Source organism: Antechinus flavipes, chromosome 3, assembly GCF_016432865.1.
Source record: "Antechinus flavipes isolate AdamAnt ecotype Samford, QLD, Australia chromosome 3, AdamAnt_v2, whole genome shotgun sequence".
Taxonomy (NCBI): Eukaryota; Metazoa; Chordata; class Mammalia; order Dasyuromorphia; family Dasyuridae; genus Antechinus; species Antechinus flavipes.
In genome coordinates this window covers 405,085,436-405,229,614 of record NC_067400.1, presented here as the reverse complement: position 1 = coordinate 405,229,614, position 144,179 = coordinate 405,085,436, and positions in this window count along the sequence as shown.

Here is a 144,179-nt window from a genome sequence, read left to right as displayed (position 1 = left end):
GATGGAAAGATCCAGTGATACATAGGTAGCAACAAGAAAGCAGATGGTAATGCATTTTCCTTAAGGCCACTGTCCCTGATAAAACTATGTGTTTCTAAAACAATCATTATAAATTTAAACACCAAAAAATAACATTTCTTTTCTATACACTTAAAATGCACAACAGTGAAACTGCAGTTCTCTCTCTTTGATAATGTTTGCTTTTCTTTTTGGAAAAAATCTGAACTCACACCAGTTTCTGATTTTTAACTATCTCACAATGCCAAAGACTTTGGCAATAAGGACTTTCTTTTCTGGTTATTAGTAGTGGTAGCTGCTAAAGACATGGTATTATGTACCACCCTGCAGAAGGAATTACTACACTGGATGATGGCTGAGGGGGCTGGGTGGAAAGCAGAGCTAGTCCTTTGGGTGATATTGTCTGAATTGAGAAGCCATTTATATTTGTAGCCTAGAAAAGAAGGAGAAAAGAAGGAAAGAAGGAAGAATGGAAGAAAAAATTTATTAAGAACCCTCTATGTACCAGATACTATGCTAAGAACTTTACAAATATAATCTCATTCGATTTTCAACCACTCTGGAAAGTAGGTGCTATTATTAACCCCATTTTACAGTTGAGGAAACTGAGTCATATAGCTAGCAAGTGTTGATGTTAAATTTGAACTTAGATTTTCTTGGCTCCAGCTCTAATGCTTTAACCACTATACTACCTGTATGAGAAAACTGAGAAGGAACCCGAAAGTTTGTTTAGGTATGTGAATGAAAGGCCGACATTTGAAGGAAGGATATGATTAGTTCTATTTGGTCTCCAAGGGTAGAACTAAGAGCAAATGAGTTATAAAGAAGTTAATTTAAATTTAATTTCAGAAAAATAAAAAACACCATCACCAACACCAGCAAAACCCTATTGTACCATTCTAAAATTAGAAAGTGGTTCCTTAAGAGATGGAAAATTCACTTTCTTTGGAGGTCTTCATTCAGAAGTTAGATGACCATTTGTTAGGCACATTGTCAAGGTCCTCTAGATGGCACAGTAGATGAAGGATTGGGTCTAAAGTAAGGAAAACCTGAGTTCAAATCCAGCTTTGGACACTTCCTAACTGTGTGACCCTGGGCAAGTCATTTAAATTTTGTTTGTCTCAGTTCCTCATGTATAAAATGGGCCTAATAATAGCACTTAATTCCCAGGGTTGTTGTGACAATCAAAGATGATGATGTTGCAAAGATATTATAGTGCCTGTTAGCTTTTATTTTTATTACATCATAGTGAGAAATCCTTTTCTTTTATGAGTTGGACTAGATTGCTGCTGAGGTCTCTTCCAATTCTTAAATTCTGTGATCCTGTAATTGATTGATAATGTTTTGTTTATTTGAAGTAGGTCTGAGATAGAATGACACTGAATTACTTATACCTCCTTCCCTTGCTATACTTCTAAAAAGCTTCTTATTTCAATAAAACCTCTTAGCTTGTAGCATTGTTCCCTCAGCAAATGCTAAAATTGAAATGTCCATTACTGATCCCTAATCAGAGGTGTGTTGGTAAATGTTTAGCAACCAATTCTAAAAAAAAAAAAAACACACTTTTAAGTTAAATCTTCATAACTAACATTTTCAGTATTACTTAAGTTTTAAAAAACAACAAAATAATAAATCAAGTCCTGGCTTTTGTCAATTTCTGAAGTGTAAAAACTCACAATGAAGATTTAATGTTGCATCTTTAGGCCCCTCTTTTAGCACAAGACCTTAGTCTTCACATACTGTTAACAAAAGTGATGCTCTTTTCATTTTCTCTACATTATTCATGATCAATTATGATTGTTTATTGTCCTCATTCCTTAGATTTTGGATGCACTACTATTTCAAACTTTATAGTTTTTTGCTAATGTGGATCTGTGCTTACTATGAGCAGCTTTATTTATTGTAGTTTTATCTTAAATTAAGTGACTATGGGTATAATGACTTTATGAAAGAATATGGCAAGCCTGTTTAGTTGAAAACCCTTAGTAACAGCAACACATATTTGGTCTTTCTTGAATAAATGAACAAATCAATTAGAAAACATCTTTCCAGTGATCTATTTATTCTTCTGTAGATATGAGAAACAAGCTGAAATAATACAGACAGTTTGAGAGATTGAAATGCTTAGTCACTAATTACTAGAATGGGCATTGGGAAAACAAATTGAAGAAGACAAGTTTCTTGGTTAGCTTCAGGATTTCTTAAGTGTGGAATATTTTTCAGGAAAACGTGTTACAGCTATTTTCCTGCCCAAAAAAAGATAAATTAACATTTGGACAATTATGACAGGCTTCTAGCTGATATTCCACATAGCAAAAATATGCCAACTTGTGGAGATGTCAGGGACTTCATGATTTTCTTTATGACAAGATTTGCCATTGGTATTCTTGGCCATAATTTCTTTCAGGAGATGAAACAAGCAAAATGTCTGTTGCTGATTACGATCTGCCTCTTTTGGCACAATCAAGTTATCCTTTCACTTCTTTTGGAATGATAGGAACAGCAAGTTCCTTGTGTTTATTCCAAGTATCCATAAGTGAGGAATATTCCTGGCTTTTCTATTCACAAATATCTGGGACTCCCTGTTGTCTGCTAAAATAGTTGAAGAAGCTCAATTTGTTTTCCTATCTCTGGCAAAACCACAGAGTGCTCAGGGAGGAGAGCTCTCTCTGTCTCTGTTTTTTCTCCGTCTCCTTTTTCTGTCTCTTCTTCTCTCCTTCTGTTTCTCTCTGTCTGTCTCCTTTATTACTTATGTTGTCTTTCTCATTCTCTTTATCCAAATCTCATTTTCTCTCTTTTTTCTCTTTTTCTCCCCCCTCCACCTCCTTTCCTGCCCAACCTCCTTTTTTATCTCTGTCTCCTCCCCTTATCTCCTATTTTCTTTTTTATACCCTTTATTATTTTCATTTCCTCACTTTTCTTGTGCTTGTTTTATTATCTTTCATCTTAGTAAAGTAGGGATGGAACCAGTAGATAGGGAAAGACTGAAGGTCAGAGAGAAAGAGTGGATGATAATAGGGATATTTTGCTACACAAGACAGAAAGAGGTGGAATTTACTGGAAAAAGCAAGTAGTTCTGGAATAGCTACCATGATGAATAGAACAGAGAATCATGTAGGAAAGAGGAAGAGGGTTATTTTGGGATGGTGAGGAGTTCAGATGAGATTAGATAATAAATTTGAAGTAGAAGCAGTCAATGAAGGTGTGCGACTTCCAGCATGAGTGGGATTGGAAGAGACAGATGATGAAAATAACCCAGGGCTGGGATTTGGCATGATGTGATTAGTGATACAACAAAGAAGCAAAAGGTTTAAGAATAGAGGATAATGAAAAATTGAATTGTTTAACTAGAGATTAAGATTAGGAAAGGAAGATAGTATATTTAGAGTATTTGTGAAAGCTTAAAAAAACCTACTCTTTTTTTATAAACTTAGTTCTTATGAAAATTCACTGAGATTTTATATGTTTGTAATATATGTATGTAGTGTTATTATATGCACTAAATATCTACTATGCTAAATAAATGATTATTAAGATAAATCAATGATTTTGGAGTAGCAGTTATAGTCTTTGCCTCTGAGAATCTTAGACAACTTTATGGGACAGCCAAGTGTTACAGTGGATAATGAGTTGGGCCTGAAGTTAGGAAAACCTGACTTCAAACCCAGTCTTATCATTTACAATTTCTGTGATCTTAGACAAATCACTAAATGTTTGCTTCAGCTTGCTTATCTGTAAAATTTGGATAATAATAACATCTCAGGGCTGTTATGAAGATCTAATGAGATAATATTTATAAAGCACTTAACAATGCTTGACACATAGTAGGTATTATATAAATGCTAGCTATATTACTATATATATATATATTTAATATCTAGTATTTTTAGCTTCCCCACTTACATGTAAAATGTTTTTATTTGTTTTTAAAACTTTGAGTTCCAGATTCTCTCCCTTTTACCCCAACCCATCCCTCAATAAGAAGGTACACATGAACTTATGCAAATTATTTCCATACAAGTTATGTTGTGAAAGAAAACATAGATTTCTTTACCCCCCAAGAAAATAAATTTTAAAAAAGAGTATGCTTCAATTTGTATCAATATGATCAGTTCTTTCTCTGGGAACTGATAACATTTTTTTATTATAAGTCCTTCACAGTAATTGTGGATCATTGTACTGCTGAGAATACCAAAGTCATACCTTCTACCTCAGTAGCATCAAATTCAGAAATAAGTGTTATTAAATAGTAGACAAGGATCACTGCAGGGAACATATAGATTCAGAAAACTATCTATTACCACAATCTTTATTTTATTGTATTTTAATGTATTTTGGTTAAATATTTTACAATTACATTTTAATCTAGTTCCTCTACATGAGAGTAGTGCTGGCTGTAATGAGACCTTCTTGGGTAGAGTGTTTGATACTTCTTCTCTACATTGTTCACTCAATTGTATGAGTAAAAAGACATGTTCAATTGTGTAATATCACTTAAAAGCCTGCTAGCTTCTTTTAATAACCTTATTAAGGATGTTGTCAATCCATGTATAGATTGTACTTTATAAAAAAAGAATGTAATCATACGTGTTGGTAATTATTGATCTCTCTTTGTCGCTTAAACTAATTATGCTAGATTTTTTCTTCATATTTTTGGTATCTCTTCTCTTTGAGGACTGACCTCTTCAATGCTCTCAAGAATGAGCTTTCTTTTTTTTGGTATATTTGGTCTAATCCCAGTTTCTCTTCCTCTCTCCTTTATCTCCAGTGATATCTGGGACTATGATGTTAGTGACTTTTCTGTTCTTAATAATTATGAGATTATTATAAAAATCTGTACAGATATTTTCTATTTTTTAATTTTCTTGTTGTCACCATTCCAAATCCATCTTAAAAATGCCCTTTATTTAGTTGATTATTTCTGAGATGCTTCAGTCACATGGCAAAAGAAATAACCAGTAGACAGCTTGTGTGCTCCATTTCTATGTTCACTGTCAAAAGAACTCAAAGCTCCAAGTAGTTGGCATCTGGGTAGCTTATGGGCATTGATGAGAACTGCACAGAAAATGGATAAGTGTGAATATGTTCAGATATATAGATATACGCATATATATATATTTGATAAGATCAGATTGCATATATATATACATATATATATGATAAGAAGAAAGATTTTTTAAAAGTGTTATGTGAAGTATGGAAAGAATGAAAGGAAGAGTGTTAGTAGCGGTGAGGGGCAGGATCTGGGAAGCAAGGACATTTCAAATGAATTTAAAGGAGAGTAGGAATTGAAGAAGGAAAGATGGAGGACAGAACAAAGCTTAACAGAGGCAGATTTTATTTTAAAGTTTCCATTGACTATATATAAATAAAATCATTTGTGCTACTGCTCAGAATTTTCAAGATATGCTCTCTTGAGGGTTTCCAATGCATTTTAAAAGTCAAGGAAAAAAAAAAACATATGCATGTTTTTCTCTCTTTTGATATAAGTAAGAATTTAAGAGTATCTAAGTTTCGGTTTGGTACTACTATATGGTCTTTTATCTGGATGGTCATAAATTCATGAGTTTAAATATGCATATTTGGGGTCTGGACTTATAATTTCATTGGTGAGGGGAGCTTTCTGGTATGGAAACATCCTCCAACAATGCAGATTGGCAATTCATCTGTAATTTATAGTCTTAGAGAATAACTTGGAGACACTAAGAGGTAAAATGCTTTTTCCAGGATCACAGAGTAATAATAATAATGATCATGATAACTAGTATTTATACAATGTCTACTATGTGCCTAGCACTGTGCTAAGTGCTTTACAAAATTATCTTATTTCTTCCTCTCAACCACTCTGGGAGGTAAGATATTACTATTATCCCCATTTTAAAGATGAGGAAAATGGGGTGGGTGATAGAGCTTAAGTGACTTGCCCAACAGAATTATTATGGTCCAAGGAAGGACTTCAACTCAAATTTTTCTCACTTTAAGAGTAGCCTTTTGTCTACTATTCCACACTCTCTTTCATATATATATCTGGGCTATAATTAGAAATTTTTATACTTGGTTAAGGACCACAAATTCTGCTTAGGGCCAGAGAAATGAGGCATATAAAGCAATCTAGGGATAATACTCAACAGGGAAACCTGTCTACAAGTTCACTGCATATCACCATGTAATAGTTTCTTATTTTAACTAATTATTCTTGCTAACTAGATGGTCTTTGTAGCTTGTCAAAGGACTACAAATGTTGTTAGCATCACCTAAATTCACTACCCAAGGGTAAAGTGCCAATTTCTTTGCCTGACTATGGCTCTGAGACACACTATTTTGACAAAAATAGGTCCTGAAGAAATATACTATCACAAGACAGAGCTTTTTTTCTCCAATTATAATATAATAATAACTAACATTTACATATTGTTTTGAGGTTTTCAAAATGCTTTACAGATATTATCCTATTTTAATCTATCTCCTTTGAACAGAATCACCTGAATTGTACCTACACATTAAAGGTGTTTAAGTGAATCAAAGAGCACTTGGACTCAAAAGCACTTGAATTAAGATAACTTTGTAGCCCCATCCAAACTTAATTATTAGAAGTTACCTTTTGGTTTGCAAAATGGCTAAACGAGATATCAGTGTGGTTAGTGATATTTTAGTTGGTAGAAAATATGGATTGAGAATATTGCTTCATTTTCGGGGGATAATGTTTATGTAGATTATGATTTGTAGAGGACTTCCCACAGCAGGCTTACCATTTAGACCCCCTTTCTACCTTGAAACCAACAGAACTATAAATCTAGGGAATACAATTAATAATGAATTAACCTCATACCCCATATATGCTTGAATTACTGTATAGTATTATTTTTTTAAATTCAGTAATTTCTAGAGGAGGTGCTAATTTGCAAGGAAAGCAAACTTTAAAATCATCTGTCCCCCAGGGCTGTGACAGAAATTATTTCTTATGAATGAACTTTAGCTGTGACCTTTCATTGACTTTAATACATGATGGTTTCTTTCTGCAGAAATAATTTACTTTCCTCTTCTTCTTCTTAATTTTATATGCATTTGCTTTTATTTTTGGATTCTAAGCTAACATTGACTTTGTGCTTTGTCTTTTTTCTTTTTTTTAAAAAAAAATTGACTTTAGTATGAAACCACAGTAAGTTGTTAAATTATCCTTGACATTTCATCATCAACGAAGTGTAAACTTTTTTTTTTCCTGGAAATCACAGTGTGCCCTCACCTTACTATTTCAGTTGTTCCATTGATGTCAATAAATTTGTCAGCTCGGTGTGCTCATCAACCCATCTAAATGTTCTGTTATTTTGGATGATTTACAATAAAAGTCTGATTTTTCTGGGTTGAGAAGATCCAGGATTCATATAAATTCTTTTTTTACCCAAGCCTATCCTTCCTGTTTTCCTTGATATGATATTTTCTCCATTACCTTATCCACAGATACATATGCAAGTATCAATATTTCTTATAACTTTGAAGATTCTTATGAAATTACACATACATTTTGATCATAGCTTTAAATAAAGGAAACTATAATTCTTCCAACACAACACCAATCCATAATAATTTACTTTGGAATGTAGAGAAATAGTTCTGTGAGCTCCTTGAAGTCAACAATTATATTATTTTCTTCTTTGTTTTCTAATACCTGATATTCATAGTTTGTAAATGCCCATTATGAATTTGAGGATCCTGACAACATGTTTGGGAAAAGTCCTAGACAAGAGCCTTATCTAAGCATGTTCATGTTTTGTTTATTTTAGACATATTCCTGGAGTAATCCAAGTTGGGTATTTATCAACCAAAGAGATCCTGACTTCTCTTAGATTCAGGTCTCCAGAATGATCCTGGATACATGTAATTTTAGAGCTACTTATAGGGGGTCCCTGATCCTTGGGATATGCTTGTAAAGTACTTAAGCTGTGGTTATATTATTTTAAGATCATTTATTCATAAACACACCAGCAATCATGTAATCAACCCCTGCAGGAGAATCCGAACCTTCAACCTGAATTCTTTTCCTCTGACTGGAGGAACAAATTACAATGGCATATTTGCCGCTAGTTAAACCACTTTAACATAGAATCTTGTGCCCAGTGGAGAATAATGACCTTGGATGTTTCTAGCTTTATGATTGCCTGTTATTTCCACTATGGCAATTTTCATGGTCAAACTACCTGGCTGTATTAGAGAGACTGGCAATACATTTCTGAAATTTTAAGAGAACCCATTACAGAAATCCCAAATGACTCCAATGAAATGGCCTTAAATTCATCAAGAGATTATTTTGAATGAAAATCTCCCAATTGTTTGATTTTGTTTATCTAAAAGGCTTGATAATCATTATTTCCTTGATAACAGGGACTATTTTTTTGGTCTTTCTTTGTATCCTTAGTGGTGAACATGGTGCCTGTCAAGTAGTAGACAATGAAAAAATTTTGATTGACTAGCTTATTACTAATTATTGGTATACTTTCCTCTGACTTTGTTTGGAGAAAATGGAGTCTCTAATACCTATGTCCATCCCAATCAATTAGGATCTTCTGTGCTTCCAACAGGAGTAGCTTGCTGATGTGATGTCAGTGTCAGAATCCTAGTGTGACTATTATGGAGGAGAAATCAACATAGCATTCCACTAGTCTACCAAACCAACCTCTGCAATGTCTATGATGAGCAATACTTTAATTGGTGAAGAAATCAGGCATTTCTTACTAATAAGTTAAGAGATGGCCCCTAACTTTGTGCACTTTGGTAGATCCTTGATTTAATTTCTCCTCTAATGTAGATCTTTTCCCTCCCCTCTCCCCCAATTTTCTGATCCTGTGCTATTCTTATCTATATCTTTATGTAGGTTATCTTAATGATATTTGTGTGAGGGAGGTATTTCTCTGACTTCATTAATATCCCATAATTACCAGTGCAGCACTCCAACTTATTATCTGTCATTATTGCTACTGAACAGGATCAGCCTGTTCATTTCTTCACATGCTTGTCTTGAAATGTCAATATTCTTCTATATCACTTTTCCATGTGTAACTATGACCTAGGTATGCCTACCAAACTTCTTTCTCTGACATTTTGGATAATGTATTATTTACATTCTTCTGAGATTGCTGTGTTTTGTGATATTTATAAGGAATAAATGAGAGAATATTAGTGTGAAAGATGCGTTTTTGGCTTATGTTAGATATACCAGTAATATGGCATATATCACTGAGAACATTTCTCAGTTTTCCAAATGTGATCTAGTCTGAGTTACCCTTGCTGTTCAAATTTGGGCCTGAATAATTGTCCATTTGTAATACTTAGCTACAACATAAATATTACAATATAACATTTACAATAAATACAATTAATATTGATGGACTAATTCAATGGGCTGCTTGCTTCTCATTATCTGGGCAATATACATTTTTCTTATGTGATGTTGCATACAATATGAATCAATGTATCTATTTGGCCAATCTCTGGCATTGCTGCAGATTGCACTGAAGAGACTTTGTAGGGCTTTAATGTAAATAATACAATGCCATTTGCAACTAGAGAGCCATATGACTTATATTTAGTTTGTACTTTGTCTAGGACCTTTTCTGTAATACTGATAAAGATCTTGGAAGTTACATCTCCCTGTTTTATGACTTGATTGATGTGCATTCTTAGTAGTTTACTGAAAAATTACATGCATAATCACATTATCATTATCACATATGATTTTGATATGTGTGGGGGGAACATGTCTGAGAAGTCTTCAAAGATATATTTTGTTCACTATGTTTTTTCCCCAAAAAATTAATAAACAAGAAGTACAGCAGGATTTTGTCAGATGCAGAAAATAATCTACAAAATCTGCTTGTTCTCTTGCATTTCATCAAGCATATTCTCAATTCTTATTTAGAATGTTCTTGCAAAGATATCATTGAGATGAGAAGGGAGAGTAGATATTTGCTGCCTAGCATGGCTTGATTGATGCTATTATTTACATTAAAAGATAAATTCTAAGATGACAGGGACTCTGTGCCTCAGGTACTTGTTGACAATCGCATGCTCACTGATCAATTAATTGATTTGGTTTTTGTTGTCCAAAGTATCATTTCTGTTCCTCTCTCCCCTACTCCCTCTCTCATCTGGGATCAAGCAAAACAAATCTAATTATTCTTCTGTGTAGTAGTCCTTTAAACATTTGAAGACAAATTAATTTAAATGGAGTATTTCACAGATTAAACCTTTGCTGTTCACTATTTTTGTAAAATTTGGATGAAGGAATGAATGGAAGGCTTGTCAATTTGTAGGTGACAAAAAACTCAGAAGCAAACCTTACCTGTTGGAGGATAGTTATTTGATATCCTTAGAGATCTTGACAGTTAGAATGAAGACTTTGGAAAAAGAAGAAGGAATGGCAACTATTTTCAAATATTTGAAGGATTGTCAAAATAAGTATTAGATTTTTTTCCCTTTTTGTTGGGTCCAGAATGCTAGAATTATTAGAATGAAATTTAATAGGGATAGATGTGTATAAATGATAGATTTGGATTAAAGAAATCATGAACAGCACAAGGAGCAGGTAGAAAATGCTATGAAAAAGAATTAGAGTTTTTCATGAATTTTAAACTTTATATGAATCAAATGATATAACAGTCATCAAAAAGGCTGATAATTTAAGATTCTATTATTAAATGAAATATGGTTTTCAGAAGAAGGAAGGTCATAGTTTTGCTCTACTTTATCCTACTCAAGACATATGGAGAATAATATATTCAGTTCTGGGCACTACATTTTAGGAAGAACATTGATGACAAAAATTGGGTCCAGAGGAAAGCATTCAGTTTGGTGAGAGATCATGTCATATAAGGATTTGTTGAAGAAACTGGAGTTATTTAGCCAGAATAGGAAACAACTTGGTGGAAAGGAGGAGCTTGGTGATTGTCATTAAATATTTAAAGAATGATTAGATTTGTTTTGCTTCATTCCAGATGAGAGAATTTAAGAGGTGGAAGATTCAGAGGATCAAATTTAGGCTTGATGAAGATAAGGCTTCCTAACAATAATGATGTCTAAGAGTGGCAAGGGCTGCTTAGAGATGTCATAGGGTCCCTGACTTCAGAAGTTTCTAAGCAAAATCCAGACAATAATTTGTCAGGGACATAGTATAGGGGACTCTTATTTAAAACTGAATAGACTAGATTAGGGCTTCTTAAATGTTTTCCACTTGCCACTCCTTTTTGTCAGAGGAATTTTTTTATGTAATCCTCAGTATATAGGTATATAAATCAAATATTTACTTAAATCATAATTTTGTGACCTTCCCACATTCAGTTTTGATGGGATCATGACCCACAATTGAAGAAACTGGAGAGTAGATGAATTCTGAAGTTCTATAGTAACAAACACTGAATACCTTAATTACTTAAGACCATAAAATGGGTTGAAATTCTTAATTTTGAAAAGAACATTTTCATTTTGTATAGTGGAAATTTTGTAAAAATTGTATTATAGAAGGTGATTGTGAATTGATAACAAAGATACCAAAATATTGTGTAGAAAGATATATATGCATATATATAGCATAATAAGTGAAAACTTTGTATGTCCCCAAACCTAATCTTGACATGCAAGAATGTGACATTATGTTTCTGTTCCAAAATTAAGCTTGTTAGAAATAGAATACTTAGAGAATTTAGAAAAGAAAGAGGATCTCTGTTAACGCACCCATTTCCACATCAAAATTCAGCCTGAAAGGAAAATCACTTATGATTTAGAATAATAAAAGCCTTCTTTCTATTGAATAATTTGATGTGAAAGATAGAATGGTAGGCTTGGAGTTAGGAAGACTCATTTTCCTAAATTCGAATCTGACTTAAGATTAGAACTTGCTGGGTGTGTGACTCTGAGCAAATCACTTAACTCAGTTAAGTTTGTCTCAGTTTCCTTATCTGTAAAATAAGGTGAAGGAGGAAATGGGAGCACTCCCTCATTTTTGCCAAGAAAATACTAAATGAGAAAACAAAGACTTAGAAATGTTTGAAAAACAACCAATCTATACAACTACAACTACAATAGTCTCTCTGTTGATTCTTTCCAGTTTATGCTGCAAAATTGTTTGCACATAGTTGTTGTTGGTATGTTGTCTATTTCAGATTATGAACTTCTTAAAAGCAGGGTTTTTCTTTGCTTTGTTTTTATCCCCAGAACTTAACATGGTGTCTGGTATATGGGTGCTTAATAAATGACTAAGTTGATGGAAATACATTGTTTTTGTTAACTAAAATAATTTTAAAATTCTGTATTTCCTATTACTTTTTTCTCATTTGTGAGTTTTTAGAAGTAGTAGTGAGTACTGAGAAAAAATTCTCCCTCTCCACTCCTGCTCAATCAATTAATCAATCATTATCTTTTTCTATCAGGTCCAGTGATTTGTTGTTGTTGAATTAAGGTTACAAATGTATCTTGGGAGAAAATTAAAAGAAGGTTCCAAATATTCTAGTTGCCATTTGAATATACTTCTGACTTTAAATTCTATAGCCCAAGGGATTTTTAACTCTTGAACTGAGCTTAGATAATTGAAAATGGGGATTGATATTGAAGATGAAAGAAACAGTTTGAATAAAATTCAAATAAGTCCAACCTTGCTCCCATATCTTTGACTGAACATTAACCTTTTTAAAAATGAAAAGTAAAACAGCACATTTCTGTACAACTAGAGCTCTCCTGGGCCCTGACGTTAAAAATTGAAATACAGTCCAAAAAAAATCATTTAAAATAGAAACCTTGCACTAACACTTGTTCTTGAGAGAGCCCTCTCATCTGATTATTCAGCCAAAAAGTTTAAAACAAGCAACCAAACTTATTTTTTTTTCTTTGACTAGATTTAATACTTAAAGATGCTCAGACTGACAGGACTAAAGAATGTTGAATTCTGGACCAATCCAGATTTCTTAATAAGTACCTTGAAGAGGTAATTGAATAAAGGAGAGTTCTGCTGTTGGCTTTGATCTTATTTTTTTGTTTTATATTAGAGAAAGGAAAATTTATGTACATATTAATATAGAAGGAACTGATTAAGAAGGAAAGATTTAGGATTAAGAATAACTCAATGAAAATTGATGGAATTAAAGCCATTAGGTAGAAAGGTTAACCTTGGAAAGGAAGCACATTGTTATCAAAGTGCTTTGACTCTTTTGCTTTGATTACTTAAGATGCTTGTTATCACTTGATTAATATTTCCCATAAACTTCTATTTAATCTCCTACTCATCTTTCTTGGGTTGACTAAGGGCTACAAATCTGGGAAGAATAGTATAAGTGTTTGCTAGTTGGGGTTCTAATTCTCCTTTTTGACCATAGATTCTAGCTCTGATGTGATAGCGATGTAATACAGATTTATATATTTGTATTAGAACATAGATAATCTTTTTTTTCCCTCAAAGCAGACTATATTTGATGTCAGGCCTAAAGTAAAAAAAAAAAAAAGAAAGAAAACTCATTTTGTATTAACACAGCCTTCAAGAAAATACCTTTGCAACTTCATTTTGTGTGTTCAATCTATGCTATTTATTTGGTTTCATCTACAAGTCCACTGATGAGGTGGTTTACTGGTTGGGACAAAAGATTAGTAATCAGAAATGCCAGTGTCCATTTGTAAAGGGAGCAACTATGCAAATATGGCAAATCATCTCCTTTTCCTATAATAAGAATATAATTTACTGTTGTGCTACAAGAGATTTTTTGTTTTTTTTAGATTCCCCTGCTTCCTCCAAGACATAGCTCTGGAGTTACCCCCAAACAAAGGCTTTTTTGAATCCTATTAGTGGTTAGTATTCTCTGTCCTTTTTTTTTAATTATAACTTTTTATTGATAAAGCATATGAATGGGTAATTTTTCAACACTGACCCTTGCAAAAACTTCTGTTCTAGCTTTTCCCCTCCTTTCCTCCATCCCCGCCCCTAGATAGCAGGTAGTACTATACATGTTAAATATGTTAAAGTATATGTTAAATACAATATATGTATACATATTTATACAGTTATTTTGCTGCACAAGAAAAATCAGATTTAGAAAGAAGATAAAAATAACCTGAGAAGAAAAACAAAAATGCAAGCAAACAATAATAGAAAGAGTGCTATGTTGTGGTCCACACTTATTTCCCAGTGTTCTTTCATTGGATGTAGCTGGTTCTGTTCATTACTGATCAATTGGAACTTATTTGGATTCTCTCATTATTGAAGAGAACCATGTCCATCAGAATTGATCCTCATATAGCATTATTGTTGAAATGTATAATGATAGATCATCTTCTAAACTAAAATTATCATTCATGATTCCTGACAAGAGATAATTTAGAACCAAGGCCCTAACTACTTGTTTTTTTGAAATATAATTATTGTTCAGCAAAAGAAAAAATGAATCGAATGAATAAAGCATGTATTAAGGGCTTACTATATGCAAATCACATTCTAAGTGCATGGTATGTAAAAGAAAAAGCAAGACAGTTCCTACTTTCAAGAAGATCCCAGTCTAATGGGGGAAAACAACACATATGAAAGATTTTAGCAGTGGGGGTTAGAAAAATTCTATGATTTTTAGGATGCAATAGAACAGATGTTAATATCTCTAATGACATTTTCACTAATAAAATACCCAGTTTCTGATGTTGAACCATTTAGTAGCACTAAGAATGTTTATAATAAGAACATCCATTTCTAGATCTTAAGTAATTGTGATTGTAATATTTGCAGGAATAGTTGCCAGGCTGCATTTATGGAGGAATTGTTTCCCTGAATGACGACTGAGGGCAAGGGATGGAAAAATAACTATTTCCCATGCTCTTAGGTTTCACAATCTTAAGCTGTCATCAGTTGCATTTTTTTATATAAAGTAAACTAACTCAAGAAGAAAACATTTCTTAGAGACATATATTAACTACAAAACTGACAGTTTGTAAAGAAAGAAATTCTTTTTAGTGACTTTGGGTGTTATTTGCCTAACATCTACTCAAAGTAGATAGAAATGCATTTTGCTGATTTGAAAACACTAAACCCGACTTTATAAAACAAAACAAAACACGATTTTATCTTTGAGGAACTTGAAGAAAAGGAAGTAGAATCTTATAAGGATTTTATTTTAAATACAAAGAAAAACTATTCATTCATTTTTTAAAAATGGATTCACAGAGGAAAAAAATCACTAAAAATTCAGTGGGATTCTAAAGCACAATTATTTTAATATAATTCTTGGCAGAAGTGATTTTATATATTTCACTGGTTAAATACTTTGATAAGATATAGCCTGATGTAGATAATGCTTTCTGGAGTCAGGAAGACATTGATTCAAATTCTCCCTCTAGCAATAGATATAAAGTTCTGGACAAATCACTTAAATTTCATGTGTGATGGCTGCATCTTTACTCATTTCCCTGAGCTCACTGGATGAAATGAAGAAATTGTATTACCTCCTTTTTTAGGAAGAGAAAAAAAGGAAATATTATATTAAGGTTTTTTTTTTTTAGGGCAAACCTTATTTTTTGTAGCATATCAATTACTCTTAAGGTAGGTCTTTTACAAAATTATGAAGTAAGCAAAGTTTGTTTTCTGTTCCCTCTACTTTCATTTCCTAATCTTTTCTTCTATTGATTTTCATGCCTACCTTAAGCCCAGAGTCCTCAGGTCCCCTGGCTTTCTAAAACATTCCCATTGTGGTATTTTCACTTCCTGGACGCATCATTAACAAATTCCAGGGCACCAATATAACTTATCTGTCACATTTTTTCTTCTTCATGGAAGTGCTGTCTCCTAGAATTATGATGGAATAAATGAAGAGGCATTTATTAAGAACTCATAGCTATAATTCAATTTGAATTTTGGTAACTCTTTTCTACCAAACTAAAAGACACTCCTTTTCCATGAATTGTCCTCTCTTCTTCAGGTTATGCTTTCATAGTTATGGAACTTCAAGATACATGTTGACTGACAGCTCTTTGTTTAAAAAATTCATATGAAATCTTATATAAAGCTTGAATTCTGGGTGGCTTAGTGTATGTAGGCAGAGTGTTCATTCTGCTGCATGTTGGAGCCACCAACTGTTTGCTGTCTTATAAGGGCTATATGCTTTTTACTATTTTCCACTGATACTTGTTCTTCTATGACTGTTATCACTGTGTGGCAGTATTATTCCTTAGGAAAAATCTCTCCTTTTATACTGCAGCAACTCAACAAAGACAGTCTGATAAGGTACATAGGGATTGCCATTTGTATTAATTATGGTAGTACCAATGAATAAACTCGGGGATCTTTTGAAGAATGGTATATACAATGATTTAGGATACTACTTAATTAAAGTGACCATATAGCCTATATGTCCTCTTTACAGGGCACCTGAGATTTGGCCTGTGCCAATAAGTCACTTTATTCTTGATAAATTGCTGCTTCAGTATACTAAATAAGTACCTGAGGGGATTTACTTTTTCTCCCCTTGTATATTGTTTCCACTTTATATTTCATTTTCATTTATATCAGGGTATTCCATTCACATCTCTGTCATGGCTAGAAAAAATAAATTATTAATAAAGATTCTTGCCATTTTAATTTAATGCAGTTTATTGCTACCTTAAAGAACTAGGGGTGAAAGAAGAGATAGCTTTAGTTATATATGTTTCACAGATTTTTGAAGCCTGCCTTTGTGGTTTTGTGTCTTTCTGAATTTATGGCATGTTGAATAGATTCTAACTTCTCCTTCCCCAAACTCCTAAAAATTTCTCCAACTTAAAATAGAAAGAAACAATGAAGGTCAGATAAAGAAACTGCTTGTTATTTTCCATTTTGTATGTGCCAAACCATCAGCTGATGGATGACTGTGCAAAGGAAGGTACTTTTAATGTTTTTCTTCCCCTCTGTTTTTAGGAAGATCAGATTGACTAAGATACCTAGAGTAAATTATGTGTGACCTATGTCTGAAAAACTAGACTAAAGAACTGAGATAAAGAGTTAAAGAGAAGTTAAAGAACAACAAACAAAATTACTCTAATATATTAGGAAAAATAATCTTGTGCACTTTATTGTACTTAACCAAGTGGTAAAAAGTATTGCAATATCATTAACTATTTTTTTTTGAAAGTTGATGTAAAACAGGACCATGATAATTGGAAAAGGGCAAAGGAGAAAATAAATCTTTCTCAAGGGATCAAAGGGCATCCTTAATTGTGGCAGACCAGTCAGTCTATTGTGTTAGACTGATAGTATAGAAAGAAAGAATAAAGAAATGAAAAAAGGTAAATAAATAAGCATTTAAAAATGTCTACTGTGTGCCAGACATTGCATTAAGTACTTTACAAATATTCTCTCTTTTTAAAAAAAAATTCTCATTTGATCCTCACAACAACTTTGGGAAATAGGTGTTATTATTATTATCCCAATTTTATAGTTTGTTGGAATCTTTTCAAACTGCTAACTAATTAGAGTTGATCTGATCTTACAAGAAGATGTTTTGGGCAGAACCTGAAACAAGGTACTAAGTAGAACTAATTAGTACAATGCTTGTGTTTGCACCTTTACTCATTGGAGTTCACAAGTATGCCAGATTCACAAAATAAACTTTGTAACTTTGTGAATTCACACCTCCCTTGAAGCTCTTTGGGCCAGAGAGCACTATGGGAGAAAACCCATAATCCCATTCTCTCAGAAGACTCAGCTATAAGGCCAGTGAAGAGAGAGCTATTCCAGAATATATTCCACTTGGCTGGCTGGTCGCAGAAGAGAGTTCAGCTGCATTGGAGAGGAGCACTCTGGTGCAGACACAGAGCACTTTGGGAGATTTCAGCGGAATTATGCCAGAAGCCCTCTCTCCGAGGCAAGAGAGAATATTTTCCATTTGGCTGCTGGTGGCAGAAGAAGAGTTTTCAGAGGATAAAGCTATGAGTGGAGAGTTCAGTGGACAACCAGATTCATCTTCATCTCACACCACTGTAGTTGGTGGCTGGGCTCCTGCACTTCCCCCACTGAGACCAAGCTGGTCTGAAAGACTCACCAGAAAGCTAGCCGAGCCCCAAGTGAAGGAGACAAGAGATTCATTCCATCTCTGTGCTGGTTGGAGGTTGAACTCTCCACTCGTAGCTTTATCCTCTGAAAACTCTTCTTCTGCCACCAGCCAGCCTCTCTTGCCTCGGAGAGAGGGCTTCTGGCGTAATTCTGCTGAAATCTACCAAACTCAGGAAACTGAGACAGCTGAAGCGAAGTAATTTGCCCAAGGTCATATAGTAAGTGTTTAAGGCAAAATTTGAACTCAGGTCTTCCTCATTCCAAGTCTAGTGCTCTCTCTTCTGTATCAGAGACTAAATGGTTCAAGATTAAAATGTTAGAATCATAGAATATTAGAAATGGGAGACCTCAGAAATTATTTAGACTAATCCCATTATACTGATTGATCCTGTTGTTGATTACTTTATGCTTCATCTCTAGCCCACCAGAATTCTCTTATCATTAAACTTTGGTTATTTTTGATGTGTGAATATTCAAACTTCAATGATTTCTGCTAATTTTTCTGCTGTAGTTCCAGTGGCTGCTAAACTTTGATGAAGAGTCATAAAATTTAACCAATTCAAACCATTGCAAATTCATCATGCATAAGCTCAACAGGACTGTTAATTGCTTAATAATCCTTCTACTGTACTGTGATGATTGCTTATTTTATTCTTCACATGAGTTATTTAAAATCTTCTCTTCTCTCACAAGTCTTATCACTGCTTACACTTATATTCTCTTAAGTTATCATGCTATAACTCTTCTTTTTTATTCATAGCCAGATGTCTGCATTCCTTGAGTTTACTTTCTTACTCTTTCACTTATTCTCAACCCTTTGCAATCTGGTTTTCTTCTATCAACTTGCCTGAAACTACTTCAAGGTCACCATTGAAATCTTTGTTGTTTAAACTAATCACTTTTTTTTTTAAGTGCTCATTCTTCTTGGGTTTGACTCTATTGAACATTCTTCCTTCTGGGTATTCTTTTGTGGGGTTTTCATACTAATGTTTGTGTTATCCTTCTTTTCCCATCTTCAGACCAATCCTTTTGGTCTTCTTTTGATATCCATAATCCATATCCTACTCCTTATCTGTAAGTGAATACTAGGATTTTGTCTTAATCCCCTCTTTTCTGAACATACACACACACACACACACACACACACACACACACAAAACACTTCTTTCCTTCTTTGAACTTTGAAGTCTATTCAGCTATTCTTTTTTTCTTTATCAAAAATTTTTGATAAAAATGTTGAATGGAACAGTTTAAAAGACAGAGTTTGGGGTGCTCCATTAGAGATCACTATCAATTCCCACTCTTAGTGATCTTATCTGATTTTTCTGGATTGAACTATCATCTCTATGCACATGACTTCCAGGTCTGTATATCCAGATCGTATCTCTCTTAAGTCTTAAGAGTCCTACATCTCTAATTGCTTGCTTAATATATTCCTCCAGATTCCCCATAAATACAAAAACTCATGTTCAAAATAGAACTCATTATCTTTTCCCCTAAACATTCCTTTCCTCCTAACTTCTTCAGCACCATCATTCTTCTAGTCACTCAGATTTGTAATCTGTAAGTCATCCTTGATTTTTCATTTTCTCTCCACATTCATATCCAATCATTTGGCAAGTATTATTGACTATTTGCTCAATGTTTTTGTATTTATTCCCCTCACAATCTCATTCCAGTTTATGTTTCCAGAAATATTAATCACAATTCTTCTTCTGTTGTCTACACAAACTTGCCTTCTAGCTGTACCCCATCTGCAACAATCCATCATCTTTCTCCAAACCTTTGCATAGTCTGTTGTTCTCTGCTGTAATGCATGCTCTTGTCACTTCTGCTTCCTAAAATCACTAGGTTCCCTCTAATCCTAGGCTTAGTTTAACCACTACTCCCTGATTCTTCTAGTTTTTTATTTCACACTTTGGTAATATATGCTAATTTTGCTTATATTCTATATTTATCTCTGTATAAGTTGTATCCTGCTATTAGAACATAAAATTTATGAGGATAGGGAATGTCTTCTACCATAGTTCCCAATACATAGTAGGTAATTAAGAAATGTTTGCTTGTTAGATTGATAACCTACTTCATTGAAGGGAATGAGGTCATACTTCAGTTACATTCTTCTATTGCGCAAATCTTTTCAGTAACATTACCATCTTTTCTCTTTTCCTCTAGTCCCCCTTACCCAGAAAGGTTACACTATTCCCTATTCATGTGTGTGATTCATTCATTGTCTCCTCTTGCACATTGCTCTAGGAATCTGTCACATTTTTCCCCTTGACACTGGTAATTCCCATATTCCCATGAACTTGCTTTGTCTTTTTTGACCTTTGAACTCCAATCAGCTGTCATTTTTCTGTATATCTACACACACATAACACACTTTTTTGAACTAGTATTTGTTGTTATATATTTTGAATTCTCCCTGATGTTTCTGTTGGGGACATGACAATGCTCTTTTTTTGTTTTGTTTCATTTTGTTTTCTATTTTTTTTCTGTTTTTTATTTTTTCTTATTCTGTCTCTTTAAATAAGATAAATCTGGAAAAAAAAAAAATCCAGTTTTCTATTTGAAAATAATGTTGTCTAGAGCAGTTCAAAGGACAGAGTTCTGGGGAGCTTCATGAGAGATCTCTACCAGTCTCATTTAATTTTTCAACAGCTACAAACCTATTTAATTTTATTATGACCCAATTTTTATCACAGTATATTGGTAATCTGGATATGATGACTTTTTTGAGGATGTTACTAAAATCTAGTAATAATTAAAAAAGAAATAATGTTTATTTAATATTTGTTCTTAATCCATGCTGATTTTTGCGATCACTCCCTTTATTTCTAATAGCTCAAAAAATCATTCCTTTAATAATACATTATATAATTTTACCAGGAATTAACTCAAACTTACTTAACTATAATTTGCAGACTTTCTTCTCTTTTTGGAAATTATGACAGTACTTGCCTGTCTCTAATCGCGGTAGCACTTTCCCATTCTCATCAATCACTGAAGATAACTGTTGTCCTTGTATAATTCTTAAAAATCTATGAGATTTTATTCTAGAGGAGTCTTTGGGAACATTATTATTTCATAATAGGCCCTGAGATTATATGGAAAAGAATGCTAGAAGGATGGTTGGTTTATGTCAGAAGTTAGACCTCAGATGGAAAAAGACAACTTGTTATAGGTGACTTCTTTGAGCAGTTTCCCTTCTTATCACTTTCTTTTTTTGCTTGATCTCCAGATATTAGTGGCATGTTCAGGCAGGAAGACTTTGTGGACTAGAACAAGTACTCACTAGTAGTTCAGAAGGTGAGTCAGAGCTGAAGGAATAGATACTTGGAAGAAGGCCAGGAATATATCTATCTATCTATAGATATATTTACTGAAATCATTTCTTCCTCTTGTTTTTATACTGCTTTGCAAATAGCATTGGTAGAATTGTGCCTTGGAGTATTTGTGAGCATCCCAATCTCATGCTGATTATAAGAAATTAAGGAAGTCTTTCTATTAAGAAAAAATATTCATAGTATTTTCATTTTTTAATTGTCACTTTCGGTTGATATCTTAATTTTTTCTCCTAATTTACAACTAGAATCATCTTAAAAACTGAAGTTTAGTAAAGCAGAACATGAGGCTATTAAGAATATTTGATAGAATATTATATTTTACAGAATCAGATAATAAACAGGATAACTAAAGTACTGTGGAATGGCTAATGTCACAATATGAATCTACTTGTGTCAATTTTTGCTGTTGAAATAGAAAATAGTTCTATTGTGGCCAATGGGTATACTTGAGAAGGTCAACAATTCCAGATATATTAGGCATTCTGTTCCACACAGCTGGCTTAAATATTCATCCCATCTGAGAAAATACTGGCATCTCAGTCATTTTCTTCCCATGGCGAGGCCTTGAGGCAGTTATTTAGAGCTGTTTATTATCTCTGTAACTGAGTTGAAAGCTAGTGTAGACACCTTGTAGCAGAAATGGCCATATGATGAAGTCCTTGGTATGTCTATACTAAGATTCAAGTATTTCATTCTCAGCCAAGATCTAACTCAATGACATCATTGAATGTCAGTCATTTGCTAAAGAAAACTTCATCTTTTTCTTTGATAAGAATATATAAAGCGAATAAGAAAAGATGTTTAGCTTCACTTATAGACTGTGAAACATTTTCAGATCTATTTTATTTTGCTGTTAGTCCTTCAAAAAGTTCTTTTAACCAGCATAAGGATTTGTTTTCTTTTTAATTTGTTCATATAAGACCTCAGCTGTGACATTACCATTTGATTAGTGTTTATGACACTGAAGGGCAATGTGGTATAAAAAATTAGGTGTAGAATTTTGCTTCAAATACCAGGTGTTCCTGTGGCACACATTTAAGTTCTCAGCCTTTGTTTTTTTCTGAAAAATGGGAATAACAATACCACTTGTCTCACATAATTGTTTTGAGGATCAAATAAAGTAATTTATACAAAGTGTCTTATGTGTCATAAAGTATTATATAAATATGAACTATGATGATGAAGATGATGAAAGCTACAGACTTTAAAAAAAAGAATATAAATATAAATAATTCATCTTATAAATTGATGTAATTGACCTCTTTAATATACAACATACTTTAGATATATATTTAAAGGACTTTTGGTGTTGATTTATTCTGATTTCTTCAATGAATCTATGATTTCATGGATGTTCATGTTTTCTTCAGTGATAAAGATTTAAGCTCATTTATTTCTTCACATCTTGGGTGCTTGCTTTCTTCTTTGTCCTCTTACAAATCCTCTACAGAGCAGAAGTTTTAAACCTTATTTATGTGATGGACCATTTTGGGAAATTTTTAGAAGCTTATGAAGTCACCAGAATAATGTTTTAAAATACATTAAATAAAATACACAGGCTTACAAAGCAAACCAACTATATTTAAATAGAATTATTAAAATATATATTTAAAAAGTTCAGGCAAGAACCTCCTGATCTAGAGTTTGTCAGTTTTTAATGGGTAAAAAAGCCATAAACAGCTATTTTACTGCCTGGGTAAGATGGCATTTTACATGCTCTCAAGCCAATTTTGTAATTTATTATGAAAAAATATAAGAAGAAATTGGGACAAATTCAGATGAGGGCAAAGGGGGGGGCAGTGAACTGTTATTATGATTCACAGATGGATATAATTAATGATGATGCTCCTATTTCAATGAATTTTTCTTGTTAACTTGGTCCTAGGCTCTTAGTTGGTTGCTAAATGTTTTTATCCTGCTGAATGAGTATATGTGTTAAAACCTTATACTTTTTATATCTCAGTGTTCTGGAGTAAAACTCCAGTTGGTTGACCCTTGTTAAAGCTTTGTATAATGCCATAAAGCAGTGCATAATGCAATGCAAAAATGGATTACATTATATGATTTTCTCACCTCTTTTTCCCCCAGTTATATATTATTGCCTATTATCTTTTGCACTACTTGAATGTACAATCATTGGTAATATCTTGCAGACCACTTATATCCATCAAGAATCACTCCATTGGTTTCTGAATTACCTGTAACTTTGAGACTTTGGGGATTGCGATTTTCCCTGTCTTTTGCCCATATAGGAAGACTTTTGACACTAAAACATTTTTGGCTCTTCAAGGAGTTAGAAAGCTGTATGGAATACACCTAAATACTGCATAATTTTAAAAAAATACTCTTCTTTAATTCTGAGTTAAATTCCTCTGTACCTGTATAAAATCTATATACTGATAGATTATCTCAATAGTCATATTTCATTTATTCATTTTTTAACTCTGAATTTTTAGATTATATCTTTTGAGTGGTGAGACTTTCTTGAACAAGTTCTGTTGTATTCTGGGGTCTTGTAAAATTATCTTAATGTCATTTACAAGGAGGAAGAGGACCTCAATCCATAGGGAATGCTATTCCATAGTCATATAACATTTTGCACGTAGAATACCACTAGTGAAAGCCTGTTTGTTTTTTTCTCATATTTTCATCAAGGATACATTTCATAATATTTGTAGGTTATTCTTAATTTCTTTTTCATAAAGATGAAAAAGTAATCATGTAGATAGTAATTGATATCTTTTCAACTGCCTTTTTATCTGCTAATACTATTGTCCATGTTGTTTTTTTCCCTAATTATTTGGTACTTCTTCAGTTACTTTGAAAATCAACTCAGTATGATTAAATATATTGCTTTCAATTTCTCTTCTGTGTGTACTTCTGATTCAGTTGTTCATCCCAACTTTTTCTTCACTGTCATTTTCATTTTCTCATGTAGCACATCGAGGATTGAAGTGATCCAATTGTATTGGTTCTGTTTCTAGTGATGATGAAAAAAGCTTTCTAAAGCAATGCTGACTGGTTTGTTTCACTATCAGGTTTATTGGTCTTCTTTCATTTCAACTATGAATATGTTTGGTATGATCTAGTTTTGTTGAGCATCATGCCAAGTTTTTTGTAGATTAATTTTCCCTTTTACTGTTTCACTGTTTTTTGTGTGTGTGTGTGTGTGTGTGTGTTTGTGTGTGTGTGTGTGTGTGTGTATGTGTGTGTGTGTGTGTGGGACAATGCTGATTTCAATTTTCTAATACTCTTTCATTATGTTGTTTAGCAAATACATTTCTGTTATTAACTGATATGTTCATTGGCTACCATGCCTCTTTGCTTAGCAAGAAGATAAAGTGTTTGCTGACTAAAGTACATTCTAAGTTATTTTGTTCCCCCTCATGTGATTATTACTTTGTCTCAGTTAAATCTTGGTAGGGAATGGTGATACCCTTGGTCAAAATCCAAACCTAGAATTAGCATAGAACAACCAGAACTCCAAGGACATAAAAATATGAACAGGAAATGACTCCCTCTTTCTGTGCTTCGGGAACTTTCTTCCCTAATGTTAACTTCCTAATCACCCCATTTCTTTTCCCTTTCCAGATCCCTTCACTTTAAACTCCCCGAGTCCCATAGCTATCATTTCAGTCATCTTGATACCAGATTTGAGTGGGGTGAGGTGAGAAGTAAAATTCACATGCCAGCTTGACCAAGGCAGCTGTTCTATTCAGGTTTGTGCTGCGCATATTGAGATCCTTCTGGTCCTATTATTGCAGATACAGAAGAGGACAATTTGAAACGAAGACCACTTTGTACTTTCATCAGTTGTCTGGCTAGAGAACTTGCCACATGAATTCTCTCTGTCCAAAGGCACTAGCAGTTTTTTTTTTTTCCCCCAGTATGGCAGAACTTTTGTATTTCACTGACAAAGTCTTTAAGAATTCACCATCAGGGTCACATGATAAAAAGATGGAGGATTAGACATTTTCTCTAATCTTCACAACCTCTTAAATTTCTCAAAAATAGGAAAGATGTGCAAAAGATGACTGATGGTCTAGGATATCAAGAGCCCCAATGAGGTAATAACTCAATAAACTAACATCAGAGAAGTCTAATCCCTTAATGGCTAACAGACAGATTTAGCAATTTCCCCTTACCCAGTTTATAAAAGAGATACTGAGGCTGCAAAAGGTGATTCAGGGACTCCTACTCAACTCCGTTTTCTCCCTCCTTACCTCCCTTTTCTCTCCTTCCACAATTCTCTCCAGTCACATGTTGTTATTTTTTAGTTGGGAAAGAATCCCAGTAAAGCTCTGTATTACAAAACAAGCTCAGCCCCAAACCTGAGGAACAGAGGAAACTGGGACACTGATAATGATTATGTGGAACTCTGCTAAGGAAAAGATTTGTCTGACATTCATTTGGAGTTCTGTCCCTCAGAAGTTACTTGGGAAAGAGATCTATGTGGTAAACCATGAATTGCCCATCATGGGAGAAGGCTGACATATTTTGAGATCCATTCACTAGGGCAACCATCATTAGAGGGGATGGAATAAGAAAGTGAATGATAGGGAAATACAAGAAAATCCACAGTCATCTCCATGCCATTGTTTCACTGAAATCATAATAATCTCTTACAGAGTAATCATATTACATTACATCATTTGGCCAAATGTTCTCCAACATAGGTGGAGATTTTGTGGAGGTTCCAGCCATTCAAGTCAAACACATTTCAAAATATGAAAGAGTTTTTCATCTTCAGATTTGGAATTAATCTGTAGATATACAAGTGGCTAAGTATATGCATATGAAATTATGACCTAAGTAAATATATAGATTGGATCTCAGTTTCAAACTTAAAGCTCCATTGTCAAAATGGCAGAGTTTACGAACCATGAATCTTCCCTTTTATTCCATCATAGCCATTATTTTAAAATGTATAGCAGTTCCAAAATTATTAAGTCCTTGAAATTTAGGCATTCACAATAATTCATAGGTACCACAGGATCCAGAGCTTTGCAATAGTACTTTAGAAAAATATTTTAAAAATGGAATCCTTGTTAATTGTTTTGAAATTGTTTGTAGTTGCTAGATAGAATAGATAAGATGAATGATTCACCACACATGCAGACCCAAAACAACTTTAAATGAATTATCTACAAGGACTTAGAAGGTAACTGAATTCCAGTTGCTGAAATGAGGCATTGATAGTACTTGTAGATTTGTGCTTGGGAATGCCTATCTGTCAGTTAGAGAAGAGAACACAAAAAGATGAAACACACAAAGAACTAAAATTTTTCACATCTCATTTTATGAAAAATTCCATAGTTCCGTGGAGAGTGTATGTGGATTAGTGATTTGACCTGTCTGGTCTATTTTTCTTGTAAAAAAACAAATAGTAGCTACTTCATAAGTAAGTTTTGATATTCACAAGAAACTATCTTTAAAGCTTTATGATTTTTTTTTCTAAAAAGAATATTTCAAATATGTTTTTAGCATAATCTCAAATGGCATAACCTATTCATGATTTTTAAGCTTGAATGGTTATTAATATTATAATTTGCTTCAAACATTTTAATCTCTTATTTTTGATAGTGTCTTTCTGATTTAGGTAACTTTTAATTATAGGCATTTGAATGAAGATTAACCTTTAGTTATGATGTAGTCCATAGCTATTAAGCTATGTTTGTCACATTCGATTAGGCCATTGACCTACAACTTTGATAACCTCCTTCAGGCAGGATTCAATATCAAACAATTCTCTGACTTAAATGTAATCCAGTACTCACCTTATTATGAGAAATAGAGAATTTGAAAAGTGTTTCATAACACATTCCTTTTAACTTGTGACCCAGAAATACTTGTTTAGAACTAAAAGTTGGGCCAAGTGGACATAGAAATTCTGTATTTGAGGAATGAAGTAACAGCGTGATATAGTAGAAGAGATGCTGAATCTGGAGTCCAAAGAGACATGAGTTCAAATTTTACTTCTAAACTTGCAACTTCATTTTCTCATCTGTTTTAAAAAAAATGGATAATAATAACTTAATACATGGAGGACTACACATTTTTTCTAATCTTCACAATCAAATGAGATAATATGTGTAAAGTGCTTTACAAAAGTCAGGTGTTTTTTGCAGCATTGAAAATCTCTGGCTTTATTTTTAATTTAATTATTCTAATATTGAATATTTTCTCCACTCTTTTCCTCTTCTCCTATTAAAAATCCTTGTAATATATAAAGTTAAGTAAAATGATTCCAAAAAATGATATTTGTTGATTTATAACCTGAGTTTATGATCTTCCTGACAGGAAATAGAATATTTCATCATGGTCCTCTAGAATAAGAATTGGTCACTATTTTGATCAGAATTTCAAGTAGTTCAAAGATTTTTTTTGGAAAAAATGTTGTCTTTACAATATTATTGTTATTTTATAAATTGTTTGCCTGATCATTTCATTTGCATCACACAAAGCTTCTTAGATTTCACTAAAATCATCATTTCTTACAGAGTGATAGTACTACATTATATCATTTGAGTAAATATTCTCCCATTGTTGCCCCATCCCTTAGTTTACACTTCTTTGCCACCACAGAAAGAATGGCTATAAATATCTCGGTATATATTAACATTCTGATTCTTTCTTTCATATTTTTTGGGGAGGACTTTATAGTAATATAACAGCCAATTTTTAGGAAGAGTTCCAAATTTCTTTCCAGAATGGCCAGATCAATGTACAGATCCATCTAGTGGTATATTATATTATCTGTTTTTCCATGTACCTTCAACATTTGTCAGTTTCCATTTTTGTAATCTTTGCCAATCTGATGTGTGAAGTAGAAGATATGTTCCTTTAATTTTCATTCTTCTAATGATTCGTGGTTCACATCTTTTAAAAAAATATGGCTCTTGATAACTTGGATTTCTTCTTCTGAAAATTGCTTGTTCATAGCCTATTTTTCAGTTGGGGACAATCCTATGTGTTTTAGTGAGGTCATAAGATCAGAGTGTCACAGGTTTGTAGCTGGGAGGGATTTCAAAGATCCTGTGGTCTACCCCTTCATTTAACCCACAAAGAGGCTAACCAATTTTCCCAAAGTCACATGGAGATAAGTGGCAGCACCAGAGTATGAACTAATATATTCCAACTTCAAGTCAGTGTTCTTTTCATTCTTCCATGATGCAAAACACTTAGAATATGAGGAATTATCTAGGCAATGCTATATACACGAGGGAAAATAAAATTCCTGGCAAACTCATCACATTTTGGAAATGGAATTGGATTAGTTCATTTTAATTAGCACTAATGACAATATTTCTGCTCTAAAAATATTGCTTTCAAAAGGGGCAAAGGTGCTTGATGCTTTCAAATTTAAAAAAAGAAGTAACTAAATTTCCTCATTCAGTCATTCACGAGCTTCAGTGGCATTTAAAGCCTTTTCCAATTTGGATCTAACCTGTGCTTGACATCACATTACTTCACTTCATACACTCATTAGGCCTATAAAACTGGTCTACTTGATATTACTTGTACATTTCCATCTCCAGTTTCTGTGCCTGTGTTTCTATGCCCAGAATACTTATCCTCTTCAGTTCTGTTTCTTCAAGTCAGTTCAATTCAATTAAATTCAACAAGCATGCGTAAAGCTTCTACTATGTGCCAGGAATTGTGCTGCATGCTGTGGATACACACACACACACACACACACACACACACACACACACACACACACTAAAATAGATCCTGATGTTAAAAAAGAATTATTGTCTGGAAATAACATATTTGTAGGAAATCAAAGCCAGAATATTTTCAAAGTAATTTCCCAGGAGAAAGACACACAACTATTATGAAGGATAATTTGTCACAAAAGAAAGGGCATGTCAGAGGGCACAATGGAAGAATATAATTAGAATACTTGGGAACACAGGAAGGACGAGGCTGAGATAGGTGGTCATGAAGTATTGTACTCTGTGTCTAGAGAAAGGAGTTTTTGCTCAGGAATTCCAAGTTGAGCAATAAGACCAAAGAGTATTCATGGAGCAACAATAGCAATAATAATGTTCATTTGATTATAATTTCCCTGAGCAAGAGGAGAAAAGGGAGTTATGCAAGTAAAGGAAGATAGATAATCAATCTTTGGTCCTGACTGGAAGTTAAAGAAAGTCCAAGAGTTTTGGAACTGAGTTTTACCCACTTGATCAGTTCTACTCATCCTTTAATCCCCTCCCCCCCACTCCAATAATGAGTAGGTCATCTCACCAGTTGTATTTCTTTTTGCTTTTGGTTTTTAGTATTGTAAATTCAAAAATTATAAACATTTCAGGATACAGAAAACAATAGAGAACAGGAAGTTTTACAAGATTTATCTATTAATTAATTTTCTATCTTTCTCCCAATCATTTTTGTTACATATAATTATTTTTAGACTCATGGCTATGGAGCATATTTTAAAATATAGATCATATTTATGATAATTCTGCTTGTGATTCTGAAATGGCTCATGCTATGACCCCAATTAGAGAGCAACATTTTCTAACATTGGGCTGGTGGTTGAGTTCCCAGCCTTATGCTAGGAAAGATTTCCCTCTCCTGGGGGGTTCCTAGAGCTCTTCCATGACCTTATTCTGCACACAAAGGGACACAAGGCAACACAAGGACAAGATAAACCATAGGTATTTATGAGAAGTAACATAAAATCTTGCAAATGTATTCCTTAACAAATTCAAACACAATTAAGAGAAAGTAAGCTGGAGAAAGTTGGAGACTTCAATTCAATGTGTCTGATTTTTTCTCAATATTCTTACTTATCCAAACCTTTCTGCTTATCCATTTGGAAGTCATTTTTCATGGTTCTAAAGTAAACTGCAAATATCACAGACACAAGCTACCGTAGTCATATTGCTGACATGATGCAGCCACTATTTCTTCCTTTCTCTTCTCATTTTCCTCAAAACCTCTGGCTGTGTTCTCTTTGTGTTGTATAATTTGTATTTACTTACCTGCTTACATGACACATCTTCCCTAGGAGAATTTAAACTTGAAAGGAGACACTTGTATTTTTTTGTTGTTGTTCTCTCCCCCAACCTTACTTAGCATCATACTTTGCACATGTAATAAATGTTTTGAATTTAATTGAATTAAGTTGAAGACATTTCATAGATTGAGGGACATCTGAATATCTGATTGAAAGGATTCTTTACTAGATTTTACTTTGTTTAACAGACTAAAAGCTAGAGCAATCTCTCTCTCTCTCTCTCTCTCTCTCTCTCTCTCTCTCTCTCTCTCTCTCTCTCTCTCTCTTTCTCTGTCTTTCTCCCTCTTTTTAACAAACAGTTCTTAAACTGATATTCATGTCCTTGACAAATTGGTGCCCTGCTTCTTTGAAGCGATTAGCTGCTGTCTATGATTTTATTTTCCCTGAGTGAGTGGAGATTAAAGGAGAGGGTTAAAGTTCAGACTCACTCCTCAGAACCTACTTGCTCAGATATACAGTAAGTACTGCCAAAATACTTGGCCACCTAACAAATATACACATTTGTTTCTGAGACAAGCATATTGCCATAATTCTTCATTAACTTATTCAACACTGTACTTCCTTATCAAGGCAACCAAAGGAGAGCATTAAACCAGATGCAAATGGATTGAATTCTTAGAGTAGCAAGTATTTAATTAAAAAACCCAACAACTTTATGCTGAATTGGTTAAATGATTGACCCCTTAATGTCAACTTTCTACCTAGGGAAATAACTAGACACAGCCAGGCAAATTATATTTCTCCAGATACTTTGTCTTTGAGACTTTGTTTAAATTTGCTTTGACCTGCTTTTAGATACTTAATAGCTTATAGTGTACAGGGACCCTTTATGGGTTCAATTTGCTATACTCCATCACATATTAGACAGGAAATGTGGAAAGGTAGCAGGGATTTTAAATGAATCTTATCAATAAATCAGAGATGCTTACATTGCTTGTGTCTTAAGAATATTTAGGAAGTGATGTCCTATAAACCAAAGGACATCTATTTAATCGAAAAAAGTAGGCAGAATTAACCAGTGTTATTAAAAAAGAACTATAGTAATATTCCTAGAAATGTTAATATTTATTTATTATTAGCTAGTTATCACAGGCATATTTCTTTGGTGTTATTTTAGATGTCATGATTAACTTTAACCAATATATTTCATATTTTCATTTTATTCTTAATTTTTTTCAAGAGCTACATATGAAACATTGAAGGTTTTGGAACCTTAGATGACTATGAATACTATCTTGTGATCTTATAAGCTCTTAGGGGTTTAATGATCATCTTTATGTAGATAGGTCCCACATCTATATATCTAGGCTAGGTTTCCTTTCTGAGCTATAGTCACATAGGCAGTAGATGTTCAGTTCTGGCCTCAGACACTTGCTAGCTATTCCTCTGGGAAAGTGATTTGAACTCTTTGCCTCAGTTTTCTCAATTGTAAAATAGGGATAGCAATAGATCTACCTGACAGGGTTGTTGTGAGGCTCAAACAAGACAACATTTGTAAATGATACTTAGCAAAATGCCTGGGATCTAATAGATTCTACATAAATGTTTCTTTACTTCTCCTTTCCTACATATTACCAACTACCTATTCAGAACTGATTCTCTCATTTATGTTGTCATTTAGTCATTATCAAATGTGTCCAATTCTTTGTGAACTATTTGGAATTTTCTAGGCAAAGATACTGAAGTGATTTATAATTTTCTTCTCCAACTCTCTTGACAGATGAAGAAATTGAGGCAAAAAGGGTTAAGTGACTTGCCCAGACTCACTCTTCCATCAATCTAGGTTTACAGACTTGAGTCATTCTTATCTCTTTGTTGTTCCTTTTCTTTCCTTTTCTATCCCCTGTTACTTACCCCCAACCCCACCCCCCAAGTATCTAATAAGTTGCCACAGTTTGTGCTTCCTACTTCCACAATATTCCTCACATTCATTTCCTTATTTTTATAAATATAGCCATCATTCTATATTAGGCCCTTATGAATTCTCCCTATCATATTGATGTAGTCTCTTATATGAACTCTGTTCTTCCCGTCTCTCTCTTTTCTCTGATCCATTTTATTACTAAAGTAATCTTGTAAAACCAAAAGTCTGACCATGTCACTCCCTAGTCCAAGAGATGTTTATAGTTTTCTATTGCCTTTAGGTAATATATAAACTTTGTTGTTGTTAGCTTGGGATTTAAAACCCTACATGCTCTGGCTTCAGCCAGCCTTTCCAAACTTTTGTACTACATATTATTCCCCTTCATACCCTCTAATTTCCAGCCAAAGTGCCCAACTTGTTCATCTTTGAACTTTGTTTTCTATCTCCTGCCTCCATTTCTTTGCAAAGCTGTTCAAGCTGTTCCTAGTACCTGAAATATACTTACTCTCTCTTGACTGCAGCCTCTTTGAATAATTATTTCCCTTTAGATCTTGGTTCATGTATTATTCCCTGTGGAAGTCTTTCCCAGTCTCTCTAGTTATTAGCGTTCATTCCCGTCTCCTCAAATTATCATAATATATTGATATGTCTGTATGTTTTATCCTTGATATGTCTATATGTTGTTTCTTGAGAGCAAGAATTGGTTTTGATTTTTTTCTTTAGATTCTCAGCACTTCTTATTGTCTCTTGCACATCATAGATGCTTAATCAAAGCTTGTTTGGATTGGATTGGACTACAGCTGGTTTAGAAGAAAATCAAAGCAAATAAATGAAATGGTGATGTGATGGAAAGGATAAGGGATCATCCCCAACTATGCCAAGTTAGAAGATAAATGAAGAATGAACAATTTTCAAAATAATGCTAGCTATATTTAAAGACAGCACATAAATTTCTATTTGCAGCCTAGTAAGTAGTTCCACTTGGAAAACTTTCCAATTTTAGGCTCATATGATATCTGTAATCATATTATACAGGACATACAAAATAGGTTTCTCCCTCTTTGTGTGCTAACTTTCAGTAAAGTTTGAAAATAAGCATTTTTTCCCATCTAGGTTGGGCCATCAAGAGAATCTTTTAAAATGGCAGTTGAAAGCAGATATTGCATGATGAGCTTCTGATTTCTGATAGCTCAGGCTTTATAAAAGGGGAAGAAATATGATAGTATGAGAACACCTTGATTTGTCAATATCATTGGACAGAGAGATCCTATCAAGCTAAATTTGTTACAGGGAAAAAAAAATGTCTAGAAAGGAAATGAATTGACTTTTCAATTGGTTCCTATGATTCCTGAGAAACTGTTGAGAAATATTGAAGAATGAACTTGCTTTAGACTTTGGCTGATAAAACAGACAAAGACTAAGCTTTCAAATTTTTATTTTGTCATCTGTGTGTGTATGTATGTATAAGAATATATAAATGGAGAAGAAATCTCTCCATACACATGGAAAGGAAACCAGGTTTGACATTAGGAAGACTCATTTTTCTGAGTTTAAATCCAGCCTCAGATACTTACTAGCTCTGTGACTCTGGGTAAGCTATTTAATCCTGTTTGCCTCAGTTTCCTCATCTATAAAATGAATTGGTAAAAAAAAAAAAAGGCAAACTATTCTAGTATCTTTGCCAAGAAAACCCCAAATGGGGGATAGAAAGAGTTAGATGATTCAAAAATGACTATCACCAGCACCAATGAGAAGAGAGTTTGTCCTTTAAGTCAGGAAAACCTGGATTCGAGTCCTGCCTCAGACAGACATGGGATTTATGACTACAGACAAATTATTTACTCTCCCAATGCACCATGCAATTCTCTAAAACTATAAATTGCAGGTGAGGTAATAGTTTGCATCAGTATAGGGAGTTTCCATATAAATAGCTCCATAACTCAATGAAATCGCATATTTAGTTTCCTACTTCTCTCTCCCCTCTCTGAACACCATAAATTTAGATTACAAATTAAGTATAATTCCTATAGGTAGACATTGGTCCCTTTTGGAAGATGATACAGCAAATGGTAATTCTGATCAACATATGTCGGTATCATTGAAAAGACCAATATATGATCAACAATCCTTTCATTTTCACTCCATCTACAAAAATTTGTTTTTTAGTTTGTAGATATGGATTTTTAAAAATGGGATTTTTTCTTATTACTCTGCTGCTTTGATTAGAACTTTGCAAGTAGGCATCTTTCAAACAGAATTATTCTTTAAAATTATGTACTGCTCTTACCCCTCTGCTTCTGCTGCTTCCTAGTAGTTTGCAGTTACATATAACACTGGAGATGCTCCTCCTGCAGGACTGTGACTGGGCCTGTGCTTGGAGTGTTGGCTTTATTTATGGATGGCTCATTTTAGGAAAGGTTGAAAGTCTTTGGAAGAGAGTGTTTTGGATGGTGAGAGACCATAAGGCCAAGCTGTACACTTGAGGGAATTGTGGCTATCTGTGCTGGAGAAAAAAAGACTTGAGGAAAACATGACAGTTGCAATGAAATAGGATTGTCCTGTAGAAGAAGGACTTGAATTAACCTGATTGGCCTAAAAGAGTAGAACTAGAAAAAATGAATAGAACTTGCATGGATTCAGATTTAGACTCAATGTAAAATAAAACAAGACTCACTTTAATAATCTGAATGATCTAAATGGAATGGATAGTTTAGAAGGCAGGTTCTTTCACTAGTTCTTCAAACACAGTCTAAATTCTAGTTTCTTAAACCGTAGTCTGCTACTCCATATGGGATCTAGTAACTGAATGTGAAGGTCACAAAATTGTGATTTATTATCAGTAAATGTTTTGACTTGTCTTCCTATTTTATAAACCTATACATCCCAGGATCTTATAAAAATTTCTCTAGAGAAAAGGGGAAGAGTAAAAGAAGTTTAAGAAACCCTGGTTTAAATAACCACTTATCAGTTCTTATATAGTGTAATGTAATATAATGTAGTGTAGTATAGTGTAGTGTATTGTAGATCCCTGTGAATGGAGTGATTAATGGGGATTAAATGGGGATTAAAAACACTTTTTAAACGAAAAAGTTTAAAAAAATTTAAGGGGATTGTGGAGGTGATGGTTAAACTGAGAAGTGAGATGTAATTTTGAAGGTGTAGGTTATACATTTAGAGTCTAAACTTTTAAAGAAAATACCAATTTTTGAAATTTCAAATAAGCAGAACCAAAAAGATAATTATGCTGTAACATTAATATTACAAAATCCATATTTTTGATACTTTTTGTCAACTTATGAAAAATGACATGAGCTTAACCAGAACAATTTATACAATAATAACAATACTGGAAAAACAAACAACTGGATGATTAACAAAATGACCTTTCATCATTGCAGAGGACAAATTATGAAATATACCATCCATTAGAGAGAGGAGATAAATTTAGGGAGCAGAATGAGAAATATATACTTATATACATGTAAAGTCATACATACATAGAAATGTGTGTTTCCCATGGAGGTTATGATTACTGCATATGTTACAAGAAATTTGTTTTTCTTTTCTGTTTTTCTTTTTGATGGGCTGATTTTAGAAGGAAGAGAAATAGATTTCTGTTAATTAAAAAATAAAGAGGTAGGGATGATACAAATATGAAATATTTCATATGCTTTTTGATAAAGTCACTGTACTATTAGTTTTATTTAGCTGTCTTACTTTGTTTTAGGAGTTGTCTCATGAAGTGAGAGCGATCTGTAAACTGTTTGTAACATAAAAATAAAACATCAACAATTTAAAAAAGTTTAGAGGAAAAAATCCACAAAATCTCACTTGGCAGAAGTTCCAAAACACTTAAGAGAAGCTTTTTTGAGCATCTCAATCCCAGCCAGAGGTAGAAGCAGACTCAAGATACCATACGTTTTTAGGAACTGAATTCAATCTCATTCTCTGATGAGATGTTGACATCAGTCCTAGTATTTGTGACTACACTTTGAGATAGTTGCCACTAGGTGCCAGTAATGCTTTACTAGGTAACACTGATAGATAAAGATTTCATATTTTTTGTTTGTTTGTTTTTGCCACAATTTAGTTTTGCTTTTTCTAATAAAAAATATTATACAATTTAAATGTCATAATCTAAGTTTTTTTAATTAACTGAGATTATGTATGTGAATTATTCTATAAACTACTATATTAGCATTAACTATTATTATTAAAAATAGTAGTAGTAGTTGTAGTGATAGTGGTGGTGGTGGTGGTGAGTGGTAGTCATAGTGGTGGTGATAGTAGTAATAATCCTAGCTGGTAGTATGGTGGTAATAGTAGTAGTAGTAGTGTAACTATAGTTCGATTAGCTACAGGATAAACCAAAACCTAAAGATTCAGGGCAAGCAATCATATATTTAAAGGACCCTAAAGACCATCAAATTTAACCTGCACTTCAATGGTCTAACCCCCTCCTCTTACATATGAAATTATTAGTTCAAGAAAAAGTTCTAGAAAGGAACCTTCCTAAGTGTCTGGTATCTTATCCTGCCAGATGATCTTCAGAATCTTCCTAAGACAATTCAAATAGAAGCAATTCAGTTTCCTGGCATGGCGCTGATGTATTGTCCAGGTTTCACAGGCATAAAATGACGAGGTCAGCACAGTGACTGTAGAGAATTCCTACTCTGCTGGGCTGGCCACATTGTTCGAATGCCAAATGTACGCTTGCTAAAAAGATTATTTTATGGAGAACCACACAGGACAAGTGTGCACAAGGTGATCAGAAAAAGTGATACAAGGACACTTTTACAAGGTTTCTCTTAAGAACTTTAGAAATGACTGTATGACATGGGAGACACTGGCATAGGACCACCTAGCATGGTATGCCCTCATCAGAGAAGGTGTTGTGTTCCATGAGCAAAACAGAAGTACAAGATATGCAAAGTTAGAGAGTCCATCCCAAATGTTCATAAGAACTATTTTTATCTGAACTGTGGCAGAGCATTCCAAGTTCATATTGGTCTGAGCAGCCATAATCAGACACACTGTAGCCTGACTCTAACATAGTGATGTTATTTTGGTCTCTTAGAGAATGAAGTGCAACAACCAATAAAATAATTGAGCCTCAGAAGGGTAAAATGATTTATTTAGGGTTATATTGCTGGAAAGACCTAAGGGAGAATTTGAACATAGGTCTTCCTAAGAGTAGGTTACTTTCCAGACTCAGAGCCTAGCATCTGTCTGCTGTGCTAGCTACCCAACTGTTTTGAAAGTTCAAACTGTAGGAAATTCACAGGTGATGCAGCAAATAAGTGGTACTCTTTGAGAGATTTTTAGAATAGCTCTTTGAAGTCTAAATGATTGTTGCTGGTGACAAGCAACGATGTACTTGTTTACTGGATCATTTTTTTTTTAAACTAATTATTGTACTATTTGGAGTCCTGGTGTAATCTGCACAATGAAAATGTTATAAGCACTCGAAGATTAAGGAGATAGTTTGGAAAAAAAAAAGAAGGCAAGAAAAAAGTGTTTGTTTCAAGGTATGTCTGCTATCTCTAGCTATAGAGACTTCTTGGTGTAGTGGAAAGTGCCAGATGTAGGATCAGGAAGATTGGATTCAAGTGCTATCTCTGATAATTACAGGATACATGAGTGAGGGCAAGTCACTTAATTTTTCTAAGTCAGTTTCCTCATCTTTAAAATGGTGATGACACATGTAGTACCTTCCTCACTAAAGGAAAAAAAAAATCAAGACTCAAGCCCTAAAAAACTAGGTTGGCAGATGAGGAACCAAAAGGTAAGAGAATACAAAGTGAAAGTAAAATAGCAGTAAGATTTCCTTGATGTCAAGCCATTAAAGTCTTGAACCTGTACTGCCTGCTATAGGTATAGAACTGGCTATACCTATAAATGGAGTTTAAGTTGCCCCAGCTGGGAAGATTAGAGAATAACAATCAGAGAGATCCTGGAATACTATTACATCACATTTTTATCAAGACAGAACAAAAGATATTATTAGGAGCAAGTCTGAAAGAAACTAAAACCTAGAAAAAAATTGTGTTTTTATTCTGCTACTATACCTTTTAGCAATACTGTACAAATTGATCAACTTTTAGTGTATTTCTAGTATGAGGTCCTTTAAGTCAAAATTTCCTTTGAAGAGAGCAGCCATTTAAAATCAGCTTCCTTATCTCAACTGGTGAGCTGCATTTTAGATTGCTTATCATGGAATAATATCTAGGTATAAATTCATGCACATTTGCTTTTATTTTTTAAATTTAATTTTATATTTCTACTGCATATTTTCTTCTTGAATATTGTACTATACTGATAGGAGTATGGTTTCTCACTCCCTTCTTCCAACATCAGATGCTTTAAGGATTATTTAATTTAGTATTAGGCATCCTGTTCCTGCAACTTCAGCGTGATTTAATTTGGCTTATCTTACTTGCTTTTTAAAAAGACAGGCCAAAATTCTTATGAACAAATTTGAATTGGTTTGAAATAAAATACTTTAAATAATTAAGAAATAGCTTCCTTGGGACTGTATTGAGATTTCTTATATATTTTATTAGAATTATCCTTAGGAAAATTTTATCTAATCAAACTGTTGGAAAATATGATTCAAGTAGTCTGTACTCAATTTCTTCATAATGCTGAAGTGAAAGATCTGGAATGAGTCCTAGAAAAAATTGAGTCCAACATACCCAATTTATTAATGAAAATACTCAGGCTGAGTGGAATAATCTGTATAAGATCACATAGACAGTAGCAAAGGAATTGGGATTAAAACAGTTAGCAGTGCTTATGTTGAATATAAGTTAATAGAATACTATGGAAATAATTGTAGTTAATATATCAAAATCTGCTGCTAGGGGTGAAAAAGAGAGATTGTGTAAGGAATTCAAGAAATTATTTCGAACTAATCCATGCATATCTTACTGCTCAATGATGATTTGTCTTATGCACTTTCCAGTCTGAAACTGGGCTAGGGCTGGGAAATTGCTGGAATAGGATGTAGAAGGTGGTTTAGCATGAGTCAGGCTACAGGTCAAATCCTTTGTTGACCTGGAATATAAAGAAAGAGAAAAAAGTGAAGTTCCAGTGCAGATGGAGTATAGAAATTTGGATTCAGATGGACAGTATATTTATCTGGAAAAGATCAGAGAGAGAAGGCAATGACAGGGAGAGAAATAGATTGTTGTATCAATCCATGCAAGGATGGTGAAAGATAAGGTCTAGGTTTTCAGGCTATAATTTGTTGCAAAGACACAGATGAAAGATTGAACTTGTGCAGCAAATCCTTCCAAAAAGGAATTTCTCAAACAAGTTGCTTTCTATTTATGTATCTATTTCTATGTTAAAACCATTCAAGAGTCTATGACAAGTTCTACCATGAGAAAACTTTGTTTAGTCACCTATTAATTATCAACATCAAACGTGATAGAAAATATGGAGATGTGCTAATACTCAGAGTTCTCCAGTATAAAGGAAGATGATATCCTATACAAAGTATAAGAGGGATCTCATGTCAATGGCAAGACAAGACAAGGCATCTGGAGTCAGTTCGACTCCTCTTCCTGAGTTCAAATAAATCCAGCTCCAGATGCTTACCAACTTTGTAAATCACTTAACATTGTTTGCTTCAGTTTCCTCATCTGTAACACTGATGAAGAAAATGGCAAATCAGGCCAGTTCTCCTTGCCCAGAAAATCCCGAAGTGGTCACAAACAGTTAGACATGCCTGTAAAATGACTGTAATGAGAATAGAGAAGGTAGACTTTAGAGGGTTATTTAGGGTGGAAGATTTTAGAAGAGCATAAATGCTTTATGGGTCACATTGGGGTATGATTTCATGTTTTAAATAATCTGTATTCCAATGGAGTTTTTTCCTTAATCTTAATGGTATTTTTTTTTTTTCATTTTTTTTTGGGGGGGAGGAAGAGACTTTGGACAAATAAATTAAATTGAAATAAATTAGATGAAGAGTGGGACATATATGGTTGTACACATTATCCCTAAAGTCTTCAGAAACGTGATTTAGATACTATGATTCAACCCCTGTGCAATTGTAGCATGTTGATTATAGACTTTTTGACAGCTTTAGTTCCTTTAGAAGAACACACTTAGTTCCTTGTAGCATGAAAGAAAGAAGAATTAAAATCCTTGGCTTTTATGAATATTTGTTTGCATTGATTCACTATCAATCTCTCACGCTGGATCTTCACCATGACTATTTGTGTGAAAATTTTTTCATTAGGTATTTGGAATGTGTTTTTGGATAGGATAGAAATCTACAGAAAGTGATCTCAATCAGAAAAACAAGAGTAAAAGAAACGACTCTGTAAAAGAAACATGAAATGATAATTTTGTTTTCTTCTCAAATTTTTCTTTTTTTTTGCCTGTCAGTTCACTTGAGGGCTTTTTGTCATCTCTAGCTCCTCTTTTCTTTTAGCAAGTCAACTTTTCCCCTTTATCATTTTCCCAAATCCAAATAAAAAAGTGGAGTAAGTAGATTTTCATCCTAACTTTAAATCCTAACAAGTAACTAAAAATAGAAGGATCATAGTTGGTAGAATCATTGATATAGAGCTAGAAGGAACCTTTTGCTTCTCTTATTTTGTAGATAAAGAAAAAAAGGTTAAGAGACGTAAAATAATTTCTTCAAGGTTGCCCACTAGTAGAACTAAGATTTGACCTTAGTTCCTTTGGCTCTCAGAGCTAGCACTATTTTGATGCTGTCTCTTGAGATGGGAGAAAAGCAGTACTTCTCACAGAGCCTCCCAAAGTCTAAAGGGGTCAGCCTTTGTGATTCCTATGGAAAGTAGGACTGGCAGTAGTATAAAGGATAGATTGGAGAGGGACCCAGTGGGAGTAGGAAAAGTTGTCATGCTATTTTAATAGTCTAGGCAGGTGGTAATGAGGGCATGTACTAGGTCAGTGTCAGTACAAAAAAAGAAGGTTGGATGTTATTTGTGAATGTAGAATAGATTGGACTTGGTGGTGAGTGGATAGGTGAAGGAAGTGTACAAACATGAAACATTAAATGAATGTTGCAGTTATCTATTAGTAATTTGGTCCATTTTTTCCATATAATTTTTGGTAGCTCGGATTTCTCCCCTTAAAAACTTCCTGTTTATGTAGTTTTAACATTTGTTAATTGGAGAATGGCTCTTATTCTAATAAATTTGACTCAATTTCATATGTATATATTAGAAATGAGACATTTGTTATAAAAAATTCTTGTAAAAATTTCCCCCCTTCATTTATCTGTTCTCTTCTAATTGATTTTGTACAAAACTTTTTAAAGTTTTATGTCATCAAAATTATCTCTTTTATCTATTGTCATTTTCTTTAGCCCTTGCTTGGTTGTGAATTATTCCCTTGTCCATAAATCTGAAAGGAATTTGTTCTTTGTCCATCTAACTTGTTTCTGATCCTTTTATGTTTAAGTCTTATATCCATTTAATGCTTAACTTGGTAGATGATGTGAGATGAGGTAGAGATGAGAGAGATGTGAGATGAGATATTTTATACCTGATTTCTGCTAAACTGTTTTACATTTTTTTCCTAGCAGTTTTTGTAGAATTGTTAGTTCTTAACCTAACACCAGGGATCTTTAGGTTTATCAAACACATGCCAATCACATTTATTCTGGTGATATGAACCCAATCGTTTCCATGGATTAACCATTCTGAGTCTTAGAACCAAAATACTTGATGATTAGTGATCTGTAGTATAATTTAAAATCTGGTGCTACCCCTTTTTATTTTCACTTTCCCCTATTATTTTCCATGACATTCTTGATTTTTTGGTTCCTCCAGATGAATATCATAGTAATTCTTTCTGACTCTACAAAGTAACTCTGGTAACTCTGTTGTAAAGGTACTGAATGAGTAAATTAATTTAGATTGTATTGTCATTTTTATTATATTGATGAGGCTTACTCATGAGCAATTAATGTTTTTCCAATTATTTAGATCAATAACAGTTTGTATACTGATTTTTTTCTCATATTTACATATGATTTCTATGTGTGTCTTGGTAGGTAAGTAGACTCTCAAGTATTCAGGAATACCACTCTTCATCATTTGTCCTTTGGAATTATCATTGCATTGATTGAGATAAGAATCAAAAATTTAAAATGAAGAAATAAAGTTCTGATGGCAAAATTTCAAAGGATGATTTTTTTTTTTTGAGGACAGGGGGATGAGAGGACTGGGAGGCAATTTGAAATTAGTCACAATGTGCTTTCTGTAAAAAATGAAATATTAATGTTTTATCTTTTTCTCCCCATAGGAGGAAATGCAGCTTCCTAATACTAAATTTTCTTGATTAAGAAAATAATTTTTGACTATTTTTATAGATTATTTTTGACTATTATTATATAGTAATTTATTGAAGATTTGTTGATTTACTAAGAAAAGGCAATTGCAATATGAATTCATATTTGCATAGTTCTTTTGGTAGGCCATGTTTTGTACTATATGCCTTCTCTTATTTCTTATTGTGTTCATATGAAATGAGTTACAGATAAAATTTCATACATAATGTAAGATCCAATGCATTTATGGATGAAAAAGTCAACCAAATACAGTAATGATAATTTAATAAATATTTAAATCATGGACATATTTCTGGAGGAGAAAATATGGTTTGGAAATTAGTCAAATAATTTTCTCAAAGAATACAATACAGGCAACATATATATGTATATGTTACACACACACACACATATATATGTATATATTAAATGCAGTGAAATGCAGTGGCCTAAGTAAAAAGAATTTAAATGGACTGCATAATGCTAGGCATGTTGATATTTTTTCATGCCATTATTTATATTATTTTGCAATTTCAATTTATTTAGATGATCAAACCCAATAGAAAATTAAACTTCAGATTTTCAGTTGATTACATGTCAAATTCATTTATTTTTTGAAAATGAGTCAACTATAATTGTTGATGTTTTTCTTTTATAAAGTAACTTTATTGATTTTAAAAATTCTTCAATTTTTTCCCCTTGTTTTACTTCCATTACTCTTTTCTTCCCTTGCCTTCCCTTACTTTCTAAAGGGATGTTCATTACTGAATTCTGATTTCTACAAAGCCAAGTTTAAAGTTCAAAGTTCAGAACATAAATTTAGTCAGACTTTTATTATCAAAAACCATTTGCTTTTTGTCCAAAGAATTTATTTTTAGTTATTTAGTGTGAAAGTCCCTTTGTGGAAGCATGCCCCATATCTGATAGATTTCAATGGATTCTTAGTAGAAAAGAATCTGTTCAGGTTTAAATAAAGATAACCACTAATTTTATTATTGAGCTATTAAGAGATCCCTTTCACTTATAGCTAACTTCTCTTACTTGTCTTGCCCTACCTTTAAACTGAGAATCATAATCTTAAGGCACTGTTCCTCTCAAGATGATTCTTTTCCTTGTAGCCAGAATCATAGAATTTCTTAGTAGGTAAATCTATTCCCTTAAGTATTTTCTGCTGGAATGAAAGTAGGTTCAGTGTTTTCTCTGGGGGCAGTATTAGTCAGTATTTTATTATCTTTTCCAAATCATGACACTCAATGAAGTGTAGATCAGATAAAGGAAGCATTTATTTTAAGGTCCAAGAGAGAAAGCATAAAAGAAAATGAGGAGTTTAATCATCAATATATCACTGAAGTCTCCCAGAGAGACTTTGGTGATAATGAACCTATCTGATAGCCAGAGAAACCCCATCTAACCTTATTCATGACTGAAACTCTTAGGAAGTTCCAGGTTGTTTTGATATGTTACCTAGCCAACTTTCATTTTCTCTTTTGAGTTGCAAAACAGTGATTTTAGTTTGACCCATTGTCCTAAGTCAGCCAGAGAGCTACTTTGGCAAGGACCCAAAGGACAATGGGGAAGCAATCCTTATAAAATTACATATTGATCTGGCTCTCTAACATGAATCCTTTCTGGTTAAATTACTTAACTCCTTCCTGATGGAACCATGTGTCTTTAAAACCACCTTCCCTGGCCTCTTAGATGACATTTTCCTGTAAAGTACAGACTTTGAAGTTGGATGTTTCATCTATTTAAACCCACGCTTATTTTTAAAAGGAGAATATTTCTGATCACTGTAGATACAGAAAATTTGACAAAGGAAATGCCAGAAATAGGCAATGTTGGTATTTAATATGTGATTTGAGTCACAAGGAATTAAAGTTTCATATTTGTGGGAAGGCTGAACTTTTTTGTCAGCTTCTTTACCTCTAATATGCTTCTCTTGCAATCAGTCCTTTTTAATGCTGTTGATAGTCTTCATTCTTACCTGCTTGACAGTAAACACACTTAAGTGATGGGCTCTGCCTTCTGCTTTGCAAAATGATCACATTTTATTGCATTTATACTTTTGAGTCCCCTACCTATTTGCTGAGAAGAGGAAAGTATACTTCATCATTTATGCTCTGAGACTAAGATTGATTAATGGAATTAACTTGAGTTTGGCTGCTTTTTTAGTGTTGTTTCAATTTTATTTTTGTAGTCTCACTTATATTTTCCTAGTTTTAAAAAAATTATATCATTCTGTGTAAGTTCATACAAGTTTTTCAGTTTTCTTGAATTCTTTAAATTTCTTTCTTTTTTTTTTTTTGCAATGTAATAATATTCCATCATTTTTATGTACCTCAATTTGTTTAGCTGTTTTCTAATTGATGGGCATTCACTTTTTTTCTACTTTGTGCCATACAATAAATTCTTATAGGAATATGTCACTTAAATAGAAATATTTTTCTCCAGTAATTTACTTCTTTAGGGGCTATACCTAGTAGTTGGATGGTTGTCTCAACAAATGTGAATAGTTTAGTGAATTTTCTTAAATAATTCCAAATTATTTTCTAGAATGATTGGATCAGTTCACAGTTGAACCAATCATATATTTTTGTGCCTATTGTTTTATAACAGAGAAAAATAATCATTTTTTTCATAATAGCTACCCATCCTATGTGTCATTTTTGTTTTTGCTATTCTGTAAATTCACTACAAGGTTACATACAATAAGCTAGTAGCCTTCCTCTCATTTTTTATGATGTAATAGGGCTACTAATGGAGATGTGGGCTGACAATGGTTATTCCTTGCTCTTACTAGGAGAACAGTTTATTTTTTTCTGGGCAGTCATTTCTATGATGATATTCTTTATATTGCTTCACCTGCATAGTTCCTTATTTGTAATATGTAACAGCCTATTTAAAACAACCATATAATTTTCTATAAATCTCATGCCTCACATTAATCAAATTGCTAAAGATAATAATAGGCAAAAATAGCTTAAGTTTGAGGGTGATGAATTGTTGCATCATGGGAAAAATTTCTATTATTAATGTGATCATAGATAAAAGTGGAGAAGCAAAGTTCTGCTATTTTAATGTTCTTTCTCTTATCACTGATTTGGAGCTCTTTTTTTTGGTGGGGGAAAATTGTTGATAGTATGCATTTCTTCATTTGAAAAACTGCTTGTATCCTTTGATCACTTATTTATCAAGGAATGGTTCTTGGACACATATTTGTGTTAATTTCCATAAATCTTTGATATTAGGCTTTTTTTGGATGCAAGATTTTCCCACATAACTTCTTGTCCTTTTGTTTTAGCTGCCTTTACTTTTTTTTGGTATACAAATGAAACTATCTTTTATCTATTATTATTACTTATGTCTTCCATTTTGTTAAAAGTTATTCTTTGAGCCATATTGTTGAAAAACTTTACCTTCTGTTTTCCTCTATTTTATTTAATGGTGAGTAAGCATTTGGAACTAAAAGAACATGCGTTCATGAAGTGCCTATTGTGTATAAGTCACTGTGCTAGGCAATGAGAAGAAAACAGAAATGAGTAACTTCATCCTCAAAGGTCTAGTAGGGGGATAAAACCTATACATGAATAACAGCAATGCAAAGTGTAATGGAAAATTGCAAGAAGAGAGGAAATAAATCATCTGGAGACTTTTATTCTTTGAATTGCTTTGTTATCAAAAGCCGTTCTGTTTATTCTGTGAAATTTAATCATTGACCACTTTATTTTTGATTGGCAGTAATTTTTTTTTAATGAAGGAATCTAGAAATGTTTTCATGAAATATTGCAAGTGAACAAAAACAAAAACAAACCAAAAAAATAAAAGCAGAGCTAGAAGAATGGAGTACATACTAACTAATTATTTGAGGGAAAATAAAAGAGAATGAATGGAATTCTGATAAGAAATTAGTGAAATGATGGTATGACATTTATCCTTTAAAATTATTTAATTTAAATTATAAATAATGTTGCTTGTATTTATATTGAATATTAAAATTTTAATAAAACACTTAATATAGATATTTAATTACATGTTGACTCATTCTCAGTTTCAGGAAGAGCTGAATAACTCTTCTATATCTTGGACAAGTAATTACTTCTCTGTGAGGCCTCAGTTTCCTTCTTTACAAAACAAAGGATTTAGAGTAGATGACCTTTATGATCCTTTAGAGATGTAATATGATTCACAAAGAATTATTTTGGTACAGGAAGAGAATATTATTCTTAAGACTTCCTAGTTCTTCCCCCAAACATCTATTTTTATTTTATTTTATTTTTTTAATAGCTTTTTATTTACAAGTTATATGCATGGGTAATTTTACAGCATTGACAATTGCCAAACCTTTTGTTCCACTTTTCCTCCTCCTTCCCCCCATTCCCTCCCCCCTCCATGGCAGGTTGACCGATACATGTTAAATACATTAAACAAACATCTATTTTAAATATATTTTTATTTATTTCATTAAAATGTTTCCCAATTATATATAAAATTTTCAAACATTCTTTTTAAAAATCTTAAGTTGCAAATTTTCTCCTTGTCTCCTATCTTTCCCCCAAGCCTTGATAATCCAAACAACATATCAATTATACATGTAAAATCATGTAAAACATTTCCATAGCAGAAAAAGAAATCACACACACATTCACACAGAAACAAAAAATTAAAACGCTCATTTCATTCTGCATTCAGAATTCATCAGTTCTTTCTTTGGAGGTGGATGGCATTTTTCATCATGGGTCCTTTAGAATTTTCTTGGATCATTGTCCTTGTTCAGCAGTAATCTTAAATTGACCACTAACACAACCTTCCTCTTGCCTTACCTATGCTTCATTGAGCTGGACACATGCAGTCTGTTGAACATAGTAGGATCAGACATGGAAACAGAATTTATATTTGGAAGAGATATTAGAAATGATTTACTCCATCCTTGTCAGATGAGGAATTTAAAACCATAAGAAGTTTAACTGTGAAAGATTTGAAACTAGTATCTCCATTTCTTATGATCTTCCCACTATTCTCACAATCCATCACCTTTGTTCTACCTTCACCTTCTTTTTATAGTCTTGATCCAATAGTTAGCCATTTCAACTTGACATTATCCTTCACTCTGATATCCTTTGCTCCCCTGGAAAGGGTATTGGATTTAAAATTAGGAAAGATGGGTTAATCTCTTGCTTTTGTTACTTGCCCGCTCTGTGGCCATAGGTGAGTCTTTTTATTTCACTAGCTTAAATTTCCTCATCTGTAAACTGGAGAAAACAATAGGGGCAGATCCTTCTTAAAAGATTGTTGTGAATATCAAATGATATAAAGTATCTAAAGTGCTTTGTAAACATAAGAGCACTATATAAATGTTTGCAATTGATCCTCAGTTCTAGGTCACTGCTAGCATATCTTTTTCCTGATTCTACCACTTAGCAACCAAGTTCAGCTAGTGGATGTCACAAAATTGTATAGATTGGTTCTACTAAGATTATATTTTATCTAATTTCAATTAATTCTTCAGAGCTGCACAACAGTTTCTTTTCATTTACCTTGGATGCACTGTTATCACATTCCCTATGGTCCTAGTTCCAAATTTTCTCTCTCCTCAAGGTTTTCTCTCTTTCCCTTTCAGCAAGTGACCTTTGCTCCTAAGTCTGAGGCTCTCTAGAATGAGTTCTCTCATCAGTCTTCTTAAAAGTTATGTTTTTCTTGGTCTATCAGCTTCTCTCAGTCTTTCAGGATGATGTTATTCTCTTGCTGGTTAAGAATAAACTATGTACTTTTGACCTTTATCCTATTCTTAGATTTTCAGGATTTAAACCTGAAGGACAGTTTAGGGATCAATTAGTTTGAGATAATCAGATTTTAGAGATATGAATGTGACTTTTATAAGGTAAAATAGGCAATAAATAGCAGGACCAAAAACTAAATTTACTTATTGACTCCAAATTCAATTCAATTATATAAATCTTTATATAGTAATGACTATATGAATGGCATTATGTTAGTCACAATGATTAACATAATCTCTCTTCAAGAGAAAAAGGCCTATTACTGCTAATCTATGTTCAGTTATTCACTCAATTTTTTCTGGTCTCAGGATCTTTATCCATAAGGATGAGATAAATTAGATAAATGATCTTTAATTTCTGTTGTAAATTCTATATTATGTTTGCTCCCATATCTAGATGTTTTGCAAGTAAATAAATTTTAATTAGGAAGTACCACTGAATTGTTAGAGTAAGAAATGAATTAAAAAAGAAAGTGAGACATAAGATGAACCTGGGAGGATTCTGAAAATTATATTTCAGGTAAAGGTATGAGAGAAGGATTTTAAAATTTAAGGAAATTTGAAATTTGAGCTGATAGCTCAGCTGTACTGCATTGTAGTTTGTAAAAAGGAAAATGTGAAATGCTTAGTTTTCTCTGGATAACCATAAATGCCAGGCTAAATTTGTACTTTGTCCTAGTACAAATCTGCAGTCACTGAAAATTTTTGACTAAAGCAATGAACTTCGGATGCCTCTGAAGGTTATTTTGATAGCTAGACTAATTTCAATGAAAGCCTGAATGAAGACAGGTGAAGCTGGGTTGAGTGAAAAGAAAAAGTTGGCTTTAAGAGTTGTTTTGGAGAAGGTAAAATCAACAAAATTTGCTAATTGATATGCTTTGTGGGGTGAAACAGAGACACCCAGGATGACTCCAAGGTTATGAAAGTATAAAAGTATCCTTTTTGACTATAGGGAAATTTGAAGGAGGAATAGATTTGAGGGGAAATGAAAACAGTTCTTTCTTAAACATAATGAATTTTCATTTCTATTCAAGAGATTTTGGATAGACATATGAATCGGTAGTCATCAATGTAGAAATGGTAGAAGTTGAGATCATGAATGGATACAGTAGAGAGAAAGAAGAGGGTTCAGGACAAAATCTTTTCGGAGTAAATTGGCATCATTCAGTATATGTTACTACTGAAAGAGACAAATGACAAATGGCCAAACATAAGAGAGAACAAAGAGAAAGAAGTGTCATGGAAGCCAAGGGAGAAGAGAGTGAAGAGTCTTACTTTTACATAGCCAGTCATTTGGCATAATCAATGGACTCCATCCAAAATATATCAAGATAACTAGAGGTGGGATTCCAGCACTTTGGGTAAGGCCTTGGCCTTTAAAGGAGCATACAAGCAAAAATTCCACAGGATGAGAGAATATGTTTTATGGTTAGTTGTTTTTAATTGTTTTCATAAAACATAATTGTTTTATGATCCTTTTTTTGGATTTCCTTGGCAAACTGGACTGGTGTGCCATATCCTTCTCCATTTTATTTTACAAATAAGGAAACTAAAGCAGTGAACTTCTGCTGCCTCTGGAGATTATTTTGCCAGCTAGACTAATCATAATGAAAACCTGGAGTGAAAAGAAAACAGTTTTAAGAGATATTATGGAGGAGGTAGAATCAATAAAATTTGCTAACCCTGCAAATGGGGATAAATGACTTATCCAGGGTCACATAGAAAGTGTCTGAGGCCAAATTTGAACTCAAGAGAATGTCTTGCTAACTGTAGATCCAGTACTTTATTCCCTGTTCCACCAAACTATGGGCAGGTTGAAATATGTGTTAACAAAGTGAGTAGCCATTGAATGGAATTATAGGCTGATTGAAGTATTATTGTTGTTATTGTAGCTATTAACACTGTTTCAGAATTTAAATCTCATTAAGCTCTTTTTGAAGTTAACACATTTTTCTTACTTATAATTGTTGATAATCTCAAAATGGGTATTGGGCTTTTGTACATAATAGAATCCTAATAAATATTTGAAATTGAATTGATTTGATTCTGATATTAATGATTTAAAAATTAAAGCAAACCTTTATTTTACACAGTGAATGCTGTTCAGAGCTTTATACCACTGCAGGTTATACAATACTACATTTTTGAAATGGGAACTTTGGTGTAAAACATAATTGCATGTGGTATCATCATCTACTAGGGCCTTTTCCCATGGCCTCACATTAGCCAGCTAACCTCAGACTCAACCTCATTTCCCCTTTCTAGTTTCTGGCTGCCACCTTCTCCCCTTTTTGATCTATGTATTCCACAGCTCACCTTAGCCTGATGGAGACACACAGGGTGTTAACTACCATATTCCTCAGAAGCAATGCACCTTATTTTTTGTAATTTTTATTGTGTACAGTCAGCTTTCTCTTCAAGCTTCTACCAGTGTGTGATTCTAATAGTGATAAATGGGTGTGACTATTCTTCAACATTTCTGTCAAGACTGTTACATTACTTTTAAAGATCATTGCCAATTTGATGATTGTGAGATGGTCCCCAAAGTAGTTTTAATTTGCAGTTCTGATTACTAGTATAATGGATGTCTAGTGAATATCTAGAAACTATTATCTTTCTCAACTATTGCAACTTTATCACATGAGGAATACTAGGGTGTTTGTTTTCTAGAGGATCATGATGGGAAGATAGACTGTGGAGTTTGTATTGAAATTCTGCAACTGGGTCTGGTTGATTAATCATATTATAGAAAGGAGGCTCTCTGACTCGCTCTAGGAGTATTCAAAAAAGCCTTATCAATTTCATTTAGTTCTTCTCTGGCAATTTCCCTTCAAACAATGACTTTTTTTGCTCATGGCATCTGATGAGAAATAAAGCACTATGGGGAAGAGACATCCCGGGTCCAGTGAAAATATTCACATGGTAGGCTTGCTACATCTGATGGTATCAAAGTTATTTAGAAACTGTTTTGAATCTCTTCTCTCAGAGACTGCAGGTATAAGAGAGAATATATCTTAGAAGGATTGGGAGAAATGCTTGTACATTTGTTTTTGTTGTATCTTAAAAGTAATATTTCTTTTTAAAGCTAATTGATGTTAAAGAGTTAAATAGAACTACATTACTATCATTGACGCTTAAACAATGGGGAAAGGGTAACAAGTAATGAATACACTAGCTGATCTCACTGTATATATAGCAATAACCTCTCATGGTGCCCCTTTTAAATTCTGAAGGGTGACACAGTCTGGTTTCTAAAGGCCAGAATATACATGCTATTTTAATGAGGTTAACAAATGTTTCAAGTGATCATTAATGATTTGAATATCTTTTCTGAATCTGTTAATTTTTTTTTACCTTTTATTTATTATGAATCAGAAGTTACCTTTGTGAATTTTTGACAGTTTCTTTGTAAATTTATATTGCTAACCATGTCACTCTTCTACTCAATTGTTCATTACTACCTCTAGGATAAAATACAAAATTCTTAACCTGGTAATAGAGGCCCTCATGGTTGGTTTCTTCCTTCATTTCCAGTTTTATTTAATATTATTTTCTTTTATATATGCTATGTCCCACAAACTGAGATTACTAGCTGTTCACCATACTTTTATTTGTGACTGTACACAGACTCTCCATACTTGAAATGTGCTTCTGTCTCCCCTAGGCTTCAGAGAAAGCTCATAGAATTTCCAGCTTCCTTCAAGGATAAGGTTAGGTGCCACATCTTTTGTAAAGCCTTTCCCCAGCTGCTAAGTTAGTGTTGTCTTCTTCCTTAATTTATCTTGTATTTACTTTTCCATATGTAGTTTATATGCTCTCAATAAAAAATTAAGCTCCTTTAATACAAGACTTGTTTTGTTTTTGTCTTTGTGTTCCTAACACCTAGCAGCCACTGAATAAATAGTTGTTGAATTGTTTAAAAATATCTTACTCTATTATCACTAAAAAGTATCATACAAACTATTATAACAAGGAAGGAGAATAGCTAGGTCTGTTCTATAAAACCTAATTTCCCAAGCATACATTTTGAGAACAGATCTAATTCTATCTTTATTTTTCTGCTTATATCTGAGCTCCTTTTTCTATTTGGTACCCAACATCAAGCTGTCCTTCCTGGATTGAATATTAGCTTATTTCTTGGTCTCCAGTCATTAGATTTCATTATGCAATCATGTCAATTTATCAGGCCTTTTGGAATCCATTTATTCAAACCTCAATTTTGGCTTTGATGGATACTCCATTTTGATGGTCTTCCAAGATGAGTTTTTTCTATTCCTTGGTGTTAGACTTGAGAAGAATCTTATCTTTATCTAAATCAGAAGTTCTTAATTTGGGGTTTTTGAATTGCTTTAACAAATATTTTGACAACTGTATTTCAAAACAATTTGTTTTTTTTGTAATCATATGCATTTAAAACATTATTCTGAGAAGGGGTTCACTGGCTTCAAAAACCATGGCCAAAAGGGTCCATGACACACAAAAAAGGTTAAGAAAACATATAACTAAATTAAGTACTTCCTACTTCCTACTTCCCTTATCTTTAATTCAAAATCTAGGTAATGGAAACCATCAAGTCAAATGAAGAATTAAAATATTGTGTGAAATAAAAGTTTGTTCTGGTTAATTATTGCAGTCATGTACCAAATTAAGATATTAAAGATGTTCTTATTTTTCTGCTTCATCCATGACATTTATTACAGTTTAAATTGCTAAGATATATGTGAAAAGACATTTATTTTTTATGAGGATTTAAAGAGAAAGCATATCTTATTTGAACATGGAGGCATAATGAGAGTCAATTAGATTTGTCTTCAATATAATTTAGATAATGAACTTTACAAAACCAAGAGATTTCTGGAAGCTATTTTATAAGATATATTGTTCTTGTTAGCCATGTTATGTATTGGGTTGAGATTTTAGGCTTTGTTTACTGATATTAGAGGACTTGGAGAATAGTGTCAGTATAAGTGATGTTTTTATGGTCAAAGTTCTATTTTATCTACAGAATTATTAGAGATAAAAATTTTCCTTCTGGGAATACTTTCTACTGAATTTTCAAATTCTTTCTATTATATTTCAGGATGAGAGGTTCTCAATGTTAAATAGGAAAAGAACAATCCGAGGATTGAAAGGTCTTTTTAAGGGCAGCTAGGTGGCACAGTGGATAGAGGACCACCCCTGAAATCAAGAGGACCTGAGTTCAAATGTGACCTTAGATACTCAACACTTCCTAGCTGTGTGATCCTCAGCAAGTTAGTTAACTCCAATTGTCTCAGATCAAAAAAGAAAGAAAAGAAAAATTCTTTTAATTGGTCAGAATCAGATCTAAAACAGCAAATTCTTTCATTGCTTCCTCTACTTTTTGGAAGGATGAAATTATCTTTAAGACAGATAATAAGCTTATTAGCAGTTTTGTTTTCATCAGTGAGAACTCTCCAGATGTTTTAATATTAGAAATCTCTCATCATGAAGTTTTTTTTAATCTGTTTCTTAAATTTTTCATCTACTTCTTCCTTCTGTGAAAGTGTCAATAGAATGTTCCTATAGTAATATAAATTTTCCTCTATTTATTCTTACCTAAATGCTATCCATTGCATTTCTTCTTCACTTCTTATTCATGCTATTGTGCTGCTATTTTAAATAATCCCTTCTAGAACCATAGTTTAGTGTTGTCTTATGAGATCTCAAGGATACCTGTGAGGTCAAATACGCTCTCTTGGGTTAACACTTCTAATTAAATTTATTTTAATTTCCCATTCTCTATGCATTTGTGTGTGGCATCTAAAACTATTGTTGTTTTTTGTTGTCTGTCTTCTGATATTGTTTCTTCTGAATTATTGGTGGTTTCTCTTGTTATCCTTCAAAGTTTTTGACCTTATGTTACAGTTGCTATGTTGTATTATACAAGGCTTGGCAGATGTATTCCTTTTTTACCTTCTTTTCTACTTTGAGTTTAAAGCCCTTTTGATTTGCAGAACTCCATTTAAATATATATTTTAACAGTTTTTATATGATACCTACATCTGGTCAAAAGCCAGTATTCCTATACTTTAACTTATGGCCCAGAATTCTAAATTCTGTCCTGGGCCATCATCTTCCTAACCAACTATTCATTGCCTACATCAGCCTTTCTTTTCTGAATCCCTACCTTCAACCTGAACTAAAATAGAAATGAAAAAACTCCATCTGTACCTATGGTTTTCATTTTTTCCTTCAGGGTTTCATAAAATCATTAGCAATAATTTCTAGGTCCTTTCTCATTCTGTCCCATTTATAAACAACTAGAAATGTATAGTGCTTGTCAGGTCTAACAAGTCACAGAAGACTGTCTTGCCCAAAATTTATACCCCAGAAAGGCAGTAAATTTACACCCCAGAAAGGCAGTTGATTTCTCTGTTTTATATATCTATATCTATATCTATATCTATATCTATATCTATATCTATATCTATATCTATATCTATATCTATATCTATATCTATATCTAGATATCTATCTATCTATCAGCAGATAGGTACCTTTACTATTCTTTATACTCTGCAGCAGTAAAACACCAATCCCTAATATTCTTTTCTTTTTCTATCTATTTTGCATGTTCTCTCATGCAGTGACACCAATGGATTAATATCATTATTCTGTGGAGCACATGCTTCGTCTTAACATGTCCCTACTCCTTCCTCTAAAGAAAGAGCCTCCCAGCTATTACTTAGCTTCAAATAGCCAGCATCCCTTCTCTCTCTTCCTTATCCCCAGTTCACTGATACAGGAGAACATTTCTCTCACTTTCTTCTAGAGTCTTTATTCTTTGTTTTATGCTTTAGTTACCTCTTCAGTTCATTGAAGAAAGCTTAATTCTCTCTGATTACCTAGAGATTATCTTTAATCCTTTCATTTTCTCTTCTAGGATGAAACCAGCATGCATTTGAGCATAGTGTTGTTACATAGAACTTTGTATTATTTGTTTGACTTAAGAACTTCAGTTTTTTATCTTTTCTGGTAGCCCTTTATTTTTCCTTGCTAAATTCTATGACAAATTGCCTTATTTTTCTGCCTCTTTGTTTTAATGGGAGCTCCTAAAGAACTGTGAGTTCATTTATGGCAGATGTCCATTTTTTCTTATGCTAGAACTGCTAAGCTACTTTTAAATGAAAATTAGCAATTTACTGTCATGCCCTAATGAAAGAAATTGGACAGAAGCCATTCCACAAACAGAAATTCAATTATAGCTTAGATTTAATTACCTGTTTTGTTTCTCCCTGACCACTGAGTTTCAGATATCTCCTTTACAACCCTGATTCTTTGGCTCTCTTGTCTTTTTCTCTCCTGTAGCTATTTTCTTTCCTTCTCTTTCCTTCTTTTTTTCTCTCTTTCCCTTTCTCATCTTCCCTTCCACTACCCCACCCCCACCAAAAACTTATTGTACTCAAAGGCAGCATGATATATTAGCAAAAGAAATTATTTGTTTTCTAGCATCATCACTTTTCATCTCTGAATCTCAACATCTTCACTTGTGAAAGGAGTGGGTTGGATGAAATGATCTTTAAGGTCTATAGCTCTAAAATGTCATTTTATAGTTATTTTAAAATTGCAAGCAAAGGAAAAGTATTCATACTTGTGTTGTTAATGACAAAGATTATCTGCATGTAGCATTATAATTATTATTATAATAAATATTATGTTGTGATCAGGATATAAAATATCTGGGATAGGTATAAAGGAAATCAGGCTATTGATTCAATTTTTAAAAATCCCATGGAAGGTTTGAAAAAATGCCTAATTCTCTTCTGCCTCTTTTTATTTCCATAGTCTAGTTTCATTGGAAGTTAAGTTTTGAAGTTTTCTGGATACTGATTCTAGGCAGGTTCTTCTATTTTTTTTTTTTATAAAGGGAGTGAAAATGGAAATACTGGTAAGTGCTAGCTAATCAAAATTTATGGGCTGAATTTAATTTTTTTTCAGTTCTAAAAAACTCCCAAATATCAAACCAAAAATCCAAAACAAATCATAGCATATCTAATAACAAAACTATAATGCTGCATTATGTGTCTGAACCAAACATCTGCATGGGCATTTCTGTTAGGCTCTAAAAAAAACTAATAAAAGTGTGATAGTGAACTTCAATATTTAAGTTACTTGAGCATGAAATTGGATGCTTTTGTTTTATTTGTCCAGCAATGGTGGAAGTATTCTAGCAGTATATGGGGTAGAAGGTATTTGATTTTTGGAGAACTAATTACTCCCTCTTGGCTGTTCCCACTATTGTTTGGGAAGCACCTTTTATTCCCAATTCTTCATTTAGTACAGTGACTTTCTCTTTAGTCAATATTCTTGACTCCACATTTAGAGGTAGAGTGGGGAGAGGCTTTCTATTAGATTTTCTAGGCATGATAAAATAATGGAAAAGGGGAATACTGCCAGAGGCAAACCCAACAAGATCTTTGGCTCATTTTATGCTTACAGAGTTCAGATTCATTTGCTTTTGTCTTTGGAAAGTTATAAAACTATGTATCAATAACATCTCTTTTCAACTATAAGCCCCTACCTAGAGCAACCCTAGGTATTAGAAAGAGAAACATTGTCTCTGTCTCTCTGTCTCTGTGCCTCCCTTTCTTTCTGTCTCTGTCTTTCTCTCATTTTGTCTTTTTCTCTCTCTTCCTCTCTCTTTGTGTCTCTGTCTCTGTCTCCTCCCTCCCCATCATTACCCTTAATTTATTCAGCTAACTTTGAGCAAATCAAACACAGACCAGAAATGCAATGATTAGCCACAATTTTAGCTTCCTACTGACTTTTTGAAATTAGCACAACAGAAATATAAAATGAATTTTAAAAAGAGAGATAAACTTTGAAATGAATATATGCTCTTCTTTGGAGAAAGAAGCAAACAAAGATCAATGGAACCACTGTTTTGGATTTATCTCTCTAGTAAATTCAGCATAATCAGACATTCATATTTTTCACGGATGTGCATATATTATCTGCATTGCTTCTGGTGTGTATCTGCCCACTACTGCACTCTTTCACATATCTGCATTTACTTCTGGTAACAGTGACCTGAATTGTGTTTTGAAAACATGGTGACCGTAACCTCCCTCATTTCTTCCCTGAAACCAGTCTCTTGATGCCTTTGCTTTTTGTGATGCTTTTCTCTCTTAGCCTTCCTTTTGAAATGAGAAGAACTAAGTCTTTGGAGCTCTGTAAATGAACAGTGGACATCATTCTCCAGTCTCCAACTACATTTTTATTCTTTCAGTATTTTCCATTACATAAAAAGAGAAGGGAGAAAGTTCATTGGAATTAGAATTGGAAGGAGACACAGAAGTCTTCTAGTAATCTTCCCATTCTTCAGATGTAGAAACTATTTCTCTGAGGTAGAAAGTGGCAATCAGGCTTTCTGACCCTCAGAGCTACTGTTTTTTTCTTCTTTGCTGTTTTGCTTTGCTGCTTCTCAATAAATGAGGAAAAGACCAGGAAAAGAAGAAAAAAGGAAAAATCATACTTTTGTTTAAAAATAATCAAACGTGTGTCATCTCTGTACAGTTATTACTTTTCCCCCCAAGTGAAGATCTCAGTACCATTTGTAAAAGTAGACAGGAGTTAAGAGAAGACAGCTCAAACAAACTCAGTGGGAAATTGTTGCCCTATAATCAGAGGAAAGCTTCCTTGCAAATAATCATTTCTGTCAGTGGTGGCAATACATTGTTAGAAAATTAAATCTTTATCAGTAGCAGGCATCATGTTGTCAGACCCTGCATGATTTTTTGGTTGCATGATGAGAAGCAGCACTTCTCAGTTTCCCATGTGTTTTAAAAAGTAAATAAGTCAAATCAAGTCTCACTGTTTAAAAAGATAAGACTTTCTTCCCAAGTGTATTAGATCAAGATGAAGAGAAAAAAAATCCCTTGCAGAATAAATGAGTTAGGATCCAAAAATCAAGGTGAGATGTAGATGGGTGCACATCAAATACTTTTCTTTTTTGACTCATCTATAACTTTCCCATAATGTGGTTCATTCTAATTTGAAAAAAATATTTGACAAAAATTGGCATACAATTTTAATAGAAATTTTCAGAATATGCAAAGATATATTCAATATACTTCTTGATTTTAAAGAAAAATGTTTAAAGAATAATTAGTAGTTCCATTTGGCTGGATTATAGAGATATGTTGGGGAGACAAATCTGAAAGGGTAGGATAGATTCAAATTGTAATGTGAAAAAGCCTTGAATGGTAGGATAAGGATTTTGGCTTTTATTTCCAGATTAATGTAATTTATTAACTCTAATTTCCTAGACATACAAATTCAAAATGAACAGCAGTCTCTGCCATCAAGGAACTAAAATACTATTGGTTAATTAAAAACAAAGAAGGGTAAATCTCTTTCTATTTAATTTCTTAGTTCTGCCCTTTGGAGTAACATCAAATAAGTATCTCATCATTTTTTAACATGACATTCTTTCAAATCTTCAAGACAATAATCATATCTATCACTGTATTAAAAATAAATTTGCATTTCTATTTTGTTTTCCAATTTAAAAATACTTTTCATTTATTCCTCAAAAAATACTGTGAGTAGATAGCACCTAATTTAAAGATAAGGCAATTAAAACTCAGAGTCTTCTTGTGACTTGCTCAAGCTCATACAACTACTAAATGGCAGAATGGGGACTTGAACCCAAATCCTCTGGATTCATATCTATTCTGCTAAGCAGTAAGGAGCTCCTGAAAATTTCTGAACTAAGTAGTAGCATGATTAGAGTTGCACTTTGGAAAGATTAACCTTGTAGAGATGCCCAAGATGGATTAAAAGAGACTAGATAAAGAAAAGACTGAAAGTGAAAATCTTTTAACATTGCAGTTTGAGCCAGAGGTAGTCATTCTTCTTCCCCCAATGTCCCACCCTAAAATAAAAATGGAAAAAACTCTGAAAGCAATGTCAGAATCAGAGGAGGATTTATTATCTGCAAGACAGAACTTGGCCAGGTTCTGCCATCTCTTTTAAGTTCAATATGTCTCTGCAGAATTCTAAGCCACAGATAAAATAATCCTTTTTGATTTATTGAGCCTGGGTATAAGAAATCTACAAAAAGAAAGGTCTGCACCAATTCTTTATTGGTAACTCTTCCTGAACAGTGTGGTTTTTGTCAAGGGTAAAGTTATATGCCAGGCTGCCTTTACTTGTACATAATTTGTATTAAATATTTTTGCTCATTAATTGGAAACTGGAATTTTTGTCCTCAAGTCAATTTCTTTCTCAGCATATACTTATATTTTCAGAATAATATGCTTCAGTAATGTGATATTTCCTTTCTCCCCTCTCTAATTTTCTTTAGTGCTGGAGAAAGGTGTTGGATTGACTGCCAAGAAATCTATGTCCTTTTGACACAGCAGAATTAACTAGAAATCAGCCTCTTCTACAGTTTCATCCTTTCCACAGCCCTACCAATGTTCTACTGCTCTAATATTAAGAAAGTACCATGAAATATAAGAAGTCAGTTCTTTTCTTCTTTAATGGCAGAGAAGAGCAAAATACATGATTAAAGAATTATATGTAAAAAGATTAAAGGAGGTAGAATTCTATAGTTTAGAGAAAGGAAGGCTGAAGAGTGATTTAATAATTGTCTTCAGTTATTGAAGGGATATTATTATAAGAATGGCACTGACTGACTAGCTCCCTTTCTCCACTGAGTACAGAACTATTGAGAATGCACTTAAATTATAAGAGAGGTTTAAGTTGCAAGTACAGTATATTATCTAGTCATAGAATCTTAAAGTTGCAAGAAACCTCAAAGGTCATCTAATTCAACTCTTTTTTTCAAACATTGTTTCTGGCAAGTACTTATCTAGAGCTGCTTAAATGTATCCAGTGACAGAAACTCATTACTTTTTAAGGCAACTCATAAATCCATTCATCTTTTTTAGTAGCATTTGTTGGTTAAAAAAGTTCACCATATTTTTCAAAAATTTTCTTAATATGTACAAAGCAGAACTCATTATCTTTTCTTCCTGTAAAGCTTAATTGTTCCCAACTTTCTTTTTTATTATTCAGAGTATTAGCATTCTTCCAGATACCCAGGCTTGCAACCTCAGTGTTAGCTTTGACTCCTCATCCAATGTCACTCTGTTGCCAAACTTTGATATTTTTTATCATTGTAACATCTTGGCTATCTGTCTGCTATCTATCTATCTATCTATCTATCTATCTATCCTCTATCTATCTATTTATCCATTTATCATCTATCATATCATCTGTCATCAATCTACTTATATCTATCATATATCTATCGATCTATCTATATCTATCATCTATTAGTTTCTCTCTGATCTATTTATATGTGTATCTTTATATCTATCTATGCCTCCCCCTTTCTCCCACACAGCCACACAGTCTTTAATTGTAATAGTCTTTAATTGCTCTCTCTCTGCCATGTTTTCCCCCTCTACAAGTCATTCTCTACTCAGCTGCCAAAATGATTTTTCCTAGAACTACAGTCTGATAATGTTATTTCTACATTTCAAATTCCACTGGCCCCACATTATTTTTAGGATAACATATAGAATGTTTTATCTGGCATTTAAAGTGTATTACGCCTTAATTCTTTTCTGTATTTTCAGGCTTTTTACATTTTATTTGTCTCCAAGTACTCTATGATCTAAGTACAATGGTCTGCTTGTTTCTTACCTTCATTTATCTCATCTTCATTTCCTTGAATTCTTTTATGGAAAAGGGTTCAACTCAAATTCTGCAGACTTTTTTTTAACCGTTAGTTGTTCCTGCTTGCTCCTCCTTGAGCTCCTCTCCTCCACCTCTCCTAATAGCTTCCCTTTTTCTCCTCTTCCCCTCTGAAATTATTTCCTAGCTACTCTATGTATGTCTTGCATATATCTAGATACTTTTATCTATGTGTCCTCAATTAATGTGTGCTCTTTGTGGTAAGAAACTGCTTTTGCCTTCCTTTGATTCCATGGATTCAAGAATCTTGCACTTATGGAAGTTGGTTCTCATTTATAAATGATTGATGCTAAATTTTTGCAACCCTGTCCCAACTAAATATTTTGTGATTTGATTTGTGGTTCTAGCCTGATTTGTAAAAGAGTAAATATTGGATGAAGGTTGGAGCAATAATATTTTTTTAAGTTTTTTTTTTATTTTCAAAATGTATGCATGGATAATTTTTCAACATTGACCCTTACATAGCCTTATTTTTCAGATTTTTCCTTCTTCCTCACACTTTTCTCCCAGATGGCAAGCAATCAAATATATCTTATACGTGTTAAAATATATATTAAATCCAATAAGTATAAATGTATTTATATAATTCTCTTGTTGCACAAGATAAATCAGATCAAAAAGGAAAGAAAATGAGTAAAAAAACAAAATACAAGCAAACATCAAAAAGAGAGAAAATTTTATATTGTGATCCAAATTCGGTTCCCACAGTCCTCTCTCTGGAGGTAGATGGCTCTCTTCATCACAAGATCATTGGAACTGGCATTAATTATCTCACTGTTGGAAAGAGCCATGTCCATCAGAATTGATCATCATATAGTCTTGTTGTTGCCGTGTACAATGATGTCCTAGTTCTGCTTACTTCACTTGGCATCAGTTCATATAAGTCTCTCCAGGCCTCTCTAAAATCATTCTACTGATCATTTCTTACAGAACAATAATATTCCATAATATTCATTATACCATAACTTATTCAGCCATTCTCCAACTGATGAGCATGCACTTAATTTCCAGTTTTTAGCCACTACGAAAAGGCTGCCACAAATATTTTTGCATATGTGGGTCCCTTTCCTGGAGCCATATTTTTTATCCAGTAATTCTCTATGAGGATTCAAGAGTGAGTAGATGATGCAGATTACAATTAGATAAGACACAGTTCATTCAGGGTCCCTTGGCTCTGATAGGTGAGATTTTACTTTATCTTGCCCAGAACCAAATTTTCTCATCGCTTGCCAGCTCTTTTCAGTTATTATCTACCAACGCATTTATCTGTCCATATGTAGTCCTCATGGAACTTATAGGCAAGTGGAAGAGAAGTTTGCAGTACAGGAATGAATATAACCTAAGCTCAAGCCTATTTGCATAAGACTTTCCTTGTTACAGCAGATTGCTTATCTTTTATTCCATTTGAGTGAGGGGAAGAGCTGGCAAGAGCTTAGGATAAGAGAGATTCTGTTCTTATGACTTTCAGCTTTGAGAGAAGAAATATACTTGTTTAAGGTCTTTTCTAGAAAAGATCTCTGAAGAGAGAGAAAGTCTCTGAACGAAGCTAATATGTAGAGGAGTCATCCAATATCTTTATCATGTCTTAAATCTCAGGATACCATGTTTCAGATTTCAGGGAAATTCCCTGTAGGTAAGTTGAGGCCTACTCTCTTTTCTGCCTGAGTGGAGACATCTTATTTCTAGAGGGAGAGCTCATTCACTTCATGTATTTTCTGGAATATTCTAATCTATGCAACTTCTCTAATTTCTGTTTGCTATCAGACTGTATGAATGGGTTTATTTGCTGTTCAATATGTGTGCTGGTCTTTGTGGATTTGGCATTTGATGGAAATGAAGGAATGGCAATTAGGAGAGTGAATTGAACCCCAAAATTATTTCCTCTAAACTAATTATATTTAGGTGAGTGGGAAGATTAAAATTTATAGTCTGGCAAATTTTCTCTGAGAATAACAGAGCAGCCATTCTGGTAGGCCCAGTCTTCTGCTACCCTCATGGCAGAAATCAGTCTCCTTTGGAGAAGGATAGGTTGAAGAGACTCCAGGAATATCTATTCACATCTCACAGATGTGAATTTTAACCAAATACAGACAGACCTATGTGGATGAACATGATTTACCATCCAATATACTCCCCTGAACAAAAAACAGTGATACAAAAGAATATATGTTCAGCACATGAGCGGTGTGAGTAATTTGTTGTATGAAATCTAGGGTAGGGAATGACATTATTGATTGGTGTATATAAGGGAGGAGGTGGTGGAAATATAACAAGGCTTCCTGGAGGAGGCTGACATTTGAATTAAGCTCTAAGGATGAGAACAATTTAATTATTAATTTCCTTTTATTTTCATGAATAAATAAACTAATTTAATTAGTCGATAATAGTTGAAGAGCAAGGTAGATTGGACATGCCAGGGTCATTGTAGTGAGCAAAGGAACATCAGAAACTGATAGAATTTTATTAGTGGAAATGACATTAAAAGAAGGCATTTCTATCTGCTTTGTTGTTATATTCTAGACCTTGGATTTTCCCATGACTTGCAGCTAAAATCTGCCTTATGTATTGATTTGCCTGTTAGAATGTGTTAGAATTCTTCAGAACAGAAACTATTTTACTTCCTGTTTGTCTCCCTAGCACTTATCATAGTGTTTTGTATAAATTAAGTCACAATAAATGCTTTTTCTATTTATTCATTCACATAGAATTCAAGGTGCATATAGGGACATGCAGGAGAAATGATGTTTGAAGTTCAGGAAAAGATTCAGGGCTAAGGATTTAGACTTGGGAATCATCCGTGTACTGGTAATGATAATTTTAACAAAGTGTAGAGAAAGAAAAGATGGTCCAGAACAGAATCTTGGGGAACACTCATTTAAATGAATTGAGAAGAAGAAGAGGATTTAGTAAATAGTTGTTGGAATACACGGGAGCCATCTGACAGTGGCTGCTGAAGATTCAATCCAGAATGGATCTTCTCTTGTGAGAGGATGATACAAGGAGACTGAGAGGCAGTGGCTATTCTCTGACCTCTCTGACTGAGAGGCTGTTACATTGTCTGACCTCTCTCCTCTTCCCTCTGTCTCCAATTTATCTTATTCCCAGTCTGCAACACCTGTGTCAGCAAAGGCTACCTTGCAGCAACTTCAGATGTTATGATCCACAGCTATGGAGGCTCTTGGAGAATTGACCTGTCCCTTAACAAATAGTAATGAATAATGAAATATCAAATAATCAAAGAATAATAAATAATCAAGGAATAATGAATGGTTCGTGGTAGGAGATCCAAGAAAGAGTGGCATTTAAGAAATCAAGAAACAGTATGCAGAAAAAGAGTGATCAACAATGCTTAAATGTTTTAGTGGGTTAAGAAAGCTATAAACTGAATAATGTCAGTAGCTTAGCATGAATCATCTCAGACAAGAAATGTTCTGAGAGCATAGCAAAATGCCTGGCACCTTACTAGGTTTAATAACTATTTGTTGATTGGTAACTATTTTGTCTGGCTCTCCATCTTATATAGATTAAAGTGAAGAACATTTTACTAAGTTATAGTTTTTAGCCATTTTTAGAATTAGTGCATTATTAGTCAGTTTTTGGAACCTGGAACAAATCACTTAATTCTTTAGAAATGAACAAAAAAGGCATTTATTAACCATTTATTATGTGAAAACACTGTGATAATGCTGGGGGAAAAGTGGCAATTCTTATTATCAAGGAGCTCACATACTAATTTGGGGAGAAAACACATTTGAAAGAATTCTGGGGTAGAGCAAATGCAAGTGGGGGCAATGGTCAGGTCCAGGGATCAATTAAGATAAAATATCAGGCCCTAAAATAGAAAAGGGAAAAGTGTCCTTACCAGTAGTTGGCTCTCTCATGGTATTTGGGTATACAGGATTGTTTGTGAGATATATAAAGGGAAGACAAGAGGAAAGGCTCTATTAGTCTCCTTGATAGAGATAATAATATTGATGCTAATAATCTCTGAGATTTAAAAAAAGCAACCAAATGAACAGGGTACAGATATCTAAGCATTGCCAAAAAGCTACCAGGTTGGGCCTTGTGACTTTCATATTAAGTTGATTTTTGTGGTAGGATATTTAACTCTGTCTTCTATAGTTTAACTGTTGAGGTCATTCTTATTTAATAACAATGAGAGTTGACATATAATTTTTAAACTAACATTTTAGAAATTTTCTACATAAGAATTATGGCACAATGGAAAGAGTCCAGATTTTGGAATTAGAGGACCTGGATTCAGATTGCAGTTTTGCTATTTCCTACCTGTATAATTTTGAATAAGGAGTTACTTAATCCCTCCTGGGTCTCAGTTTTCCTAATTTGAAAATGACAAGGTTAGAATAGATAACTTTTAAGATCCATTTCAACTCTAAATCTATGACCCCATGGGAATATCTCTTTTCATTCTTCTAAAAACTTTGTAGGTCTAAGTTGTTGGAATCCTTACTAACTGCTAAGTAATTAGAGTTGATCTAATCTTACAAGAAGATGTTTTGGGCAGAACCTGAAACAAGGTACTAAGTAGAACTAAGTTCAATGAGTTCACACCTCCCTTGAAGCTCGTTGGGCCAGAGAGCACTATGGGAGAAAACCCATAATCCCTCTCTCTCATATCCCACAATTCCTCCCTCTTGGATAAAAGAAACAGACAGAAGCTCTCGGTCAGATTTCAGTAGAGTTACGCCAGAAGCCCTCTCTCCGAGGCAAGGCAGAATATTTTCCACTTGGCTGGCTGGTGGCAGAAGTGTTCTTCGGAGAGAGGAAGACGCTACAAGTCGAGATTTCACCGGAATGACATGAAGACTGGAGCTGGCTGGAGGCTGAAGACAGCAGAGGCAGAGGCTGAAGGACCAGACCTTTGGATTTAAAGACATTTGGAGAGAGCTCTTGGAACCAAGCAGAGAGATAGGCCTCTAAGCTAACCGGGCTATATTGGGATAATAAAAGATCTGAACTTTCATCACCTGGCTGCATTTGGGAAAAAGCTCACAACATTTTGGCGCCCAACGTGGGGCAAACAGACCCCTCAGTGGATTTCAGTGGAAAAGCTCCGATCCTGATTCAAGTGGAAAAGCCTCTGATCCTGATCCAGTGGAAAAAACTTCAACCCAGAAATTAGGGTGAGTGCAACAAAGAAATTTTGTTAGAAGAGTTAAAGTAGAATTTCAGCTAAGATGGGACAGATATTTAGAAAACAGCCTGTTTCTGTTCAAGGAAAATGTTTAGAGAGCATTATTAATGTTATGGAAAGCCAAGGTTTAATTATAAGTTTACAGCAAATCACTGAACTTTTACAAACTGTAAAGGACATATGTCCTTGTTTCTCTCTTGATAAGGAATTAGATCTAAATGAATGGAAATTGGTTGGAGAGGATCTTTGTCAATTCTATGATAAAAATGGGCCTAACTCAATAATTAATACATATAATGTAATACAATTGGCTATAAGAAGTTATTTAAGTGATAGAATGATGAAAAGGAAAGTACAGGAGGAAAAAGTGCCAACTTTACTAGGTGAAAAGGAGGACGAATCAGATGAGAATGGAGTTAATTACAATTCTGAGTATGATACTTCACAGCAGGAGGAATTAGGTGATTCCACATCTCATGACCCTCCCCCCGCAATTAACCCTTCATGGGTGGATATAAGGGAGGAGGTGGTGGAAATATAACAAGGCTTCCTGGAGGAGGCTGACATTTGAATTAAGCTCTAAGGATGAGAACAATTTAATTATTAATTTCCTTTTATTTTCATGAATAAATAAACTAATTTAATTAGTCGATAATAGTTGAAGAGCAAGGTAGATTGGACATGCCAGGGTCATTGTAGTGAGCAAAGGAACATCAGAAACTGATAGAATTTTATTAGTGGAAATGACATTAAAAGAAGGCATTTCTATCTGCTTTGTTGTTATATTCTAGACCTTGGATTTTCCCATGACTTGCAGCTAAAATCTGCCTTGTGTATTGATTTGCCTGTTAGAATGTGTTAGAATTCTTCAGAACAGAAACTATTTTACTTCCTGTTTGTCTCCCTAGCACTTATCATAGTGTTTTGTATAAATTAAGTCACAATAAATGCTTTTTCTATTTATTCATTCACATAGAATTCAAGGTGCATATAGGGACATGCAGGAGAAATGATGTTTGAAGTTCAGGAAAAGATTCAGGGCTAAGGATTTAGACTTGGGAATCATCCATGTACTGGTAATGATAATTTTAACAAAGTGTAGAGAAAGAAAAGATGGTCCAGAACAGAATCTTGGGGAACACTCATTTAAATGAATTGAGAAGAAGAAGAGGATTTAGTAAATAGTTGTTGGAATACACGGGAGCCATCTGACAGTGGCTGCTGAAGATTCAATCCAGAATGGATCTTCTCTTGTGAGAGGATGATACAAGGAGACTGAGAGGCAGTGGCTATTCTCTGACCTCTCTGACTGAGAGGCTGTTACATTGTCTGACTTCTCTCCTCTTCCCTCTGTCTCCAATTTATCTTATTCCCAGTCTGCAACACCTGTGTCAGCAAAGGCTACCTTGCAGCAACTTCAGATGTTATGATCCACAGCTATGGAGGCTCTTGGAGAATTGACCTGTCCCTTAACAAATAGTAATGAATAATGAAATATCAAATAATCAAAGAATAATAAATAATCAAGGAATAATGAATGGTTCGTGGTAGGAGATCCAAGAAAGAGTGGCATTTAAGAAATCAAGAAACAGTATGCAGAAAAAGAGTGATCAACAATGCTTAAATGTTTTAGTGGGTTAAGAAAGCTATAAACTGAATAATGTCAGTAGCTTAGCATGAATCATCTCAGACAAGAAATGTTCTGAGAGCAAAGCAAAATGCCTGGCACCTTACTAGGTTTAATAACTATTTGTTGATTGGTAACTATTTTGTCTGGCTCTCCATCTTATATAGATTAAAGTGAAGAACATTTTACTAAGTTATAGTTTTTAGCCATTTTTAGAATTAGTGCATTATTAGTCAGTTTTTGGAACCTGGAACAAATCACTTAATTCTTTAGAAATGAACAAAAAAGGCATTTATTAACCATTTATTATGTGAAAACACTGTGATAATGCTGGGGGAAAAGTGGCAATTCTTATTATCAAGGAGCTCACATACTAATTTGGGGAGAAAACACATTTGAAAGAATTCTGGGGTAGAGCAAATGCAAGTGGGGGCAATGGTCAGGTCCAGGGATCAATTAAGATAAAATATCAGGCCCTAAAATAGAAAAGGGAAAAGTGTCCTTACCAGTAGTTGGCTCTCTCATGGTATTTGGGTATACAGGATTGTTTGTGAGATATATAAAGGGAAGACAAGAGGAAAGGCTCTATTAGTCTCCTTGATAGAGATAATAATATTGATGCTAATAATCTCTGAGATTTAAAAAAAGCAACCAAATGAACAGGGTACAGATATCTAAGCATTGCCAAAAAGCTACCAGGTTGGGCCTTGTGACTTTCATATTAAGTTGATTTTTGTGGTAGGATATTTAACTCTGTCTTCTATAGTTTAACTGTTGAGGTCATTCTTATTTAATAACAATGAGAGTTGACATATAATTTTTAAACTAACATTTTAGAAATTTTCTACATAAGAATTATGGCACAATGGAAAGAGTCCAGATTTTGGAATTAGAGGACCTGGATTCAGATTGCAGTTTTGCTATTTCCTACCTGTATAATTTTGAATAAGGAGTTACTTAATCCCTCCTGGGTCTCAGTTTTCCTAATTTGAAAATGACAAGGTTAGAATAGATAACTTTTAAGATCCATTTCAACTCTAAATCTATGACCCCATGGGAATATCTCTTTTCATTCTTCTAAAAACTTTGTAGGTCTAAGTATCATAGGTATTCTTATCCCCATTTTACAGATGAAAAACTGAGGCCAAAGAGATTAAATATTATACAATAAATATCAGAGATAAGATTTCTAGTAGAGTTCTTATTACATCTCTTCTTGATAACTTTTAATCTTAAATTCTGTTGTCAATCTGATGCATGACACATTTACTTCAGTATAATGTGTGAATGGTTAAATGGTTAAACTTGATTTTTCTTCACAAGATATTGAAGTCCTCCCCCCTTTTATTCATGGAATCCACAATTCATTTGGGCTGCTAATTAGCTGATGGGTTTTAATTTTAGGAACTTCTCTCAATAATAATTTCCTTGGGCTATGCTCTAACATGAGGTTTCCTCTAAGAATATTAACATTTGACTCCTGTCTCTCACCAAAAAAATCTGTAGCTTCCTTTATGCTAAAAAAAATACAATGAGACATAGTATAGTTTATATGTAATTTGATTCAAATTTGATCAAAGTAAAACAAAAGAAAATGAAAAACAAAATTGAGGAATAGATTCATATCTAATCCCTTTAACAATTAAAAAAAAAAAACAACACAAAAAACCCAAATCCTCCTCCACATGTGGGTGAACATCAAGTAATTTTTTTTTTTTTTGATGGATTTGACCTTCCTTTTGGATCTATGCAGTCTATTTGATTCATAGTGCCAGAGAAGAGATAGTTCAAAATTCATCATCAGTGTACATAGTTATTTGATGTTCCAATCATGTTTCCCCTTTGGGGCTACATGGATGAAGTAGTCTGTGAGTCTTGCTTTAAGTCTAAATGAGGTTGGATATTTCAGTTTTTCCCAATTTCTCTCATTAAGATTATGAATCTATTTTTTTCTCTCTTTTCAGGACTCATCTTTCACTTTGCATTTCTTTCTGGTGCTGGCTTCTCCTAAATATTGCTCTGCATAGACTGCAGGGATGTCATGATTCCATTTACAAATGAGTCTCAAGAAATTTGAATAACTTGCTCAAAATGAGGCAAATAGTAAGTCCTATAAATGAAATTTAAAACCAGGTTAGCTGACTCTAGGTCTAGAACATTTTGATAAGAACTCTGCTACTTAAGCTACATGAAGTAATTTAATTATCCTGATATTTAATTTCTTCTCATCTAGATGACCTCTAAGAACTCTTATATTTCTAGATCCAATTCAGTAGATAGAATCTCCAATATTTTTCTTCCATCACTTTATCACAATACCTGAAATTTTCAACATTATTCATTCCTTTGGAAATAACTCTTTTGTAAAAAGAGCAATCATCCCAGGAGCATCATAATCACATTAGTTAATGTAGATGATGGATATCATGGACAGAACAGGTATGTTCTGATTAGAACTGTTTGGGGCAATTGCACCTACCCAAACTGACTACTCAGGAGTCATTCCAAATGATGTACAGAAAGAATTTATTAGAATCTCGAGAAGCAGACCGTCCTGGCCTATGGGCCTGAAAGGACAGCAAAGATACCCACAGGAGGAGAGTCATTCACTTGAAGATGCTTACAACTTTTATATATTTCAGACAAAGAACCCCCCAAATCCCACCCTTTACAAGCTATGATTGGTTACATAAATCTTTATCTCCCTATTTGGTTAGTGGAATGCAGTGAAAAAGGTGATATACAGCTTTGGCCACTTAATTCTTTCTTTGGACAATGGAATGCAGTCCAGGTCTCATTTAAAATCATGTGACTGAGGCCTATAGGCCTGATCTACTTTAGTTAACAGTCTCTGATCAATATGTGCTTAATCTGTAAATTCTTCACCTTTCCACACAGAACATAATAGGAGATGTAGTCCGAAACACATTTTAAGGCCAGGAGTTCAGGCTCCAGAGGGATCTTACTGGTTTGGGTAATGGGGAGAATATGGGAATGCTAAGCTCCTGGTAGAAGTACCCTAACAGAGAGAGGCTGTTGTCCAAAGAGAAAAGAGGAATCCTACACAAGTACTTATTTTACAAATTTGCCTAAATTTTAACCTAGTGACAACCCTGTATATGTACTAACCATTTGGGAGAAAACACTGCTATCAAACACAAAGCTAGAGTGAAGTCTATTTTGGAAACAACATAAGAAAAGAAAGAATCAACTGAAAATTTACTGAGAGAAGACTTAATTTCTTTAATTTCCCTAGTGTACAAAAGACTAGGTCTCATTGTGCTGGAACTTTTTCCAAATATGTATTCACTATAGCTCTGGACTTGAAATACATGATTGGCATAGAAGAACAGTAAAATCTGCAGAGAGGTCAGTGATGAAACTTACTCTTTCTCAGAATCTTTATCTTTGGTAGTTTCAAAAAAGGACAGAAGTGATATATTGTACTACTAATTTTCTGTAAGATAGAGACTAGGGTCATGCGATTTTAGTGAAAACCAATTTAATATTTTGGTTCTTTCTTGAAATAAATAGAAATAATAAATCATCCTACTTTATTAAATCTAAAATCTATAAAATATTATCATCTGTCTACCATTTATATATTTATTTCTTATAGGTCTATGATTTTTTAGTAGAAAATGCTTCATTTGGAAATTCCTTATATTGTTCCTAAGATCACAGTTTTGAGCAGGTTGATGAGGTAGTATGTTAGTCTTAGAGATGTTAGTCTTAGAGAGTTGTCTTGGGGAGGAATAGGGCTGCAAGAAGTTAAATAATAAACCTATGGTAACACAACTAGTAAAAGTCAAATGATAAAAAAAAAAAAAACAAAAAAAAAAAAACCAAAAAACTTGAACCTGATCTTTTGATTGCAAGACTGACCTACATTCAGTGCCAGGCTGCCCTTTAATTCAAGATTGCAAAAATAAAATAAACTTTGGATCTAACAAAATAACTGATCTTTTCCCTCAAGCTCAGACACTATATAGGCTTTCTTAAAGCCTTCCTTCATTTCAGATTCAGACCCTCCAAATTTAAAGGAAAATATTATCAGGGAACTTAAAAACAATATTCCCTCTTGCATAGACATTTTAATGAATAGGTAGGTTATCCTATTATGTACATACAACACGAACCAAAGGACCTGAATTATTTTCTCAATTCTGCCACTGACTTGGAACATAAACTTGTTTCCCTCCCTTGTGTCTTTATTCCCAATGCTGATAGAGGAAATTGGGGTTGTAATCTTGCCACTAGGGCTCCTCTTGGGAAAGTTGTGCAGATGAATACGAAAATGTCTATCAACTGCCATAAAAAAATCTGTCTTCATAAATATACAGTGGTGTTGCTAATGCCTTTGCCCCAAGTGCTGTCATTTCATTTTGTTTGATGCAATGTGATTTCTGTATATTCTTTCCCATTGTACCTGAAAACACTTTATTAGAGATTGGACCAAGTCATATGATATATGATTTTATAAATCTAGACCTTATCATAACATCAAAGGAGAGATACAAATCTTTCTAGGTCTCCAAGAAATCTCCGTTCTGGAACTCATTTCAATTTGAAAAGATGGCTATAAAATGCATTTTGAATTAGTGTAGCATATGTAGAGTTGGTACCTCAATGGCTGGCACCTGAAGAGTCCAAACTTGTGTTCTCTTCTCCATTAAAGGTAATGATCATGAAGCAAGATGACTTACTATAATAACATGTCCATATACCAGCTGTGACCAGCTTTTCTTTCTGTAAAACCATCTGTGCTTTTTTGAGCATGGAACTTTGCTTTCATATTTGAGGAAAACCTCAAGCTTCAGGACAATGACAAATTGAAGTAAACCTTCTTAGGATTAGCTGGGACAACCTTGTTGATCTGCTCTAAGCACGGGTGGCAGAGCTGGCAATAATTGGACCTCCTAATGGTACCTGAAAGCATTTAATTGGAAGTTGAGCTGTGATTGGTATGAAATGTCAAGGGGAAAGGAAGAAAATCAAAGCTTTTGGTCTGTCCAGTCTTATTTTACAAAAGACAAATGTTGGCAAAGACTGTGGCCTTGCACTCAGGCTTTGGCATTAAAGACAGGTTTCAAATCCTAATACTGTTAGCTGTGATACCAAAACCAGATCAAATTTAATTACCTCTTTATCCTGGCTGGGTTGGGAGAGAACAATTTTAATAAAAAACAAAACTGGATTTAGTGAACACTTTTAAAGTAGCAGTAGTTTATATTGTGCTATTGATTACTGGATTACAGATTTTATAGTTAGGCAGAACATTTTTAGCATGATGTACATTGACTTAGACCTCTCAAATTTTAAAGATCACTATCAGGCTTTGTATATTTAATTTGAATATGTGGAATTAAAAATGAGCACTTCTATTATTAAATATTACAAATGTCATTTCTGTTATAGAATGAAAGAGTTCCATGTTTATTAAATCCACATTGAGACTCATTTAACCCTCAGTAACATATGTGTTGAGTCATAGAAATCTTTAAACTGATGAGATGATATTTTTAATCTGTGACATAAACCTAAGTCTCTTGAAAGGAAGTTGTTGAGATGAGAAAATTTTCCTTTTCCAATCATTTAATCCCTCATCCCTTCTCAACTCCTCTAGGTTTTGAAAGTTGAGAATTTAGCAGAAAGACTGATGGATTGAGAATGTGAGGAGCTTAACTCTAATACTTACTTCCTCTTTAATCATCTCTTCCACAACAATTGTGTTGCTGCCAGTACTAGTCACAATTTGTGGAGGAACTTCAGAGTCCTCCTTCCTTTTCTGCCCTTTTATTTCCTTATTTAAATCCAAACATCATCCTGATCTCCCAGAACTTCTGATTGTCTTTGAAGAAAGGACAAACAAGAGCAAGAACAACAACATCAATGATTGGCCAATAATAGGACCCAGACCAAGTCCCATTAGATCATTGTTTGGGCACTAATTGTCTCAGAGTGAATGTAAATAGCTATTGTTGATGTTTTGCTCAAAAGCTGACGACTTGGATTTTTAAATTTTTTATCTTTTAACTAAGTAAAAGAGACCTTTCTTTGCCTCAATTCTTACTTAGAATCATTGGATGGGTGTTGCTCTGGTCAAACTAAGACATATTGGCTTAAAAAAGACTAAAGTCTCCCACTGCTTTCAGGGCCATCTCCTGTTGTGCTGATTTCTTTATTTCCACTGGACTCAGGTGGCTTTGGAGGAGAAAGCCCCTTATGGGGGCTGAATATATATACCCCAACCTCAATGCTGAGGTTAAGTACATACTTAATAATTTTTTTTTGTATCACTATCTAGTCACTTAGTGTTTATGTGACTTGGACAAGTAACTTAATATCTCTTTCTGGTCTCAGTTTCCTTATCTGTAAAATGAAGATAGTGAAATAGATGGCTTCTGAGGTCCCTGCTGGCTTTGAATTTATAATCTTAAGTATTGCATTTCAAATTATACATTGACTAGATTGTTGCTGCTTGGTGAGAAGGAAAGTTGTTCTAGAATTATTCTTGATTTCAAAATTTCTTTTATGGTGTGATTTTTGGAGTCAAGCAGTGACTCTTGATGAATGGAAAAATATTTTCTCTAAACTGTGGATCATCAGTATATGCCTTTAGGGGTTAGGTTAGATTTAGAAGTGCTTAATCATAGCTTTATTTCATTGGAATTATAGTGTAGTATAGAAAGATATGGAGTGACTGGGTTTCAAGCTTAGCTCTAATACTAAGTGATTCTATAATGTTGGAAAAGTCATCTTATTTCCCTGAGACATAGTTAATTGATTTGTAAAATGGATGTATTAATATCCTCAATAGCTATCTCCCAGGATTTCTGTGAACATAAAATGAGATAATATATGTAAAGTGGTTTCTAAATACTAAATATATATATATAAATGTCTACTTTTCTTTCTTTCTTTTTTTTTTTCTCATTTTGCACAAGAGTAAGAAATAATTCTCTGGGTAACTAGAGGGATCAGATTATGATGACATAACAAAGAAATAGCCAAGTTAGGATTAATATGTCTATTTAGCTTGTGACTTTAGAACCCTTTCACTTTAAAATTTAGGTTGACCGATATAAATTCTTTCCAATGAACTGCTTTTTCCTACCTTTCACATTAGGCTTCTCTTCAGCTGGCTCTGGGATATTCCTTGTCTTTGTTTTCTAGCAGAAAAAAAATGGCATTGTCCACCTTTCTTCAATTTTCTGTTATTAGTGATAAGCTTTTATTTTTGTCATTCTTTCCTTCTTTCCTTCCTTCCTTCCTTCCTTCCTTCCTTCCTTCCTTCCTTCCTTCCTTCCTTCCTTCCTTCCTTCCTTCCTTCCTTCCTTCCTTCCTTCCTTTTTTCCCCACAGGACAAAAGAGGAACAAAACAAATAGAATGATAGTTTTAAATATCTAAATAGTATCTAAATCTAAATTAGTTAGATTAGATAGTTCCATGAGTGAAGTCCTACCAGTAGAATGCTACTCTTCAAGGTATTCATCCTTATCTTACTTTTCTCAGCTTATTTATGACTAGTGCATTGAAAAACTATTGGGATCTGTTGATATATACTTGAAAAAGTTTCTGGCTTTCTTTATGCTTCTAAATATAAAATAGCGTTACTCCCTATCAGTGCTGCCACTCAAAACTGATTTATAATTTTTGATAGGATTAACTGTGGTCTGGAATTATCACATGTATTGCTATTCTTCTTAGGCATCAGAATTGATAGCTGAAGAAATGAATGGCTAGTGTGGCTTATTCAAACTAGTGTCCTCACATCTTTTTTGTGATACTATTGAAGTTTTATATAGAATCAATAAATTTGGTAGTAAGATTTGAGTTGTGTGGTAGCATTTCTGTTGTTTGAAATATAAGTGGAATAATACTTAACTCTCTCTATAAATACACATATTTTCAAAATATGGCAAACTGGGTAATATTGTCTTTATAAATTTTACTTCACAATACTATTAATAACAAGAAATGTTCATGATAACTTTGAGAAACCCATCAGACTAATTTAGATAAAGATATAATTATGTAAAAGATGACTTTACAAGCTAGTCCTTGAGACCAGTGTCACTAACTCCCTTACTTACTGCCAATATATTGTTTATCCTTGAGAGTTCTTAATCTGAAGTACTTTTTTTTTTTTTTGCAGACAAAATAAACTGTATCTTAACATAATTGATTTATTTTGTACTCATGTATTTTTATTTTATGTATTTAAAAACATTATTCTGAGTAGGGGTCTCTAAGCTTTACCATTCTGACAAAAGGTCCATAAAACAAAACAAAACAAAAAAAAGATTAAGATTACCTAGTCTTACATATGCATAAACACCATTCTAGTGGAATTTACTGACTCTTGTAATCCTGTTTCTCTTAAAACATGGTTGTTATGGAATCAGTTAACCATATTAGACTCTCTTTCTTTTCATAATAGTTATATCCCTATTCAACTCTATATCTAAAGCTGCATAATATATATGTATGCATATCTACATAAATCTTTTCACACTACTTTTAAGAGATTTAAAATAACTATTATTAATTAGTGTTTTGAAAATCAAGTGGTTCTAGTTCAAAACAAGCCTATTCTTAGCCTATATAGTACCGCAAACATTTTTCAATGAGAAACATGAAATAATGAATTCTAAAATAACTTTTGATTAAGTTTTATGGCTGTAAATGACTGTGGAAAGCCCCTGGGAGGTGCGGTCACATGGCAAATGAATTTACCATTCAGAGGTCAGTAGATGAGATCAGTATTCCTTAAAGCCCTCTGTAGCCAGTGATCTCATTTATGAAATCATTGATGTTTCTATGTTTTTCTTTTGACAGTTACATGTACACATATTAGGATTAGATAGAATAAATCAATTCTAAAATGAAACATTAAAGTAGATAATCACATTGGTTATTTTTGCTCAGATAATGAATGTTCTCATGAATGATGATTTAAAAAAAAAAAAAGAAACACAAACAAGATTCTGAACTCAATGTGATCATTATGTAGAGATTGCTCTTGTGGGTCACAAGTATGGCATACTAAATGATCAGCAATGCCTGTTGTAAGTCTTCTTCATGTACTAGAATTGGCATTAATTGCTTCATTAACTACATAAGGCAATGCTAGTTCTGATGAATAAATTGATTCAGTTTCATCAAGAATGTTATTAAGCTGTCAAAGTCTGTCAATAAGGAACGTAACAACAACATATAAAATTCTTTTAAGGGATCATTAACAAGGTGATAAAGCTCATGGTTAATATTTCCTCTGACTTTCTGAGATACATTTGCACAAAATAGGACCTAAATTGCTGGGCTCAGAAACTCTCTAAAATTTCTCTTGATAGACTTTTGAATGTTTGGAGTGGTGGGGCAGTCTAAGTGATGCAACAGTAAAATCCCCATGTGCACGTTAAATATTGATATTCAAACCATTGAATCTAATCCATTCTAATGAAGTGCTCCAATTAATGTCATATTATTGTGTGGGAAATTTAAATACTTTCCACAGCCATCAGTCTCATTATTGAATTTATCCTTTATTTTGATGGCTTTTTTCATATAGGAGAAAATAATAATAATAAAAAAAACAATAATAACAAACAAAACAACTACACAGACACACACACACAAACCCCCAAAACTTTTTCTCTTTCATTACACTGTCAATTGCTAAGATGGGTGGTATTTTCAAATGACAGTGTCCAACAAGAAAGCTAACACTTTTTTTTTTTTTTTTTGCTTTGCTTTCTATAGAAATATCTGACAGCCAGAGAAAAGAGAGTGAGTAATTATCTTTTTTTTTTTTTTTTTACTGCCATAAATATAGCTCAAAATGTCAGTGTGATAGAGGCTCAGCATTGAAGGTAATAGGCAACTCTAGTCCACATAGCTTAGTTCATGATTTAAAGATTGTATAGGAATATATCATTGTTACTCTACCATTTAAGAGAATGTTAGAGGAGGTTTGTCTGTGATATGTAGATGAACAAGGTAGGTTACTTGAGTATAATTTAATAAAAGTTTGATTTGTCAAGAAAATTCCTATAATCTAACAAACTTTTCCTACTGTATTTTATTTTTATTTTCCTATTGCACTTTAGAAGCTATTTTTAGACTCTGGAGCAGTTGAGATATAGTTGTCATTCTAGAGTAAAATGAATGAATGCAAAAAAATTATTGTGTTTACTAGGTGCTAAGCACTGTACTAAGTCTTGGGAATAGAGAGAGAGAGAGAAAAAAAAAACAATATAGTTCTTAATCTCAAGGTCAGTTCTAAGCAGGACAGACAAATGCATAGAAGCACTACTGCAGGTTTAATGGAAAGACTGAGGGATCCTTAGGTTATGTCAGTAGGTCAGATTACATTATGAGGCAATTGGGGGTATAAAGGCAAGTTTGATTTGTAGTCAGTTCTCTTCTTGTGGGGAGAAATTGAGTTGGCGACTCCTTTTAATTGTAGCCATTTGAACAATCAAGACACTAAGGGAAAGGGAGAAGGTGGAAAGTTGGGAGCAGGGAGGAGAATTGTACAATTATAATTTAACTGGATCTGACCAAGATAAAGGAGAAGATATTTTTAATTGTAATGAACATGAACAATTTCTTTCATTTTTGATAAACTGCATTTTTAAAAGAATTCTTTTTAAGAGGCATTTAAAACATTAAAATTTGGCAAAATTTAAAATGTACATGAAGAAAATGAGGGAAATATCCAAAGATAGATATGGAATATAGCTTCAAGTCAAGGAATAAAGGGTAATAGAGAAAATGATATAGAAGTTACTTGGCAGCCTTAGAAACTGCCTTCAGGCAAGTTCAACATCTGTAAATATCTCATCTTCTCCTTTGCATTCAGTTATTATCTCTCTGCTAATAAGTCTTAGATCTATATAGCCCTAACCTATCTTCTAACCTTTATTTAGTCTTGTATTTTCAACTATCAGAACTCATATTTTCCATCAAAGCATCTGGACACTACTATCCTTCTAGTCCTGTCACTCACTCCCTACTCATCATTGTAACGTGACTTGTTTTCTCGAGCGGAGTATCTGCCCTCTACTTACCCATTTTCTGGGTCTTCGGTAGTCAGCGGCTTCCGAGGAAGAACTAAACACTGAGCCGAGTTGCCAAAAAGAAGCGGAGTTTATTCTTACACAGCTACATCAGGCAGAGAGAGCGTGCTCCAGGAAGTACATTGCATTTATAGCCTTTTTGGTTTTTTCAGTACCAATCAGGATGTCTGATACTAGCTTCATCCTTATAAGGCAACCCTGTAGTTATTGAGTTTAGCAAATCTGTGCTCTTTTGGCGGTTACTATAAGTCCTAATCCCCGCCCCGGCCCCCAACAATCATCTTCAACTTTTACTCCCCTAATCAATCTTTTGCTAAGCCTATCAATTTTATCTTCATAATATCTCTCACATATGTCTCCTTCTTTCCTCTTATATTTATACTCTTATACTGATAACCATCCTGGTACAGGACTGCATCATGTCATTCATGGATTACTGGACGATTATTAGCCTCTCTACCTCAAATTTTTCCCTATTCCAGTTCACCTTTTATTCAGCTATCAAAATGATTTACCTAAAAATACAGGTCTAATCTCCAACCCCATTCAACCAATGTGAATGACTTTCTGTCACCTCCAGGACCAAATATAAAAACCTCTGTTTGACGTTCAAAGTTCTTTATAATCCATTTCTCTTGGATACTTCCAAGCTTTTCCCATTTTCCCTTCTCCCCTTTTCCTAGTGAAGTTGGTTTCTTTGTTGTTTCTCTCACAAGATAAGAACTGACATAAAAACAAGTTATATACAAGATAAATTGGAGATAATTAATACAAAGAAAGCATTAGTATTAAGGGGGATTAGGAAAATCTTAGAGAAGGTGAAATTTTAGCTGGAACTTCAAATAGACAAAGGGAAGATAAATGTACAGCTGAGTGGAAGCTACACTGAAGTAGAGAGATTTGAGACAGGGAAGTTAAATGGAAGACTCTATAATATCAGAATTATGAAGGATAGGGATTTAAACTAGGGATGTATTGGTGCCAGAAATGAAAAGAGGGCATATAAAAGAAATGTTATAAAGTAGAAAAGACAGAACTTAACAACCAAATTGATGTGAGGGAGTGAGAGAGTGGAGAATCACACCTAAGTTGTGAATTTGGGTAATTAGAAGAAGTGGTGCTATCTTCAATAGGATATTTGATGGGAAACTAAGAAAAGGGGAAAATTCTGGAGTGGGGGGCGAAGATACTGAATTCATTTCTAGTTCTATTCTATTTAAGATATCTATAGGACACAAGACATCCAATTTGTGATGTCCAATATGCAGTCTCATATATGAGACTGAAAGTTAGAAGAAATGTAAGGGCTAGATAAATAGAGATGATCATTATTAGCAAAGACATCATAATTGAATACAAAGGAAGTTAAGAGATTAACAAGTGAAATAATGTGGAGGGATAACAGAAGAAGGATCAGAAGAATAGAGGCTTGGGGGTGCTCTCTCTCTCTTTTTCTCTCTCTAGCTATCCATCTATTTATAATTCTATATTTGGATTGTATTGTAATGCTGGAGAAACTGAGGCAGGAGAGAGATTAGAGAGTTTTTAATATTTTATTAATGGGAGAGTAAGATTGACTGGAAAGGACTCTCGTCTCAAATTATCCAGTCAGACAGAGATAAGTATACTGGGATCAAGGAATCCATGTTGGTCCCAGGGCTGGAGGAGACTGTCATCTTAAAGAATCCAGCATCCAGCATCCAGATGCCAGCTGCCATCCTCCAGGTGCCATGACTTCTTAAATACCTTTTCTCTAAACAAAGGAAGGGCTAAGAAGCTGTCAGGATGGGGGAGGCCATAAATCCTAAAAAACTCCAGAGACAGGATGTCTGAATACACAGAAATAAAGATGTCAGTGAGGTATCTTGAAATATTTTAGAGGGATATTGTAAATTCTTGAGGACAGAAAAGAGTCAGGAGGTCTACTCTCTTGTTTGTCTTGCTAACAATTTATAATTTTAGAGTAATTGGTCCTCAATCAGACCGGGGCTGGAGGGGGGAGTGTTTTACAACTTAGGGATTGACACAGAACAGTTAAAGAAACTGAGACAAGGGAAACTAGTGCAGGGAAACTGAGTCAGGACAGTTAAAGAGAACTGTAGCATAACAGTATCTGTTATTTTATTGGTATAGAAAATCCATAACAAGGAAACTTCTTTTACCAGTGTCTTCCCAGAATCTCATAGTCTCAGTGAATTTAAATAATTTGACTGCTGTCACAAAGCCAGTAAGTATCACAGGCTAGACTGAAATTTAGGTCTTCTAGCTTCTGAAATCAACTTTTCATTCATTTTTCTATTTGGACTTCATTATCTGATTGAAATAATTTTTGATATGGAATATTTAGCTAAAATTCTATTACAATTCTTCATTGTGGCATAGAGGTTATTATTTTTTCTCTAAAGCCCTGAGAATAGAATGTAATTTTGGAAAATCCAAACATGGAAACACTTTAAGGAGTGATCTGCTAGAAATTCTGTGATAGAAACTCTGAAAGACTATTAAGATTTAGCTGGATTGCAATCTGTATGGGTCGAAAGAGAACAAAATTATGTATTCTTGGAGTACTGAAGTTTGAAGAAAATGTTATTGATATGTATTATCTTTTTAGAAATTAATATTTGGAACATAACTTCTCATCAATGCTTGTAACTTATTAAAAGCTAAATATGTCTATGTATATGTCTTATTGAAATTTCACTGATTTTGTAGAAAGTAGTGAGTAATATTTACAAGGCTAACAGCAGCCTGAAGAACAAGCAATTAAAAAATCCATTTATATTTTCCTTACATTGGAGTTTTATGAAGAACCAGTTAGAAACATTTATTATAAAAGCAAGCATCATATGCAATAGGGATATATCAGAATCTTTCCATTAAGTATGGCAGTAAAGCAAGGATGTTCACTCTTTCTATTATTATTTGGTAATAATTCCAAAAATTTTAGTAATAGCAATAAGGCTAAAAAAAAGATTAAAGACATAAAAACAGGTAAAGTAGATTTATAACTATTCCTATTTGCTGATGACATAATGGTATATTTGGAAAATCCTAGGAACCAAGTGAAACAACCAATAGCTTCAGCAAAGTTGTAGGCTATAAAATAAATCCTCAAAAATCAATAATATATAATATTTTATATATTGATATATACATTAATAGTATAATGTTAACAAAACTCAAGAAAGAATAATAGAAAGTGAAATCCATTCCAAATAACTACAAATGCATAAAATATATGCTCCAGCAAAACACAAAAAACTTGTATAGATTCAATTACAAAGTGTTATTAAAGAAATAAAGAATAGCTTAAGTAGCCAGAGGAATATTTAGTGCTTGCACCAATATGATAAAAATGACAATGACTAGCAAAGGTAATATATACTTTTCATGCTATATCAATCCAATTATCAAGGGGATACTTTATAAAACTTGATAAAATAATTTGAAAAAAATCTGGAACATCAAAGGAAATGATGAAAAGAGGTAGGGACAAAGGGGCAATAGCATATTTAGGTCTCAAATTATATTCTGAAACATCAGTTATCATGACTATCTGGTATTAGTTAAAATATATATAGATCAATAAAATAGCCTAGACAAGGGAAAATCAGAAATAATGGAACTCAAAAAGACAGTGCTTCATGAAGTGGAAAACATAAATTGCCCAGGAAAGGACTCCCTATTTGGTAAAAACTGATGGGAAAATGAGAAACCCACAACTTTTTTATATTCCACAATACTTTCTAAATGAATTGATTAGGAATACATAAGCAAATTGTGGCTCACGAGCTTAATGGAATATTACTGTGTTGAAAGAAATATGTATGATGAATATAACAAAACATGCAAAGATCTTCATGAACTGGTGCAGTGCGGAATGAAATAAACAGAGCCAGAAAACAATATAGACAATGATGATAACAATGTAAATGGAAAGTAAAACCCTATGCAAAAAATCAAAAGTCAATATAACAAAATCAAAAAGATCCATCATAAATTGAAAGAAGAGATATGAGAGGATACCCCCAACTCATACTTCGATAGAGTAGGAGATCCATGTGTTACATATTGCTCTTATTTTCAAGATTTTCCATTGTATAGATCAGTTGTACTAATTTTTTCCTCATCTTTTAAAAAAATGTTAAAAATTCTATTATTTTGTATGGTTCTCTAAAAGAAGGGGGAGAGGTGTTAGAGAAAATCATAATAGTTTAAAAAACGGAAAGCTTTAACAAAAACATTAACTTTTTTTTTTTAATAAGAGACTTTTGTTAGTTCACATAATAAAGATGCGTGAGTAGTATAGCCCACCTGACCGATCACATTCCTATGCTCTAGTATAAAAACAAAGAAATAAATTAAAAAAACCCCAAATTCTTCAGTTTAGGTGAACTATTTTATACTTGCTTGGATTAGTCAGAAGATGAGTTGCTACATTTGGTTGATTTGCACATCAGTGAATGAAAAAGTCAAATATAAAGACTTCTTTGGATCTCTATTGAGAAATGACTATTAATCTTAATGTAATGTATAATGTAAATAATAATATATAATGTAATAATATTGTTTATATTTGAATATTTTCTCTTTAACAAATGGATAGTATCATTGAACAAAGCTACTTTTTAGAAGAGGGTAGTTGAATGTGTGGATGAGATTAAAGCAAGATGGGCAGAATTAGAAAGGACAACTTTACCTCAAATGCTAGGAGTCTGTGACACTTCAAAACATGTTAAAGAATAGCGAATAATCTTTATTTTTTATTTTTGAGAAGTTAGGTGTAGAAAGTCCAAGTTAGAAGTGAGCATAAGTATCATTAACATTATCTATGTTCTATTCTATCTTTATTTCGTTAAATATTTCCTAATCACATTTTGCTCTGTTTTGGCTGAGGTTGTAATGCATCCCTCTGCTATGTGATTTGTGTCAATCTTCCTTTAGATACTTGTTGAATGAATATTAGAAGGGTTTTGTCTCTTTTGAACCAATAGGCGGTATATATTAAAAATTCCAAGTTAGTCCTAACATGACATTTTCTATTGTCACTTCCACATATCATTACTGTGGTTAGTGTTTCAGATTTACCACTTCACTAATACATAATAACCAGGGTTCACCATAAATGTTGGGCACTCCATTATCATGTCATTTTGGCCAATGGCCCAAGATACAAAAGAGACAACCATCACTGATCTTAACTAGTGCTTAATCTCCAACAATTGTTCTGTTCCCATGTCCTCTGGTAATGTAGTTTCAATATATTTCCAAGTAACCAATTAATGGAATGAGGTAAGGTATTATATATATTCTTTGAAGACCTGATGCCAGCACTTAGTAAATTAAAGTGGGATTTGTATATTCAGGTTATGATTTTTTACCTCTTCCCCAGGCTAAATAATGTAAAAAATTAAAACTTGAACCTGCAGCTCCCTCATTCTACTTTTTTTTCATGGTTTGGATTTTTGGTGTCCTCATCACCCACAAGTGTTTTATTTCCACGATGAAGAATTCTGAAACTCCTCTATCTAGTCAAAATTTGATCATTCCATCTTTCCTTATGCCTTTCATTTTCTAAACATATTCTTCAACCCAACACCATAACCTCCAGTCTCCTAGACCCGTTATTAATCTTTTAGGATATCATTCTTACTATAGTTTTATTTCTTCCCCCAGACAATTTTAACTCTAGAATTAATCATTTAAACATTATATTATCATCTACTCTCGTATCTCAATTCTCTGTTCTATAATGGCTCATGTCTTATAAAGGGATTAGTTGGAAGGAGGGAAATAATAAAAAGATACAGGATGGGGCATTGAAGACAAATTTTAACTATGATATTAGCTAAAGATAAAGGAAAATCTTACTCTATATTATGTGTAATTGTTTAATCACTAAGGTTGAGATTGAGAATAGATACTGCAACTCAATAAATATTATTTAGTATATATAGGGATATAGTTATAAATTTCTTAATATAATATCTTGATTTCCAACCAGCTTTTTAAATTATTTGCTAGTTGTATCAACATAAAACTTTGTTTTTTCAACAATGTCATTAGGAATAGATTTACTGTATGTATCCCTTTTACCAGTATTTCTCACCCTTAGGCTCTGCCGTGCTCCAGCCCTAGATTATTCCATCTGTCTACCTCTTCTGCCTCAATACACATGTTGATAGATGGATCTGGAGAGACTCATGCAATCATGCAGACTAGTTCCATTACCAAATTTATTTGATCCCACCTGGGTCCTTGCTAAATAGCAAGGCTGTCCTTTTACTCCTCCTTAACTAATAATATGTCTTATTCCAAACAATGGCAGTTTTAACTTTTCTTTTTTCTCCCTGAAGTATCCATTTGGCTTGGCATAGTTACTAGCACATAGTAGGTACCTAATAAATGTTGGTTGGATGATTGATCAAGTAACTCACACCTTCAATACTTTCAGCTGTTCTTAATCATCATGTTAATTAAATGCCTGCTTCTTTGCTAGGCACTGTGTTTAACCTCTGAGGATACAAAGAAAGACAAAAAAACATTATCCCTTTCTTCAAGAAACTCACATTCCAATGGGGGAGATAGCATTTAAACAGCTATGCTCATCCAAAATACATGTGGTAGAAATGGAAGATAATCTCAGAGGAAAAGTGCTTGAGTTAGAGGAAATGAAGAAAAGTCTCCTGTTGAGATTATTTTATTGGGAAAACAGTAACCATTTGTGAACTCCCTCTTTTCTTCTCCTTAACTTCACAAAACCTTTTTTGTTACTATCTCCTGTTCTTTCTCTTTTAGTCTCTGACTTCCATTCTAGAAATATTGATTATATCAATTTGATATCAGAGGATGGCAATCTGTGGAGGAGACATCAATGCTTTTGAATAATTCTTTCTTAATTTGGCTATATTGATTGACTTGGCTGATCTTTTGGCACTTTTGTGTAGGTTCTTGAGCTATGTGAATACCTGGTATTTTCCTTTTAATAAGAACAGTTCTCATATAAAAAAAATCCTATTTTTCTATACCCAATCTTTTCAGGAAATTATTTCATTAAAAATGTATCCTGTTAAGAATACAGCAGAATATTCATGGAGAAGGAAGGGGGAGTTAATACTATCAAAGGTTGATGAGAATGAGATATTTTTATAGGTTTAAATATCTATTGCTTGTGAAGTCTGTATTCAGCATGGCCATGAAGGAACTGATAATAACTAAAAGGTCAAAAAAAGATTTGTAGTTAAGTTCAAAGTGATGTCAAAGAAATGAATAAATTCATGATAATACTAAGAACTGCTAAGGAGTTCCCCAGTCACAAGTACATTAAATGATTAGTTTCACTTAAGTCACAACTATCCCTAACATGTAACAGTAAAGGAAAAAATATTTTAAAAATCATTCAAACTCTAAATAGCATAGAAATATTGAAGCTTTTAAATTTTCTTCTTTTTTGAGGGTTCAGTTGAAAACAAATTTTTGATTTGGGACAAATAGCTGACATAAAAATAGTAATGTGCTTTTAGAAATGAAAGATGATCTTTATTCAGGAGGATCTAGGAAAGCAATGTAGGTCTCCTCTGGTCTTGGGACTAAATGATAACTGGTGAGATTCAAAATAGAAAATTTTTGTTGTATAGGCTCAGGTCAAAAAATGCAAATGGGACTTTATGCTTCTTAATGAAGATGACATCCTGCAAACTTCTGTTCTGTTGAGAGCAATGATTACCTCCTCTTCCTCTCCTCCCTCAAATAGTTGTCTCCATTTGATAAGATGTGATTGAGAATATGTGAAATTTTATCAGTGCACATTGTGGTCTGAATTAGTGAATGCTGGACTAAGGGATGCATTAAATAGGTCATTAGATTACATTTTTACTTAATTGGTGACAGAAATGAAGCCTTATCTTGGCAGCTGGCATATAATTATGAAAGTGGGTCAAAAATATGATTAATGTATTAAGAAACCACTTGTCATATCCATGTACACACTGATTATTTTTATGCAGAGAGGGCCATAGTATATAGTCTTAGTCACCTCAAGTGATTTAAAAACAGAAGACAACATAAATCACAAATCATGGATCTTTAGTTGATATTGTGAAAATGAAATTTATTTTCAGTGCCCTAGTCTCTATCTTTTTTTTCTTCTTTCTGCCATTTCCTATTTAATGGAATAAATTCAGTCACATGAGAGTGTTTTATTTTTCTAGAATACTTATGTCTTAAAAGGTGAATAGCATTCTTATCCAAAGGCAACTATAATGGAGAAACTCTGTTATAATGGTACATGGCACAATTTTTTTTTGAGCATATTCAGGATAATTTGTTTGTAATTTTTAGGAAGGTGAACTTTCATGGCTCCCCTCTGATTAACATTACTTGTTTTGCTCTCAAAGGAAATTAGCTATAGGCAATGCTTGTGATAAATGTCTCCTTATTTTCTTTATTTTTCTTACTGTTTTTCTTCTTACTTGTATGAGAGGGTGATCTGTAGGACTGAGGTACTTCCTTTGGAAGTGTTCTAGCTTAGAGTTGTGGCGCTGGGAATATACTCTGGCCTTTCTATGGAACCTGTGCTCTGGCACTCTTCTGATGGAAAGAAGTTTTAGGCTGACACAGTAATACCTCATTAATCCCCATGACTGAGTTATTGTGTCAGAGATAATTGATGTCTAAGTCAGGAAGAGTCATCCCTCAAATAATCTATTAAGACCAAAGAAAGGCTTGTTTTTCTCTCTTTTTGAGGATATTATTTTATGAGTTTGCCTATTCTCCCTTTGACTTCTGATGCATGGAGATAGAGGATTTCTTTCCCTTTCCATTGCATCCTTAATCCCCAGCAGGAATAGTGACTATAAGCACATGCATAACAACGATAAGAAATTGTGCTTGAGTAGGTAAAGTTGAGTTCATACCTCAAATCCTTGGCTGCACTTTCTTGCCTTTGTGTTCTCTTCTTGGAAACAAATCTATTACCAGCAACCAGTGACTTGGAAATGAATATTTTCAACATTGATGGTTACTTTGTGAGTTTGAATTTCTGGATTCCTGATTTGGTGTCAGCTGGCCAACAGGAGGTGTTTCTGCAATTACAGCACTTCCAGATAAGAAGGTGACCACTGAAAGGATCATTGTCAATCTGATAGGACTAATGACCTCTTCTTGATTGGCCAGTAGACCTTATGAGTTGCTAAGATAACATGATAGGTATAAAAGTGAAATTTCAGTTCACTCTAGATGTAAAGTACCTCTGTCTTTCAGGGAGATGATAATAATAATAATGGTGGGTTATTGTTTTATGCTTTAAGTATTTAAGAAGCTACACATCTATTGTGTTTTACATTTATTTGTATCAGAGGAAATAAGCTGTTCTATACATGACAGCTATTTTGTTCACAGAGTACTTTTATAGAAGGACACTGTGAGTCTTTTTTTAGAGAGAATATAAATGTTACTCATACCCAAACTTAGTTTTAGAGAATTTCCCCAGACTTTTGCTTCTGGGTGGGAGCATATCAGAGCGAAGAGTAGGACAGAAACTTCATTTTTCTTGTGATGGTGGTGGTGAGACTACCCTGAGGATGATTTTAGGATCTATGTAATTCCAGAATTTGAACATCTTTGCTTGAAAGCCATTCTGGACTCTTTCCATCAGGCCACAACTGATTTTAATCTTCACCCATCTTGCAAGTGACATAGCATCCAACACAGTACATTCAGATAGCAATAAATTTATTGGTAATATAAAGACATTATGAGAATAAAGGAGGAAAAGTAAAAACAATTCTCTGGGAAAGAGACCACAGTTCTTTTTATTATTGGTCCCAAGAAACTTGTTAACAAATCTCTTTCTTCTTGTTTATGTTATTTAGCATCTGCCCAAATAATGGTATGTTTGATGAGTCTTTTTTCCCATTTCCATTTTCTTTTTCCCCCTCAAAGCAAGGAAATCTGTACACTAAGAGCAACAGTGGGAAAGTCAAGATAACATCTGAGAAGAAAAAGCTACTACTTGTAGTAGCAAGGGATTTTGCAAGAAAAGATAGCCTCATTTGAAAACGTAGTTGTTTTGAAAAGGATTAAGACCATGGAGCCACAAACAGTCATTTTAAAGCATTCATTAGTTTTGGAAAGTGCAGGCTCTGGCATTATTACACCTGCTACAAGGAGCCAGTTGTGATCACCCATGTAGGACACATAATGATAATAGAAATTCAGAGTATTTGAATATGAATAACAAGAAGTTTGTTATTAAATTAAAAAGGAAGAATGCTGAAGTGGATTTGTTTGGCAGTCTACCAGCTTTGGGAATTAGAGGTTCGAATGAAATGAAGATAATTGGTGTACATGTTAGGTTAGGATAAAGATGCAGTAATTCTGTACCAATTCTGAAACAATGATTGAGGAAAGTAGTTTGTTGTGGAATATAAAGAGACATACTGAATATTGGCTGGAGGTTCAGAAGGGAATATGGGAATAATGGTAAGGCAGAAATAGTTCCCCAAAGTAAACACATGAAAACAAATTTTTGAATGTTGTTTTAAAGAATTATTCCTTGTTTTTAAAAAAATTACCTTTTTTGAATTGGTAGAATCTTTTAAATAAAACACCAACTAGGAAAAAAAGAATAAACCATGAACACAATAAAGCAATTTCTGTCAATGTACATGTTTTTTAAATCACTTTCACAGTTTTAGCTTTTAAAGGCAGTCCTTATTCATTGCGGTAGTTTTCCAGTAAAGTCTAAGGAATCACTGATTAGAACACTTTCTTTTTTATTTCCCCACTTGCATCAGAGTAATCCAATTGAGATTTTCTTGAGTCAGTTTAATGCCTTAGTCACTTATTTTGACTTGACCTAAATTTCTTCTGTAATCTCCTTTCCCAAGAGAAAGATTGTTTCTATCTATGACATTAAATTCCAGTTGTTCTATGAGTAAGTCAATCTATTAGCAAAGTGCCAAATTTTATCAATCCTATTTTCACTAGAAAGACAGCTTCCCACTTGCTTACTTAAAAAAAATTCTTCTTGAACCGAACTATAACAGATATATTTTTCCCTCTCTATTTGATTTCCTTTATCATTTAAAACAATCTAGATATTTCTGGCTGAGAAATAGTGAATTGGACACATCATATATCTCTTAGAGATAGAAAATTGAGCCATATCATTGATTGGGCACTACTATATGACTAGCATTGTGGGAGGTAACTGGAAGTGCAAATAGAATTATAAGTACATTCTCTTCCTCTGACCTAAGAGGCTGGCTTGGATCACCTAGAGAATGTTGCAAAAAACCAAAATAAGAACAAATGATAACAAAACTGAATGTTCTCTTCAATCTCTTTTTTCCCATCATATCTTACCTTATAAAGATCATACATTTAATGGATTTGTTATTGCTATTTTTTTTCTTTATTTCTATGATTTCATCAGGCAGTTAGATCACATAGTGGATAAAAAGCCAGGTCTGAAATCAGCAAGACCTGAGTTCAAATCTGATACCAGATATTTACTAGCTGGGTTTCCCAGGACAAGTCACTTACCCCTATCTACGTCACTCTCCTCATCTGTAAAATGAATTGGAAAAACAAATGGCAAGAATATTTTTCCAAGGACACCCCCCCAAAAAAAAAGGAATCATAAGGAGTTGAACATGACTAATAATGACCAAACAACAACAAATGATTTCATCAATGTAGAGAGCAACCAATATGGAAATTCTCTTTGCTGATACTGATCTGCAGCTTGTCTGTGACTTACAGTTTCAGAAAATATCTTGGGAGAACTGAAATATTCAATGACTTGCCTGGGATCTTCCAGATAGTATGTGAGAAGTGACCAGGGGCATTTGTGCTTTTAAAATTAGTCTTCTATTGACCTGTGAGGATGCCTTTTTTCTAATCCTTAAGCGAGTTAAAAAATCACATAGATTTAGAACCTGGGCAGTAACTTTTAGGCTGAGTAGGGACTCTATTTATTTTTTTCTTATTCAGATTGTTTGATGTTCAATTGTTTCAGTCCTGTCTGACTCTTTGTGACCCCATCTGAGGTTTTCTTGGTAAAGATAATAGAACATTTTTCTTTACCTTCTGCTCTTTTTAAAGATGAAGAAACTGAGGCAAACAGGGTTAAATGACTTGGCCAGGGTTCCATTGCACTCTGTTAGCTGCCCTGTTATATTCACAGGATACTAAAAACATGTATGCAACTGTTTGGAAACTTCAATTATCAATGTATGTACATAATTATCTTTTATTTTTTTTTAAAAATGAGACCTGTTCAATCTTGTAGAGAACTTTCATGAAGGAAATATACTCTATTTAGGCTGATTGTCACTTTCTCTGCAGTTTAGACTATTAGAATTACTGTTGGTGAAGTTTTGAATTGATCTAAACATTCTGGAAAGCAATTTGGAACTATGCCCAAAGGGGTATCAAACTGTGCATACCCTTTGATCCAGCAATGTCACTACTGAATCTGTATTCCAAAGAGATAATAAAAAAGGGAAAAAGGACCCTCATGTGCAAATATGTTTTTAGCAGCCCTTTTTGTAGTGGCAGAGAACTTGAAATTGAGTGGATGCCCATTAGTTGGAAAATGGCTGAATAAGTTATGGTATATGTATGTTACAGAATATTATTGTTCTATAAGAAATGATCAGCAGGATGATTTCAGAAAGGCTTGGAGAAATTTACATGAACTGATTTTAAGTGAAGTGAGGAAAAACAAGAGAACATTATACACAGCAACAAGATTATGTGATAATCAATTCTGATGGATTGTGGCTCTTTTCAACAATGAGGTGATGCAGGCAAATTCTAAGAAAATTGTGATGGAGAGAGCCATTTGCGTCCAAAAAGGGAACTGTTGGAACTGAAGGTAGATCACAAGATAGTATTTGCATTTTTTGTTGTTGTTTGCTTGCTTTTTTTCTTTCTTTCTCAAATTTTCCTTTTTGATTTGATTTTTCTTGTGCAGCATAACAAATGTGGAAATATGTATAAAAGAATTGTGCATGTTTAACCTATATTGAATTACTTGCTGTCTAGAGGAGGAGCTGGGAGGAAGAGAGGGAGGAAAATTTGGAACACAAGATTTTGCAAGGGTGAATGTTGAAAATTGTTTTTGCATGTTTTTTTTAAAATTAAAAGTTATTAAAAATAAAATAAATATTGGAGAAACTAAAAATTAATAAATTAATCAAAATCAACCAATTAATTAATGAATGAAAGAATATTATAATTAGAGTACTGAGAGTTTAGGTGACTTGCCCACGTTCACATAGTCTGATATGACATTTGAACCCACTTTTTACTGACTGAGGTCAGCTTTCTTTTTACTGTACCTGGCTGCTTTCATAACCATACATAACAAAGTGAAGTAGAAAATGTTTGCTAAAGCTAATAATAAACAAAAGGTTGAATTGTGCATTCATATCTGATTCTGAAAGTCTTGGTGAGTCTGGGTAAGAAGACTCCTACACAGTCACAGTCAAATTGAACATAATTGACACTTGTCTTTGTGCCTTCTGACAACAGCTATTTACATAGTGTCTGTTATGCATAGCTAGATTGGAGAGGCTGCCAATTCTTCTGAGTTTAACCTTTCAGAGAAAATTCATGTCATTTAAACCTTAAATGAATAGTGCCAGAGTGTGATATCAATACATACTTATTTATCTTTAAGTATTGCTTACTTAGATATGTCTAATGCATCCACCTATTGATGCAGTTCATATGTGCTTGAAATGAGAGCCTGCTCAAAGTATATGATTACCCATGCAGAGAAAGTAGCTTAAACATTATCACATCTTTCATTTACTGAATTTAGATACTAAATGTATGGCCAAATTCCATGTATACTATTCATTATCCTTTCACTTTGTTGACTGAAAGACAGTATTGTATAGTAAAAGCAAGGACTTGCAACTTGGCTTTGAGTTTAATTTTTACTACTTATAAATCATGTGATCTTTAAACTCTAATCTTTGGCTTTTTATATCTAAAATGATCAAAATAACACTTACAGGGTTTTGTGATATCAAATGAGATGATGGCAATAAAAATACTATATAAATGTAAATTCTAATTATTATTATTACTAAGTTGAATTCTTCTTAAATTACTAAGGAAACATCCACTGTGTTTCCTTCTGGAAATAAATCAGAAAAAATTGCTTTGCTTACCTTTAGATTTCCTAAAACATTTTAGAAAGTAGTCAGTTGTATGTAAGCTTTCTCTTTTTTTGTCTAGATCAGTGATTTTGTTGGTGTAGGTAAAAAACTTCTAATGGGAACTTTCTCTGATTTAATTTAGATAGGTTCAATTGATGACTGGTCTATAACTTAGAGTCTTAGAAAGTTCCTGGGATCTCTGAGAGATTAAGTGATTTTAAAAACAATCTGCTTTTTAACATTAGTATTTATCTAGTGCTCAACTCTCTCATCTTTGGCTCCAAGAAATTGTAACATACATAGCAACTGGCAATCCATCTTGACAGATAGTCTAACCCAAGTTTAGCTGGAGGAGAGGGGTGTCTACCCCTAAGCATGTGAGGACTTCCCCTAACAAGAGAGGTGAATGAAAACAATTTGTTCCAAAGGCCATGAAAGTGGCAAGTACTATGGAGCAGTTAGAGCTTGGTTAAACATCAAAGATACCAAGGTCATTCATTGCATCTATGGCTATTGCCAGTCAGTCTGATTTATTTCTTGAGACTGGATTTTGATGACTTTGGAAAAGAGAAACTGATAATTTTGTAGAAGTCTGCTTTATTTAAATCCAATTCATGCGTGTCATAACATCACCCATGATATCATTGGTCCTTTTGGAAAACGAAATACAAACAACCCCAAGTATGAATCAGAGGCAGAATGTGAACATAGATCTTTCCTTGTCCAAAGATGCCTCACTATCTATGTTAAATCTAGGAAATCTGTAAGGTGTTCTTAGACAATAAGAGCCTTGTCTCCTCATTTTAAAACATTCCACGATTGCCCTTCTTGAAAGCTATGTTTTTGGGTCAATGTGTACTCGCACCATGCTTCTTCATGTGATGAAGAGGGATCACTGTCATCCTCAGGATAGATGAATTATTTGTTCACCTTTTTGTGTAATAGACTTTTTGTGTAAGCCAGGGCATATAATTTTACTTCTGGGTGATTTAGTTTTCCCATTTGTGAAAGTGGAGCTAGTTGAATTTTTTTTTTTTAAGAGCCTGTATCCCAGGGTGAGTAGCATTATGGAAACACACAGATGCAATTAAAATAGCATTAAAATGTATTTAAAACTTTCATTTTTCTCATCTCCATTTCCAACTTACCTAGCAGACTATTTTTGTGTTATAATGTTTAAAAAGAGATATAAATAAGAAAGCATTTTGGAAAAACTAATCAACAAATAAATTGATAATATATGCAATAGTCCACATCTATGGATCTGCAAAAGAATGAGTTGAGGTGGATTTTCTTGAGTATTTCTGGGGAAATTGTGTATTTCTAAGCTTCCACACTTATAGAACCTCATTTCAGTAAAGAAGCAATGGAATAACATTTTCTCATCATTTTTTTAGGTGATTATAATTGCATAGCTCCACAAATCTTTTTAAAGATTCTTCTAAATGGGAGATCCTGGGATAAAGTCCATGCAAAGGCTCTGCTTTCCACGTGCTTATAGTCTAAAGAGGGAAGTAGATATTCCCTTTCCTAAGAATACTCCTATCCATTAGTCAGTGAATTCTTAGAGCTGGGAAGCTGGGAAAGACTTCAAAATTTGTCCAGTCCAACATCCATTATTTCACATTTGAGGAAACTGAGGCCCAAGGAAGTCAAGAACTAGAAAGGTTATTCTTTCTAGTATATATGTCAGATCATTGATTACATGGTAATATGAATTTAAGAATAATACCTGACAAGCTCAACTGCAGTTAGGGTTTCCTAAAACTGCCATTTTACTTCTCTCTTCTCAATAAATTCATCCTTATGGCTTGCACTGTGCTGAAAAGCATCTACTTGGAAATGTAAATGACAGCAGCCTTTGGGAGAAGAGAGAAGCTGACTCATTGTTCTTAATCGGGTGCTTAAAAGAACCCCTGCCCCCAACTTTGCCTTAGCTTAAAGTAATTGCCTATATATCCATTTATCTGTGCAATTAATCAAAAACCAAAGTAATCAACATAGCAGGCTAAATTTTCTGGTTGAATATCCATACTCCACTCACCAATTCTTAGCATTTTAAATGATTACTCATATAAACACTCCCCAAATCATATTAATAACATGCCCAAGTACTGGTCTACTAGAAGTCATTTGCCCATTCCATAGAATACATTTTCAGATGACTTTGGGAGCCAGAGAAAGAAAAATTATTTTGGCGAGATTTTTTTTCAAAATGAAAACCATACAGCAACTTTAAAAAATAACAATACTCTGCTAGCTCTCTTTAGACCCTAAATTTAGAGAGTGAGAAACAAGATTTTTGAGTAGCAATGGCAATAACATTCACATAGTTTAATTGACAATGAAAGTTTTTATAAAAACCTTTTAAAAAGCATTTGTTTGTGTATGAGAGTGCCTGCAGAGAGGTTAATATTTACAGCTGCTGTTAGAGAAGTAGGATGATGGAATGGTAGTTTTGAAGCTGGATGAAACCATAGAGGTCAATTTGTCAACCCTCCCTCATTTTATAGAGAACATGACAGTAACATACTCACTTTGAACTCAGTGGAAACTTATTTTGCATGAGAATAATAAGATAGTGAAACTGCTAGGGATGAAAGTAGCTAGTTTGTATAGAAGTTGGTTTTGAGGATTCAAACTGGAATGTAGTATTCAGATACTGGAAAATATTATTATTTTTTATTCAATTAAAGAAGATAGATGCAACTAAATTGAGGTTAACAAGAAGTTTGTTCTAAATTTTGAATTATGTTGGATCCAGGAGAAGGTGCTCCTGAGCAGAGAGCAATGTCAGACCTAAAAAATCATGGAATAAAAATCTCTCTCTGATAAAGCTGTCTAAGTGTATTTGGAAGGGATGATTTTTATGTTGTTGGAATGTGACCTTTATCAAGTTCTCAAATATTTCTGGATGTTCTACACAGTTAGGAAAGAACATCAGCATTGACAAAAAAAAAGAGAAAATGATTGTGGCATATATTCATGCATATACATTTGTGTATTCTTTAGTCTTGTGATTAGGTTTATAGATCTCTCTGTTAGGGGTGTATGTGTGTGTACGTATAGGTTTATAGGAGAACTAGAAACAATATGGAAAATCCAAGATTAAAAAACCCTCTATATTTGCAATATATAGAGATAGGTGTCTGTACATAAATATATATATAATATATATGCACATATTTTGTATATTATTTAGGACATACAGAGCTAGGGGCACAGTAGATTGAATGGCAGGTCCAAAAATCCCTAGGAGAACAAAATATCAGTGAAGAATTTGAATGGTTACAGATAGCTGGAGAGCATGATGAAGCAACAATGAATGAGCAGAGGAAATGGAGTATCAGGATTTGGGTAGAGAGGTGCCTATTTTATAATATTGCCTAAAATGGATTATATAGTTTTGTCACTTTGTGGTCATAAATCTTCCAATAATTGGTTTGCTCAGCATTTTTGTATTTGCCCTCTTATCTCCACACACAACTTCTATTCTAATTAAGCTCTCGGAACTGTTTATCTGGACTATTGTAATTGCAACCTACCCAGTCATCCTGCCCCCGGCTTCTTAAACCATGCTTGGCAACCTCATACGGGGTCTCATAAATTTTAGGGTTGTGAAATTATGATTTATTATCTGTAACTGTTTGATTTGTACATCCATTTTATATACCTATATGCCCAAGGTCATATAAAAATTTCTGAGGTGAAAATAGGTAATAAGTGAACTGCCAAATTGATATTTTAAAATGCAGATCCTATATCACTGCTCAAACAGCTTCAATAACTCTCTATTGCCTCTGAATAAAATACAAAATCCTTGGCCTGACATTTAAAGTCTTCCACAATCTAGCTGCTACTCTGTTCACATTATTCTACTTCATGTACTTTCAGTTTTAATCAAACTTACATACTTTTCCCTCTTATACATTTTATCTCCCATCTCCACACAGTTTACAAGTGGTATACAATATTTGGAATACACTCCCTTCTCACTTCTATATCATAGAATTACTAGTTTTCTTCAAAGCACAGCCCAGAAGCTTTCTCCTCCATGAGGCCTTTCCTGATCCTCCCAATTATTAACACTTTTCTTCATGAAACTATTTGTAAAAATCATTATTTATTTGTTTGTATCTGTGTACATGTATCTATATGTGTGTATGTATATATATGTGTATATATACACACATACACACACACACTCACATCTCATCCCTTTCCCCTATCCACTCCACTCTCCACTAGAATATAAAATCCTTGAGATGAGACTACCTTATTTTTGTCTTAATTTGCCCAGCTCCTAGCACAATACTTCGTAGTACAGTGTTTCAGTGTAGTAGAAGGCAACTCAGTCTGTGAATTCTTACTACATATGTGAGTTTGGGGGAACTATTTGACTTCTCTGAGCCTCATTTTTCCTTTCAGTAAAATAAAAAAGTTAAATGAGTTGGGTCAATTAGTCCATTGATTTTTCTAAAGTTCACTACAACCACAGCATTCTCATATTCAAAAAATGCTAGCAGTTTTCTATCACCTCAAGCATCAAAAAAAAAAAAACAACAACAAAAAAACCCAAAAAAAACCCCAAAAAACTTCTGTTTATGTTAAAACTTTTCTGTTCCACTCCTCCCTCTTTCCAATTTTCTTATATTGTACCTTGCACCAGGATTGTATGATAAATCAGTAACTTTGCACTTCCAGGTATAAGATGTTTCATCTCTGCTCCAGCCAATTTCTCTGGTTGGTCTCCATTTGAAAAATTCTCTCCCTCCTCATTTCAGCCAGAAAATTCCCAGCTAAAATCCCATCATTTACAGGAAGCCTTTCCCCACATTCCTAATTCTAGTGCCTTTCTTCTTTCAGCTATTTCCTATTTATCCAGAATGTATCTTGTTGATACATATTCTTTGCTTGCTATCTTCCCCATTAGATTGTGAGCTCCTGGGAGCAGGGATAATCTTTTGTTTTTTTGTATTCTAGAATTTAGCATTGTGCCTGGCACATAGTGAGTGCTTAATAAATGCTTGTTGACTTATAGACTTTACCTCATTTTCCTCACCTGTAAAGTGAAGATTGATCTAGATGGACTACAAGGCTGCTTCTGGCTATAAATCCATTGACCTATATAAGATTTGTTGAATTGAATTCAATCTACTGACATAAATATTTGAAAATGTGTTATATTCATTACCTTAATAAATGCTCATGATGCTAAGTAGGCATTTTATATAGCAATAGAGGCAGATTCCCTTCTTAAAATGCTCTGGGATTCATTTAACAATTTTATTAATTTTGGTTCAGCAGGCGGTACAAAGATTAAAATGACTACTATTAGCAATGGAACATAATGTGCAATTGTTAAATGGTGTGAGGAAATCTATATGTCTGTGATTTGATGGATTGAAGAGATATCACATAAACAGTTTAATTGAAGCTTTAGAGTGATCAATAAGGGAATTCACAGCATCAGAAATACACTGAAACTCTTTTAAAAATTTTGATGGGGGTGGGAAGATGGAGGACAGAGGAAGAAGATGAATATCCATATGTCATATTATGTGATATTAGCTTTCCAATGTTAGAGGTAAAATTTAGATACCTTCAGCTATGTTTAAAAATTTTAACTTATTGTCCACTAAAACTCATTGTTAACACACAAAATTTGCCCTATCACAAAATAAAAGCTTAAATGTTTCATAAAGAGTATAATTTTCTGGCATCAAAATATATGAATTTATAAAAAGTTATATTAAGAAGTGTCTCTCCCTGTCTCTCATATGTTGCACCCAAGGTGGCTTCCTGCCTTGATTATCTCTTGCTCCAGTTCTGTTTCCTGTATATAGTTACTACGTTCTGAAATATATGGTTTGCGTTATAATTTATGATGTTATGAACTATATTATAATAGGGTCCTATTGGATAAGCAGAACAAAAAAATCCTTTTTTCCTGTTTAGAGTTTTCCTTGGTATTATAAAGCTTATATTCTGTTATTTGACATGAGGCAACATTTCTAAGTGTATTGTAGAGTATTCAAATATAACAGATTTTATCTAGTTTAACTGTTGCACTCTTGGAAATGAAAAAAAAAAACTGGGGTCCAGGAAAATTAAATAATATATTTCTTAGCTCACACTGTTGGTAGGACAACAGCCTATGAAGTGTTGTCATTGTTCCTATTTTATAGATGAGGAAAACTATGCTGAAAGGGGCCAAATAACTTATGTGGTGGTTACAGAGCTTATATCTGGGGCAAGGGTTCGTAGATACGATCTAGGTCTTTTGATTTTAAAGTCAGAGGACTCAGAATGATTCTTGCCTTTACCAGTATTAGAAAGGTTAATTAGACACTGGGATGAGGATTGAATCAGAGAAAGAAAAGACTTAATACAGAAATACTAGTTAGGAAGATATTATAATAGTGCAAGTGATAAAAGTCTGAATTAAAATGATGGTCATGAGGAGAGAGAAAGGGAGGAATGTGAGAGGTGTTATACAAATAGAATTATCAGAGCTGAGCAACTTAGTTTGGGGGAAATGGAGTAAGTGAGAAGGAAGAATCAAAGATGACAGCAAGGGTGTGAACCTGTGTGACTAGGAGGGTGGTGTTTGCATTAAAACAGGAAAGTTGGGAAAAGGGTTAGGTTTAAGGCAGGAAACCTTTTAGGTCTTTTTTTTCACTCACTTTTAGGGCTTGTTTTGAGAGCCTACTGGGAAATCTAGATGGGGATCTATGATAAGCAATCAACTCTAAAGAACAGGAGTTCAGGGAAAAAATTGAGGCTGTCTATAAAGATATATATATATTTTTTTAGTATTCTAGAGCTTGTAAATTTTTTAATATACAAGTTATTTATTCATTTTAAACATTCTTTTCTTTTTAAATAGTATTTTATTTTTCCAATTACATATAAAGACAATTTTTAACATTCATTAAATTTTTTGTTTCAATTTTTCTCCTTTGTTCTCTCATTTCTTTCCCCAAGATGGTAATTTGATATAAATAAATATATATGTTGATATAAAGATTTGTGAGTTATTGTTAACATTCTATAGCTTATAGATTTATTTTTTAAATGCACAACTCATTTGTTTATTTTAAATATTATTTTCTTTTTAAATAGAATTTTATTTTTCAAATTATGCATGATAATTTTAAATATTCATTGCAATTTTTTTGAATTCCAAATTTTCTTCCCTCCTTTTTCACTTCGCTTCCTACATCCAAGATAGTAAACAATTTTATGTATGTTATATATGTGACTATAAAAATTTGTGAATTATTTCCCAGAGGCAATAATTGAACTGTACACATGGAATCTAATGACATTATTTAGAGAAAAGAAGCAAAAGAAAAGGGAGCTTAGAATAGAACCTTTGGGGATACTAACACCTAGGGAGCAGCAAAAATATAAATAATAAAGGAAATAAATAGAAGGTCAAATAGGTAAAAGGGTGACCAGGAAAAAATAATTTGAAGGAAGCACAGAGAGGAAAATGTATTTAGGAGGAGAATCATCAGCTCATAGCTCATAGAATGGGAAGGGACCTTGAAGTCCCATTATGGACATCGAGTTTCACTCTTTGATTTTGTAGATAAGAAATAGGTCCACAGAAATTAGACATCTTTCTTAAAGCCACCCAGGAAATAAGTAGAAGAGCTAATTTTTATACCCTGATTTTTTGATTCCAGAGCAAGATCATTGGTGACCTTTTAAAGAGCAATTTCAGTAAAGGGATGGGTTAAGAAGACATATTGCTAGCTATTGAGAAGTGAGTAGGTGATGGGGAAAAAAAAGAGGCAGTGGTTGTAAACTAGTCTTTCTAGGAGATTAGCCAAGAAAGGGAGAGAGGATCTAGGATGAGAGCTTGAGGACATCCAGATAGACTTAGAATTATGGTATTCTTATTCACTTATTCGTAAAAACAATTTTTTTTCATTTTTTTATTATAGCTTTTTATTTACAAGATATATACATGGGTAAATTTTCAGCATTGACAATTGCAAAACCAGTAAAAACAATTTCTAAAACTTTCTAATCTATTATTCTCTTCAGCATTTTCACAATTAAGCTTAATGTTGAGCTAATTTTAGCCAGAAGAAACCTAAAAATAAATGGCTAAACTTAATTGACCACCTGTAATATTCTGACTAGCTTTCTGGAGGGCCTTCAGACCAGCCTTGGTCTCAGCAGAATAATCATCATGACAATAGTCAAGAATAAAATCCAAAATCTTTATTGTCTTCTTCAGTGTCCCAGTCTGCAGCAGCAGTCTCAGTCAGTCAGCCAGTCAGCAGTCTGCACATTTCAATCTCTGCTCCCACTTTGGTCTGATTCTGACCTCTAAAATATTCTATTACAATTAAATCAGTTCATCATACTGAATATAAGCCAATCATTATGTCACTAGGAAACCAATTATTTCATCAATTCCACTGAGTTAATATCTTGTTGTAGGATTAAATCAATCATACTGAGCCTTAAGTATACTTTTTCAGAGTTCTTGCCCTCTGCAACCACCATATTGACAAATAAATAGATTCCTACTGATTTTTAAAGTTCCAAATAGGAAAACCATGAATGCTAGTTGAATTCATTATTATTATTTTCCTGGGTCACATTTTGAGTGGGAATGAAGACAATGGAACTGTTGTTGATGCGGCATTTTCACAAATATCCTACACTAGAGATTTCTGCCCAGTATTTTCTTTAATGTAATACAGATTTGATATTTTATTTTAAAGTGATGATGTGTGACAGCAGCAAGAGTACTTTTGTATGTGTCTGTATAACCTGTCATGGAATTTACATCAGGTCTTCCTGAAGTGCTGTCATTCTCATTCACAATAAAGGTCCTTAGGCAGCATCAGCTCTCCAGTAAAGGCTATCAGCATGTCAAGGCCAATTTTATACAATCAGAAGTTGACTGATATTTTTGAAGGACCTGAAATTCTTGTTACAGTTGGTGGGGACCAATTACCTCATGGTTTTCCTTAGAGATTTGGGACTTAAAACTGATGCCACAGAAAATGAGGGGGTAGTAGGAAAATAGTGCAGGAAGCTTCTCCTCATTGTTATCTTCTTTCTATCCCTTCTTTCATCACTCAATACTCTCACCCCAATATTTCCCATTTGTCTCAGGTATTGCATGGTAGTAAGATTAGTAACTAGGGAAGATGAGACATTAGAGGGAAAGAAAGAGTCTGTGAAGGGAACAAAGATTGCCACAGAAAAGAGAATGGATCTGGAGGCTTTTGCTTGTTTCATGATTGATATAGTTGGTATAGAAAAATGAGATCCATTTGAACATCTGGTAGTTTACTTAGTAAGTTTACAGAGCTGGCATTGCTCTGCCAAAAAATTTGGGGATTTGTAGGCAGCTAATAGATAAGTCATTGGGTCTGGAGACAGGAAGATTTGGTTCAAATCTAGCCTCAAGCATTTATCAGCTATGTGACCCCAAGCAAGTCACTTACTTGAAACTGCCTGCTTTAAATTCCTTATCTGCAAAATAGGGAAAATAATAGTATCTAGCTTCCAAAGGTTGTTGATCAAATGAGTTATTATTTGTAAAGTGCTTTGCAAATCTTAAAGCATTAATAAATGATGATGGCCACTCACCTATTCCTTGCCAGACTACTTCATGAATAGATAAAAACCAGAGAATCTTAAAGCCAAGGTGGACTCTGGAGAATTCAGGTTCCATAGAAGGTGGTATTCCTAATCTTTGATTTCTTATCTAGTCAAAATCTTCTGGTTAGGTTGTGCTGTTACTAGTACCTCAAAGAATATTGTCAATTTTGGACCCCTCTTTCCTATTTCCTCAGTAAACAGTTGTACTACTTGTTATTGCTGATCCTGGTGTCTCTTCTATTACTTCCTCTTTGCTCTTCTTTTTTTTTTTTCATTTTTTAAAAATTTTAAGGCTATTGGGGTTAATTGACTTGGCCAAAGTCACACAGTGTCAATTGTTTGATGTTGGATTGGAACTTGGGTCTTCCTGATTGTAGGGCCAGTTCTTAATCTAATGCTTTATCTACTCTGTCACTTAGCTCCCTCTGCATTTTCTTCCATCACTACAAATGCTCCAAGTGTCTGCTTGGGTGAAAGGATAGTTGTAGAATGAAGGATCATTGCACAAATATCTTTTGAACTAGTTTTTAACCTTTTAATAAAAAAAATTCTCCTTTATTGTGACCATAGCACTGTAAAGGAAGATAATTTTGAAACACTTAAGTCCCCTGAGCATTGCAATGACTAATCATGACTTCAGAATACTGATAATAAAACATGATTTACACTCTCAGTGAAGAAGTGATGGACTATAGGAATAGAACGAAACATACATTTCTAAATGTGAGGATTACAATACACATTTATTTTGTTCACATATATACATATATTTATATACATATATATGTATATATACATATATATACATATATGTTTTATGAGGAGAATATTAGGAGCAGCATGGAGTCATAGTATGCCCCAAAACAAAAAAGAAATAAAGGAAAGAAAAATTTGTCAGTGAAACATTTAAAAGATATATAGAAGAGACTGGAAGGAGAATTACAAACATTGCACATATTAGGAGGAGTAAAGAGTCATAGTATGCCCAAAAATAAAAAAGGAAAAGAAGAAAGAAAAAAAGAAACATTTAAAGGATACAGAGACTCAAAATTATAAGACTATAAGCCATTTTCCATTTGATGAATGGTCAAAGGACATGAACAGATAATTTTCAGATGAAGAAATTAAAATTATTTCTAGTCATAGGAAAAATGCTCTAAATCCCCATTGATAAATGAAATGCAAATTAAAACAATTCTGAGGTACCACTACACACCTTTCATATTGGCTAAGATGACAAGAAAAAATAATGATGAATGTTAGAAGGGATGTAGAAAAACTGGCATACTAATATATTGTTGGTGGAGTTGTGAACTGATCCAACCATTCTAGTTGGAGAAATTTGGAACTATGCTCAAAAAGCTATCAAACTGTGCATACCCTTTGACCCAGCAGTGTCTCTACTAGGCCTGTATCCTAAAAAGATTTTCAAGAAGGAAAAAGGGTCCATATTTGCAAAATGTTTGTGGCAGCCCTTTTTGAAGTGACAAGAAACTGGAAACTGACTGGATGCCCATCAGTTGGGGAATGACTGAATACATTATGGTATATAAATGTTATGGAATATTATTGTTCTATAAGAAAAAATCAGCAGGATGATTTTAGAGAGACCTATAGGGACTTACATGAACTGATGCTAAATAAAGTGAATAGAACCAGAAGAACATTGTACATGGCAACAACTAGATTATATGATAATCAATTCTGACAGGTGTGGCTCTTTTCAACAACAAGGTGATTCAGTTCAGTTCTAATGGTCTTATAATTAAGAGAACAATTTGCATCCAGAGAGAAGACTGTGGGGAATGAGTATGGATCACAACATAATATTTTCACTTTTTTGTTGTAGTTTGCTTACATTTTGTTTTTTAAAAAATTTTTTCATTTTTGATTTGATTTTTCTTGTGCAGCATAACCATGGAAATATATAAAGATGAATTATATATGTATGACATATATTGGATTACTTGCCATCTAGGGGAGGAGGAAAAGGAAGGGAGAAAAAATTGTGGAACTCAAGGTTTTACAAAGATGAATGTTGAAAATTATCTATGTATATGTATTGAAAATAAAAATCTTTAATAAAAAAAAGAAGAAAAAGATATACAGAGGAGACTGGAGGGAGGTTCAGAAGGGGACACTATAAAGCAGAGGCCTGTCAGTGCTATAACATTATATTTAATGTATATCAAAAGGAACAAGCTTTATGTAGTGGTTTTGTGGTTTTGCAAACCATATTTTCTGACCTTTACTGTAAATTGGAAACATTAATATTTATTGATGATTTACTACTGATAATAAAAAAAATAGAACCAGGTAAAGAATAGCTGCAGATATATTTGCTTGTCTTGGAATTCCTCCAATATATCTGAATAGAAACTGTCAAAGTACGTCTAAAGATGTTGCATGACTGATTCCTCCATTTTGGGCAACAATTATAATAAACAATGGCTTATTCTTAGCTTTTTAGGGTTTACAAAGTACTTTGGTTAAAACAGCCCTAAGACATAGGTGAAGTAAATATTTTGTAGATGATGAAATAGAGTGTCACAGAGCTAGTGAATCCCACCCTCAGGATCACTTGCTTTTCAAAGAGCATATAAACTGTGAGTCCACATAGTTTTTGGTTTTTAGTCTAAGAAAGAGATAGCCAAATGACCATCCTTTTAGTAACAGACTAACATTATTAATAAAATGAATAAATCATGCCTCTTGAACTTTTTAAATGCCATAGTGCTGATGTATCATGTTTCACCTTCATCTAATCCAACTCAGCAAATACTTATTAAGGACCATTACTATACAAAGCACTATTTGAAGTGATGGTTTTTTAAGGACAAGAACCATCACTAGTAATAGATCACTAATGAAGATTTGTACTCTTGGAATTTTTATTCATTAGCTAGTTATTGATTTTCATGTAAGATGAGCACGAATGAAAGTCACACAGAAAGTGGCTATCATACCTGCACATGCTGTTTTCCTCTTTTCTTCATACTAACTTCATGTGCAGTTATGATAGCCACCTTCTGTGTGATTTTCATTCATGTCTTTTGTGGACATGGTATATGGGTAGTATTGTTCATATTATTCTTTATGTTTCATAAGACTTTATTTCTTAATTCATGCTGAATCCAATGCTAACAATAGGTTTTTTAAATTTCATTTTTTTGGTTTATACATGTGCATTTATTAATACATTTATGAATCATGTTGGAAGAGAAAAATCAGAACAAAAGGGAAGCACCACAAGAGGGAAAAAAAAACAGAAGAAAAAGAAAAAAAGTAAACATAGCATGTTTTGATTTACATTCAATCTCTATAGTTCTCTCGCTGGATACAGATGGCATTTTCTTCCAAAGTTTATTAGGATTGCCTTGTATCACTGAACCACAGAGAAGAATCCGTCTTTCATAATCTTGCTGTTAGTGTGTATGATGTGATCTTGGTTCTGCTTGTTTCACTCAACATTAGTTTATGTAAGTCTATCTGGGCTTTTCTAAAATCAGCTTGTTCATTTTTTTAATAGAACAATAATATTCCATTACTTTTATATACCATAACTTATTCAGCCATTCCCCAATTGAGAGACATCTACTCATTTTCCATTCTTTGCTCTCACAAAAGAGCTGCTACAAACATTTCTGCATATGTAAGTCTTTTTACCTCCTTTATGATTTCCTCGGGATACAGACCCTAGTAGTAGTAGCACTGCTGGATAAATGGGTATGCATGGTTTTATATCTATTTCGGCATAGTGACAATAGATGGAGCATTTCACAACTTCACTAACAATGGATTAGTTTACCACTTTTTCCACATTCCCCCCCCCCCCCCCCGCTTTAACATTTATCTTTTCCTGTCATTTTAGCCAATCTGAGAGGTGTTATGTGGTACTTCAGAGTTATTTTAATTTGCATTTCTCTAAACAATAGTGATTTAGAGCACTTTTTCATATGAATACAGATGACTTTAATTTTGTTATCTGAAAATTGTCTGTTCATATCCTTTTACCATTTGTCAATTGGTGAATGACATATTTTTTTTAAATTTGACATAGCATTTTGTTTTGTGAGAAAACATCTTTGAAGGTATCTCAACCCAAGTATTGATATGTTACAATGAGAACTGATTTCTTCTTTGCATTCATTTCCAAATATGGTGCTAACTACAGTATCCTGGGACATCCTGATATTGACTTTCCGAATATGATATAGCTCTAGGGATTTCTTACTGTGTATAATCAAGATCACCTGCAGCCAGGTTATGCAGACTGTAATGACAATTCTTGTTTTCCTTTTGATGAATTTTGAATATCATAATCCTTGAAGTAAGACCCTTTAAAAAAATCATTACTCTGTATCCTTACATATGCAAGCTGTGCATGCTATCTTCTACACTGTGAGCTAGAGTTGGCTTATCTAAACTAATCTATAGCTAGGAAGCAAGGATTTTTTGAGTTTTGCTGAAAGTATTATGAAAAGTTCTACAACATTATTAGAAGTGATTCCCTTAGCTTTTTTGTCATAAAGATACATATCTAATTATACTTTATTGGCTAGTGCTTGTCAAAATTGATTTATTCAATAGCCACCATCAGGGACTTTATTGTAAACTCAACATACAAGACATTTTGTATTATATAATCACTAGAACACTGCGGAACTTTGAATAAACACACTGTTGGTTCAGTGGGTTAAATTTAAAGTTGAATTATTATTTTGAAATTCCATTAAGATGAAATGAGACAGGCTTCAGGAAAGGATAGAAAACAATAAAAAGTCAAGTATTATCATTCGGTAAAAACATAACTAAGCAAAAAAGAATTGGGAATATTTGGACAAGTTATAGGGAAGAAGGGAGCTTGGGATGTTTTGTATTTGGTAATTGTTTGCTCTTTTCTTATGGATGTATAACATTCTTGTCATCTTGTTCCACTTCTGGATGTGTTCCACAAATATGATGATTAGGGGTCCATGTATCAGATTCTCTAAATTTAATTGATAGAAGTGGCATTTCTATTCATCATAAACAAATATGTTTTTAAGCTGTTGAATCCTTTTGTGAAATTTAGACTTATGAATTTAATCTACTAATAGGATTAATGAAAACTGTGGTCTGAATGGTTCTGTAAGTCTTTAGATTTACAGGAACCATGAAGAATTTTACTGTGGTATTTTGAAGTACCAGATTATCCAGACAGGATAAATTTCTATGTAGGGCTCTTTGACTTTGTTATTTCAGGGTAGAATAAGAATTAATTCATATAAGAATTGTATAATGCTGACTGAGTGATATCATGCTCTTTAATTTTCCCCAAAGCATCCATTTAAAGGACTAAGCTTACTCAAATTCCACAGTGGAAATTATATTCAATTTCATAAGAGATTTACATTGTTTGATTATTTCCTATCTTGTAAATCTTATGCCTCAATAACAAAAATGGAGACATGGTCAGGGTCAGGAGTCTGACAACTTCTAGGCAGCCTGGAATTTCAGAGAATTTAATAAAGATATAGAGAGAAAAGGGTATAGATAGGAGCAAAGATGGGTACTTCTACTTTCTGCTAGGCGATGGATTTGCAGAACTGGTTCACAGGCTTCTCTGTTACCTTATACTAAAAATAATTCACACAGATGATTGAGCAGGTTGCTATTGGCACAATTTTCTATATCCTTGGGAGTAGAGACAAGAATGGTCTTCAAATGGCATTTAATCCCATTCTTTACACTCTTCAGAACAATATGCTAGAAGCATTTGATCCTTCTACTTGCTCTAGAAACATCAAAAAACTCTACCTCTATGAAGCCCATAATATAATCATTAAGGGGATTTATAAAAAAAAGTAGTAAGTGGACCCCCTCTGCTGAAATAGTGATCATGGACTTCTACTAGCAACAGAAATTCTGATGTTAGTGTAAGTTGGTGTGAAATTCTTGCACGGGTAAGAAACAAGTGATGAAAGGATGCTCAGTAGTATTCTGTCCTCTGAATGCACTGTTGATTGTACTGCTACCTTGCACTGTGAGCTCAGAAAAACACAACACATTATTCACTGCCAGAGAATATAGGCATTAGAAATGACAAATGATTGGATGATATATACCTGTGAGAGTTTGATTTTTAAATTGAAATGGTTTTGCATTAGGAAAAAAAGTCCCCCCAATTTTCAACTGTTCAATTTTCTTAAGATCCCATTATATCACCTTAATGGATGTAAAACTTATCAACAAACAGGCCAAGGATGATTGTACTTTATTGCTAAATACATTTGCTTTAGTGTTTCAAAAGATTTATGATTTTACTAATGTGGGTATTCCTTCCACTGACATATTTTAACAAATGACTTCTTTAGTAGATAGTAGATAGATGATTCTAGAACTTTATTAGATAACTCCACAATCTGCTGATAGCCAACCTTCTAATAAAACACGATGTATTATAGGGGTAATTTCCTCAAAGAAAATTTGAATAGGAAAAGATTGTTGTTGTTGTTGTTGTTGTTTTTCTGGGGGTTAATCAGGGAAAACTTTGTTGATGAGGAGACACATGTGGGATGGGGTTGGGATGAAGAGGATCTTGAAGGTGTGGAAGATTTTTAAGGAGAGAAAATGCAGGAATGTGTATGTACAAAGTAATGGGGATAACTTGCAAAATTATACTTGAGCAGGGGTATGAAGAAAGAGAAAGAGGAACGGCTAAGTAGTCCAATTAGAGCAGAAAAGGAATAATGTTGTTAAATGAGCCTGGACAGGTGGTGTTAACATGGGCTCTGTAATGACTATATAAACCTGTCAGAGTTAGCCAATCAAAAAGACTTGAAGTTCAGAGCTGCTTGACACAACAGTGATCTTTGTGAGTGAAGGCCAAATTTGAAGATGCCTGTAGCTGCCAGAAACTATACAGCCTTGACCTGCTCAAAGGTAACCTTGAGCAGCAGCAGTGGCAGACTCAAGACCTTGCTCAGGATTCTAAACATTCTGCTCCCTGGATTTATTGTGTCTATAGAGGATATATTCTCCCATTAAGCCTTGATGCCCACCTGAAAGCCTCTAGAAACCTATTATTCCACCTTTTTTCCCAATCCCCTTATAGCAGCTAAGAATTCCTTCCCTCTCTGCTTCTTTGCAAGTTTTTCTTCTCAGACAATAAATGCTTTAGCAATTTGGCATCAGACTCTTTCATTTAGTCCTGGTTCTTCCCTTAACAGTTAATTGGAATCAAACTCTGTAGTACCTTAAAGAACAGGCTAAATATTTTCTTTTATTCTATAGACAGTAGGGAGCCACTGACAGGTTTTAATCAGAACATGAGGAAACATTTCAATTGGTGTATAAAGGAAAAATAAGAAAGAGAAAGGACTGGAAACAATTTTTTTTTTCTGGAGACAATTACAATACTTTAGGTGAAAGGTGATGAAGACATTGGGGAAAAAAGAAAAAGATGCTAAAATTATTATGGAAGTAGAATCATTAAGACTTGGTAACTAAATGAATATGTAGCCATCTGCAGGAAGTTTTCTCAGTTATTCTTAATTAATTCTCAGAATGTCTTAGAGCAATTAGTTTTAGTAAGAAGTAAGAATACTTATTCCTCACTGACTAGGGAAGAAAGAATGGATGATAAGTTTATTTTCCTTAATCACATTCTTTTCTTCATTCTAATCTAATAGCATCTTTTTCTAATCCCTTGCTTCTTTACTATTGATTTTTAATTTATCCCTCTGTTATTTTTTTCCATCTCTCTCCTTGTCTTCTTGTCTATGAAGAGGTTTAGATTTTTCAAATTCTTTTTAGTAATAAAAACTAGCATTTATATAGTGCTTTAACATTTGCAAAGCACTTTATAAATATTATCTCGTTTTAGTTTTTCTTTTGCCCCTTTCTTATGCCCCTTATTTATCTTCCACTACTACAAACATCTTGAAAAAGCTATGTTTACTCAGTGTCTTCACTTTCTTACCATCCACATTATATTCGATTCCTTACAATATGTTTTCTTTATTCCCTTTCCTCACTTAAAATGATTTCTCAAAAGTTATCAACAACCTTCTGGTCAAGTCAAAATGCTTTTTCCACCCTGTAGCATTCAATGCTATTGGTCACTACTTTCTTCTGAATACTATCTTGGCTTCATAGATATCTTTCCTCCTATTTCTCTAAAATCTTCTGGTTCCTTTCCTAGATCCTTATTTTTTCCTGATCCTTCAAAATGGTGTCTCTCAAAACTTATCCTCTGCTCTCTTTTTTCTCTATACTACTTTAGTTGGCCATGTCATTAAGTTCTTTTTCTTTAACTGTTGGGTTTCTACAGATTGCTCCCAGATTCATATTTCCGGCCCTAATTTCCATGTCAAATTCCAGACCCATATACTTACCTACCTAAAATATCAAATAATTCAAATGATTTATTTATTCATCATCATAATCAATTCCTTTAAATATTTATTAAGTTCCCATTTACATCTAAAAACCAAGTTTATAATATCACTTCATCCTTAACCATATTCCAACAAATGTTGTATCATCTTTAACTGTTGCTTTTCCTTGATTTTTTATATCTGATAATTTATGAAATCTAATTAATTCTACTACCTCTATATTTCTCAAATCTTTCTTACCCTTACTATTTTCACTATTACTATTTTATTGCTAGATTATTATAATAGATTTTTAAAATGCTTTTCTGTTTCTTCCTTTCCTTTTAACTATACTTCCAACTCTTGTTAGATCAATATTTCTTATTTATAGATCTCATTTTATTACTCTTCTGCTCAAAATTCTTCAATGGCTACCTATTGTCTACTGAATAAAGTTTAAATTCTTTTGTTAGGCATTAATGTCCTTCCATAATCTCCAGCCACTTTACATTTCCAACCTTATTTTATACTACTTTACATTATTTCCTCTCTGCTGGAGCCAAACTAATTAACTGCTCTCCACTAGATATAACCTTTACTATCCCATCGCTATGCTTTTGTTGACATGATTGTACTTATGCCAAAAATATGCTCTCTCCCATCTTTGCCTATTAGATTTTTACCCATCATTTAAAAGATATTTCAAATGTCTTCTCTTCCATGAAACTTTAATTAGTGAAACTTATGCTTCATAAGCCCAGAGTGCTAGAGGGAAGAAGGAAGAATATAAGTCAAGTAGAAAACATCTATAGTCTGAGGTAAAAAAAGACATAGTACCTGGGCAGGTTGGTGGCCTTTTCTTGTGGATTTTACATAGTACTTTTTCCCCCCATTCTCCAATGCAATTATTTATTATTTTTATACTACATAGTTATCTTTTTGTCATCTTTTCTTTATGGCAAGATTCATGGTAGTATGTCCATTCTAAACTTTCCACTTTTTCTAATAATCAGAAAATATTCTCCATATAGCAAATGCTCAATAGGTGTTTTACTCATCTGGTCTGATATACATCTGTTATGCCTTCTCTTGCCTAACTCTAGTAATTCTTTGCTCCCTTCAAGAATCATTTGAATTGGCACTTATTTTAAGAAGCTTTTTCTGATCCCTCTAATTATTAATTCTTCCCAACTCCTGCAATTACTTTGTTTTTATTTTGCTTATCTTTATGTGAGTATATGCCTTTATTCCCATTAGTATGTAAACTCCTTGATGGCAGGTACTGTTTCATTTTTCTCTTTTGTTAGCTCAGCATATCAAATAATGCCAGGCATATAATAGACATTTGATAGATGCTTGTTGAATTAATTGATCTGAATTAAATTGGAAGTATTTTGTTGATCCTTTTGAATTTATCAACTAAATAGTTCATCTCACTCAGTGATCTTTAGTTATCCATTTCCCAGTACTTAAGACTATGCAGAATTAGAGCCATTGAGTACTGTGTTTTTAGCATACATACATGTAGTTTTCAAAATAATTTTTAAAGTTATATATATAAAATTGGTCTTTTTTATAATAATGGGTATTTTATTTTTGTATTTCAAACCCAATTCTGGGAAGCATCAAGGAACTTCATTAGATTGTAAAAGGTGCCCATGAAATAAAAAAAAAAAATCAACAACTCTTGATCTACTACATGCCTTTTCTTAAGTTAACATATTTTCTTGATTAACTACAATGTCTAGGACCCAAATAATTTGAAATAATGAAATTATGCAAGTTTTGCACATTAAGAATGATATTAACTATTTCGCCCATTGATTATGCTTTGCATTTGATTTGGTTAGTTACTCTCTACATATGACTAAAAGACTATATGATCTACTGTCATTAATAGAATATACAATAAATCATTTGTCATTTTGGATAATATTTGAGCATTTTCTGGATGCTCCCCTCATGGACTTCACAGAATTAATGATGACAGACAAGGATTGTACTTTAAGTTGTTTCTATTAATTCATTGTCAATATCAACCTACTTGACAATGTAATTACATGTATCTTTCTAACATTTTCTTGACTTATTATCACCTCATTTCAATCACCCACACCATGTCTTTTGGGTTAGCCAGCTCACATCCATCCTCTAGTAACTTATGATTCCCTGTGGTACAGAACTGTAAGGAGCATAGTTCTGAATTGGCTATACCCCAGGGTCATTGATGGATTTATCTTAATATCTGATGCTTGGTATTGCTTGCTTAATATTGCTCCTAGATAATAGAGATGACATTATTGATTGAGTGGCATGTAATTTTTTGGGCAAGCCCACTTGTCCCAAAAGGCCGGTAGGGTATAAGACTGGAAAAAAAGTAATCATGGTAAGGAATTTTTTCTTCATAAAATCTCTTATGCATGGATTGGTGCTTATATAGCTTATTTCTGGAAGTCACTTTTCACCCTCATTCATGTGGAATGGAAGTGAAAGCTAGAGTCAAAAGGGCATACAACAGACTGATGAGAGTAGAATCAGGAGAATATTTATATGACAACATTGTAAAGAAAAACAACTATACAAGTCTTAAAATATGCTGATCCATACAATGATCAACCACTATGCTGTGAGTGATAATTATGTTCTTCACTTAAATATATGTTAAATATATGATATATTGGAGGTGTAGAATGAGACAGATATTTTTAGACATGGTCAATATGTGAATTTGTTTTGCTTGACTATACTGATTTGTTATAAGGGAAGGTTTTTATTTTTAGCGGTGGGGAATTTAGAGGGGAATAAGGCGATAATGATAATAGAACAAGACCATAGCAGAGGAAAACAAAAGGGAGCACAGAACGAAGTAGAATTGTGTTAGAAATATTTTATTAAATCTAACACATACTTTTTGATTTTTAAAGTATTTTATTCTTTACTATTATGTGGCAAAACTTTCAAACTTTGTGTTTTTTTTTTAATTTTGAATTCCAAATTTCCTTCCTCTCTTCTCTCATCTCTTATTAAAAAGGCAAACAATTTGATATAGATTATATATGTGCAGTCATGCAAAATATATTTCTATAATAGTTATGAGATATGCCTTACAAAATTGCATATAATAGAAATTTGGGGTATAAAATAAGTCTTCTTTTACTATTCTTTGAACATGCGAATGTTCACATCTGTCAAATTTGTTACAACGATAATAGAAAATTTAAAAAGAGGAAAAAAAATCAGTCATTATTATTATCTAAGGTTGGAGTCAGTCATAATATTTCAAGGAAACTGTTTCTTATCCCAGCCATACTATCAATAAACCAACTTAAACTTGGAGGTTTTCATAACCTTGGAGGTTTTCATGTATATCCCCTTCAAAACTATAAAAAATCTGATACAGATAAACAAGGGAATTGAAAAGATTAAATTGCTTCAGTAATCTTCTGACCATTTTCTATCTTCACATACATTTATCCTAGAAAGAATAGACAAGATGTATCTGAGATTTTTTTCTTCAGATGCTACAAAGACATAGATATCTGGTGATTTAAAGGCTGGTAGGTTTACAATCAGCCACAAATACATAGTGAAGGCAAAAATGTGCCCTCTTAACTTTCATACTTTCTCAGTTATATTTACCTATCAAAATGCAACTTGAAAGTTTTTTTTTTTGGCGGGGGGGGGGGGTTGGGAAGGAAGAAGTGTTGGAACCTAGGGAAAAATAATAGTAACTCAATATATGTGTACATTTCCATAAGATTCCTTTGATAAAATAATCACAAATTAGGTTTGGGCATAGTATCCTTCAAAGGAAAATAAATGAAAGTTACAAGGATTTTCTAATCCTAAATCAGATAGAAATCTGGGATAAGAATGTATATTTTCTTAAGCAAGAAATGCCTAAAAATTAGATTTAATCTTAGCCTGAAAATATTCTGTTAGACTTTTATTCTTTGATTGTACTATAGAATAGAAGTCTTGTGTTTTTCATTTATACCATTACCTATGACTTTGATTAAGCCATGATTGAAAATCTATTTGAGGTTCATTATCACTAGAGACTTTCTTGGTGGGTTGCCCTGGCAGTTGGGAACCAATAGGATCCCTAAAGTGATGAAGCCTATAAGTTAGCAGGCAAGCAAAGAGGAGCCAAGAAACCACAAGAGACATGCATTCATGAGACCATACATGTATTATTCTGCTTTATAAGATCTTTAGGGAAGAATGTCCAGCAGAGTCTATATGCCATATGAGAACAGTGGGGATCAGGCCCAGCAGGAAGCTGCTATGATACAGCCAGAAGACATGAACATTTTTTTAGTTTTAAGTCTTCAGTTGCTCTTCACATACCAATCAATCAATAGTTATTAAGTGTTTATTTCAGTTTTAAGACATTATATTACACATTGAAGGAACACACACACACACACACACACATATATATATATATGCATATTTTTATGTGTTCTCAATTATGTTTTCTTATGTTTTTCCTCCTTTGTAGATTAGCTTCATACTTTTATTGGTATAAAGATCAATACAGATCAATGCTTTCTGTGGAACTTAGAATCTTAATTTGTCTGTGGTATCAAGTAGTAAGTGACTTCTTCAGAATCATGCAGTTAGTACGTGTCAGAGGCAAAGACCTTGAAATAAGGTCTTTGAAGGTCAACTCTCTCTCCACATGCTTTGCCTCTGGTGTATTTCCTTAGGAGCATGGGATAGGAGGAAATATTTTTACTCTGCCGTTTCACTAAATGCTCTTATTTTTAATTGATTGTGATCTCTTCAATGATTGAATACATTGGTGAAGATCTGTTTCCCTTTTCTCTTTCCCTTTTCTCCTATAGTCAGCTATCTTTATGTTGGCTGCCTACAATCTAGAAGAATAGCTAGAGTATGAGTTCTTAATCAAGTAGGGGTCTCTGAACTTTTTCTCTCCCTAATATTTGGATATATATATTTCAATATAATTGATTTCCTCTATAATAACATATTTCATTTTGTGCATTTAAAAATATTCTGAGAAATGGCTCCTAGTTTTCATGAGAGGCAGTTGGTGGTACAATAGAAAAAGCAGTAGACCTGGAGTCAGGAAAATCTGAGTTCTAATCCAGCCTCAGATACTTACTAGCTGTGTGGTCACAGCCTCTGTTCTCAGTTTCCTTAATAACAAAATGGATAATAACAAAAATTGTGAGTACAAAATGGGAAATGTATATAAAAATGCATAGCATCATGTTTGCCACATAATAAACACTACAAAAATGCTTATTCTTCTCCTCCCCTCTCCATTCCCTTTCTTAGATGACCAAAGAGCTCTCTTATACAAAAAAGGTTAAGAACTGCTGAACCAAAGGAATATGAGGTCTGGAACTGCCCTATAAACTGTTTCTGTGTTCGCTAATCTTGGAAGCTGTTTCCCCCTCCTCTGAATCAGGATTACTGTCTGTGTCACTTTTTAATATAGCCTCCTACAGGAACTGTGCAGTCCTTATGAACCTTGAGATGATTTTTACCTTGAAAGTTATGATGTCTATCACCAGAGACACAATATAACTCTTGTCAAATACCTTATTCTCTATGATCAGGACAATTTGGCAGAAGGAAGAGATTATAAACTTATCAGGGTCTGGTAGCTGGATGCCTTGCAAGGAAGTCATCCAGGGTATGTCAAAGAAAATTTCTCTTTTCCCTTTATGTTGTTAGTCACGAAAATTATTCTGTTTTTTTGAAAAACTAGTAAAGACTTTGTAATTCACCACTTTGTTGGACTTATTTTCCTTTGTCTCAAGTTTTAGAAAAAAAGGTAATAGACATCCAGGATGATTTAAAGTTAGGGAAGAATGGAGTTTGAATAATTATCTATTTCAATGTACATCTCTATACATAATAAGCTTTTCTGGTAGCATAATATTTTTAGAAAATGAGTAATTTATTTCTTAGCAACAAACTTGTTCTAGTCTTAAATAATAGTGAGACAATTGCTCTTTACTCATTGATTATTATACCTATTCAAATGAATTCAAATTTTTCTTCCTCCACAAAATACAAATATTACTGAAAGTTAAGTTAAAAATTTCTTAAGTTAGATTTGTATTTAATACTAGCATGTGAGGGGGAAGAACAGTGTGAGGAAGAGATATAGTACGTAAAGAACAAACTTGTAAACAAAAAGCCAAGGATTCAAGTCATACTACTGATATATGTATATGTATATGTGTATGTATGTGTGTGTGTGATATATATATATATATATATATATATATGTGTGTGTGTGTATATATATATATATCACACACATTATATATATACATATATATATATATCACATATATATGCATACACACATATATTCTGGACAAGTCACTTCTTGACCTTACAGTTCCCTCTTATGACACTCTCAGACATTAAATTCTTGAACAGGCACTTTCCTTACTAGGAATTTCCTATGACAGTGAAATCATAGGTCCAGTTCAAAAATATATATTGCAATGCTTAGTTCAAATTCTCTGGGAATTTCTTAATTCATTTGTTGCTGTTTAGAAGCAAGATTTAGTACATTAGTTATGTTATGATATTACACATATGAGCAATTTTACTTCCATGGATGTAAATATACATCATGTGAATGATTTTTCTAAAATGTCTCTGAAATATTCATAACACAAAATATTCCTCTACAGGTGCTGTAGTTAAAGCTTTAGGTTAGAAACAAAGAAGAGTTTTCTTGACTATAAGATTGTTAAATATAAAACAGAATCTTTCCTTTTTCTGGAAGTTATTAGACTCAGAAGAAATGCTTATCTGTCTAAGACAATTTTTGTATATTGATGCTTGAAGGCAGTAGGATGGAATTGTGTGACCTCTGAAGATCTTTTTGGATCCCTTGGATTCATGATTTTATGTTTGGTATGCCATGACACACTGGTTTGAAGACTTGCAAATGATTGTCCTTGCAAAAATCATGTTAAACTGTTTATCTTATTTTCCTTTGTTTATTGCTCTACTTTCTTAGAAAGAAGTAAGGAATATTTCTAAAGATAAAAAGAAACTGATAGCATGAATTTGACAACAATTGTTAGAGAAATAATTTTCCAAAATACAAGAAAATATGTGGTAGTGTTTCAACACCTTAAATGAAAACATACAAAAATATCATCACAAGAATAATTTTAGGTACTAGAATCAGAGAAAACCAGACATTCTTATGGGATTAGAACTCTAAGGATGATTAGTGCTTTCGGAATATAGGAAACCAATATAATGGTTTTGCCTTTAGATAAGAAGTCATCCCTTCATCTGAATCAGAAAATCCCTACAGAGCTTTGACTAACCTGTACTATTATGAGAGCTGTTGAGAGAACAGCATCACAGAAAAAGGGAGGAATAATTGTGTAGGCTATTGGGACTTTACAGGATACAGTATTTGGGAGGAAAGAGAACCATTTAAAAGACATTTGAACTGTAATCATATTTCTGGAGCTAAATCCTAAGTTATAATAATAATGATCTATGGCTCAGCTACTGCCTGAGAACTTTGACTAAGTATTGGTGGCCTGACCCTGTAATTAACTCACTGAATGTCCCTTTACTGGGCAAATCACTTACCTGCCTGTCTTTTAGTGGTGTTAGGTGGATAAGTAAAAAAATGTGATGGCCTTCCTAAAAAGAACATTTCTCCTATAATTTTTAGAACCTTTATCATAGTTGTGAATCTGTAAGGGTGAATGACAAGCATATTCTCTACCTTACTGCTGTCACTGTTCCTGGTGACCTACTGCAGGGAAATCAGGAGTATTATATGGCTAAAGAAACTAAATGGAAGCTATTTTCCAAAGACCTGTTCTTGGGGAAATGCATAAAGCTTTTGAGGTGGGGCAGAGAACTCAGAACTAATTTTGTACCTGAATATGTCTTCTACAACATCATCAGGTTTCATCTTCTTGGAGACATTTAGATCTGGGAAATCATTGATTATTATGGCAGCTCATTCTTCTTCCAAACAATTCTAAATTTTATGAAGTTTTTTTTTTTTTTATACTGAGTCATTGCTCCTAGTTATTATTCTCTAGGGGACAAGCAGAGTAGCCCTAATGCTTCAGTTCTATATGACACTCTTTCAAATATTTATGAACAGCCATGATATAGTCTCTGTCCCCACATGGAATATATATAATGTCCTATTCATATTAGACATTTTCAGTTAATGCAACCAATTCTTATATGGTATGGTTTTGGGGCCCACTCCATAGTAGAACTGAACAAAATACTACAAAATTAGGGTCACACACTAAGAAGTTGAAGGGATAGTAGATGTTGTCTAGGGTAATTTCTTCATAATACTGAGGATACTGAGATCCAGAGAAGTTGTTCAAAGTCACGTAATAGAAGTAGGATTTGAATAATGATTTTCAGATTTGAAATTGAGTGTTGTTTTCTGATAGTGTCATTGTTCTAGATGATATATATATATGCAAAAGAGGTACATCACCTGACAATAATAATCTATTTCCCATGAGACTGTGGGCTTTAGGAATAAACTTGATTAAGTTCTTAGGACTTTTGGACACTGTGTCTGGGGAAATGATAGTTGTTTTTCAAAGACATTGGAGACTACTGATGCAGTTTAAAAGATTTTTAAAAAGGTTTTTTGTTTTTGTTTTTTTAACTAGGAGTCCAGGACCATATAAAGAGAGATCTGAGGGGCAATTGAAACTGCAATTTGGCCTTATCAGGAACTCAGAAATTTTGGGACTTCACACACACAGAGGAGAGACATGCAAACTGTATTAGAGGTGGGGAGATCGGGTGATGATTTAAGTAAAAATCTATTTATTATATAGAAAGATGCTGATTAATCTTCAGTTATTCAAAACTTCAATTTTATCTTTGTATCTGGCTAAATGATTATTATGCATTTTGAACTGATACTCTTTAGAAAACGAGTACTTATTTATCTTTTCCCTCTAGTGTTTTACTTTACATTTCTGTACCTTCCTGGCACTGTCTACAAAAGGATTTTCCTGCTCCTCCTCCCCTCCCCTCAGCTTCTAATGCTTTTGCTTTTTCTTTTTCTTTTTTTTACATTTTATTTGCTTTGTATATGCCTACATATATACATTATTAATACAAATGTTAAATAATGCAGGACCAATGATAGTGCACTTTGGAGTTCAACCAGAGACCCTTCCACATTACAACATGAGACTGATTGTTCAACCAGTTTGAATCCACCAAAATCTTCTGTTATCCACTTTACAATTCCAGGATTTGCTATGCATATGTCATTCTTAGAACAAAGAGAAAAATAGAACGCTAACCATAAGACTTGATAGAATGACACAAATTTTTGAGTAGCAAGGTTTTACTCTCTAATAGCAAATGCATTATGTCTGTGAACTTTTCATGTTGACTTGCTATATTTCACAAGCTATTATAAATTTGATAACCTTAATTTGTGCTGCAAATTTGTGCTGGGAGATAGAAGGATAGGAAATAGTTGTAATTATCTGAGTTTAACCTTCTCACTTGAATCCTAGATCCCATCTTATCCTAGTTACTTCTTCCATTTAAAGGGACTCTACCAGTAATTATATTTTTTATCTTTTATATCCTCAGATGTACCTTCTCTACTAACTCTTAACCATTAGCTTCAGAAATGCTCAGATCTTCACATTCAAAAGATTCTATTTTCCTCAGTGATCTTGTCCCATCTATTTTCTGTCCTCACCAATCTTGAAAGAAAAATCTTTATTAAATGACTCAGTTCTTTACTTCTCATTCTTCTCCTGGCTCCTTGTAACCAGGTAAACATCTCTACACTTTGACTGACATATTTCCCAAGGTCACCAGTGACTGTTTAATTGAGAAACCCTGTGATATTTTATTATTTTATATCATTTTTTAAATCTGAAGAATTTAATATTAGTTTCCATCTTTTTCTTGTTTAAAGAATTTCTTATTCCCTAATCTTCTGAACTCTCCTGGTTTACTTACTGCTTTTCTGATCTCTTCACTGTTTCTTTTTATGGCTCCTCTTCTGCTTTATATTATCAAAGACACAGTATGGGGCAGCTGGATTTGAAGTCAGAAAGTCTCGTTTCATCGTGGCTTTGCCACTTGCTACTTGACATTGGGCAAATCATCTTAATCTGTTATTTTTAACCTCAATTATTTAAGCTTCATTTCCTTATCTGTTAAATGAGTTGGTTGGAACAGATAACCTCTGGGGCTTTTACAGCTCAGAATCTCTCAAAGAGAATCTTTTTGAGAAGAGATTCTCAAAATCTCTTCCATTTAGCCTATATTATTTTCTTTTGGCTGTTTTGTTCACTCCCATGGCTTCCAGGATCACTTCTTTTACCATCTCCTCACTCCACTTTGTATTTTCATCCCTGCCAGGTTTCAACTCCACAAAACTATCTATGCCCTCCTTCATCCCTCAGCCAAGATAAACTCACCATTTCTAATATGTACAGCTAATTCAAGCCTTATTGAGACCACCTTCCTCAGACTACCTCACCCTCTGATTGGAAGGATGGAATACCAAATTCTTTTCTATGCATTTCTTTATAAAGTGCAGAAATTGAAGCCCTGATGCCTCACTCCACTTTGCATCTGCTACTCTGCATGGTTGCAACTCCATGGACCAAGATTCTCTCCTTCCTCTCATTTCTTGTCTTCTTTAATGAATTATCTTATTCTCAGATTGTAAGCTTCTGGAGGGCAGTGACTGTCTTCCTTTTGATTAATTGTTTACCCAATACAGCACAATGCCTGGCACATAATAGGTACATAATAAATGTTTATTGTATGAATGCTTATTGGAAATATAGTTGCAGTGACAAATATAAATAAGCAAAGTAATTGGCTAAATATTGCTAAAGTTAAGGATGAAAAGGAAAGATAATTTGTGACAGCTAACTTTTTAAAACCTTTCTGCATTTTGTTGAAGTCTTCCCACAGACTCCTGTTACACTCTTATAGTTTTGATGTATAGTTTCAGAGAGTTTCTTAAGGCCACGAGAATTTAGTATTTGCTCATGGTTTCATAGTTTTAAATGTTAGAATTGAGTTTTGAATCTAGGGCTTTCTGACTTCCAGTCTAGCATGCTGTTCACTATATTTCCTGTATTATGTTTATAAGATGTATTATCCCTTTAAGACAAATGAAGCAGGTTTATGATGAAAGGAACTTAAAAGAGTTTTTGTATAAAAGAAGAGACATGTTAATTGTCAAAGAATATGATATAGCTGACATTATAACTGAACATTATGATACTTAATAGGAATTGGAAAAGAATTTTGTTTTAATTTATTTAACTAATAAATATTTAAGAAGAAATGCAATATTGAGATTGGATTTGGACAGTTTTGGAGAAAGATGATATATAGTATAAATGTCAAGATTAAATTCTTTTTATCAATGATGCTGAGTGATACTATACTTATCTGGGGACAGTTTAATGTTTAATATTATCAGGAAGCAGAAAAATATCTTTTATTTATGTGTAGAACACTTAAGATGTTATATTGTGGGAACTTATCTGGGATAGTCAGTGGATACAGCCATAACTTACATGGTGTGGAGACCTTAAATTTTTTACCTAAGCATGTAAATATGTCATTTCTCTCTGGCTTTGTTTCTAACTTTGTTTGCTTTGAAATTATCAGATTTAAGCTCTCAGAGATAGACCACCATTACACATTTATATAACAACTCTCTCAGATGCTGGGAGTAACAATGGAAGAGAAATAAACTCTTACTTATTACTCTGACTTTTGAGCTCCCATAGAATATAATTTCTACCTAGACTACTAGCCACCAGCAATAATGATATTTTTAGATCATAGTCATAAACATTTATTTAATAGAGTTAAAAGAAACAATAATATTATAGATATTAATATATTAAACCAAATGTAACTCACAATTCTTCATTTCATCCTTCACTAATGTTGGACCATTCAGGAACATCTCTACCACATAAAACTGCATTTCTGCTTGACGTGTGACTCTTGAGATTCACCACTTTTCAGTGGAGGATATCCTCATCTTTTCTTCAAATGGCTGCACTATCTAATCAAAAGAGGTTTTATAGCAATACAACTTTAGATTGACTCTAAGCCAACTCTTTGGATTGTCATTGCAGGTGCAAACTCCACTGAGCTTTTCCTTCTCAAGCCAGGGATGGCTGGAGAGAGCAACAAGCCTTCTCTCCAGCTCCAAGTACCACTGAAGGGCCATAACTGTCATTTGAGCTCTTGAAACGTGAAACTAGTTTTCTTTGTCCAGCCCAGAATCATTAAGCTGTTGCTTTCTATCATATGATTTGTTTTTAACTCCCATTTTCCGACAGAATAGTTTTTCCAGATTTCCTGTTGTGTTTCTAATGTTCCTTAGTTTCCTATACTAGATTATATATTACTCATGTGAGTTTATTTTATATCTAAAACTTTGCTTATATTGTTTCTTGTTTCAGTTACTTTTTTAGTTTATTCTCTAAGATTCTGTGAGAAATCCATAATATCATCTCCATAAAGTGATAATTTTTCCTGTTTCTGCTTATTCCTTTAATTTTCTATTTTGGTCTTATTGCCACAGTTTACATTTCTAATATTATAATAAATACTAATAGTGATTATGGATATCTTTTATTTACTCCTGATCTTTCTGAAAAGATCTCTTATTTACTCTGTTTCAAGTGATCCTGCCTTTAGTTTTAAATGGATTGTTATATTATTTGTGATAATATATTATATTGAGAAGAGCTCTGTTCTTCTTATAGTTCTTATTATCTTTAACAATAATCAGTGTTGTATCTTGTCAAAAAACTTTTTCACATCTCTAAAAATCATTATATGATTTTTGTTGTTGTTGTTATTAAGTTGATTATGTTTATTACTTCTCTAATATTGCACCAATCCTGTACATTCAGTATGGTTGAATTCAATAGATTTGGGATGGAAAATGCCAATTTCAACCAGAAGGAGACTGTGGAGACTGAATGAGATCAAAGCATATAATTTTCACCTTAATAATTAATTAATTAATCTAATAACATTTATTTATTTTTCTTTCTTGTGATTTTTCCCCCTTTTTGTTCTAATTTTTCTTTCACAACCTGACAAATATGGAAATATGCTTCAAATGATTGTACATTTATAATCTATATCATATTGCTTGCTGTCTTGAAGTGAAGGGTAAGTTGGGGGGTGGGAGAAAAAATTTGGAATTTAAAATTTTGCAAAAACAAATGTTGAAAATTATAAAATTGGAAAGTGAAATACTATTGATTGGAAAATCATTCTGGTTATAGTGTATATAATTTTTGTGATATGATGCTGTGGTTTCTTTGGTTATATTTAAATCTTTTTGTGTCCATATTAATTAGAAATATTGATCTACAATTTACTACATTGATCTACAATTTACTTTGGATCTACAATTGACTTTCTCTGTTGTTGACTCTAGTTTAGGTATCAAGGATATACATTCAAAGAAGGAATTTGGTAGGGCCTCTTCTTTTCCTAATTTTTTCAAGTACTTTATGTTATATTAGAATTGATTGTTTTTTAAATGATAGAACTCATTTGTACATCACTTGATCCTGGGATTTTATATTTTGTGAGTTCATTATATGGCTTTTTCAATTTGTTTTTTCTAAGACAGACTTACTTAAGTACTCTATATCCTGTTCAGTTAATCTAAGTAATGCATATTTTTGCATCTGTTTAATTTAGATTATCAGCTTTAATGGTTTATGATTAAATAAATATTTTTTAATAATTTTTTCTTCATTTGGTTTTGAATTTACCTTTTTTGTTTCTAATACTGATAATTTTATTTATTTTTTAAATCAATTTAGCTAATGCCCTGTGTGTTTTTACTGTTTTTTCCTCTCAGAACAAAATTCCTTGCTTTATTTTTGTTTTTGTCAATTTTTCCTTTGACTTTTAAAGATTTCTAATTTATTTCATTGTTGTTATAAAATGTATTATTTTATTTGTTTTTATTTGCATGCTTAATTCCTTGAGCTACTCTTTTTCTCTTATTTTCTCAAAAATATTTAACATATGGATTTCCTTTAAGGATTGCTTTGGATGTATCCCCCAAATCTTGGCATATTGTCTCATTGCTAGAGCAGCTAGGTAGCACAGTGGATATAATGCCTAGTTAGACTTAGGAATATTTGAGTTCAAATGCATCCTCAACCACATAATAGGCAAGTCATTTAACCTGATTTTTCTGTTTCCTCATCTGTAAAATGATCTGGTGAAGACAAAGATAAACAATTTTCTTTTGGTATCTTTGTCAAGAAAACTTCAAATGAGGTCACAAAGATTTGGACAGGACTGAAACAACTGACCAACAAATCATGTAATATCTCTCCAAATCTTATTGCTATGGATTGCACTTTAGAAGTGTATCAGATAATCATAGTGAAACTATACATTCCTGCTTTGCTCTTACTTGGAAAGTTGCTATTGATGCTTCATTACTTAAAATACGTAAATGAATGTTCTATTATAGTAAAGATTTTTCTTCTTAATTTGTTGACCCATATTGTTTTTCATTATTTTTGATGTTGGTGTGATTTATTATTTTCCTAACTTTGGACCATTCTGAACTTTTTGGATAAATCTAACTTGGTTGTGTTATATTGAATTTTTTTTTAAAAAATTGACTATATTGATATGTTTTATATTTTTACAACTATATCTCATTAAAAACTGGTTATGGTACTGTCATTATTTTTGAAAATATTTTATTAAGCAAAGGGATTATTCTTCAAAAGTTTGATAGAATTTGTTTTTGAATCTGTCTGGTATCTGTTGGGTTTAAAAAAATATTTAAAAAATAACATATCTCATATATTAGCTATTTATTTTCTCCCAACACCCATACATATGAATATATATTTACATATATTTCCTTTTTGTAAATTTGTTTATTTTTAATATGCATTTATTACTTCTAAATTCTCAGCTTTACTATTTTCATCCATTCCACAAACTAAATTCCAATTAACTACAGTAGGCATGAGATATAAATTCAGAAAAAAAGAAATAGTCTCTTCTCTCAAAAAAATTTACATTTTATTTGAAGTGTTTACAAATAAATGTGCAAAATAATTTCAGATAATCCATTTCATCTTCCTTTTTTGGTCATCTTCCCCTCATAATTTTATTTTTCATAGTTTTATAGTTTGGTTTCCATCTCTTATTTTTATTAGATTAGCTAATGATTTGTCAGGCTTTTTTGGAGGAGGAGTGGTGCTTGGTCTTTTAAAAACATTTTTAAGGATTAGCAAAATATTTTTCAATTCTGTTTGATTTTGATAAAAATATATTTTGATCAGGGTTCATTTATTTATTTTCTAACTTTTACATGCATGTTCCATTAACTGATTTTCTCTAAAGAATGCCTACTATTTTATCAATCAATCAAAAAGCAATTACTAAGTATCTACTATGTGCTAGATGGTATGATAGGGTCAGAAACAAAGATAATGATGTATACACACACATATATAATCAAATGCAGTAGATAAAGGTACTGAATTGTTGCATTGATATATGTAACTTGGGCAAAAATATAGTTGGACAATAAATAGGACCCATAATGAAATAGGAATTAAATGGGATGGATTGTATATAGAGAATTGTGCAGTACTTCAAATGATATGAAAAACAAAAAAAAAAAAAAAGGAAAAAAAAACCCTTGATAGTTAAATAATCCATTTCTTCTGGTAATGATATATAGCTAAGACCCAAGGGAAAATACAATTTCAAATTAGTCAAAATTGTAGGTCACCCAAATGGCATTGTAAAGACATTTGTGATGGGTATAAATAGCAGCAAATGACTAATGAAGACTAATATACAAGAAGTGGCATAAAATTTTTATCTAAGAATATATGATTGGTAAAAAGTTGAGCTTCTCTGAAACTTTTCACACTGTGGGCCACTCTCTCTTAGTGGATTCTCTCCACTCCTTGAGCTTTGGGTTATCATATTATCTTATTTATGCTTTATATGTCCCCTTTAATCTAGTCATGCATTTTTGCACTTGTAGGTACTTTAAAAATATGTGTTTGTTATCCCTGATTCCTTGACTTAGATTTTTACAGAAGTCATTTCTCTACATGAGTGGTGTGGAACACAAATAAAAATGAAGACCACTAAACCTGTGAGTTGCATATAGCCTTAGAAAGCCATACACATTCTTGCACCCACAGCAACACACACACATTACATCAATACATTAAAATAATATAGGAACTACATTGGAAGTGTTGCATATTTGACAATTCTCTTTGTATGCTATTTTCCAAATAAAATTCACACTATGCCTCAGGAATATGCCTTCCCTAGCTTCAATCCTTTCCATTCCCTTTTTTGCATTTTCTTCATCCATTAGAACATAAGTTCCCCAAATATGGATTTTTTTATTTGCTTGCTATTTGTATTTCTAGAACTTAGCAATTCTTAGCACATGCACAATTGTATTGTTCTGGTTAGTTTTCTGGAGGTCTCTGAACCAGCCTTTGTTTCAGTAGGGTAATTACCATGAGAATACCGAGAGATAAAGTCCAAAAATCTTTATTGTCTCCTTTACAGTCTTGTCTCCTTGCCTGGAGGAGGTCTTCCAGAATGTATCTTGATTTCTGTGGGGGAGGCAGGAGGATCACCACAACTGTCTCTGTCTTAAAGAATCCCTGAGTCTGGGAACTAATGCTCCAGCCTCCAATCCTCTGTCTTCCCCAAGTCTGTTCCAGTTCTCCATGGTGGTGGGAGATGGAATGAATGTCTCTCCGAGACTGGAGCTCCTCCAGTCCTTTGTCTTCTCCAAATCTGTCCAGGTGCTCCTCTAGGTCTGATTCTGGCCTCTTAAATACTCTATTCCAATTAAATCTATTCATCATACTGAGTATAAGCCAATCATTATACCACCAGGGAACCATTATTTGTTGTAAGATTAATTCAGTCCTACTGAACTAGAGAACTATTAATCATCATGCTAAACTAGACAATCATTGTCTTATCAATTACACTGAGTTAACACCTTGTTTAAATCAATCATACAGAATTTCAGCCCTCAATACACAATAAGCACTTAATGTATGTTCTCTCTCCTCTTTGTCTCTTTCTCTCTTACCTACATATCTATCTATCTATCTATCTATCTATCTATCTATCTATCTATCTATCTATCTATCTTTCTGCCTGTCTGCATATCTACTTGTCTATCTACCATCATGAAACAAAGTAAGAGGTTAAATTCTTCCCTTCAAGGTACTTTGAACCTTTTTCTTCTTCTTCTTCTTCTTCTTCTTCTTCTTCTTCTTCTTCTTCTTCTTTTTTTTTTTCATTTGAAGCTATCCCTTGATGCTTTATTTTAATGTTATTCTATTGTATTAACATGATAGATTTCCTGTTTGCATAAAAACACAGAATGATTTCCTTCCCTCTGTTATATAAAAATGCAATGTGATTTTTCCCTTCTAATCCCCTTTGAGGAAATCTATTTTGCTGAAGTGAGACAAATAACTTCTTTGTTTGAATAATAATATGGAGACAATAAAGGTAAAAATGAGGGTATTAACCAGGTAAACAAAAATGAATTTACTAAAAATATGGAAGTTCACAAGAGGATAAATTTTAAGGAGGAAGATAATGCATTCTATTTTGGATATTTTGAGTTTGAGGGATCTCTTGAGATATTTAGTTTGAAGCACCTAATAGAAAATCTTCCTTTGTATGTCCTTATAATAGTCAAAATTACTTGAAGGAAGATGCTATTTGCATGCAGAGAAAAAAAAAAAAACCTGATAAATAGAAGTATATATAGAATGATTTTAAATATATGCATATTTATGTCTAATGGTAGCCATATCTATCAGACAGTGGGACAGAGTGGGAAAAGTAGAAAAAAAAGAATGACAAGTTTGTTATCTAAAAAGAATAGCAAGTTTTACATAATAGACTTGTAGCTTCATCTGCAATTATCTCTCCTCTCACCTTCCTTATAGTATGTTATGGAAATGTTTGTTTTATTTTATAAGTTCAGAATAAAATAAAATTTAAAAAAATGTTCAGTGGTAACTGAGGACATTAGAGATAGATTGTTAAGGATTTAGAAGTGAGAGAATATGATATGGAGGATGGATGCAAAAAGATTTTTGTAGGAGTTTGAGAAATGGAGAAGAAATGTAAGATGATTATCTTGAGAAGTTAAAGTTTAATGACTTTTATCATGATTGTGATATATTTGTAGACATCAGGAAAGGGATAAATATATAGGAAAAATTGAAGTTTAGAGTGAGAGGTGGTGAGGAAGGGAACAATTAGCTGGAGAACATATGAAGTGAGGGAACAAAATACTCACATAGAGGGGATGATGCTGGCAAAAAGAAGAGGCAATATTTTTGAGAGGGTAATAAAAGGAGGGATTAATGTCAATTATTTTTGAGATGAAATATAACAAAGAAGAGTGAACTCATGATGATTGTCCTTGATTTTCTTAATAAAGTAAAATGTGAAATGCTAAATTGAGGCTGTGGGGAAGAGGAAAGAATGGGAAGCTTAAGGAAAGAAGAAAAGATTTGGAAAAATTTCTGTTGAGAGTCAGAGAGTAAATCAACTAGGAAATTGTAAAAGGCTTGATGTGTATCAGTAAAGACTCATTATGATTAGATAAACAACATTTGTAGTGGAGTCAGTCACATTGGTCTCTTTATTCCCTCTAACTTTTTTCAGCAGAGCACAAGTGTGGACAGAGAAATGCAAATAGTGGAAGGAATCCAGAGTTATGGTTTGATTAAGTAATGAACTCAGATAAAACAAAGAGATTGATTTATTTGAGATTAAATGACAGTGTGGAGCTGAATTTGTTGCCTAGAAGATTGGGATTGGGAAGAACAAATGTGATTTCAGAGCAGGGATAATAGCTAAGAAAATCCTGGATGAAGAGAATTAGAGGTTAAGATGAAGACAAGGAATAATTTTAGGAAGGATAAAGCTTAGGAAAAGACAGAATAATGTTATGATTAGATAGAGTAACATTGGAGTTTTCTATCATAGAAGTAGAATATGTGTGGATAATGGTGAGAAACACGGTATTATTTTCTCTGCTTGGTTTAGATGGAATGGAGGAACAAATCATGGGACTTAATTTTTAGAAACTATAAGGTTAGAATGTGTGAAGAAGCATTGATATGGATGGTCAACTTCCCTAGCATTAGGTAGAAGTTGGGAAGGAGAGGAATCCAGTTAACAAAGTATTGAAGAAGAATCTACCATAGCTGCTAACTTTGTGTATCTCTTCCCCACTTCTTGACTAATCTCATTAAGAAGTTCAGAATTGCATTCTGGTTTCTGACCTCATCAATCAAAGGAAATTACTCTTTTCAGAGTTATCAATGACCTTTTATTTGCCAAATCTAATGGCTTCTTTTAAATTCTAATTTTTTAAACCTCTCTGCTGCAATTGACACTGCCCATTACTCTCCTCTTTTGAATATTTTCTCCTAAATTTTCTTTTTTAACCCTCCTTTTTTCTTTTTTCTTTTTTGAGACTGGTTCTCCTTATCTCTCCTAGACTGGAATTTCAGTGGTCATTCATGGGCTTGATTCCAGTTTTGATTGAAATGGAAGCTTTGATTTTTTTTATTTCTGACTTGAACAGAATGTTCTTCTTTGGGCAGACTGGTCTTACCCTTTTCTTCCTTCTCCACTTCCAGTGGCTCACAGTAGTGCTTGATTTAGTATAGAAACCAGATTGGCTTTATAAAATGAAGTTTTACAGTTCCTGAGTTCCAGTGATCCACTAACCTTAGCCTTTCTAATATTTGGGATTATGGAGTTACACCATGATCTCTGACCTTTTCTGTATATTTTTTTATTATACTGCTCCCTTCTAGTTATCTTTTCATTTGTCTGATCATTCTTTTTCAATTATCATTTACTATATCTTCATTTGTGTTTTACTCATGAACTCTGAGTGTCCTTCAGTGGACATGATGGGTAGCTAGATGGTGTTGTGGATAGAGTTCTAGACTTAGGGTAAGGAATACTTGAATTTAAAACTAACCTTGTCAATCATTAACTATGCAATTCTGGGCAAGTCACTAAACCACCATTGCTCAATTTCATCTGTAAAATGTGCATTATAATAGAATCTACTTTCTAAGGTTGTTGTAAGGATCAAATGAGATAATCTCAAAAATACTACATAAATGTATAAATATTATATGTATATAAATATTACAAACATAAATATAGGCTATTTTGGTGATGATGAGAATGATACTGATTAGGCAGTAGATAAGATTCGATTATCTTCATTTCTTCAAGTGGTTTTGTAGGACCATGTTATATGAATTGGGAAAGAAGTTTTATAAGGATAAAAAATAAATACTAATATTTCATGTTCCTATAAAGTAGAGGCACTTTTGATTTTGGAAGCACCATCTACAGCTTACTTTTGACTTAAGGAATTTCTCTTAAAAAACAAACAAACAAACAAACAAAAAAACTTTTTTTAAGTTTAGAAAGAACCAAGGGAAAATACAATTTTAAACAGATGGGTGCTGAAATTTCACGTCTAATTAAATCAATTCTGCCACATGGCTTGTACTTCAGGAAATGATGCTGTTGAGGTAAATGAAACATTAGGTATTATCTGTCATGTCAATTTGGGGAATCAGAAAATTCAGATTTAAACTTTTGCTTGACAATAAAATAGAAATAATTCATTAAAAGTTTGCCCTTTTTGTAAATGGGGAATAAAAGTCACTAGACAGTCTCCCAAAGTGTCTGACTATTTGGAAGAGCACCTGGAAATGAAACAGAGTAGGACCTACCTTTTTATTTTTTATTTATTTTATTATAGCTTTTTATTTACAAATAATATGCATGGGTAATTTTACAGCATTGACAATCGTCAAATCTTTTGTTCCAATTTTCCCCTCCTTCCCCCCACCACCTCCCCCAGATGGCAGATTGACCAATACATGTTAAATATGTTAAAGTATAAATTAAATACAATATAAGTATACATGTTCAAACAATTATTTTGCTGTACAAAAAGAATTGGACTTTGAAATAGTGTACAATTAGCCTGTGAAGGAAATCAAAAATGCAGGCAGACAAAAATAGAGGGTTTGGGAATTCTATGTAGTGCACTGTTCATAGTCATCTCCCAGAGTTGCTGGGTACAGCTGGCTCAATTCATTACTGCTCTATTGGAACTGATTTGGTTCATCTCATTGTTAAAGAGGGCCATGTCCATTGATCATCATATAGTATTGTTGTTGAAGTATATAATGATCTCCTGGTCCTGCTCATTTCACTCAGCATCAGTTCATGTAAGTCTCTCCAGGCCTTTCTGCTACAATTTATTCAGCCATTCTCCAATTGATGGGCATCCACTCAGTTTCCAGTTTCTGACCACTACAAAGAGGGCTGCCACAAACATTTTTGCACATACAGGTCTTTCCTCCTTCTTTAAAATCTCTTTGGAATATAAGCCCAGTAACAAGGATCTACCTTTTTAAACAGAAAGGAACCAGTGAATTTTTTTCCATTTCTTTGTCCATTTTAGTTTTATTTCTTTTAGAATTAAAACTTGTGTAATCCTTATAAAACTTGAGATGATTCAAGTCCCAACTCAAACATCACTTTTTACAAGAAAGTTTTCCTGATCTCTCCTCCAAATACTGTTGCTTTTCTTATTTAATTACTTGTATTTATTTGTAAGAATTATCTTTTAATTTATTCTATATATAGATATTTGTTGTCTCTCCCACCCACCAGATTGTTTTACATTTATCTTTGTTATGCTCTGGACCTTCCGCAGTGTCTGACAGAAAAGATACTTAAAAATGTTTGTTGATTGTTCGAAAATGCATTTAAGGTATCTCATTCTAGAAAATTAGTTGACATTAATTTATCTTATTCTTAAGTTGCTTTGTACTGTTATTTGGAAGAGTGATTCTTCTTCTTCTTTGTCCATAAAGAAATGGGTAGACATTTCACAATAGGTAAAACTTATTATTGGAAGCTATTAAAAAATGAAATGGATTTGCTTTTACTTAAGGTCTTAAGATAGTAAGAGATTTGAGATCTTCAAGCACAGGTGGGATAGCCATTTGCCCAGTATGTGGGAGAGAAGCATCTTATCCAGGACCTTTAAAGGTGTTCCAACTAAAGATTGCTGTGATATATCAAAATTATGTTTACTACTTTGGATTTTTTTTTAAAACAAAAGAGAATAAGAAAAGAAAATAAAGGCCAATTCAACAGGTTTTGTGTAGATTCTTATTTTTCAATTTCTTCCATATACTATTTTTATCCATCCCAAATAAAGATTCACAATCTACCTAAAACGTGATTTTGAGAGATAAATATACTAGGATTGCCAGCTCAGTCCCACATTAGTTAAGTTAAATGCAATAGATATCAAGAATTTTAATCTTGTTTCCTTTAGCACATTCAAATATTAATACTTGTGGTTTGATGTATCCTGTTACATGAGAATAGATAAACAGACATTTGATTTATAATATAATCTAAATGATGTTCAATTTTAATTCAATATTTCAGGTTAATAGGTAATGTTTCTTGAACATCAATAATTTACAGGATGAAAATCATTTTATTAATACCAAATTGTTTTATAATGACATTATAAGTTGTTTATAATACCAAGTGGACTCTTACTCCTTGGATAAATACATTTCACACATAACTAGCTAATCATCAGCAGACAATGGTAGCATAAATACCATTTAACAATAAAAGTATCCTTTCCAGTCTCATTTAAGCCAACAAAAAAGTTTCTGTTTGTCCCACAAGATATCATATTTTGTCTGTTTCAGGACTCAATGGAAGCAAAAAAATCACTAAAGTTAGCAAGCTTTGGTGATAATTATCCTTGATCATTATTTGAGTTTCAATAAACATTAAAATTATCATAGATGATATTAAAAGCAGTTCTACAACTATTTCCCTCCCCTAACACTGAAAGGCAGATAAGAATGTTTTCTATATCACGTAATGAACATCTTAAAGTTTTTGATGAAGTTATCTAAAGTTGTGATTTGTTAATATAAATTAGTGGTTAAAAGGAACATTGAATGCCAATCAATTAAGGGATCAGAAATTCACTTTAGCTTTATAAACTACAAAATAAAGTCCAAATGTATATCTAAGTACAAAATTTCTACTTAGTTCAATGGCCCTCACAACCTGTTAGAGAAATATAGTTTGATCTTAATTAGAAATAAAGAGTGAACTCTTTGAGATTTCAATTGCTAGCATTATACCCATTCTCCCTCAAAAAAAAAAAAATAGTTTTCAAACTCTTTTTTAAAAATTTATTTATTTATTTATTTATTTAAATTTTATTTTATTTAATAATAACTTTGTATTGACAGAATCCATGCCAGGATAATTTTTATACAACATTATCCCTTGCAATCGCTTATGTTTCATTTTTTCCCCTCCCTCCCTCCACCCCTCCCCCAAGATGGCAAGCGGTCCTATATATGTTAAATATGTTGCAGTATATCCTAGATACAATACATATTTGCAGAACCGAACAGTTCTCCCGCTGTACAGGGAGAATTGGATTCAGAAGGTAAAAATAACTCGGGAAGAAAATCAAAAATGCAAATAGTTCACATTCATTTCCCAGTATTCCTTCTTTGGGTGTAGCTGTTTCTATCCATCATTTATCCATTGAAACTCAGTTAAGTCTCTTTGTCATAGAAATCCACTTCCATCAGAATACATCCTCATACAATATCGTTGTCGAAGTGTATAATGATCTCCTGGTTCTGCTCATCTCACTTAGCATCAGTCCATGTAGGTCTCTCCAAGCCTCTCTGTATTCATCCTGCTGGTCATTCCTTACAGAGCAATAATATTCCATAACATTCATATACCACAATTTACCCAGCCATTCTCCAATTGATGGGCATCCATTCATTTTCCAGTTTCTAGCCACTACAAACAGGGCTGCCACAAACATTTTGGCACATACAGGTCCCTTTCCCTTTTTTAGTATCTCTTTGGGGTATAAGCCCAATAGAAACACTGCTGGATCAAAGGGTATGCACAGTTTGATAACTTTTTGGGCATAATTCCAGATTGCTCTCCAGAATGGCTGGATTCGTTCACAACTCCACCAACAATGCATCAGTGTCCCCGTTTTCCCGCATCCCCTCCAACATTCATCATTATTTTTTCCTGTCATCTTAGCCAATCTGACAGGTGTGTAGTGATATCTCAGAGTTGTCTTAATTTGCATTTCTCTGATCAATAGTGATTTGGAACACTCTTTCATGTGAGTGGTAATAGTTTCAATTTCTTTATCTGAAAATTGTCTGTTCATATCCTTTGACCATTTATCAATTGGAGAATGGCTTGATTTTTTTATAAATTTGAGTCAGTTCTCTATATATTTTGGAAATGAGGCCTTTATCAGAACCTTTAATTGTAGAGATGTTTTCCCAGTTTGTTGCTTCCCTACTAATCTTGTTTGCATTCGTTCTGTTTGTACAAAGGCTTTTTAATTTGATATAATCAAAATTTACTATTTTGTGATCGGTAATGGTCTCTAGTTCATCTTTGGTCACAAATTTCTTTCTCCTCCACAAGTCTGAGAGATAAACTATTAGTTTTCAAACTCTTGAGGAAAATAATATCCTCACTATAATCCCTCATTTATCTTCTACTTTCATAGTTAGCAATTATGCTGAGGTATATATTTTACATTTTTTCCCTTGTAATTGAGCAGTTCCTCAAGAGTCTCTATATTTTGAAATCTTGTCATGATTAGAAGAAGGAACTACAAGTGTTTTGCTGGAAAGGAGAAGAGTTGGAAAAAGGACTAATTCAGAAGTCTTCAAGCTTTGAAAGTTGCCATATTAAAAAAAAAATAGACTTATTCTGTTGATTCTGCTGTTGCTGTCATTTTTTTTTTTCATTTGTATCTAACTCTCCAGCATTCCATTTGGAGTTTTCTTGGCAAAGATACTAATGTGGTTTGATATTTCTCTTTCCAGCTAATTTTATAGATGAGGAAATTGAGGCAAATAGTGCTAAGTGACTTGTCCAGGTCATACACAATTTGTCAGTCTGGCCTCTGAACTCAGGTTTTCCTGACTCTTGGCTTAGCACTCTATCCATTGTGCCATTGAGCTGCCCAGTTTGGATCAAGAAGGAAGAACTAAAACCAGTGGGTGGAAGTTATAGCGAAATAGTTATTGACTTGATAGAAAACAAAAACAAAGCAAACAAAATAAAAAATAACAAGGAAAAAAGATTCTGAAAAGTGAAATTATAGAGCTGTTTAAAAGTATAACCCCACAAGTAATAGGCTCCATTATAGTTGATGTCTTCATTTATTTCATTTCATTTGTTGAGGATATTGCAGTAGAACTTACATTTTGTGCAAGAGATCCATGGTCTCTTCCAATTCTAATATTTTGTGATTTGGTGATTCCTAAGATCAACTTAAGAAATGTCTGTGATGATAAACCTTCAAAACATTTTGGAGAATTTGAACCCAGGAATTTATTTCAATTATAAACCATTTTATTTTTTGTAATATTATAATCCCAGGAAAAAATGAATCTAGCATATTTCATACTTTTAGAACAGACCCAAACCAAAGCACAATCACTGAACTAAAAATGATTCAATGAAATCAGATAAACAGAATTTTAAAAAATCAATGTACATACATTATATGTAAAAGAAAAGGGGAAATTGATGATTCCTGAGGTCAAAATAAAGTTTTCTTTGAGTTCTCTTTTTTAGCTAAACCAAGCCATCTCAATTCAGGAAGGGGCAGCACCCTGCAATTTCAAACATGTCCTTGTGTTCTTGTAATCAGAAGCCAAACAACAGTCTAAAACATATCTAACAAAACAGACCTCTTGTCATTTATTGCTATTTACTCTTGAATGCATTTCACAGCTTGACTAAGCCTTTGTTTTACCAACTCAAGCCCACGTAAAGCTCACTTGTCAGCCCACATATACAATAATTCAAATTGCTTCTTTACAACTTTAGATTATATAGTGTGTGGCAACTCTTTTATCCACAGGGCCTTAGCAATGCCAATTTATTTCTGACTTCCACGTTATAGAGCACCCAAATCAGATGGTTCAGCAACTCACAAACATGAATTCCCAGTAAACATTAGAAAATCAAGTTGCTATACTTTATCATCAAGGTCATACAGAATAAATATAGTACTAACCAACTGCACAGTGAGCATGTGTCTGTGTGAAAGGCTAATATATTCTGTCTTACAGTTCAAGAGCCAACCATCTGGTTTTTAAATGCAGAACTTAAATGAGTCTATAAAAAGGTAAGAACTCTGATGCAGCTTGAAAAAATGAATAGCTTAGTAGACAGCCAGCATTTTAAAATGTATTACAATTTAAGGAAAAGAAAAGTTCATTATTCTTCTCTTGGTCTATCAGATGAACAAAAGATTTCTATCCATTTACCATTTAAAAAATAATGAAGAAAGTTTTTATCTTTCTAGGTCTCCAGTTATTGACACCCAAAAATATTGACACAAAAGTCAATGGAATCAGATCTAGTGTTTTTTTTTTTGTTGTTGTTGTTGCTGTTGTTGCTATGCCAGGGAATGAATTGTGTTCCTGACTTACAGCTGAGCCAGAAGATGGTCATTGGGGCACAATGAATAGAGTGCTAAGCCAAGAGTCAGGAAAACCTGAGTTCAGAGGCCAGACTGACAATTGAAAGTAATGACCATGTAAGATTGTAGTTATGTGAGACTTATATATGAGGAAAAACAAGGTAACCACACACACACACACACACACACAGACACACACACATATGTTAATATACCAATTTCTTTGACATATGTAGTCCTGATTAGAGGCTCTAACTTTTGATTTATCAGAATTCATTGGCCTAATTTTCCAGTGTCCCATATTGTCATTGAAAGTGATGAGAATTAAGTAGGTATGGGGACAAGGGACTTAATTTATTTCCTGAACTATATATATTCTCACCAAATCATTGGAAATAAAAGTCAAATAGAAAGGTTAAATTAAATGCTTCTTCTCACAAAAGTACCATAAAAACAATTTGCATGCAAATTTCTTTAAACAAAAAGGAAAGATTTTTTATATGAATGGGAAAGGTACAAAAATGTTTCCTGTGATGAAAAATTTCAGGCTTAATTCAAAAGATTTATGAGTTTGAGGAGTGGCAAGAAATGAGTATTCTTCCTATTTACAACCCTATCTTACATTAGTAGAAAATGTTCATGAATTGCCCTGGTTGTCCTAATACCTCTCCCCCCAAACCAAATTGACCACCAGTCAATTATCTGGTATTGCACTTTTCTAAAATTGACTATCTGGTCCCTGGACAGCAGAAATTCAATTTGTCACTGTGTTCAGGCTGGAGTCTTCCAGTTTGTTGAGATATGCTAGAACTTATATCTCTTGCCATTCCCTTCTTAAAGAATACTTTGACGATACAGGATCAGTTACAATAAGGAATAAGTTTTCAGTAGAAAATAATCCTGAAGACAGAAGAAAATTACATTTTTTTGTTTTCACATTTCCAGACTATGTTCAATTGACCTGGCACATAGTATTTAATAAATTTTGTTAAATTGAATTGAAACCCAAGATAATAAGCAAGAGCAATTAAATGACTCAACTAGGAAACCTTCATCAGATACTGCCACTTTTCTGAGTTTTGTAACATTCAGTAATCAGGAAGTTCACTTAAAAACAAATTTCAGCTTCCAAATAATCTTACTTTGTATACTAAATTATAATCTACTTAAAAACAAGGATTTTAGTTGCTTTTGTATATTCTCTAGAATATAACATATTGTAGGGCCTCAATAAATAGTTGTTGACTTAACAAATAAATAACTGAATGAATTTTTTCAGGGGCATCCTCCCTACCACTTGCTAAGAGGAATACATGTCAAGAATGAAGTCTTTATGTTGTCATCCTGTTTCCTTTGTTTCTAGAATAAAGCAAAGATTTGTGTTTTAAAGAGACCAGTTGCTTTTTTACATGTTCTGGGAAAGACTGAAATGTTCTGAAACCTGACTCTTGATTTGGGGAATTTTAGTCACAGACAGATGGAAATTCCTTCCCACTCTGGAAGGGACTGAGACTATCATGATCCATTATCGTCTGAGAAATACTGGAAATTGTAAAACATAATCTGTGATAAATACAAAGAAAACACTTGTATGGAGAGTGGTATAAGTTTTAAAAATCAGTGGAAAAAGAGACACAGACTGTAGGTATTGAAGCCTCGACTCAGTCGATTATGCCTGCCACTCACAAGGAGATATCTGGATAAATAGACAGGGTCATATGTGAGAGATGGAAGGGAAAATGCAAGACTGAGCAACTAATTGGATATGTGGGGAGGATAATGAAAAGTAGAGGATAATACTGGAATTATGAACCTAGGAGATTGAATGAATGGAGATAACTTAAAAAATGTGGAAATTCAGTAATAGAGTGGTTTGAAATAGGAAGAAAATAAATTCTGTTTTAGACATGTTGAGTTTGATATGTCTCTGGGATAAACAATTTTTTTTTGTATTATAGCTTTTTATTGACAAAGCATATGCATGGATAATTTTTCAACACTGACCCTTGCAAAAGCTTCTGTTCCAACTTTTTCCCTCCTTCCCTCCACTCCCTGCCCTAAATGGCAGGTAATCCCATACAAGTTAAATATGTTAAAGTATATGTTAAATATAGTAGATACATACATACATATATATATATATATTTATACAGTTGTCTTGCTACACAAGAAAAATCAGATTTAGAAAGACAGTAAAAATAACCTGGGGGAAAAAAACAAAAATACAAGGAAACAATAACAGAAAGAGTGTAAATGCTATGTTGTGGTCCATACTCATTTCCCCATGTTCTTTCACTGGGTGTAGCTCGTTCTGTTCATTACTGAGCAATTGGAACTGATTTGGATCCTCTCATTGTTGAAGATAGCCACTTCCATTAAAATTAATTCTCATAGTATTGAAGTGTATAATGGTCTCCTGGTTCTGCCTATTTCACTCACCATCAGTTCATGTAAGTCCAGGCCTCTCTGTATTCATGCTGCTGGTCATTTTTTACAGAATAATAATATTCCATAACATTCATATACCACAATTTACCCAGCCATTCTCCAATTGATGAGCATCCATTCAATTTCCAGTTTCTAACTATTACTAGCCATAAACATTTTTGCACATACAAGTCCCTTTCCCTTCTTTAATATCTCTTTAGGATATAAGCCCAGTGGTAACTCTGCTGGGTCAAAGGATATGCACAGTTGACATCTTTTTGAGCATAGTTCCAAATTGCTCTCCAGAATGGTGGGATTCATTCACAACTCCACTAATAATGCATCAGTGTCCCAGTTTTCCCACATCCCCTCCAACATTCATCATTATCTTTTCCTGTCATCTTAGCCAATCTGAAATGTGTGTAGTAGTATCTCAGAGTTGTCTTAATTTGCATTTCTTTGATCAGTAATGATTTGGAACACCTTTTCATAGGGGTAGAAATAGTTTCAATTTCATCATCTGAAAATTGTCTATTCATATCCTTTAACCATTTATCAATTGGAGAATGGCTTGATTTCTTATAACTTTGAGTAAATTTTCTATATATTTTGGAAATGAGGCCTTTATGGGATAAACAATTTTTAATGTCCATTAGAAAGATTAGTGAAGCAGGATTAGACCTCACATGAGACATTGGGGTTGTATATGCTGGATATGACTCATGAATCCATCTGCATAGAGATAATAATTAAACAAATGGGAAATGATAAAGTAACAGTAAAGAGAAAGAGAAGAAAAGAGAACACAAGAATGAAATTTGGAGTATGCCCAAAGTTAGGTTGATATAAGATATAAACCTATAAAAAAGATTAAGAAGAATGCTCAAAGAGATAGGATTACCAGTTTAAAATAGCATTCTGGAAATCTAAATTGGAGAAAGTATTCAGGATGAAAGAGTGTTCAACAGTGGTAATGGAATGGTCAAGAAGGGTGAGCACTAAAAAATAGATCTTTAGATTTGGAAGTTATAAAATTGTTGGTGATAATGAAGAGAACATTTTCAGCTGGATAATGAAGTTGAAAGATTATGAAGTGGTGAGGAATGAATGAAAGGTGAGGAAGTCAAAGCCACAAATGTAGAAGTTTAGCCAACAAAAGGAAGAGATATAGGATGGTAGTTTGAAGGACTGTTATGGACTAGGGAAGGTTTTTCTTTTTTTATTAAACCTTTTTATTTACAAAACATATGCATGTATAATTTTTCAACATTGACTCTTGCAAAGCTTTCTGTTCCAAATTATCCCCTCCTAACTCCCTCCCTCTTCCGTAGATGGCAGGTAGTACAACACATGTTAAATACATTAAAATATATATTATATCCAATATATGTGTACATATTTATACAGTTATCTTGCTGAACTAGAAAAATTGGATCAAGAAGGAAAAAAAAACTGGGAAAGAAAACAAAATGAAAGCAACAACATAAAAGAGTGAGAATGCTATATTGTGGTCCACACTCAATTGTCTTCTCTCTGGGTGTAGATGGTTCTCTTCATCACTGAACAATTGGAATTGGTTTGAAGCATGTCATTGTTGAGGAGAGCCATGTCCATCAGAATTGATTGTCATTGTTGTTATAGTGTACAGTGATCTCCGGGTTCTGCTCATTTCACTTAGCATCAGTTCAGGGAAGGTTTTTAAAGGTTAGGAGAGACTGCCATATTTAAAGCAGTAGAGAAGGAAATGGAAGATAGGGCAATATTTAATATGTATATAATACATATATATGTATACATATATAATACATACACATAAGTTCTCTTATTTATACACCAAGAGAATAATTTTTGAATGGACATTCTATTTGAGATGTGAAGGGATGGGTTCAAGAGTACATGTAGAGAGAATGACACTATTCAAAGAAAATAGTGAAGAGTCATTTCATTATCTGAGACTGGATAAAGAAAGAGAGTAGGTCATGATGTGAAGGAGTTTAGAGATGAAGAGAAAGGAAAAGAGAGGTCTTGATTTTCTCCTTAAAGTTAGAAATGAAGTCCTCAGATGAGAAGGTAGAGAGAAAGGAAAAGATTTAAAGTGTGAAGAAAGAATAGACAGTTTGCTTCTATTGGGAGTGAGATAGAGAAAAATTAAGGAGGCATACAATATTAACTGAACCGAACTGAATTCAACTAAAGTTGAATATCAGAAATTTGTGGTGTACCCTTTCATCCTGATTGTGTGGCTTCCTTTAGCTTTGTTCAGCAGCAGGTAAGTAGAAATGGAGAAACTAAATGATTTAATTGGTTTTTTGCAAGGAATGAAGCAAGGCAGGGCAAAGAAATTGTATAGTGTGAAGTTATTGGTTACCTACAATTTTGCTTGAATTTGGGAATGGAGGAAAATGAAGTTGAATTTTTATAGCCTGAACTTTAAAAGATAAGAGGTTGCTTAATTTAAGTGAAGATCTCAGAAGAAAGAGTCTGGAAGTGTCATCACGAAGAAAAGAGTCTTCCAACTCCTTTCCAACACATAACATTGTGTGTGTGTGTGTGTGTGTGTGTGTGTGTGTGTGTGTGTGTATGTGTGTGTGTGTTTGTATTGATGGAGATTGAAAAGAGTCTTCCAACTCTTTTCCAAAACACTCTCTCTCTCTCTCTCTCTCTCTCTCTGTATGTGTGTGTGTGTATTGATGGGGATTGTGAATGTAAGTACAACCAGTGGATATACAGTGTTTCTGGTAAAAAGTCAGGTCTTAGTGAGAACAAATATATGAAAGGAAAAGGCCCAAACTGAAGGGAAAGTTTTTTTCTTTGTTTCTGTTTTTTTTTTTTTTTTTTTTTTTTACTGTGGAACAGGCATTCAGGGGCACAATTGAAAGGATGGCTTGAGTTGGAAAGGGATTGAGGTGGATAGGTTTCAGGAAGATGTGAAATGAAAGAATGCAAAATTAAGGTTAGTGCTACTTGGCTGCTCTGCAGTTGGTGATTAAGATGATGGGTGTTTTGTTAGCCAAAGGACAGTAGTAGGTGGCAGATAGATTATAATGTATATGGTTGTGAAAGGATATAGTTGCCAGGCCAATACCTGGGATGAAGTGCCTTAGTCATTTTATCTGGTACTGAAAAGAGTTGGAAGATAGGGTGGGTTTGTATATGAGAGTTGTGATATGGGAGCCACCTGCCAGTGGCTGCTGGAGGTCTATCTCAGACTGTAAAATGGATCTCTTCATGTGAGAGGATGATGATGATACAAGGAGACTGAGAGGCAGTTGCTGTTCTCTGACCTCCTGACTGAGAGGCAGTTGCTTTGTCTGACTTCTCTCTTCTTCCCTCTGCCTCCAATTTATTTCATTTCCAATCCACAAGAACATCTGTGAAGGCTGCTTTGCAATGCCTTCAAGTGTTATGATTCACAGCTGTGGAGGCTTTCAGAGAATTGACCTGCCCCTTCACTTCACTTAGGCATGGACCTTAACATATGAGTTCATTGCCTGAAATTTTTCCTGGTTTGAGTCTGTAAAATTTCAGCAAATTCTTTTAATTTCATTTATTTGTTCATTCTCTCTATGTATTAATTTATCAATAAATTTTTACCTTCAAAATCTCAATTAGTTATTTAAAAAAAGTCAATTCCTGATTGGTAATTATAGCCCGGTAGTTAAAGAAAATTAGAGCATCTATTAAGTCCTTTTCAGGAACAGTGTTATGCTTTGGGGATACAAATGGAAGCAAAGGGAATAGTCCCAGTTCTCAAGGAACTTACACTCTAGTGAAGGAAAAGAACACATAAACGAGAGTTGTAAAGATATGAGAAGACAGTAGGTATGAGAACCCAAAGGTGGTATGAGAACTTGTATCCCAGTGTTATAAGATTAGATCTGACTTTATTAGTTATAAACAATAGAAAGAAAT